The sequence below is a fragment of the Dendropsophus ebraccatus genome, chromosome 2 (genome assembly GCF_027789765.1).
Source record: "Dendropsophus ebraccatus isolate aDenEbr1 chromosome 2, aDenEbr1.pat, whole genome shotgun sequence".
Taxonomy (NCBI): domain Eukaryota; kingdom Metazoa; phylum Chordata; class Amphibia; order Anura; family Hylidae; genus Dendropsophus; species Dendropsophus ebraccatus.
The window spans coordinates 196,574,632-196,718,810 of NC_091455.1; the positions used below are offsets into that span (position 1 = coordinate 196,574,632).

At 43.4% G+C, this 144,179-nt stretch overlaps 3 protein-coding genes across 3 annotated transcripts in view; 1 reads left to right on the top strand and 2 right to left on the bottom strand.

Moving 5' to 3' along the window:
• Positions 1-8,248: 8,248 nt before the first annotated feature.
• Positions 8,249-31,749, bottom strand: RAB18 (RAB18, member RAS oncogene family). Its single transcript, XM_069960523.1, has 7 exons — positions 31,533-31,749; positions 20,046-20,101; positions 19,029-19,090; positions 16,457-16,529; positions 15,715-15,833; positions 14,156-14,222; positions 8,249-8,525 (listed from the first exon to the last, which is right to left on the bottom strand). The coding sequence occupies exons 1-7, from the start codon at positions 31,598-31,600 to the stop codon at positions 8,353-8,355; spliced, it is 618 nt and encodes a 205-aa protein (XP_069816624.1). The 5' UTR covers positions 31,601-31,749; the 3' UTR covers positions 8,249-8,352.
• Positions 31,750-37,332: 5,583 nt separating this feature from the next.
• On the bottom strand, positions 37,333-67,067 carry LOC138784214 (mycolipanoate synthase-like). Its single transcript, XM_069959720.1, has 7 exons — positions 66,918-67,067; positions 48,907-48,977; positions 48,067-48,220; positions 46,900-47,060; positions 45,871-46,074; positions 45,557-45,738; positions 37,333-42,937 (listed from the first exon to the last, which is right to left on the bottom strand). Exons 2-7 carry the CDS (start codon positions 48,962-48,964, stop codon positions 37,505-37,507), a joined length of 6,192 nt encoding a protein of 2,063 aa, XP_069815821.1. The 5' UTR covers positions 48,965-48,977; positions 66,918-67,067; the 3' UTR covers positions 37,333-37,504.
• Positions 67,068-92,522: 25,455 nt separating this feature from the next.
• Positions 92,523-144,179, top strand: part of LOC138783823 (macrophage mannose receptor 1-like) — a 60,297-nt gene continuing 8,640 nt past the window's right edge. Inside the window, exons 1-26 of the mRNA XM_069959023.1 lie at positions 92,523-92,611; positions 99,983-100,375; positions 101,182-101,364; positions 101,966-102,127; positions 103,360-103,473; positions 105,105-105,248; positions 109,298-109,480; positions 111,131-111,288; positions 111,386-111,496; positions 113,330-113,445; positions 113,517-113,665; positions 114,829-115,022; positions 115,643-115,770; positions 117,303-117,393; positions 119,581-119,722; positions 123,225-123,257; positions 124,216-124,379; positions 125,229-125,293; positions 126,258-126,358; positions 132,142-132,284; positions 133,731-133,845; positions 135,101-135,258; positions 138,646-138,748; positions 140,519-140,754; positions 142,203-142,368; positions 143,085-143,234. Of these exons, the coding sequence (XP_069815124.1) occupies positions 92,554-92,611; positions 99,983-100,375; positions 101,182-101,364; positions 101,966-102,127; positions 103,360-103,473; positions 105,105-105,248; positions 109,298-109,480; positions 111,131-111,288; positions 111,386-111,496; positions 113,330-113,445; positions 113,517-113,665; positions 114,829-115,022; positions 115,643-115,770; positions 117,303-117,393; positions 119,581-119,722; positions 123,225-123,257; positions 124,216-124,379; positions 125,229-125,293; positions 126,258-126,358; positions 132,142-132,284; positions 133,731-133,845; positions 135,101-135,258; positions 138,646-138,748; positions 140,519-140,754; positions 142,203-142,368; positions 143,085-143,234 (3,760 nt within the window). The 5' untranslated portion in view covers positions 92,523-92,553. The remainder of the gene's footprint in view (positions 92,612-99,982; positions 100,376-101,181; positions 101,365-101,965; positions 102,128-103,359; positions 103,474-105,104; positions 105,249-109,297; positions 109,481-111,130; positions 111,289-111,385; positions 111,497-113,329; positions 113,446-113,516; positions 113,666-114,828; positions 115,023-115,642; positions 115,771-117,302; positions 117,394-119,580; positions 119,723-123,224; positions 123,258-124,215; positions 124,380-125,228; positions 125,294-126,257; positions 126,359-132,141; positions 132,285-133,730; positions 133,846-135,100; positions 135,259-138,645; positions 138,749-140,518; positions 140,755-142,202; positions 142,369-143,084; positions 143,235-144,179) is intronic.

Sequence of the window (144,179 nt, forward strand, 5' to 3'; positions counted from 1 at the left end):
AACAGCGCTGTTGAACCCAACTCTTGTAAAGTCTTATTTAACAACCTATAGAGTGGCGCAAAAACCTCACCCATGGCTCTGTTGGAGGGTCCTGTCCTGAAGCTCCTATCGAATTTATTAGGAAATTCTGAGTAGAACCGCACAAAACATATTAACAAGAGATGAGCGAACTTGCCGAAAGTTTGAGTTTACATGAATCCTACATTTGAATCTCGCTATCGAGAGAAGGTGGATGAAGCTCGAGGACTGGTGAAGAAGTTGGATGTCAACTTAGGGTTGCCAGGAAAACATGGATACAGGCTACGGCTGTATCCATGTTTTCCAGGACTCCTTAGTGCTGCATCCAACTTCTCTAGCCGCCACAAGTGAAATGGCAAGCGTTTGGGTTCGGAGAATGTTGCCGAACCCGAACAGTTTGGCAAGTCCGCTCAGCAAAACTAGTTCCTGAAAAATAGGAGACCATTTGTTTAGCGGCGACTACTCCACTTCTCTTCTGAACCAATTTGGATAAATCTCCCCCATGATGTTCATGGCCCCAGGTTCTTTACATTGATCATGTCAGATAACTGAACTTATTGCTTTGATCAATCCGTCCCAATGTCTTGTAGAGCTTAGCGGATGTTATATAGAGGTTGCTGACATATGTATCTGCTCCTGAATGAGTTCTCCACCGTGGCCCTTTGTCTGATTTATACCTCAGTTTATTGCTTTTGCTATCCAACCACCTCAGCTCCGCGGCTACAATGAAGCCATGATGTATTCCTTGTTATCATTTTTAGAGAGAACTTCTTGTGAACAAATATGGCTTTAATTTCCGAACATTTAGGATGCAGTATTTCTTCTCTACAGGTTATAGTGTCATTCAGAGTTATAAAAACAGAAGAGTCCAAAAAAGCTCTCATATGTAATCCAGCCACCAAGCCAGTGATAGCATGTGGTTCTGATAACAAGACCATCCCGGGAAATCTCAGGAAAACGGAGAAGGGTGAAAAGACATCCAAGAGATCTGGACTTCAGAGTCATTGCAGGTACATAGGGAACAGTTAAAGGGGTAGTGCACCAAAAAAAAATTTCTTTCAAATCAACTGCTGCCATAAAGTGCCAGAGATTTGTAATTTACTTCTATTAAAAAATCTCAAGCCTTCCAGTACTTATCAGCTGCTGTATGCCCAGCAGGAAGTGGTATTATTTCCAGTCTGGAGAGCAGGAGAAGTTTTCTATGGGGATTTGCTCCTTCTCTGGACAGTTCCTGACATGGACAGAGGAGGCAACAGAGAGCACTATGTCAGACAGGAAAGAAAACACCACTTCCTGCTGGACACACAGCAGCTGATAAGTACTGGAAGGCTTGAGATTTTTTAATAGAAGTAAATTACAAATCTCTGGCACTTCATGGCAGTAGTTGATTTGAAAGAAAATTTTTTTTGGTGCACTACCCCTTTAATGCCTGTTTGCTGTAAGTATAAAAAAACATTGCTTAGCCTGTCGACATACGGCAAAGGGTAACCCCGACTTTAAAGGGGTTGTACACTTTGGATAATGCTGTTTTATAGCAAGGCTGCCCCTGCAATGAGCTTAAAGGGGAACTCCAGGTAGAGGTTAAAAAAACTGAAACGTCTGCAGAAGCATAACGCATTACTTACCTATCTATCCCAGTTTTGAAACTGGCATACCAAAAATCCATTTGTTTTTTTTGTTCTGTATTGTGTTTCTGTACTTCCTGGTTGAGCAGTTTCCAGAATGCAGTACTGGTTCCAGAATGCAATGTTTTCTCTCAGCTGTTCGTCACGGTCCACAGTCCTTGCAGCACCTGCTTTTGGCCGGTCAGAGATGGTGAATCACTCAGGGGATTGGTGGATCCAGCCCCGCCTCCTGTGATATCACCTGCCCCCTGTCTGTATCATCAGCAAACACACACAATGTGAGACAGAGGCATGGAATCTTTGTCCCCTAAGGGGGTATAGCAGAAGGAGCAGGAGACAATGTGGATTGGCACAGAATCCATTTTTCTTCACTTCCTGGATTTCTATCAGCTGCCAGTGTGGCAGAACCGTACAGATATGGTAATACATTATATAGACACATCTATATAACTTTTAATGTACTTTAAATAGAAAACAAATTTTCTTTATGTGGTTTCCCTTTAACACAGGGTGTTCTGTTATCATAATGTTAAAGTGTTCAATTTAAAGGGGTACTCTAGTGAAAAAAATATCTTTTAAATTAACTGGTGGCACAAAATTATATGGATGTGTAATTTACTCCTATTTAACCCTTTTAAGACCCGGCCCAAAATGACCCAGTGAACCACGCAAATTTTAATTTTTACGGTTTTTTTTTTTTTTTTTCCTCCCCTTCTAGCACTTTAATTTTTCGATCTACTGGGCCATGTGGGGGCTTGTTCTTTTTCAGAAATAGGTGTACTTTGTAATGGCGTCTTTCATTCTACCATAACATGTATGATGGAACTCCAAATTATTATTTATGAAAATAGAAATTGGGTGCAGGAAAAGGTATTCTTTCCAGTCTAGAGAGCAGGATAGGTTTTCTATGGGGATTTGGTGCTGCTCTGGACAGTTCCTGACATGGACAGAGGTGGCAGCAGAGAGCTCTGTCATACTGGAAAGAAAACACCACTTCCTGCAGGACATACAGCAGCTGATAAAAAAAAAAAAAAAAAAAACTGTCTTCCAGTACTTATCAGCTGCTGTATGTCCTGCAGGAAGTGGTGTATTCTTTCCAGTATGACACAGTGCTCTCTGCTGCCACTTCTGTCCATGTCAAGACCTGTCCAGAGCAGGAGCAAATCCCCATAGAAAACTTCTCCAGACTGGAAAGAATACACCACTTTCTGCAAGACATACAGCAGCTGATAAGTACTAGAAGACTGGAGATTTTTTTTTAACAGAAGTAAATTACACATCTCTGGCGCCAGTTGATTTGAAATGATTTTTTTTTTCTGAACTATTCTTTTAAATGTAGCAATTCTATAATTTTCCCAGGCATTGTATAGCCTTTAAAGGGCTTATCCAGCGCTACAAAAACATGGCCACTTTTCCCCCTCTCTTGTCTCCAGTTTGGGTGGGGTTTAAAACTCAGTTCCATTGAAGTAAATGGAGCTTAATTGCAAACCACACCTGAACTGCAGACAAGAGAGGGGGGAAAAGTGGCCATGTTTTTGTAGCGCTGGATAACCCCTTTAATGCTTACTACAAATCAACTAATACTACTATACAGAATCATACACCATCTCAGAGCCATAGTATTATTCCTTTATTCAAAAAAAAACATTCTTTCAAACAATGTATGTAGTGTGAATTATATCATAACGTACATACTGAATACATGGATAGTTTGCGGTATCAAGCACATGTATTATACTTGTTTACTGCTGATGCGAGTCAGGTTACGGCCAACAGGAAGACGGCTGCGGAAAAAGGGGGGTATCGAAGCTTCACATGATCTAACCCAGGACACAACATACCGCAATGGCATCGCCTACACAGTGCAATGGCGGCTTGTGTGTCTTTCTGGCAATAGCGCATGCTCCATGGTGTAATGGTATCAGACACGGACTTGTGGTTGTAGCCTATTTGCGTCTGTCGGTCCAATAGTCGCTGCTGGGGATAGCTCAAGTGTTTGGCAAGGAGAGAGATAAAAAACAATCACATATCCATATACTCAGCTCTAAAGAACACACACGGCTGGGCACAGAAATAACTGCTTAAAGGGGCACTCCAGTGATCTTTTTTTCTTCTTTCAAATCAACTGGCTATATAGATTTGTAATTTACTTCTATTTAAAAATCTCAAGTCTCCCAGTTCTTATCAGCTGCTGTATGTCCTGCAGGAAGTGGTGTATTCTTTCCAGTCTGACACAGTGCCAACTCTGTCCATGTCAGGAACTGTCCAGAGCAGCAGCAAATTCTCATAGAAAACCTCTCCTGCTCTGGACAGTTCCTGTCATGGACATAGGTGGCAGCAGGGAGCAACTTGGAAGCAGACTGGAAAGAATACACCACTTCCTGCAGCACATACAGCAGTCGATAAGTACTGGAAGACTTGACATTTTTAAATTGAAATTACAAATTTGTATAACTTTCTGAGACCAGCTGATTTAAAGAATAAAAAAAAAAAATCACTGGAGTACCCCTTTAAAAGAAGTCTGTGATTAGAAACAGAGCCACTTATGGGCACTGTCTGCTATTGCTACTAAGCTCTATGTATAAGAGGCAGAGCTGTAATACCAGCCTATAGACAATAGGGGTGCTGTTTCAGGGAGATAAAAGCTGGTCCTACTGCATGAGAATACAGACTGTTGTAACTGGTTTGACCGCGGCGAATGAATAAATCGCGTAGTACATCATCTCAGAGGGTTGGGACAATGCACAAAATGCAGCCAAAAAAGAACATGACATATCTGACAACTCTGCTATACTGGCAGACAATGAACAAATGATGCCTGACAAATTGCCGATTCAGCTCAGCTACATCTGTATACTGGTAAGAAAATATAAGCACTTTTTCTGTATTTTAAAGGGAATCTGTCAGCTCTATATCATGCTCAGAGCTCATGTCAAGGAGGTGGTGCTGAGTTGCAGCATGCCTGCCTGCTCTCTCCCCCACATCATCTTGCATGATCCTTGTGCACAAACCATGCATGCTACTTTCACAACTCTGCAAAGTCATCTTGACGCTTAAAGTGTCATTATCGTTTTTTTTTGTTTTTTTTTTTGTTTTTTTTTTGCAGAAATCAATAGTCCAGGAGATTTTAAGAAACTTTGTAATTGGGTTTATTAGGCAAATATTCCATTATCTGCATTCAAAAAGACTTTCCCCAGGTCCCCCCCCCCCCCTCCTCTCTCTCATTCACTGCTCATTATCAGGAAATCACGTCTTGTTGCATCAGACGTGCCCCTGTCTGTTCTATGGAGAGGGGAGGGGGAGATTAGTCGCCAGCAGAGAACAAAAGATTACACAGCGGGAGCTGCATGAAAGACGGTATTCAGAGGTCAGTGTTGACTTCAGAGGAGATAGCTGGTGATGTAGCTGTAAGTTAACTCTTTGTTGTTCTGTTTTGGTGCCTCATCTCCCTCCACCCCTCCCCTTTCCATAGACAATCATGAAGATAGGGGGGAGAACTTCAAACTGCTTTTTCATGATAAAAATGCATTTTTCAGCTAATAAACCCAATTACAAAGTTTCTTAAAATCACCTGTACTATTGATTTCTGCAAAAAGAAAATTGAACAGCAGTGACACTTTAAGCAACTAGATCTGACAAATTTGCTTTAAAGCCAAGTCTACATAGAGATCACGGGTTACAGATACGACCATGTCTCACCTCGAAGATCAAGACGACTTGTACCAAATGCAATTGAATTAGGTCATGTTACAAACTCAAAGTGATAGCGTCCTCAACCCGGAGGACACAGTCACGGCCACTTACAACCCCGTTCACTTGCATGAGGTGTAACACAGGGTATTTGGTCCTATGCCCAGAATCCTCATGTAGCCCTAGCCGAAACAGTGTTTGCTAGTGCTGCATCTACATGACTACAAGCATAAATCTTGTATCTACTCACATAGTCAGAATACAGACAGAAAACACAAAACTGGCACATACAGAAGAGACTGATGAGAGAAGATTTATTCCTTTCTGGACATAAGTTATAATGTGCTTTTGGTAACTAGAATAAACATTTTTTAGTAACTTCAACGCAATTTTGGGTCTCGTAAAATGCCGCGTGGAGTGATGGCGGTGGGATGAGGGGAAAAAAACAAAAAACTTTTTTTTCATGTTTTTTGAAAAAACGGATGCGTGTGTGTGTGTGTATCAGTTTTTCCATTGACCTCCATTATAAAAAAAAAAATGGATCAAAACGGATCGTTTTTTTAGCAGACACAAAAATGAGGTTGACCACGTTTTTGTGTCCGCAAAAAAAAAAAAAAAAAAATGGATCCATCTTGCATCCGTTTTTTCTATCAAAAAAAAAAAAAAAAAAAAAGATGAAAAAAACTATTGCAAAAACGTAATGTGAACACAGCCTAACCAAAATGTAAGATTTTATTGGCATTGGTTGAACTACTAGATCCACTGAATAACATTCCAACATTACACTCCAGCTATCCCCTCTAAGCGTAACAGAACGAGTCCATCAGCTACCTCCTGGAAGCTTCCTATTAACGTAAATGGAGGGAAAACGTCTTACATTCAAGCTGAAGTCAGCAACAACCTCTCAGAAGATGCAAATATGAGAAGGCTGTCCAGGAATGATGGGAGTTGTAGTTTTGCAACACTTGGAGGGCCAAAGGTTTCCAATCCCTGTACTAAAAAAACTTTTCACGTTTACAGTATGTGTGTGGAGATATATATATATATTTTTTTTTTTTTTAAAGGGAATCTGTCAGCTCCTTTACTACCATATCATCATTTGGCAGCAAGGTGTCCACTATTATCGCATTACAGTTGACCTCAACGGAATGACGGCTGCCCAATGCAAAACAGGGTATTAAATAACGGACATTGTTTGCATGGACATTAAGATAATAATCATGACAATTATTCGTGGACGTCGTTTGCAAATAATGGATGGTATTTTTTTTAGTTGTTCACACACATTTATTCTTTTTTCACCATCCTTACTATTAAATTTAATGGAATTTTCTATTAGACATTCCCCCCTGAAGGCCAATCAGTCCGTCTGAACTAGAATAGTGGTCCAGCGGCTATTTTTTTTTCTGGATGTTATTTGATACTCAAAACAGCGGCCGTTGTTTTAAGTACCAAACAATGGCCAGGGGAAAAAAAAAAAAAGGTACTAGGAACATAGCCATACACTGTTTTGAGGGAGGAGTCCACCTACTGTATGGCATTCAAATCCCTCTCTATAAGGTTGGTCCCACGACAGTGTGATATGGATGGGAGTTGCTAGTCATATGAATAGCTATAACCCTATAGACAGTGTACTGTACATGTCACTTTAATAAACCTCTGACACATCAAAGGAAGTAAATGGAGTTTAATTGCAAACCGCACCTGAACTGGAGACAAGAGAGGGGGAAAAGTGGCCATGTTTTTGTAGCGCCGGATAACCCCTTTAAGTGACAGTGCCCATTACAGTCTTCTTTAACTTTTTTCAGAAACAGTGGCACTCTTATTTATAGACTGTGTCCCTTACTGCAGCTTAGTGAACACAGTTTAGTTGCAATACCAAATACAGCCACTGGTCAAGAGTGGTGCTGTTTCTGCATGGGAGGGAGTAATCTTCTTCCAGCCTCATAGAAGGCTGACTATACTTCATGACTGAGCCTTAAGTGTGGTGCTTGTAGGTGGGGATGGTAAGAAACCTACATAATAACCAAGAATAGAATGTGAACAAAGTCCTAATAGCAATAGAAGTCATGGAGGGGGAGAAATTTATATAGTTTGATTCTACATTCAATGTAATAGATTGCAAATTACACAGAGAGGAAAAATAAAACATGCAATGGGAAGGCGACATTCAGCTTCAGGTTAAAGTAACATGAACAGTTATTTCGGAGAGGAAGTGATGGCTGGATATTTGGGTAGGACCCCTTCAGTCACTATAGACCCATATACAGTAGACGCTACAGAGAAGTGATGACTTCTTAGGGATTCGGTAAGCGACTTACGGAGATTTATCAAACATGGTGTAAAGTGAAACTGGCTCAGTTGCCCCTAGCAACCAATCAGATTCCACCTTTCATTCCTCACAGACTCTTTGGAAAATGAAAGGTGGAATCTGATTGGTTGCTAGGGGCAACTGAGCCAGTTTCACTTTACACCATGTTTGAGAAATCTCCCCCTATATGCCGCTGGTTATTACCTACAGTACCAGAGGAAATTGCAAATTTGTTGGCAAAGTGATAAAAAGACATCTGCTCGTACATGCTTCTCGTACGCATCCGGAGACAAGCGAGGGGTCGTCTTCAGCAAAGTCTGCGCTGGGATTGTGTAACGCTAAAAGGCGCGACTTGTACAGCTAGGAGCAAAAATAAAGACATCAGGGGGAGGGGCAAATAAGACTCGGCTACAGCGTATAGAAATAGGTTGCAATGTAAGAAAGTTAAAAAGTACAACATGAACGGGTGGCGGTGGCTAGAGCGCGTTTCGTTCATGCCGCTGGTAAAAAGTCACGAGTTTCATGCGCTTAACTTTTTTTTTTTTTTTTTCTGACTGCAAATCTGCTGAACGGTCGTCTACAAATCATGATACAAACAAATATGTGCAAACTGGTAAGGTCCCTATATTAACTGTAAGTGATCTTATATACAGGAAACTGGTATGACTATATGCGGATCAGGAGGAGAGCGAGAGAACGGCAACTATTTTATAGCATGGAGCAGTAGCCGCCACAAGTTCCTCCCCTGCCGCCTTCTTCGTTCGACAATCTGACGCCTCGGTTGTTGGACTCGCTCTCCCATAGTCCTGGAGTCTGTATTATCTTTTCCACAAGTTCTTCGAAGGCACACTGAACTCCGTCTCTGGTCTTCGCACTGGCCTCTGGAATAGACAGAAGACATAAGTCAGTGATGGCGAAGGGATAAATCCATGGGATAAATCTGAAAATATTATATAGGATCCAACATTATATGGTGTATATAACTGAGCTTTATGAGATTAGAAAGCAGTCGGTTGGTTCTGTCTAGGAAGAGGAGCTCCACCTTAAGATTCCTTGGATAAGTCTGATGTGATTGAACTCCACTTGATTAGTTCTGTCTAGTAAGGGAAGCTCAAAATCCCTGGAAGCACTGGAAAGCAGAACTGCTTCTAGACAGAACAAATCCAGTGATTTGGCAATTTAAAGGAGAAGTTCCGCTAAGGGCCCTATTACACGGGGCGATTATCGTGCGAAAAATCGTTAAATCATTCGAATTTAAACGATAATCGTTCTGTGTAATTGCAGGCAACGATTGAAAAATCGTTCGTATGTGGTTGATTTAGATCTGAACTGAAAATTATCGTTAATCGTTCGCTGTAATTCCACATTCGTTCGCTCAAGTTCCGTATTGGTTCACTAATCGTTCAGTGTAATTGCACATTGTTCATTGTTTTGCTGGGATCAGAAGGAATAAACGATCATAGTAACGATCGTAACTAACGATTATCGTTCTGTGTAATAGGACCCTAAGACTAAAATCAGCAGGCAGGTGGGGGTGAAAATTATGAACATGTTAATCACTCCTCCGAGCCTTGTAGCGCCACTCTGGGGGCCTGCAGCTCTTTCAGCTGCAACATCACGACAACTGCTCAGCGATTGCCCGCTCAGCCAATTACTGACTGGGGTGGACACTGGCCCAGTCACTGACTGGCTGAGCGGGCAATCACTCAACTGGGGCGTGGCATCGCTGCTGGAAGAATTTCCAACTGGAGATGTCATTTGGCAGTCGGCATCGGGACTCTGTTTTTACATGTTTATTGTTTTCACCCCCACCTGCCTGCTGATTTTAGCCTTCGTGGAGCTTCTCCTTTAAGTAAATCTACAATATAAAGTCAAATCTCAAGCATCAGCAGTCAATTTGCTCGGTCTAGAAACAGCAGTAAAGCTTTCCAAGTGCTTCCAGGGATTCAGAGCTCCTTTTTCTAGACAAAATAGAAAAATACTGATCTTCAGATATTGGACAGTCCTATTACAATACAATTCAATTACATCCTCCACCCGTTTTAACATTGGGATCCCAAAGAAGAACTGAGCTGGTGAATACATGACAATAGGAACTAGATTTGCATTTCCAGGAAAATACACAGTGCTTGAAAAGAGCGCCCCTTTAAGAGCGACTTCCCTTTAAGAGAAACTTTAACCATGGGTCCCGTCCCTTTAAGAGCGACTTGGGTCTCGTCCCTTTAAGAGCGACTTGGGTCCCTTTAAGAGCGACATGGGGACTTATAATGGTAAAGATCATTGCTCGGTTACCATGACAATCTTACTCATGTCAGTGAGACAAAATCGTTAAGGACCTTCCATATATTACATCTTCGATTGGCCAATAGTGGACATGTGACTGTGGATGGTGTGATACATTGCCTGATGAGACCTTAGAGTTCCTATTGGCTGCTATATCTCAGCTATTTGAATGTGTGCTGTGATTGGCTGTTAGCGGTTACAGTGTGGCCATTATTTCCAATGGGCCATTATTTTCTATGGGAAATTCGGGGTCTTTAAACGTAAATTTCTTAAAAACGAAAAATTTATAGCACACCTCACACCGCCGAGGGCTTCGAAACGCAGTTTTAAAGAAGTCTGTGCGCAAATCGATTCGGGCTGTATTACGCGCAGAAAATGGCTGGAAGAAACGGATGAAGAAGAAGAAACGGAAGAAGAATATGGATAACAATATAGTGCTTTTCAACCCCAGTTATCTACCATTAAACATTTATCAAGAGAGGCGCACAAGTATGCCAGTCTAGAATAACGCTCCGTCCCCAGTTTCCTAGACTTATTAATTAGAGGGCGCACACCTTGTAGTAAATCCAGCTGGCCCTGACGCAGGCGCGGCACAACATATCTCTGGAGCAGGTGTAGATTTGTGCCATGATTTACGCCTGTGAGCAAGTGCAAATCATGATAAATTAGGGATGCCTCCTCCCAGCCTTAACACCCCCCCCCCCACCCATCAAGCGAGTGGGGGATATGGCTGGCATACGTCACGGAAAAGGGTTAAATCTGCCCTATTCCCATGCTGTATACCTGGGCTGCATTTTGCTAAACGTCCCCTCAGTCTTCTGCCAACATCAAACCGCAATGCAGATTTTCACTTATAATCTACAGAGAACCTTTCCCAAACCCGATACCAGCGCCTGAACACGTGATCACCTGCACGGGTCATAAAAGGTAAAAACCTAATCCATTCACTATGCGGTACAATAACACGAATACAATCTCCATTATGTAAAATCATTAGCCCGAGTTCATTAAACCTGAATCATTAAGTGGTGGAATGACATATATAGAGGTAAAAGCCCTCTATAAGGAAATCGCCAGAAACCGATCGGGTGTAAATCTTCAGATCTCGTTCGCTTCGGCAGGCGTTATGCTGACTTTTTACTAAATCTAGATTAAACCGAATGGCAATGACAGGTCCTGAATCCCGCAGCGCCGCACTTGATAATCAAAAGAAAACACATTAGGTATCATTAAAATTTACTGCTCCGCGTTCCAGGGGTCAAGCTGTATGATTCTTGGCAGCCGCACCTGAATAAAGTATTAAAGTGGATGCTGGACAGGGCGGTTTATAGTCTGACCTCAGGAACTGGGTACTACGACAGTATATAGCTGCTGCATCCCTCCCCACATTACTGCAAGGCTCTTACTAAATAAGTTTGGTGTATAAAGTATAGGATAGGATATAGTATAGGATAGTAGTAGTGATATATCTTATCGTCTAAACGCCTATCACTTTAAAGGATTGTTGCTCGCTTAATGATCGCTTGCATTCACTTTATAAATATGGCTCACTATTCTCAAAATCTGTTTGCTTTTAAAGCTTTTGCTTTTACGTTCTTTCACAGACAGCACCGCTCGTTTCCAGTTCAGGTGTGGTTTGCCATTAAGCTCCATTCACTTCAATAGAACAGAGTAGCAAAACCTGCACCCAAACTGGAGAGAAGAGTGGTGCTGTCTCTGGGAAAAAATGGCCATGTTTTTCTAACGGTGGATAAACCCTTTAAACTGTCTGTTCCTTCCATCATTCAGTTCCTGAGATCTCCTCTGGTTTGTACCAATGCAAATGTCTGGTTTAGCTTACTGGAGACGAGCCAATTGCCCCTATATCTCCTCCTCTCAGTGATGCACCAGGCTGGGGACAGACTTGATTTTATAGGTGGCGCATCACTCCGGGGAGGAGATCTCTGAGCACTAGGACCGCTGGGCTTGCCTCCAGTGCACAAAACCAGACATCTACATAAGTACAAACCAGAGGAGAAGATCTCAGGAATCAGGCTGCGATGGAAAGAACGGACGGCATTGTACGAATATGTGCTGCAGCACTGATCAGGTGATGTAAAGAACTCTAAATTGAGTAGTTATAGTGGTACATTCACTTTAATTTTCGGTTAGGACCGGACAACCCCTTTAGGATAACAAATGGGCTTTGGAAAACTGGCGTATTGTATCGTGTTCCATAACAGCACCCAAACCCTTTCTGTGTCTCACTTTCCTAGCATTAGGCAGGTATTAACTATACCCAAAGCACATATCTAGACTGAGGGAGGAAACCAGAGTACCTGGAGTAATTCTACAAAAACAGCTAGATGGTGCCAACTTGGTGCAGAGGCTGCCCAGCTCAGATTCCAACCAAAGGCCTCCGAGCTGCGAGGCTGCAGTGCCAACCACCAGTCTATATGACAGTCCAGGTTATCGTAAGAGAACAAAGACCACTGCCAACAGAGTTCAACAAAAAGACTTTACAGCACGTACAGAAGACAAACCATTGCATTAGTCATAGGAAATGAATCCCAGCTATTGACCAATAAGAGTGAACACCACAAGAGAGGAGCGAGCCGTACAGCGCAAGTAATAGTCATCAGCCTAACTCGGTGCAGAGACATCCAGCCAGCCGGCCAATACAGCTCGGGGGCAAAGGATATCAGACGGTCCGGAAATGATTCCGATTTTGGAACAGGTGAAGTTACAATGTGTCAAATCTATTATGGTGAACGATCCGAGCGAAGTCTTGGAGGAGCTGTAGGCAGTGATACATGTAACTGGTTATTTGCATGTTGTACAAACACAATCAATACCACATTGCTTCTCTCTAAGATGTGGTTACATAAAGAATAAAAGGAGATCAAATGGAGTCAGACGGGTACAAAAGATCGGAAAAAGACCGTTTCCTGTCTCTTCTAGGTCTTAAAGGTTTTAGAGTCCAAGATCAGTGGAAAAAGAGGGAGGAAGCAGACGGGTGGAACAGTAAAGCCCGACCGGTCCAAACTGCTCATAGGTTTCTGTAGAACCCCGACCAATAACATCACATGTAATAAGCGCAAACAACCAGCACCGTATGCCGGGCAATTATATTCTACAGCATTTACTCAGCAGTTAATGGAGAACTCCATTGAAAAGTAAAAACTCAGGGCAGGCAGGGTGAACATAATAAAGAAGCCATACTTGCCTGTCTCCGTGCCCCCACAGCAGAGCGCCATTAACTCAATTTCAGTCTCCTGTCATCACGAGCCAGGAGGAACTACCTGCTCAGCTAGTCACTGACTGCAGGGGTGTCCTCTCTCAGTCACTGATTGGCTGAGTGGGCATCTCAGAGCCAGGCCGTGATGTCACAGGACCGGGAGATTATGAGTGGTGCAGTGGCACAGGGACAGGTAAGTATAGCTTCTTTATTATGTTCCCTTAGCGCCCCCCCCCCCCAAAAAAAAACAAAAAATATTTTATATTATGCTCAGAGCGCTCCTTTAATATATATATATATATATATATATATATATATATATATATATATATATATATATATATATATATATATATATTATATATAGCATAATCAAATCTACAGTCTTAAATATAAAAATTCTAACAAAACCTCTGAATATTCTAACTTACTATCTTTTTTTGGCATTTTTCCTGGTGCAATTATGGGGTATACACTACTTTATAATCAATGTTTTATTTGGGATACTTTTTTTATAATATTCATCATGCAAAATACATAGAGTTATTATTTTCCTAGTTCAGACAATACCAGACAGGGCAATATCATTTACAGATGTAGCGGCCACCAACATCAATGGCAGCACACTACACTGTGTAACGTGTCATTTGACTGAACAATAGCAGAAATCTCCATTCTGGCTGCTCCTGTAGGTGGTGACATACACTACTGCATACTTAGATTTGTCAGAACCTGAACTCTCTGCATTAGATTATCAATGACTGAAGTTGGATGCAGCCCTAAGGAGTCCTGAAAAACATGGATACAGCCTATGGCCTATGGCCGTACCCAGGTTTCCCAGGCAGCCTTAAGGCAGCATCCACTGGTAATCAAATGCTGAATGATTAGACGCTGCACTCACCTCTAACACTGAATAAATTTAAGCTTTACCATACAATGCAGTTGCTTATCGCTATGGTTGGGAAGGATTGTAACTGGTTCAAAACAGCAGACAGTTCGAATGTCTCATACCTATGAACAGCATCGAGTGTTTTCGTGCAAACTTGAGACCCTCATTCCTGTCCACTTCTCGGTTATCCTGCAAAAGGAAAAAATTTCCATCAATACAGACAAATATCAGGATCAGGATACATGTAATAAATGGGTTCTTTGCTTTGCACATGGTGAAGCTCATAAGAAATTAATTTTAAAGACCAGACAGGTTTTCCCGATCTAAAATCGTAGGCCATGGAATAATGGAAGGCGGCAGCGTCGTCTGAGGAACCACATTTTACGTCTTTTACGTAATGGGAAAGGGCGGGTGCATGTGCATCGCTCATCTGAGGAAGCATAATGGGAAGAAGACAAAGCTGATGGGGGCAGAGTGATGCTCAGCACCATGTTCTGCTGGAAACCTTGGGATGTCACATTCATGTGGATCGCACATTGTACAGATTCCCCCCCCCCCCCCCCTTCAGCAGGACAATGTATCTTTAGTTACTGCAAAATGTTCGGGAATGGAGCAAAACAATCTCTTGATCTCAATGCGATCTTAGACGCACCTAAAAGATTACAAGACATCATTGAACATTACTAGGTGCAAGGTTTTAAAGAGGTATTCCGGCCAGGACTCTGTTTGGTAATGCAGGGGAGGGAGTGGGTGAAAACAATAACGTCCACTTACCACCCCAGCTCTAGCAGTACTTTCTGCATTCTGCCTTTCTGGTGCCCTGATGTCCACCCAACTCCTGATATGGAGAAGGGACTTGAGACGTGGCTTAACCATTCAGCAGCAGAGGCAGGGCATCACTACAGCCGCTGAATGGCGCGTCTGCCACGTCACGTCTCCAGACCAAGCAGCGGGTGGACTGGAGAGTCTGAATGCAGGCATCAGGGATGGAGCTGGGTGTTATAGTCTTGACCATGCCCTCCCCAGGTATTGCAGAGAAAGGGGTCCTGGCCAGAGTACCCCTATAAATATTATTATATATATATATATATATTTTATATATATATATATATATATATATATATATATATATATATATATATATATATATATATATATATATATACACACATATACATATACACACACACACACACACACACACATATACATACAAACAAACATAGATTAAATATAGAGGATAAATACTCTGCAAAATTCTAAAACTGAGCTGGCAACATGCCGGTCATTGTCACTGTGAGTTATGGAACGCTGCTATAACTTGTCTGCATTCTATCTACAGTATTGTTCTGCTCTAAAGAAGAAACAGAATGAAACAAACCTAAAGCAGTGACAATGGCTTATGACGGATACGCAGGTTCCCTGGCGTTAGAGGACTGTGGTATTGATCACTGAGAACACAATGTGCTGCCAACATAACCAGCAAAATCATACTTGTGTGTGGCCCTAGGATACCACGCTACATGGCTGACAGACCTTGTACGCTTCTATGTACCACGCACTCATAGACTGGGGAACTAAACAGGCCGTTTCCTTAATAACGTAATATCAGCCATTCGAGTAGCACAGCCTGGCAAGGATCACTGTCTGCCAGCTCACGTACAACGTCTCCCACACTCACCTTGTCTATCTTGTTTCCGACTAACATTTTTACTATGTCGTTTCTTGTGCAATACGTCTCCAGCTCATTTAACCAGTTGTCCAGCTTTACAAATGTGTCTCTTCTTGTGACATCATATACTGAAAAGACAAGAAGCATAAAAACACTTCACTATAATAAATGACATACAGAAAGAACCTTTTTTTTATATAGTTTTTAATAGATAATGGAAAACAAGTCTGTTTCTATAAAAACATATAGACCGGAGATGAGCAGCCTGCAGCCTCCAGCTGTTGCAAAACTACAATTCCTATCATGCCTGGACAGCCAAATGCACCCGCTGGCTCTTCAGGCATGATGGGAATTGTAGTTTTGCATCACCTAGAGAACCAGAGGTTGTGCACCACTGATATATATTAAAGTCAGAATATAACGTGTCACAATTTCAGGACAAAAGGGTACAGATGGCAGTAAAGTGGCTACATGATGTATGCTCCTCACCAAATAGTGCATTGACTTCCATACAGCTCTAAGCTTCTTAGAGAAGTCTCCTAAATCACAGACTTGACTAGATGACAACATCCAGACAAGTGTGTGACACAGAAACAATGTACTTGTATTGTCTAGTAATCTGATAGCATATGATTTTTTTTTTTTCCTTTTTCATTCATTTCCAGTCACTGCATTGCTCCACGAAGTATGAAGGCATTCACTGCTTAAGCAGATAGCGATAGTAGCATTTCTATACAATATCCACTCTTACCCAATATAACACCTTGTGCACCTCTGTAGTAGCTGGGAGTTAATGTTCGGAATCGTTCCTGTCCGGCAGTGTCCTGCAGAAACATTAGAAATATTCTATTAGTGTTTGGTGTGAATACAGGACAAGAGTAGAAGAGAGACATAGAAAAAAAGTCTTGCTATTACGTTGTACTCTAGCACCACCCAGTGGATGAACAGCAACTGCACAGGAATAGCTGAAAATCAACAATGCTGTAAAAATCTTGAAATCTTTGTTCACTTTAAAGGTTTCTGGTGCCACCTTTTAAGCCAAATCCAGAAAGAGATTATAAATGGAGGACAAGCATAAGAGGGAAGCATGAAACACGTTAACAGATCAATAAATCTAAGGTGAAATATCATCGATATATAAATTTATGGACAGGAAAACACCTGAAGAATCATCAAGCATGTTTTCCAATGCAAACAACTTTAAAGTGTCACTGTTTGATTACTTATTTATTTTTTGCAGACATCAATAGTCCAGGCAATTTTAGGAAACTTTGTAATTGGGTTTATTAGGCAAATCTGCCATTATCTGCATTCAAAAAGACTTTCCCCAGGCCCCCCCCCTCTCTTCTGCCCTCTTGACTTTTACATCAGTTGAGCCCTGTCTAACCTGTGGAGAGGGGCGAGGAGGGAGATTAGTCGCCAGCAGAGAACAAAGGATTACACAGTGGGAGCTGTGTGAAAGACGCTATTCAGAGGTCAGAGAGGTCAGTGCTGACTGGCAGAGGATTTCTGCAAAAAAAAAAAGTAAAACGACATTGACACTTTAAAGCCACCGCTTTGTATCCAGAGCCCACAAGTCCCTGTCCTCTGTCTCCATCCCCTTTCCTTGCCTCCCTATCCCTCCCTGCCAATGATGTAGGCACAGACAGTACTGCCTTCCTGTCCCTCCCTGCCCATGATGTAGGCACAGACAGTACTGCCTTCCTATCCCTCCCTGACAATGATCTAGGCACTGACATTACTGCCTTCCTATCCCTCCCTGCCAATGATGTAGGCACAGACAGTACTGCCTTCCTATCCCTCCCTGCCAATGATGTAGGCGCAGACAGTACTGCCTTCCTATCCCTCCCTGCCAATGATGTAGGAACAGACAGTACTGCCTCCCTATCCCTCCCTGCCAATGATGTAGGCACAGACAGTACTGCCTTCCTGTCCCTCCCTGCCCATGATGTAGGCACAGACAGTACTGCCTTCCTATCCCTCCCTGACAATGATCTAGGCACTGACATTACTGCTTCCCTATCCCTCCCTGCCAATGATGTAGGCACAGACAGTACTGCCTTCCTATCCCTCCCTGCCAATGATGTAGGCACAGACAGTACTGCCTTCCTATCCCTCCCTGCCAATGATGTAGGCGCAGACAGTACTGCCTTCCTATCCCTCCCTGCCAATGATGTAGGCACAGACAGTACTGCCTTCCTATCCCTCCCTGCCAATGATGTAGGCATAGACAGTACTGCTTCCCTATCCATCAATACCAATGATGTAGGTACAGACAGTACTGCTTCCCTATCCATCACTGCAAATGCAAATGATGGAGACTACAGTACTGCCTCCCTATCCATCCCTGCAAATGATGTAGGCAGTAGGGGGGGTGGCAAGGACAGGACGCAGCAGCGCTGAGCTAAATGAGCTCGGGTCTGCTGTGTCTCCTTCTGGCATTACACAAGTCTGTAGGGACAATCCAAGCCATGAAACATGTGGGATGTCAGAGAGAGACATAAGGAAATATACTTACCAGCTCCCAACCACCAGTGCCGTCACTGCTCTGCCACCGCTATGAAAGCTGATAGTGGTGGCCGCGATCATAGGTAATAGCTGCCAACATGACAGCAAGACCGAGGGGACAAACTTCAAAAGGAAGCAATTTTGCTAATGCAAAGTATTTGCAAAATTTTTATTTTTTTGGCATTTCCCATCATCTAAGAAAAGTTTAGGTGATGGGACAGTTTTGTACGAAACTACACCAGTAAAGTGTATTCTCTACTTCTAAAAATGCAATGACATGAAAAAAAGGAGTTGTCTACCTCACATGACCCCTTCCGGTCGGTTTCGGTTTACTTTATCAAGTCTATGGCTGTAACAGAGGGGTTGCCTCAATCTTCAGCCACACACTGAGTCCCTGAACCGGTTCTATATTCAACATGGCAGCCTAGCGTATTGCAGCAAAGGCCGTCATAGTGAATATGGTTTTGTGGAAGAGCGCGGGTCAATTTCAACTCAATGTGTGCAACATGGAATACGGGAGAACTTGTCACCCACCCAACTACGCAGATCTTTCCTTCCACATTGTACCCAGCTCCTTTACTAGCTGCTGCCTGCAGTGCCAACACCCCCGCTCATCTGTATCTGATAACTATATGCATGATGGCGGCCGACACTCCCCACCATGTTACTAATGGCACAGGCAGGGGCTCTTGGCTTCAGATTATGTCATGCAGGCACATCTAGACACGTCCTGGAGGTTATGCCTGCTGTAGTGGTTACATATGCTGCTCTCCTAGTACATCCCATAACAGAGGAGCCATTGTTCTCCTACGTACCCATATAGCCAGTTTTGCTTTGTTTCCGTCAACAGAAATGGTTTTCACTTTGAAGTCGACACCTGTGGAATACATTATTGTTATTAAATGTGTTGTATCTGAAATAATACAGAACTGTCTTCTATACAGTAAATGGTTATACGGGTGAATTACTGAGGGAGAAGTCAGGTCATGCAATGCAGCAGGGCACCTGTGGGTCTGCAGCCGTTGCAGAACTACAACTCCCATTAAGCCCTGACAGCCGCAGAGGTGCAGTTTTGCAATGGCTGAAGACCCAGAGTTCTGGAAACAATTTTTTTTTTTTAAATAAAAGCGCCACTCTTATCCTCAGATAGTAAGTGTAATTGCAACTCAGCTCCATTCACTTTAATGGAGAACTCCAGGCTGGGGCGATTTTTGGCAAAGTACTGGGAAGGGGGAGGATGGAAGTAGTAACATGCTCTCACCTCCCTGGCTCCAGTGCTGGTCAATGTATCCCGCAGCTCCAATCCCGCGGACCCAGCCACTTCTTAGTCTGAATGGGGACCTAGGACATGATGTGCCGGTAACTGGCTGAGTGGGCCTGGCACTTCACATCCCAGGTTCCCACTCAGACCCAGAACCGGCCGGGTCCATACCATCGGAGCTGCGGTAGACAGCCATCAGTGCTGGAGCCGACCTCAAATGTTTTCACATACTTATGGCCCACTCTGAATGTGTGTGTGTGTATGTGTAATATATATATATTATATTATATATATCCGCAAGCATGGGCTGTGATCATTCAGTTGAATAGACAGAATGTGCACCCTCCAGTCCATTTCACAGCACATGGGGTCATTTTGTGGGACTCAACATGTCCGCCTGCCCCGGAGACTCACAAAATAATAAGCGTTCAGATCCACTGAGCTGAATAGGCAAGGCTTAGTTACGCAGCAGTACATAATGACATACTGTCCTGAGGGTATACAGTAAATGTAGTGCACTTCACAGATGTAAACCCAACCTAGGATGTAACAATTGAAAGAAACCACTCACCAATGGTAGCAGCGAGCTCTGGGTCAAACGTGTCATCTGTAAACCGCAACAGAAGGCTGGAAAACAAGAAAAAAAAAAAAAAAAAAAAAAAGACACTTGAAAAACTTTATAAAGACTATGTTTAGTCTCCATACTGAGCGTATATACAATGAGGGATCCCATTATGCTGTATACATTCCCTTTTGATGCATTTTATCAGATATCTCCAGTCTTTTGGCCTAATCACAAAACAGATGATAAAAAGATGTTTCTATCTCATAAAGCAATGACCACTAGGCTATCACTCTATGACAGGAAGGGGGACAACCACTGGGATTGTGGGAGTGAAGGGGATACAGTGGCCGCATCACAGAGCCCCCTGGTCACCTGGCTGTGCCGGGAATTGCAGCCACTCATGCTCACTTCTACAATTCTGTACACAGAACTGTTTTGCTGAATTGCTAAATATAAGGGCTCTCCTGAAAGCAAGACCTAGAAATTTTTTTAGTTTGGAAGTATGACCACCGAACAGAACACCAAGGCATGCGGCTGTGATTTTTTTTTTAGCCCCTCGCAGTTGTCCCCTACCTTCACTGTCCATTGCAGAGCAGCTGCATGCAGGACATGAAAATAGTCACCTGCCGCCAAACCCAATGTTCCCTTCTGCAGCTGTAAATCATCAAAAGGCCCAATGCCTGCAACCATCTTCATTGTCCCCTACCGCCAGATGTAGAGCCGCACGCAGTCTCCCGTTGCCTGATGCCCTACCGTACACTGTCCCTGCTGTGCTTTATGAGTGTGCTGTGGTGAGCTCCCCCTGGTGGCCAGAAGATGCCATACTGTACACTGTCCCTGCTGTGCTGTATGAGTGTGCTGTGGTGGGCTCCCCCTGGTGGCCGGAAGATGCCATACTGTACACTGTCCCTGCGACATGAATTCTTCTTCAAGAAAAAAAATACTGCCTAGTGCATCTTTGAGAGCAAAATTTAATACAATGTTTCTGCTGACATAGTCGAAAGCATACAGCCAGTTTTTGGTTTTTAAGACAGTGGTGCTTTCCTTGTCATTTCTTGCTCCTTTTCCATAAGAATATCACCATAACCTGTTGGCACCCCAGGCTGAACACTGAGCACAGCGTGACGGGTAACATAATACTAAGCTAAACACAAACAAACCCACACAGAGCAAGAAAGAACAAGGAAAAAATGTCAGCTCACCAAACTTGCTGTAGTGTTTAACTCAGTTGGCAGTGGTGTCTTGAAGCACGTGGGAAAAACATATTGCGGGCCACAACCCGTAGGGCAATCAGCAAAGGGTAAACGTCCACAGCTTCTTAAAATTTGAAAATCTTTATTGCGGCATCAAAACATAAAAGAACAAACAAAAAAGTGAACAGTGAGCTTAAAAAACGCCGACGCGTTGCGAGGCTCTACCTCTTAATCATGGCAAGGTGAAAGCATGAATGACAGATTTTTATGTTGCCTCATGTGATGCGAAAGGGATAGGACACGCCTCTCAAAGGGAGGAGAAATCTCTCGTCAGATCGATCACATGATCGGCTTACAGCATATATACAAAAAACAACAAAAAGACAAGAGAAAAATAACAAGAAAACTCCCAGAAATAAACACCAGTTAAAAACCCAAGGGGCTTAGTAAATATACAATAAGTCTGATTTATAGTTCAGGCCTCTAGGGAATCTGGTGTCCAATAGGAGAATCCACAGGGCTTCTCGTTTGCGCAGAAGGGAAGTCCAATTGCCTCCCCTCCTGGGTTGTTTAACCCTTTCTATGGCGCTAATGCGAAGACTATTGATGTTACCAGAGTGACACTCTACAAAGTGTTTTGCTAAACCGGATAGCGATCTGCTAGATCTACCAAGGGAATGTGATCTGATGTCCGTGATGTGTTCCCCTATACGGATCTTAAGTTTTCGTGTACTGGAACCTACATACTGGACGTTGCACATATTGCAACATGCTACATATACAATATAATTTGTGTTACAGTTAATGAAAGATTTTATAGGATAGTTACGCCCTGTACTGCTGGAAGTAATGGAATTACCCTTGACTGCGAATTGGCAGATACCGCATCGCGGTACCGCACATTTTAATGTTCTTTTATGTTTTGATGCCGCAATAAAGATTTTCAAATTTTAAGAAGCTGTGGACGTTTACCCTTTGCTGACCACACAGAGCAACTCCCTTATGTCAACTCCGGCTGCTGACATATGCGAGACGTGTTCATCTGTAGCACCAGGAGACACAGACATCTATTACCAGCGTGGGACCATATGGGTCCTGTCTGCTTCATAGTCCGTGAGGGTGATAAATACAATCAGTGATAAAAGAAAAAAATAACGCATCACAGAGGAGTTGTTGGAATAGATTGAATCCTTTGTTGTGTGATGCAATAATGATCTATGTGATTACAATATTAGAGAGAAAGCATAAAGTTTATTAGGGAAAACGGAATACAGTATGGTTCCATAGCAGTCTATAGGAAATGGACCAGCTGCAAGCCCCAGGCTTGATTTACAGTGTTCACTGATCAGTGCTGCTCTATATTGTCCTCCATGCTGCTGCAGCTTTTACAGCTGTGTTATAGAGACCCAGGGGAGACTTTGTGTGTGCAGTGTATGGGAGTCATTATACCAACAAGTCTATAGCCACTAGCACAGGGACAACTGAAAATTAGAAACAAAACCTACGAGAGTCAACAAACTGGTGAAGTTATATTATGGACAGAAATGGTACAATTAGTGTGGTGGATAACTCCGCACGGATTCTGTTGCGCCCCCCCCCCCCAAAAAATTTAGTTACGCCTGTCACAGACTTTATTCTATGCTCAGGCGCATTCCGTCATCCGCACTGATATGTCAATTCTTTGGGAGGACAGCGGAATTTGCCTGACCATGGAATAGTCTATGGGACGGACGGAGAGCCAAGCGGCAGAATCCCTGCTGAGTTATCCGCCACATTTACTCAATGTGCATATACCCTAACCGCAGACACTGCCTTTTTAACAAGCTTTGCACAGATCAATCATAAAGGCGAATATAAGAGAATTTGTAATATACCTTATCAGGCAAAAAATGCTTCAAGCATCATCCCTACTCACTAAACTGTCCACTCTGAAAAATCAGCTCGGTCTACTACTGTAGCTATGTCAGGGATCAGGTTACAAATCAGGCAACTCTACGGAGGGAGGAGTTCTTGGGTGCACAGGCAGACAGTGAAGAGACAGCTTTGTAAGGATAAGATCTTACCCCAAGGCTTTATACACAGTTTGGACTGCTCACTACAGCTGTATAATGGCTTCTATGATAAATCCACAGGCAGAGAAGTGCAGGATCTCCTCCTTTGTATGGAGACACCATAGACCACAGAGAACACAATATACATATAGCGTCATATGTGGCAACATACAATATATAAAATGGCCAGATATGACGCTAATCCTCATGTACACACAACCGGCAACTTATCCCGAGAAGTCACCTGAAATGACAGGTCCTCTTTAAAGGAGAGTGGCCACTTAAGATGTATACAATGACTATGTGACACGTGTGCAGGACACTTAGCTATACACAAGACAGTAAAGAGCTACGCTAGGTGTCTACTATGAGTGCGGAATCTCACATATACTGTATATATTACTTGCTGTGCTAAGGTGGTGGTGTATAGAGGAGAAATAGGTCTGGCAGGCTGCATTTGCCATTTTGATAAATGTGAAGCAATCAGGACCATCATAGCTCAAATAGAAAATGCATGTATGTATCCCAAGACACCTATGATGAATCTCTTCCATTAGGCACTGTGTGATTCAGTTCCCAGAGCTTTTACTTTGCTTCTTTTCAGCACCACTTCTTGCTGTAGGACACAATGGAAATCTATACATGTTAGAGGGGTATTCCACTCAAACATAACTTTTGCTGTCCGTGATGAGACTAACAATTCCTTCCATACTTGATAAATAGAAACTACAATGTTGCACATAAAGCCTGCCAGGGACTTGTTTACATCAGCTGCCTCAGAAGGGAGAGGGGGGAGGAGGGGGAGACAGAGAAAAGCTCACACACAGTTTTTTGTGTTTTCAGCAGAAAGCAGCAGCTCAGAACTGGGGGAAGGGGACTGCATAGATAAGAACAAGTATGGAAGGATTTGTTAGTCTCACCATGGGCAGCAACATATCAAAAGAGAACAAAGGATTGTGCAGTGGGAGCTGTGTGAAAGACGGTATTCAGAGGTCAGAGAAGTCAGTGCTGACTTCAGAAGAGAAAGGCCGGTGATGTAGCTGTAAATTAACTCCTTGTTGTCCTGTTTTGGTGCCTCATCTCCCTCCACCCCTCCCCTCTCTATAGAGAACCATTAAGACAGGGGGAGAGCTTCAAACTGCTTTTTCATGATAAAAATGCATTTTTTGGCTAATAAACCCAAATTACAAAGTTTCTTAAAATCGCCTGTACTATTGATTTCTATGAAAAAAAAATATTAAATGACAGTGACACTAATGTTTCTATGTTAAGTTGAGATAGATATTATACACTAGGGCTGAGCGGTATACCGTGAAAATACATATATATCTGCAGTATTTTCACCCCCCACCTGTCAGATTCCTCCTTGCATCCCCCTTACCCCTGTCCGGCGTATCCGTTCGTCCTCCTGACCCCCCTCCCGGCGTGTCCATGCGTCCCCTCACCCCTGTCCCCCCGCCAGGCGTGTCCGTGCGGCCCAGTCCTCCTGACCCCCCCACCCGGCGTGTCCATGCGTCCCCTCACCCCTGACCCCTCTTCCCGGCATGTCCATGTGTCCCCTCACCCCTGACCCCCCGACCGGCGCGTATGTGTGGCCCCGTCCTCCTGCTCGTGCCCCCCCCCCCCCACGCCCGGTGTGTCCATTAGTCTCCTCCACCCCCAACCCCCCCCCCTCACAATAAGATGGGCTCGGCGGATGAGTTGTAGGCGCCCCCCAGCATCGCTTCGCTGCCCACGGACCGCCCGTTATGCTGCACCTCTCAATGCACGGTGGATGAGCGCTCCCGTTCTCCTCCACCCCCTCTCCCTCCTCCAGGTATGAGCAGAACGGGGCCACCCGGGGGAACTACAAGTACCAGGGCGGCTGGGCAGGGTGGCATATGCCCTCCTGGCCGGTCGCCCTCCCCCCTAGCACAGTTAAGTGTCGTCCCAGCCCCCCTCTCTATAACTCCTAACCTCACTCTGCAATTAAAAGCATTACTACTATTTGGGGGCACAGCTGGGATGGCATTGTTACTGTATGGGGTGACAGCTGGAATGGCATTATTACTGTATGGAGGGCACAGCTGGGATGGCATTATTACTGTATGGAGGGCACAGCTGGGATGGCATTATTACTGTATGGAGGGCACAGCTGGGATGGCATTATGGCACACTGTGGGCATCATATGGATAAAGCATGTACCACTATATATCTCTTGGGGGCCTGAATGGTCAAATGTTGGCATACTTGTGTATACACGTTCTGTACTGTGTATACGGCTGTATTCCTGTATATACCCGTCTTGTAGTACATAGCTGTATACCTGTGTATACATGTTCTGTAGAGTGTATATGGCTGTATTCCTGTATATACACATTCAGGGCTCTGCTGAGACCCTCTAATAATGAAAATAATAATAGAAATAGACTAAATCCCATAGCCTCGGGTTGCTGCTCAGTGAGCTACCTTTTTTCCCCACTTTTAGATACGAAATATTGACCATGTGGGTGTGGCTTGCATAAGGGGTGTGGCTTAGAAAAGGGATGCAACATAATTATCGTCACCGTGGCTACATGTACGATAAACTGTGATATTGATTTAGGCCAATATCGCCCAGCCCTATTATACACACATACATATAATAGAGTAACATATACTTTGTTATCCAAGTGAATCTTCAAGTGCAGCTGCAGGGTGGGGATATATCACAGGCGTCTATGTAGGTTGGGACACATCTAGAGAATAGTGATCATTCCATCCATAGAACAGCCTGTCCTCTGTGTGTTACAACTCAACTCCCCCCTCTTTCCCCATCAGCAATATCTCTAACCATATCTGTGAATATTTAACCTCTTACTGCGGCACATGGGCTGCGGAGATGACAACAAAGGCTTCTGGGTCTTCCACCTTAGAACACCTATCAGGACGTCTCACCAGTATAATACACAGGAATACAAAGGCGCTATATGACCTTACAGGGACTAAAGGGAAACGGAGCAGTGTTCGTTGTGGAAAACTGGATAACATGGTGATGTCACTTCCTGGATAACATGGTGATGTCACTTCCTGGATAACATGGTGATGTCACTTCCTGGATAACATGGTGATGTCACGACCCGACTCCCAGAGCTGTGCGGGCTGTGGCTGCTGGAGAGGATGATGGCAGAGGGATGCTCAGTGTCCCTCCAGTGCCCTGTGTCCCTCAGTGTCCCTCTGCCATTATCCTCTCCTGCAGCCACAGCCTGCACAGCTCTGGGAGTCGGGGCGTGACATCACCAAGTTATCCAGGAAGTGACATCACCAAGTTATCCAGGAAGTGACATCACCATGTTATCCAGGAAGTGACGTCTTGATGCAGTAGTAGGTGCAGGGAAAAAAAGCCTTTTATGTGCATTTCCCGTAATAAGTCTATATTGGTGATTTGTATAACTTTTGGGGGACAATACAATACCTTAATGAACATTTTCGCCGGACTTCTCCTTTAATGAGATGGGGAAACTGCGGTGGCCAGTGACCTGTTCTGGGGCAGGACCTGCAGGGACTGTGTCTACAGGGGAGAATCGGCTGTGGGGGTAATAAGGGTAGAAGAGTATAACATTTTTATTACTTATATACCACCCTCAGCCATATAATTGGGGGGGGGGGGGGGGGGTAATTAAATATATATATATATATATATATATATATATATATATATATATATATATATATATTCCTGGACAATTCCTTTAAATGGGTTATGCCAAAATTAAACATATGTCTGATGGCCCCCACAATCCTGTAGCAGCACATACACGGCAGTGTTCCTTCTCTTTCTCTGTAGACACAGCAGTGTGATCTCCTCACGTCTCTGCCCTCCTCCTCCTCTCCAGGACAATACATGACATCAGCGCAGGGAGAATGTCACAGCCCTACACTATAATCACACTGTTGCACCATCACAGACGCGCTGACAACTTATATATAGAACGCACTTTGGAATAATACACAAAATGTGGCGGGAGAGGACGGACGGCTCTCGATGAACTCTTCCCTCGTCTTAATGCAGTACAAAGGTGTCAAATGAAATTGCACTGACTCTCTGATGGTGACGGCTAGAGCCGGGGGGGATCACATTATACGAGCATAGGAAGCCATTAACAATAGAAACTACAAGAGACTTCACAGCTGACTAAGCTCCTTATAAAAGAGGCCAGTGACTGCGAGCAGCCGGCTCTTCTGTAATAATACTTATTATCACCTCCTTTTATATGCTAACAGTTATAGACTTATAAACGTGTCCATGGAGACTGCCGACTCCCTTACACCTTGTACATTATACATATACATCACACTATTTATTGGTTGGCTGAACTGATAGCATGACTTGGCTAACAATGGAGATGGCTGCCCAATGTGTCCCTGCCATTTGGAAAAACTTATGACATGACATGATTGGTTGAAATCTGTGTGTTCAGATCTTTACTGATTGCTAGATAGAGCAGGGAGAAGCACATGGATGAGCTCTTCTCCCCATCCTGCTGCAGGAGACAGGCCCCATACCATACCCTATGTATTGCTCCCTTACCTCAGTGTACAACAGCATTTAGGACTCCCCCTCTATAAGCTGGTAGTAAACAAGCCAGGGAGGCACAGTCTATTCTTTGTGGACCATGGTCGCCCCTTTATTTTGAATGTGATACCACATCTCACCTGTAGAGGCCACTGCTGAAGAACTGCACTTCTTAGGGTGGAATTACACGGGCCCACGGGGGCCCGATAATAACTGTAAACAAGCGCCAATCTGCTAGATCGGCGCTCGTTTACTGGGCCTATTACACGGCTTGATAATCTTTTAACAAGGGCTGCATGGACATTATCGATGTCCTTGCAGCCCTTGCTTAAACTGCATACATTACCCATCCATGGTCCAGGGCTCCTCTTGCGGTCCCCTTCTTCCTGGGTCCCGCGAACAGCAGCTTCAGAGCTGACAGGCTGCTCAGCCTGACTGGCAGCGGCGGTTCCTGACACTGATTGGCTAAGCGGCCTGTCAGGTAAGACTGGCCACTGTGAAGCTGCAGCGTGCGTGACCCGGAAAGAAGTGGACCGCAAGAGGAGCCCTGGACCATGGATAGGTAATGTATGCACTTTGCAAATCGTCAGCCGCGCACCGCTATTACACGTAGCAGTGCGCGGTTGGTGCCCAGCGATTATAGGTCTGAACCTATATCAACGATCAGCTGATGATCGTTGTCATCGGCTGATCGTTGTGTTTATTACACGGAACGATAATTGGCCGTAATAGTACCCTTATGGTGAGTTTACACAGAGAGATTTATCTGACCAATTTTGGAAGCCAAAGCCAGGAATGGATTTGAAAAGAGGAGAAATCTCAGTCTTTCCTTTATGACCTGTTCTCTGTTTATAGTCTGCTCCTGGCTTTGGCTTCAAAAATCTGTCAGATAAACCTGTCTGTGTAAACGCACCATAACTCGTGACTGCCTACACCACCAGGTGCATGGGTAGAGGTGCATTGTCCTGCGCTGCAACTAATAAAAGTGAACAAGCGCATGTTGCAATCTGGCATTTAGCTGCGAGCACGACCCAAAATCCATCCTGGATCACGGCCACTAGAACGTCACAGTGCAACCCTCGTGATGATCAGCTGAACAGGAAAGATGCCGATCTTCAAAAGGTGTTCACTTTAAAATATTCTTGTCAATTAGAAAAGCTTTTGACGTGTCAGATATTCTGATTGGTCGAGGTTGGAACATTCGGACCCCCCCCTTCTCGATCCCTAAAACAAACCAGGGGAAGAGTGCAGGTGAGCGCTTCTCTCCCTGGCTTGATGCTCCACACATCTCATTGCAAGACGGATTCTATAGTAAGTCTATAAGAGATTGATCAGGAGCGTAAGCACTAGAAGAACAGGGAATCTGGGGATCTGGTTGCTACACTATTATATCAGTTACATAGATAGATGCCGGATTACCAGATAATCCGCATTATCAGGCGGTTTCACAGAAATGTACAGAGCTCTTCTCTCCGTGTGAGATTCCAGATTATCGTTCCGTTCTGGGCCAGAAATCTACATCAGACTGATATAGTAATGTGACAGTATCGCTCTATACACTGTGCGGAGTCCTCGCAGGTAGCATTGCCTCTGATCACATGACATCATTATTAGTAATGATATATAACAGCTGTACGGATGACATCGCTGTCACATGGCGGCTGAGATACTATGTGATGACTAACACACAAGGCAGCCAGATCAGAATACAGATTATACAGCATGTTACATAGACACTCAGGGTAAGGGGACGGCAGGTCTGTACTGCCACATCACCACTGGCAGAGGTCACTCATAGGGATACAGTGTAACACAAGGGGGCATTACATAAAGACAAGGTTATATAAGCTAGTTACATAGTGATACATTGTTATACAAATATAAAGGGCTCAGTGCTGGGAACAGGACAGGCACACATCCAATGTCTCTATAGGAAAAGCCGGGAGAGGGGGCCCTGCTGTTATACCAGCCATTAAAGGGGGGTATTTTATTATATATACTGTTGTACTTGCTGGTACATATAAAACTATAAACCTCCTATACTTACCTCTCTACCCTCCCCCGGTGTCACTTGCTGACTGCAGAGGCTCCACTTCTGGGATGAACTTGTCTCAGGAGTGACACCCGCTCAGCCAATCACTGGCCATAGAGCTGTCCCGTCTCAATCAGTAATTGGCTGAGCGGGTGACACTCCTGAGACAAGTTCATCCCGGAAGTGGAGTCTCTGCAGTCAGCAAGTGACACCGGAGGAGGGTGGAGAGGTAAGCATAGGAGGTTTGTTTTATATGCCCCAGTAGCAATATATCAGTTAAAAAAAAAAAACCCACATCCTTTAAAGGGGTTATCCAGCGCTACAAAAACATGGCCACTTTTCCCCCCTCAATTGTCTCCAGTTCAGGTGTGGTTTGAAATTAAGCTCCATTTCCTTCAATGGAACCGAGTTTGAAACCTCACCCAATCTGGAGACAAAAAAAGCGGGAAAAGTGGCCATGTTTTTGTAGCACTGGATAACCCCTTTAAGACTGGGGCAGATAACAGACAGATGGACCTCTGTAACCATATGATATCAGGGTATAGAGGGACCTTATAATCCTTCTGGGAGGCCAGTCTGACACTTTCAATAGCTGTCAGCCGACTGTTTGTTTGGCTGCCAGCTCTCTCTCGGTCTGCCGTACATATAATGGTCCAGTTTCTTTGAGTTCAGAACAGAGAGAAGAGGTGGAAACCACGGCCACACACGGCCATCCTTATGCAATACCCCCCCCCCCCATCCCATACACAGACAGGCCTGATGTTTGATTTTTCCTCTTGTAGGGATAGGGAACCTTCGGCCCTCCAGCTGTTGCATAGCTTTGGCTGTCCAGGCATGAAGGGCCGAAGGTTTCCCATCCCTGGTCTATAGTGACAGACCACCCTCCGTCTGCCGGCTGATAATCCTGCTCCCACCATAAAGTGTTAAGCACACCAGCAGTCAGGTCATAGGGGGTCACCAGTAATCTCACGTCTAGGGGCGGCTTAAAACCAGGTTTTACGCTATAACGTGACTGGGACAAGAAATACAGAAGACGCTATAGTAAAACTCAGACCAGCGCTAAGTTTGTACGATGACGCAGTTGTGAAGTTACCACAATACAGAAAACAACAGACTCAGCTCTGCTATATCTGCATTAATATACAACTTCAATACATCCCAGAGCTGGGACCCCCGACTAGGACTCTATATACACCCTATATACTCTATGACTCTATATCCACCCTATATACTCTCTCCTTTGCTCGGTATCACAATCACTTATTTTGTGCCATTATTATGGAAGCCGATGCCGCCCCGATGACCTGAAGTGACAGCTGTCACCGCAAACACCTCAGGCCTGGACGTACATCTGTGATACGGACGCAAAAACGCAACTAACCCGCATGTGTGAATGAGGTCTTATAGTGAATAGCAGACAGGCTGGATGTGGTCACATGACCATATCTGCCCTGTCACCTGGACATACTATATTACATGGTGACACGGTCTCTTACTAGTTACAACCCTTCCTAGGCTATGATATTTCACTATGTCACTACAAGTCCCAGCATACAACGTCAGTGCTTAGTGGGACTTGTAGTGCTGTAGTGAGTGATGGGCACATAGCCCCCATAGGCCCCTGTCTCCCCCTCTTTACCGCCTCCACATTGGGGCCCGCCAGCAGCGCCTCCTCTCCTTACCTGGACTTGCCCACCCCGCTCTCCCCGATGATCAGGATCTTCAGGGTGGTCAATATGTCTTCCTCCATCCTGGGGCCACCGCCGCTCCGGCTCTGCGCAGCACAACACTGCGCGCTCCCGCCGCCCTTTTTACCCTTTGCGCGTGTCCGAGGCAGAGCAGTCCGGACAACAACAGCTGAGACAGGCGCGTCCCCGTCCGACGCTCTTCCGGATCTTCCCCCCTCCACATACGTGCGCGCTCACGTTCCGGCTGCTGCGTCATTGACACGGCGCCGCGACCTGGAGGAGTCATCGCTTCCGGGAAACAACGGCGGTGCTCGTGTCTGCCGCTAGGTGGCGCATGATTCCTATATATACATATAGGAATCATATATAAATAAATAAATAAATAAATATATATATATATATATATATATATATATATATATATATATAGATAGATAGGAGTTATCGCTAGTTATGTAATATATATATATATATATATATATATATATATATATATATATATATATATATATATATATATATATATGAATGACTGTAGCCGGAAATAGGCAAAGAAGTAAATGTATCCAGGTTTAGAGAAAACCATAGCTGCCTCCTTCCAGTAAATGTGCAGTCGTGAAACACCGTCCTATGGGAGCTTTAATAGTTAGTTTAGTGAGTTTTACATACATTCCGTAGTCTTTTTTTTTTTTTACCCTATAGATGGGGGCATTTATCTATTTATTTATCTATTTATTTATCTGTTTATCTATTTGTCTATTGACTTGGTAACCCGACCTTTAGGAGACATTATCTGCTTTATCTCCATGCACCTGTGCTGCTTCCATACTTATATGTGTCCCTGAGCCATTTCTGCTACTGCTATGCCATGCACGCGTGGGGGGCGGGGTTGCCCTGTCATGGCAGATCTGGGCAGATTCGGGGGTCCTTGGGGTTGGTCCAAAAATGTGATGGAAGGGGTGCATAAGGAAGTTTGTGGCCTTAACTTATATGTGCACCCGGTTATGCTGGTTATTATGTTCTCCTGTCTGGGTGGGCTCCCAGGGAGGGGTTTATTTAAATGTGTAATTGCCATCTGCTTGGTGTTATGGGGGCTCCTGAGCCAGTGAAGGGCGGCTGGGGTGCGTTATTATTGCTAGTTATGTTAATATGTGGCTGCTGTGGCCAATGATATCCAACTCCTGGGTGTCTGAGTGTTCTTGGTGGGTTAATATTATAAGAGCGTGTCATACTGGCAGCCTATGGGAGGCTTGCGCGCCTCCTCTCTCCGCGCGGAAGAATTGACATGTCAATACCTCCGAGCTGAGAGAGGAGGCGTGCAAGCCTCCCATAGACTGCCAGTATGACATGGAGGCTGGCGGGATTCCACCACAAAGAATTTCAGCCAGTTTTACTCTGTGTGAACTGGCTCTAAGGAGGCAGGGTGGGTTAAAAAATCGTAAAAAAATTTGAAAGAAAAATCATTAATGCGATAGTTTGTAAGATCGCTTAAGCCCATCTTTTACATAGGGTGAATCTTTGAAAGACTGTTTACACGAAACTATCTGCGAATTTTTAGCGAACGATGAACGACGATTGGAGAACGTGTTGAAAGATAAAAATGAACGATTTTTCGCTCATCGCTTGATCGTTTGCTGTGTTTACACGATCCGATTATCGCTCAAATGCAATCGTTATTGCAAAAATTCGAGCCATAATCGTTCCGTGTAAACGCAGCATAACTTATTCCTATTATTGACCAGAGAGGGAGCCTGATCCACTTCACTAGGTACCGCATTATACTGAGGGATAATTTCTCAAAGTGCCCTTAGTTCTTCTGGGATCCGAAACGTTGTGGCTTATGGTCCAACTTGTAGAGACAACTCGGCACTACAGCTCCTGTGCAAGTAGTAGCAGTGTAGACAATTTCAGTACACGTCTGTGCGGTGCTGAATGATAATAAGATAATCCATGAACATATCAGAGAAGGAAAAGATCAGGCACTCACCCGTTGACGTGTCAGATTTCTTCTTTATTAATTATAGAAAAGTCATAAAAACGCAGGGAGAGGGAGCATGGCAAGCGGGTCTGAGACCCGCTTGCCATGCTCCCTCTCCCTGCGTTTTTATGACTTTTCTATAATTAATAAAGAAGAAATCTGACACGTCAACGGGTGAGTGCCTGATCTTTTCCTTCTCTGATATGTTGTGGCTTATGGCCTGACCCACGTAATGGCCCTATTCCACGGGCCGTCTAGAGGAGCAAATGAGCGCGCTCAGCGCTCGTTTGCTCCTCGTTCCTCGCTCGCTGCCGCCGCTATTCCACGCGGGAGGGGCGGCGGGGGTCTGCCCGAGTGATCGCTGATCGTCCGGGCAGCCCATAGGATACAGCAGCGTCTGCTGCCGACGCTCCTATTCAACGGAGCGACTGCAGCAGATCGTTGCTGTATCAGTCGCTTGTTTTTCAACATGTTGAAAAACAAGCGACTGCAATGATCAGCCGACATGAACGATGTCGGCTGATCCTTGCACTCTATTCCACGGGACGATAATCGTCTGTAGCGGCCGATATCTGCCGAATACGGCCGATATTCGTTCCGTGGAATAGGGCCTTAACTCTAAAGTATTGGATAGTGGTTCACTGCCAGCGTACAAAGGGACCACCATATACATCAATCTCCATTGTAACAACAGTGACCCATCTCTGGCAGTCGACCATATTGACAGATAATAAGCATAAGGAAACTGTTCAAGTTATATATTTCTTATGTGAGTAAAAGTCACTGTTACACCTCACTGCCTCCAATCCCTGTTGTCTGATTTTCTCTGCACCTCATCACCATCAAGGGCTTCTCCATTATCACCTCAGGCAGCATTAATATAGAAGCCCCCGGGGGAACTACAAGTACCATCATCACCAACCACCTAGGTGCAGTCCTCTCTATACCTCTGTGGCAGTATTTACCTCATGAAGAGGGAGAGAGTTATTACCACTCGGCCTGTGACAGGAAATGACTTCATTTGTTCATTATAACCTCTATCCTCCCTGAGATCCCCTCACTCCAGACTGCTACACTTACCTAACCTATTCTATTATATATTCTCTTTTCTGACTTTGGACATTATAATATAACCATGCAGAATACACAGTTGTGGTTACGGAAAAGGTGATACTAAATATGTATACAATTGGCGCATGACTGCATTGGAAAACCATCAGCACCCAGCGTCATGTTGCTGGGCTGCATATGGGGTAGCAGAGACTCATAGATCATAGACATAGTTACATGAAGCGGTCATGGTTTGACCTTGGCGTGGAACAGGTTAAACTAGTAATGGGTAAAACACAGGAGACCCATGATGGCCATCCTAAAGCCCTTAAGTGACCACTGTATGGACATGTATGGACAGTCAATAAGGAGTTAAAAGTAAAACATTTTTTTGTACAATGAAAATTCAATAAATTATTGTGACATGTTAGGAAAACTCCCCAGCAGACTATAATTCACATCATGGCCACTAGGTGACCACATATAGACATGTTTAATAAAAGAAAACTAAGACAAAGTATCATGAAGGGTTTTTTAAAAGCTGGTCATCTTGCACATCTCAGAATTATTTTCTTGTGCTTTTTCTCTGTAATTTCTATGCTATTGTGTATGAGTTGGTAACACCTGGTATTACATTATATTTTTGAATTTGCACACTAATATATGCTGATGGTCATCTTACACCAGTCATCTTAGGATTTCTCAAGTCAAGTGGAAAGGTAAGGAATGAAACATTGGTACATGTATAAAGCAGGAGGGTTAAATAGGTTCTCCAAGTTATTTGATCAATTTGAATGATTCTTATTTGAGACCTATAGGGTGTGTTTACACGTACACATCCGCAGTGGATTTCACACTGCAAGTTCCGCTGCGGTAAAATGATTCCCTATGGCCCTTCTACGTGGTACAGTTATCCCCTATGGCCTCTGCAACATGCAGCGGATTGAAAATGTAGCCCCACTGCCCTATTAACTAATCATCTGCTGGGCGTTTGAAGAAGCTTATACATTACCTGCCCATGATCAGGTTTTATTCTCCGACCCCCGGGTCGCTGACGGCGCTCAGACAATCAGTGCGTCGCGGCGGGCCAGCACACTGATTGACTCAGCGCTGTCTGTGACCTGGGAGTCGGAGAATCAAACCAGATCATGGACAGGTAGTGTATAAGCTTCTTCAAACACCCAGCAGATGATTAGTTAAAGTGACTCTGTACCCACAATCTGTCTCCCTCAAACTACTTGTATCTTCGGATAGCTGCTTTTAATCCAAGATCTGTCCTGGGGTCCGTTCGGCAGGGGATGCAGTTATTGTCCTAAAAACAACTTTTAATCCGGCAGCGCTGTGTCTAACGGCCGGAGCTTACATTTGTATATGCATTAGGCTGGCACCACCTCCCTGTCCTTCCGCCTCATCATTAGGAATGCTCCAGGAACATTTACTGCTGTTTGAGCTTTGCACAGGTATATTAATGATCCAGCCCATGTTCATTATACACACAGGTGGGGAATAGGAAGCAATCTGCCTGGAGCATTCCTAATCATGAGGAGGGTGGGGAGGAAGGACAGAGAGGGTGTGCCAGCCTAATGCATATACAAATGTAAACCCCGGCCGTTAGAAACAGCGCTGCAGGATTAAAAGTTGTTTTTATGACAATACCTGCATCACCTGCCATACGGACCCCAGGACAGATCTTGGAATAAAAGCAGCTATTTGAAGGTGCAAGTGGTTTGGGGATCAGATTGTGGGTACAAAGTCGCTTTAATAGGGTAGTGGGGCTACATTTTGATGCAGAGGCCATAGGGGATAACTACCACGTAGAAGTTTCAGTGTGAAATCTGATGTGGAACGTGTGAACCCACCCTTAGGCTATGTTCGCACACAGTGTTTTTGGTCAGTATTTTGCAACCAAAACCAGAAGTGGATTAAAAACACAGAAAGGCTATGTTCACACATTATTGAAATTTAGTGGATGACTGTCATTTAATAGCAAATAATTTCTGTTATTTTAATATAATGGTCGTTATTCGCTGTTAAATGGCGGCCATCCACTCAATTTCAACACTGTGAAAACATAGCCTTTCTGTGTTTTCAATCCACTTCTGGTTTTGGTTACAAAATACTGTGTGTGAACATAGCCTTAACATGTACAGTTTTGAGTACATGAGTGGTTGATTTACTTTTACTCTTTTTTTCTTCTTTTTTTTTTAAGAGGAGGCAATACCAATTCTGAATTATTCTGGTTTAAAATTAAAATAATTTTTATTTGTTATACCTTACAAATAATGAATATTAACAGGTTGTTTTGTCAGTTATACACTGTATATAGTCAGGTAATATGCACACAAATAAATTATGATATATATTTATAGATAGATAGATAGATTTTTATAAATTATAAATAAAATATATGCACATCTGTCAATAAAAAGGTTAATCAGTGAAGAAAATGCTTGCTTATAAAAATGTATGGAAATATACAATGAATTAAAAAAAAAAAGCTAAAAAAAGAAAAGCATGAACAATTATTTTGCATACAACAAAACATGGATGAAGTTCCTATGAGGTCAAACCTGCAAACCAAAGAAAAGATGACAAAACCATTGGAGCCACTGTGTATTTATGTGTTTTCTTTAACTCTTTAAGGACCGAGACTATTTTCGTTTTTGCACTTTTGTTTTTTTCCATAGCACTTAAGTTTTTTTTTTTTTTTTTTTTTACACCAATGGCAATGACAGACTTAATTTTTTTTATAAAAGGTGTTGTAAAACTGAAAAAAAACTGGGATGTGAAATTGAAAAAAAAAAAGAAAGACAGAAAGTCACCAAATCATGTTGTTGTTAAAAGCTTGCCATCTCACACCATACATGTCAGGATAAGTTGAGTTTGGACATAAGTTAATAAAGGGCACATCTGTAAAGCATTTTAATTGTTTTTCATATCACAGCTTAGTGTACTCTCCATCATCACAAGTAGTTTCCTCAAGGATTGACACCAACATTGAGATAGTTGTGTTGGGATCCAGAAGTTTGACCAGCGGTATGCTCACATTCTTCTCTTTAAAGATATGACCTTGTAATGTTACAGCCAGCATCGAGTCAACACCAAGAGAATTAAGAGGAGAAGTCGGAGTGATATCACTTGCACTGATACCTGTGAGCTCAGCTAGTACTAACAATACGTAATCATCCAAACTTTCTATATTACAGCTGGCGTACTGATTTCCACTTGGTGTTTGTTCCCAGCTTTTCATTTCGTCCACAATGATGTTATAGAACCGATTCTTCAATGTTGGTATTTTCGATAATAGATTACCGGACATGGTTTTAAAGTCAAATTTGCCAATTACTTGTTGGGTATTATCTATCAAAAGACATTTCTTTAGATTCTGATGAATTTCCTTGAGACTCAAAAGAAGGATTCCATTCTGTTTTAAGATCCTCCAAACAAGTGGGTTATTGAGTAATACCCCAATCTTCAGAGCACCCCAACTGATTGATTGTCCACAAAGACCCATGTTCCTTCGGTATTGACAGAACATGTCTAGAAAAGAGTTGGCGGCAGCATAATTCGCTTGTCCTGTATTTCCAACAAATGAAGCAATGGATGAATAGCACACAAAGTAATCTAGTTTAATGTCTGATGTGGCACGGTGAAGATTAACAGCTCCATCTACTTTAGGACTTAGGACTTTCTCAAAAAGTGACAGGTTTAAGTTCTGCAGAATAGCATCATGAAAAACGACAGCGCTGTGAAAGACGCCTCTTATTGGAATTTTTGGGAGTATTTTTTTTATTGAATCTATTGCCTTCATGACTTCAGTATAATTGGACACGTTACATTGCAGGGTGACTATCTTAGTATTTTCCTTTTCATTTTGAGCCTCAGCGATTTGCTGTTTCATTTCAGGAGTGGGATCTCTTCTGGACAAAATCACAACGTTGCCCCCACCATTCCTTATAATGAATTTCACTGTTTCAAACCCAAGACCAGTCAGACCCCCTGTGACTATGTAAACACCACAGTGCTTAAAAAGTCTTGGATCAGGCGATGACCGAGAAATCTTTGAAATTATACTGTTATCTAGCTCTATAAGAGGTAAAGCCTGGGCTACTGCGTAGCTGCACAATGTATTGTTACCGATCGATTTACTGTATGATGGTTGAACCATGAGCTTTGGAATAATGATGTCAGATGACATAGAGTATAACCATTTATGTAAGTCTTTTGCAAACTGCTGTAGATACGCCTTCTGAAACACAACAGAGAGATCAAGCAGATGAACATGAACGTCTTCCCTGGCATTCAGACTGATATTTTTAACAATTTTCTGATCCGATAGAACAATGACATTTCTAAGAAGAGGTAACTCAGTGAGAGCTTCACTAGATGGACCTTCATCTGCAAGAAGAACAACCATAGCAGCGCACTGTTTGTCAGGTATCAAACTCCCATTGGACATAACAGATGTCCAGCCTGCTTGTTCTGCTGTCTTGCACAAAACGTTGCATAAAATGGATTTTGCATCTGATGTTACTATTGTCAGTTTTTGTTTATTTTTTGGCCGTGGTAGTTGTCGACATAATATTTCCCAGGCTAAAACAAAGAATGAGACACATGGACAATTTCTTAATACTAGAGCTTTCTTGACTAAGTAGCAAACATTCTCAGAAAGCTTCACTTTAGAGGCGGCAACTGTTGGGTAACAAACTGCAACCCGATCCCCAACTTGAATTTTCTTGACATCTTTCCCAACTGCGGTAACAACACCAGCAAAATCCAGGGCAATGAGTTCATGCTTTTCACTTGGTGCCCAGTATGAAGCATTTCCGTATTTCCAACTTGAATACGTCACAGGAAAATAATCTTCTGTGTGGGAGCAAATTCTGTCAATGTTGATCTCTACATCTTTGCTGTTTAAGTCGGAAAACTGGTAAGTTATTTGTTCAGCAGATATTTCAGTTACTTTGTAGGGCTCTGAAGTGTAAAGGGTAAAATAATCAGATTTCTGTAAAGTTTCTGTTTGCTTTATTCTTTTTTCTGTGTCGGTGGGAATTATTTCACTGGTGTAAATGGAACCGTCATTGATCCAAATCTCAGCATAGTCTCTTGGGTCATGGTGAAGAAGAACTTGAGCCAATGCCGCCACATCTTGGGAGCTTGATGAAGAAATATCAATGAGCTGAAATGTAATTTCAGGTACTTCCATGACACAAGTTCTAGTCATTCCCACCAATGAGAATCCAGGGTTAATGTGATCCACTGTACTTTCAACTGTTCTGAACGTTACTGCCCTGATAGAAGGCTTAGAGGGATTTTCCTTGACTGCCAAAATCAGCTGTCTAAAGATTTCACAACACTTTGCAAGATATTGTGTGAGATCTGAGTTGTCTTTAGTCAGTCTGTGGATTCCCCACATGAACACAACATCATTGTATTCACTATGAAGCAGCTTATGTATGTGAATATCTGAATCCCAGCTGTTGAAGGGAACGTAGCTCAATCCATTCTTTATGAATTTTGATAACTTTTCACCTATCCCGAGACTGTCAGAGTAAATTAATATATTCCGCTCTTGTTCTAGAGTTTGTTGGGATTGTGAAGACTTTTTCCATTCAACGTGGAAAAATTTTTTGTCTTCTTTGTTCAATGTTTGTTTTAAAAATGTCATCCTTAAACTTTTTATTTCGGCTAAAACTAAACCATCGTTATCTGTAAAACATCCGCATAATTCAGAAAATGCATCTGTGCTTCGTATTATTTTCATATAGATGATCATTTGTTCTTGTAGAGGCTGTAGAATCGATAGACCTCCTATTGATGATGGAAAGATAGCAGAGTGAGTACCAGTGTGAAGACACACTGCCATTTGGAGAAAACTGTCTAAGATGATGGGATGAATATGGTACTCATACATTGTTTCTCGGACTTCTTCACTTACTTGCACTCTGGCAATTCCTTCTTTAAGATCTTTTCCATAATGAACATCGCCCAGCTGTTTGTAAGCCTTCCCATATTCAAATCCGATCACAGCGAGCTGATCATAAATACTTTGTGTCTTGATAACAGAAGTAGATCTTTGGAATATATTTCCAGTTGAGATCCTTTTGCTTGCTTTAGTTGCTCTGTAATTTGTTTCTATTTTTCCAGTTGCAAAAACATGTGATGTTAGAACCTCAAAATGAGTGACTTGGTCTTCGTGACTCAACTTCACATTCAGGTCTACAGAGTTTTGGTGGAGAACACAAGGGTTCAAGAACGATGCACTAATTTCTAGAGAATGTAAAGGAATTTTTGGTTTGAAGCTGGTAAATGCAGCTGCCAATCCAAGTTCTACATAGAATGCACCTGGAATAAGAGCAGATCCTGAACTTTTGTGTTCATAGACATAAGGTGTTGTTTCTTTGGATACTTTACATCTAAACTCACCAAAATCTTCACTCAAGCTACAAATTAATGGATGGTTGGGACTCGATGTTGCTTGGTCCTTGTATCTGATTTTTTCAAATTGTGTATCTTGCTTAAGGTGATCGAATTGATATCTAGGAATAGTAGAAGGAGCAGATTTATACGCTTCAAATATACTACCCCAGTCAGGATTGTATCCCTGTGTAAAAAGTGATAACAACATAGAAAAGATGGCTTCATGCTCTTTTTTAGGCTGGATAACAGGTAATGCTGTTGTTTTGGATCCTAAATTTTCCATTATGTTCCTTTGTAGAGCTCTCCGCGGTCCTATCTCAATAAACACAGTGTTTTCTTGATCTCTTACAGAAGCTTTGATGGCTTTTTCGAAGGAAACAGGTTCCCGAATATTTCTAGCCCAGTAATAACCAGTAGTGAAATCTCCTTTGGATGCTAACTGACCACTCACTGTGGAAATAAGGTCAACTTCCATATTTTGTTCTTGTAAATCCCTAAGTGTCTCTATAACCTCGTCCAGTATAGCATCCATCATAGGGCTGTGGTATGCAGCAGGAACATCGAGTATATGGAGAAATATATTAGTTGAACTGTAATCTTTGGACAGTTTCTCATTTAGTTGGTCTATTGTCTCGCCATCTCCAGATACTGTACATGAGGTAGGACTGTTATAGGCAGCGATGCAAACTTTCCCCTTGTATGATGCGATTATATCTGAAACTTTGGTAACTGTGATATTTCCAACTACCAACATTTTCCCTCCAGTAACTTTACATTGCAGAGCACTCCTGTAATATATGACTTTTACTGCATCTTCTAGTGATAAAAGTCCAGAGCAATGAGCAGCAGCAACTTCTCCAACCGAATGTCCCAAAATGCAGTCTGGCTTCACCCCCCAGTATCTCACTAAAGCGACTAATGCCACCTGAATTGTGAAGAGCAGCAACTGTGCTACATCCGGCCTAGAAAAATCGTCAAACTCTTCCTCCAATAACTGTATGACAGAGAGTGAGGTGTAGACTCGAATCATCATATCTATCTCTACACACTTCTGTCTGAACACTGGCTCAAGTTCTAGTAACATCTTACACATCCCTTTATAAATGACCCCATTCCCACAGAACACAAATACAATTCGCGGACTGGATTTAGCCAGGAAAATGTCTTTTTTCACAGTTTGAAGCTGTTGATGTAATTGAGTTAAGGAAGAGGCCAGAAATCCTGTTCTGTATCTGTAATTTAGGTGACTTCTTCTACAAGCGGCTGTGTAGACCAGGTTCTCCAGAGTTATTGGCGTTGTCTCGCTTAACACTTGCTGTGAGTCTTTAATAGAAAGGTGGACGGATTCTTTGGAGGCTGCAGACAATATAAAAAGTTCAAACGGTCTTTTTGAATGATATTGAGGATATTCTTGTTTGTGTTGTTTGATAACTACGTGAGCATTGGTTCCTCCAAACCCAAAATTATTAATTCCTGCCATTCTTCCAAATTGATTATCCTCATGCCATTTTTCAGGGCTGGTTGGAATTTCTAGATTGGATTCCTCTAAGACTTTGATACCATTTTCTTTAGAATAATGTAGAGATGGAGGAATAACTTCATGATGCATCATGAGAAGAACTTTAATCAGCCCAGCAACCCCAGAAGCAGATTCAGTGTGACCAATGTTTCCTTTAACTGACCCAATTTTCAGAGGTTTAATTCCATTAGGACGCATTTTCCCAATGGTATTTTTTAAACTGGTAGCTTCTATTGGGTCACCAACTGGTGTTCCAGTACCATGGACTTCAATGTACTGCACTGACTGTGGATGTATGGATTTATAGATGTGCTTCAATAATTTCTCCTGTTGGTATTGCGATGGTCTGGTGATTGGTGACACTGACCGTCCATCTTGGTTAATTGCACTTTTACATATTATTCCCCAGATTTTGTTGTAATCATCGATAGCCTATAAAATATAAAAAAAAAATGAAATGTATACATGGATATAAACATATAAACAAGATATAATCAATATAGTAATACATGCTATCTTTAGTAACGTAGCATGTTTTAATAAGCCATGCACCAAACTGTGCCAGTGCAATAGCCAGTCAAGAAATTGAATGGAGAGAAATACGTGTCAAGCAATTGTGCTTCTACTGTCAGTTATTGCTCTGGGAAATAGTTCGGTCAACAGTTTTCTCCCCCGCCCTCTCCATACACATGAACTGTTGGCACAGCTGAACGTTCCTGTGTTCTCTATGGTGAGGAGAGGGGTAAGCCTCAGCCAGACTGCTCTGGTGGTGGCTTATCTCTGAGAAAAAAGGGGTCGAGCAGTTATCTTCCATCACGTCTGACCCGCATGATGTGTCGGTAGAGATTTGGGAAAACTCTATACACTTTATACTGCGTACGGCCTATGCAAGTATAATGTCTATGGGGATTTTAAGGGAATGCAGATCTTCACTTTTTAAACAGGAATATGGATTGTCTGGGTTTCTATGTATCTCCACATTGCATAATGGACACAGAAATAATGCTCCTTCTGAAGTCAGGGGGTGGGGGGAGGCTGCAAAACAGCACTTTAAGCACAGAAGGAAACTCTTTAGCCTAATAAAACCTATTACAGGATTTATTAAAGTTGCTTGAACTTCTGATACAAATTGATTTCTGAAAATTTTTGATTGCAGTTACATTTGAGTGACAGTTACATAGTAATATAGTAACATACATAGTAACATAACATAACAAAACTGTGTCTGGCAGCAGCAGGCCCGTAAGTCTAACATCTATAGTTGGTAAAGTATTTGAGGGGTTTGTAAGAGATGCTATACTGGAGTATCTTTATGAAAATAATCTTATGACGCAGCACCAGCATGGATTTATGAGGGATCGGTCCTGTCAGACTATTCTGATCGGCTTCTATGAAGAGGTAAGTTATAGATTGGACCTGGGGGAGGCTGTGGATGTTGTGTATCTGGACTTTTCAAAGGCATTTGATACTGAGCCGCATGAAAGGTTGGTCTACAAAATGAGGATGCTGGGACTCGGGGAAAACGTATGCAAATGGGTAAGTAACTGGTTGTGTGATAGAAAACAGAGGGTGGTCATTGATGGAACATATTCAGATTGGGTTTTAGTTACTAGTGGGCTACCACAGGGGTCAGTGTTGGGTCCACTTCTTTTTAATATTTTTATTTATGATCTTGTTGAGGGGCTACAGAGCAGAATCTCCATTTTTTGCAGATGATACTAAACTGGGTAAAGTAATCAGTACAGAGGAGGATAATATCATATTACAGAGGGATTTGGAGAAGCTAGAGGCTTGGGCGGTGAAATGGCAAATGAAGTTTAATGTGGATAAATGTAAGGTTATGCACTTGGGCCATAGAAATAATAAGTACAGTTATGTGCTAAATAATAAAACACTGGGTAAAACTACTTCCGAAAGGACCTGGGGGTATTGGTGGACAGTAAACTCAACTTTAGTGATCAGTGCCAGGCAGCAGCTGCCAAGGCTAATAAAATAATGGGATGCATCAAAAGAGGTATAGATGCTAAAGATGAGAACATAGTTTTGCCTCTTTATAAATCACTGGTCAGACCACACATGGTATATACTGTGTACAGTTTTGGGCACCGGTATATAAGAAGGACCGCTGAATCGGAGCGGGTGCAGAGGAGGACGACCTAGGTCATTAAGTGAATGGGTGGGTTACAGTACCAGGACAGGTTATCACGCTTGGGGTTATTTACGCTAGAAAAAAGACGTCTTAGGGGCGATCTGATCACAATGTACAAATATATGAATGGACAGTACAGAGATCTTTGTAGTGGTCTTTTTACTCCTAGGTCTGTAACAATGACAAGGGGGCATCCTCTACGTCTAGAGGAAAGAAGATTTTATCATCAGCATCGACACGGGTTCTTTACTGTACGAGCGGTAAGACTGTGGAACTCTCTGCCACATGATGTTGTCATGGCCGATTCATTAAATAAGTTCAAGGGAGGCCTGGATGCTTTTCTTGAACAATATAATATTACAAGTTATAGGCATTAAATTTCCGGTGATACGTTGATCCAGGGATTATTCTGGTTGCCATTGGAGTCGGGGGGGGGGGAGTTTTCTCCCTGTGGTGGGGTGGTTGTCATCTGCCTTGTGGGGTTTTTTGCCTTCCCTGTATCAACACAGTAAGGTTTCCCTAGGTTGAACCTGATGGACTTGTGTCTTCTTTCAACCTTGTTTACTATGTTACTAAATGTTTTAGAATGTTGGAGCTTGTGGAGGGCCGGACTCTGGGTAACTTTTCTGGTGCTGGTTTTGATGCGTGTATGTGTGCGCGTGTGCGTGTCATGCTGCAAAATCGCAGAAATGCTTGAAACATCTGCTTAACCCATAGAAAGCAACGTGACATTAAAAATCTTTTTTTTTTTTGCGGTGAAAGAACGGAGTCCAGAGAAAACAATATTCAAGTGCACCAGCTATCAGCATGCGGAGATTTAAAGGGAGACATTTGGAACAAAATCTTAGCTCTCCTGTAATTAATTACAAAATATAACTTTCAATTGAATCATTAAATCTTACTTTTCTTAAAGGTTTTAAGAGAACGACACCGACTCCTTCTCCTCTTCCATAACCATCTGCTTTGTTAGAAAATGGTTTACTTATCCCTTCTGGAGAAATCATCTTTGCTTGACTAAGCGCAACGTAGACACGAGGTTCAATGATACAACTGACTCCTCCACAGATCGCCATCCCACAGTCACCTGGTTAAGAAAGATTTCAGTCTTAAAGGGGTCAATTCTAAATCTATACTTTATTTACCAAGCATGTGCATATGCAATGTAAGACATTATTCTGTATGCAAATGTAGAATATATACATATATACATGCATACCTTGTCTAATGGACTGGCAGGCATAATGTAAAGCCACCAAAGAAGAGGAACAAGCAGTGTCTATTGACATAGACGGGCCGGTCAGATTGAAGCAGTATGATATCCTATTGGCAGCTATGCACATTGACGTCCCAGTTCCAGTTAAATGAGTAATGTAATCAGGACAGTTATTGTAGATGCTCTCCACATCTCTGTTCATGAGACCTGCAAACATAATATATACTTCAATAGTCAGTGATAGGACTGTACATATACATACAGAGATCTATATATCACCTGCCCAAAAGATGTGCTCAAGTAAACCCAAAACTTTGTCTTTGTGTGTCCCCTCAGAACCTTAAAAATGACATATCAGAAAACATACAAACAAAAAAGGTAAATATATATATATATATATATATATATATATATATATATACACACACACACAGGGGCATAACTGGGATTCATGGGGCCCCATAGCAAAAAACAGTATGGGCCTCATGAATCCTAGTGTCTAGGGAGTAGTGTATGTAAAAGCAGCCCCCCCCCCACACACATCCCCGGACAGCGGTCAGGGTGGCTCTGAGAACCCCTCCCCCCCGGACGGCACTCAGATCGGCTCTGAGCGCAACATCAACCCCGACGCCCACGGTGCTCAGAGAACATCACTTTGCCCCTCGACAGCTCTCACAGACCACCACTCTTCTTACCCTCCGATGGGGCTCAGAGCATTCTGAGAGAGCTGCTCTGAGCGCCGTCGCTGGGGGGGGGGGGGGGGGGGCTAAGGAGGATGGAATGGTCTTTGAGTGTTGGGGATAGGGGGCGATGTTGCGCTGTGAGAAGGTTACCCATATGTGTGAGCCAAACTTTCAGCTGGAACCATGGAGACAGGCCATGCTCTGCCTGGGGGGAGGGAGGGCACAGGCCCCATAGCAGCTGTGTGGCCTGCCTCAATGGTAGCTTCGCCACTGTATATACATATATAATTTAAACTTTTTAAACTTATTTATAACTAAAGTTAATATTTGATTGTCGTTATTGCCTTACCTATAAATACTCCGGTATCACTTCCACTGAAGCTTTTCTCTGGGTAGCCTCCATCTTCCAGAGCCCTGTAGGTACATTCGAGCAGCAGTTTGTGTTGTGGATCCATAGTCTCAGTTTCAGACTTGTGGATTCCAAAAGGTTTAGGATCAAATTCATTAATGCTGTAAAAAAGGATTAAATTGAAATGTGTCTGATTCTATTAAGATTGGGTCTCGGGAAGCATTTTTTCTTATATTATATCAGTTAATATTAGATGCAGTCAGTTCTGTCAGAATCATGGGCACAGACCCCCATTAACTCCTATGCCCTGAAGTAGTCAACTCGTGATTACGCTTTGGTTATTTCCTGCATCTATACCAGTTTTTACTCAGATTCAGAGTGCAGATGACCAATCACAATGTTGGCTGATTGTTGATTTAAAACATGACCTAGAATCCCAATAACAATAGTGAACGATCGTGAACCCCCCCCCCCCCCCCCCCCACTGCTCTTACCTGCTCAATGTCTGTGCGTATAATAGCACAGACACCAAGTGGGGAACGAGGAGCAAGCGAGTGCTGACCTGACAGGTCGGCACTCACTGCCTCCTCATTATCGGGCCGTGTAATACAGCCCTAAGTATGGGAATTGATTTGAGCATAGTAACTAGCAGACCATTTTGGGGCCATAGGAGTGATTCTGGTCCATGCCAGTCAGTGCACAAACACATCATTACCCTCTCAGAATCAGGTGCATTGAATGGGAGAATCGTGATGTGAACACAGTCTTACTACATTTTTTAAATGCATAATAAAGAAGGTATATTTAGCAGACCCGATGCCCGCGCAGCACCACAACCTGCTCCTGGACCCTAGCCAGCAGTATTCCCAGCTCCACAACAGCCATGTCATGACCCGACTGACGCATGCCTGCTCAGCCAGTCAGTGGCTGAGGCGGGACACACCACTGCAGTCACTGATTGGCTGAGTGGGCTAAAACCTTCCCATTTGCAACGTACCGAGTTTTGACGTACCCCAGGCCGGAAGAGGATGACATCTGATGGGGGTTCAAGAGCCGGTGAGCATGCTGTCTTTACTATGTCCCCCATCCCCTGCGCGTAATGATTTTTTTCCCCCCTGGATTCAATTCTTCTTTATATGATAAAAAATTTAGCAACGGCATACTTACCCCTCCACAATGGCAGCTCGACTAGTACATATTTTTCCTGGTTTATTATAATCCGTATCATACCAATGTTTGACATTAAATCTATCCTCTGGTATCTCTATGGTGCAGTTTCTTCCTTCAACAACAACTTTCCAGAAGTTGTCAATTCCTTCCCCTGTGCAGAAGAAATATGACAGTAGGCATATCTGAAGTATAACACAGTTAAGAATTGATGACAAATAAGCATAAGTTGCAAAATTGCTTTTTTATTTGTCTCACGTGACATTTTATGGTAAAAGGGAGAAAGCCATTAGATAATTAAATAGTTATGGCTTTTAGAAACCAAAACGAAATGCTAAAACACTGGTCATTAAAGGAGAAGTCCGGCGGATTCTAAAAACCTGCAGCAGGCAGGGGGGAAATTAATTACAAGCACTGACTTACCTCTACCTCCTCATTATTAGGAATGCCCCTGGGTAGGATTTCTCCTAATCGTTATCTGTCTAAACAACGTGCATGTTCCTTAAAGATCCACCACATATGCGGTGTTCAAATAAGTGAAGAGGAGAAATCCTGCCCAGGGACGTTCCAAATGATTAGGAGGGTGGAGAGGAAGGAAGAAGAGGCGGTGCAGGCCTAGGGCACGCACACTCTAGGCCAAGCCAATTTGACACAGGGCTGCAAGTTTAAAAGTCGTTTTTTAGGACAATAACTGCATCACCTGCCGAACGGACCACAGGACAGATCTTGGATTTAAAGCAGCTATCTGTTGGTATATGCGGTTTGGGGGGGCAGATTGTGGGTACAGTCACTTTAAGCCCATATATATATGAATCAAACACCATGCATCAAAATACATACCACCTGGGAAGTGACATCCTATTCCAACTATTGCTATCTGATCTTCTGTATCATCCATTCTAAAGAGTTTTCTGTCATTGGAAGACAAAAAGAAATTAGTTCCAATAAGAGTAATATTGATGTTCTTTGTAAAAGCAGGTCATAAATACTGAGCACATTCATTATTTGGAGGGTTGTAATCGATTACGGCTGTTATTCTGTACTGTGTGTGTACACTGACGGCCAATTTTCCATTGAATACATTATTACATTAACCTCTTCATGTCAGCCAATTTTTAGTTTTTGCACATAATTTTTGCCTCCTTGTGTTCAGGACTGGGCTACTTTTTGTTTTTGTACTTTTATTTTTTTTCTCCTCATGTTTAAAAGATCATAGTGCTTACATTTTTTCACCTACAGACCCTTATTTTTTGCAAAATGGCAAACTTAATTTTTCCATTCCCTTTTTCACTCCCTGACGAAGCTAGGAGAGCGGAACGGCATTAGATTGTGAGGTAGGGGAATTATGGGAATGGCACCTGTGTTACATACTGGTAACTACTCTGTCATCCATATGTATTTGTCTATTTATATGTGATTCCTATCAGCGTACTGTAGCAACTGGCACTGGCACTTTATTATGCACGTTATGCTGGATGAATTATAATATATATTTTACAATATTTTGTATATGGATGCACTGGCACTTTAAATAACTTGTCCCAGCAACTTGGTCTCCCACCTCCCCAGGTCTTATTTTTATGTGTTGCTTTTTCTGTGATTGATCAAATCAACATTTATTTTGTTAATTAATATCTGATTTCATTTTTGATTAATTGGGGTTCCCCATATGAGTTTTCGGTGTAGTTTTTTTCCATAAAATATGCTGCGAAAATTTGCACTGTGAAGTTGAAAAAAAAAAAAAAAAACTAACTATTTGTTTTCATGTTTACACTGTTCACCCTATGGTAAAACTGAGAGTCAGTACAATGATAGGCAATTTAAAATGAGACTATTAGGTTGGATTCACGTAGTTTGCAGTGGTACCACTATGGGGCTATATTCACAGACTTTTTTCAACCGGAATCAGGAGTGGGACTGACAGGGCAAAATTAAAATGGAAAGATTTGCACAATTTCAGTTTTTTTCAACACACTCCTGGTTTTGGTAGAAAAAAGACTGACGGTAATACTATGTGTGACCATAGCCTTATTAATTACACATAAGCAATTCCAATATACTGTATATTAAACTCTTAAATAAAATGGACATATATTGGTATTACATATTAGTCATAATGATAACAATATTTAAAAGAGAAGTACGCCAATTTATAAAATCCAGCAGGGGGGAAATTGATTCCAAGAAGGAACTTACCTCTCCCTGTGCCCGTAGTGAGCGGTGGGACCAGCCATGGGACTCTCGCCAAACTCTCGCTCGAGTTGTGATGACGTCACGACTAGGGGAAAAAGGCCCGTCCTGGCTGATGGACTGGCTGTTCAGCCAATCAGTGACTGGCTGAGTGGCCAGTCCATCACCTGGGTTGTGACGTATCAGCGCTGGGGGTCCTGAGGCCGGTCCCACCACTCACAGCAGGCACAGAGAGAGGTAAGTTAGTACTTGTAATCAATTTTGTACCTGATGGCTGACTGATTTTATAAAACTCTGGACTTCTCTTTTAGTTAATAAAGATAAATTCAAAAGTAATATATATATATATATATATATATATATATGCATAAATATATTTCATTATTTTAGTGTGAGCTTTTACCTTTCAGTTACCTTTATTAAAGCAGGAAAGAAGGAAAATGAATTTGGTTTGAAGCCCGTGAGTCAGTCTTCCTATATTCTAACCATGGAGTTGTATCAGGGATGTCAACTATATGTGAGCGTTTTATATGTCAGTCCTAGACAATGATTTCTAGTGGTAGATTACTTTTTAATGAAGCTTTACAGTATGTAGGGAATTGATGCGTGAATTATTCTGACTCTTCCTGTTTTTGTAATAATATTGTACTAGTAATGTGATCTCACTAAAGAAATTCTCAGGTTAATCTTCATGGCTCCATTCCTAATATAACTGTGACGGGGAAATGATTTTGTTTAGTGATTTTCCTTTTGGTGTCAGCACATATGCCTGATGTCATCTTTTGAACAAAACTGACCTTTTCCTTTGTTATTCTGGTTGCTTAGGGCCCTATTCCACGGGCCGAGCAGGGCCTGATCAACGATGTAAACGAGCGCTGATCTGCTAGATCGGCGCTTGTTTACTGGGCCTATTCCATGGCCCCGATGATCGTTAAGCTAGGGCTGCAGGGACATCGTTACCGATGTCCTTGCAGCCCTTGCACCATACATTACCTGGCAGGACTTCTCCTCCGCTCCATCTTCCTCTCTGGGTCCCGCGGCGCAGCATCAGCAGCTTCGGTGCAGCCTGACTGAGCTGTCAGACCACTCAGCCAATCACTGGCCGCGGCGGTCCCGGCCAGTGATTGGCTGAGCGGTCTGACAGCTCAGTCAGGCCGCTCCGGAGCTGCTGATGCTGTGCCACGGGACCCGGGGAGGAAGACGGAGCGGAGGAGAAGTCCTGCCAGGTAATGTATGCTGCTTCTCAAATCGTCGGTCGCCCGCCGCGCACCGCTATTCCACCGTAAAGATACGCGGTGGGGGACCGTTGATTTTAGGTTTGGCCCTAAATAAACAATCAGCCGATGACACGATCATCGGCTGATCGTTTTCTCTATTCCACCAAGCGATAATCAGCTGAATTGGGCTCCTGTGGAATAGGCACCCTGGAATTCGCTCCCGTGGAATAGGCCCCTTAGCCTGGTTCTGGATAGAGTTGCCAGGGGCGTAGGGAAGGGGGAGCAGGGGGGCGCAGAGATGGGGGGAGGGGGCTCTGGCAAACCCTCAAGTTGTATTTCAGTGTTGCCTACAACAGCTTTTAGTTCTATAGACAGAGTGATCAGTTTGTCAGGGATCGCTCTGCCTATAAAACAAGCTTCCTTCTCCAGCCATTGGGTCAGGGGGGCCTAAACACATGGCAGAGGAGAGCACTGACCTCTGCACAAAAGGAACTCATCTATCCATCACCTCACCGCTCTGTCCTCTGATAACAGCAGAGAAAGGAAGGACCTCCCAACTCCCCTAACCCAGCCTGCAGAGAGCTGCCTGATGCTTGTGTCGGAGGTAATCTCTGGGCTCATGGTGATGGGAGCAGAGGGCACAGACTGTCAGGATTTCATGGGGGGGGACTTTAGTTGTGGTCAGTGCAGGGACCGGGATGTGGGTGAGGAGAGGACAGTCAGCTCCTGTCTGGTCGCCTTATCAGTGACTTTAAAGGGGGGAAATTACAATTACAAGTACTAACTTACCTCTCCCCGTGCCCGCGGTGAGCAACAGAACCAGCCTCGAGACCTCCCACAGGGCTCCAGGATCTCCGGCACTGACACGTCATGACCCAGCTGATGGACTGGCCGCTCAGGTAGTCAGTAATTGGGGAGTGACGAGGCTAAATGCCTGAGCGGCCAGTCCGTCAGAGGGGACAGGTCTTTTCCCCCCCGAGTCCTGGCGTCATTACAACTTAGGGATAAAGCCTTCCGGCGGGCATCCAGCTGCTTGTAATCAGTTTCCCCCTTGCCCCTGTCAGATTTGATACATTTCTGGACTTTAATGTATTCCACGAAACAAGTGAGTAGCTTAAACCCCAGTTAATGTAAATGTGTCTCTGTAGGAGGGCAGTGTTAGAGTTATATCTACTCACTTTTAGGCTAAGTTCACACAACATATTTTTTCATTTAATAACGACCATTGTTGCAGATTGCAACATTGGCCATTATTAAATGAAAAAATACATTGCATTGACTTCAATGGAATCCCGGACGAAGTATAAACACACTGTATACACTCTGGCCGGGATTCATTGCGGCTGCATGTCAGTTTTTTGTGTGGCCTCTATTCATTGAGGGGAAGGGATATGAGTAGACTGGGGCGCCAGGCCCAACTCCAGTGCATAGAACGGCCTGATTTGCTTATGAAGAAATGGGCGCAGATGTCGATTTGAAAAATGGACGCTGCCACCAGGTTCTCTGCGCCAGCACTGATCAAGTTATATAAAAAAAGGGAATAAAAAGTTATCCATGTTGACTAAAACTAGTTTGGTGGTGATCAGTTCTCAATGCAGAATGAACATGTCAGGACTGGGAGGTAGTTATAAGACACAACAGTGAGCCCTTAGGCTGAGCCCACTGTCCCTATCTACTTGCCTCAAACGGCCCTAGACAGCCGTGGACAACCATGAAGGCAGTCCCTGCTCTGGTATAGGTGAAACACAGAACGAGACAGATGAACAAACACAAAGAGAGAGTCAACAAGTCACGGTCCAAACCAAAGGGGCAATGCAGTACAGAATCAGTAATCAATCGGATAGTCAGAGGTCAGGTGGGAGGTCAGGTAACAGGTCGAGGTTAGGAACGGGGTTCGCAGGAACAGACAGGGGAAGCTGGGATCAGGGTGTGCACCCTAATAACCAGCACTTAGAGAGTGGCTCAGCTTTCTTTTATGAGGATCAAGAGCCCGGTCCGGATCCCCATTAAACCGGTGCTCTGATCCTTAAGGTTCCAGACAGAGGAAAATGTCAATCAAAAAGACGTGCTCAGCTGCAGCAATAAAGTCTAGCAGAGCTTAGTGTAACTCTAGCATTGCCGGAAGCTGAGAAGCAATCGGTATGTCACACAAAAGCAAAAACCAGGCCCAGTTCACACCAGGCTACTGCACATTCCTGACAGAACACCTTAACATTTATTACAATGAGAGGACTAATCCAAGATGTTTTCTTCATGCTGAGTGGTGAGTATTGGGGCCATGAGCTCTTTTTATCTTTGCTATGATGTTGTTGTTGGTTTGTTCTGCAAATGTTCTTTTCCCTCAACAGGTTATTTCAATTCTTCTGGCATTACATGAATAAAAAGCTATCTAGGTTGGCTAAAAACGCATTGGTTGTTTCATATATCCCAACATAAAATGTGATGATACATTTATAAATTGTTCTTTTGATGTGGTCTACAAGATCTGTTCACAATGCAGAATGAACACATTTACTTTTTTTTTTCCAAACTTATTTTATTGAAAAGGTCAGTTAAGCATATACAATAAGCATTAGGGAATACGCAGTTCCTTGTCCAGAAATACAATCAATTTGATACATAGTGACCTCAATTTTTTGAAATTTTCTGCTATGACAAGTTATGATACATGTACTTAAAGAAATTTACAGAGACCACATATATTCCCAACATTCCAGATGATCTAAATAAAAGTGACCGGTTGGGAAAAAGCAGAAAAAGTGTAATAATACAAATTAACATAACATATGAAGGTATTTGAGTAAAAATGAAATGACATGAGTGTGTACCGAAAGTCCTTACGTTTTGTACTATAGAGGAATGACCATATGGCATAAAATAGAGAGAAAAGAACAATTGTTGGCTCTCAATACGAGTATTCTAAGTACTTAGTCTAGGTAGGGGTGGAGGTTTGTAGATATTGTTTGTAGTATATGTTCCATGGTTCCCATAGAGTTAGATATTTCTCATGTGTGCCTGATTCCCAACTGCATAGCTCTTCTAATCTTGCTATGAGTTGAACTTTTTCAATCCACTCTTTTAGGGTGGGTGAAATATCCTCTCTCCAATGCAGTGGGATTAGCAGTTTTGCAGCTGTCAGTAATAGAGTTGGTAGGTGGTTTTTAGATGGCGTAAACCTCTGATTGGGGACCCATAGGAGTATTAGTAATGGGTCTAAGGGTATATCGCTTCCACAGATTACCAATATTTGTTGGGTGATTGTTTGCCAAAAATTTGTTAGTTTTGGGCAATTAAGCCATATATGAGAAAGCGTACCTGAACCTGAATTGCATCTCCAGCAGGTGTCTGTTTTTAGTATATTCATTTTTTTCAGAAGATAAGGTGTTCTGTACCATCTGGTAAGTAATTTATAAGAATTTTCTTGTATCTTAACACATCTCGAGAAACCGTGGGAGTTTCTGAAGATTTGCAAGGTTGTAGTGTGAGAAAATGAAGTATTAAGCTCCTTTTCCCAAGCACCAATGAAAGGTGGAGTGGAGTCTGCCTCCTTAGTTAAAAGGCCATTATATAATTGTAACGCCTGGAGTAGTGGATCCACTGGACCGACACCAGCGATGGCACTAACCTCACCAGGGGGCGGAGTCTAAGGGGCCGCTGGTTTTCACCAGAGCCCGCCGCAAGGCGGGATGGACTTGCTGCGGCAGGCGACCCCCAGGTCGCTACCCCTGGCTTGGTTGCTGGTGTCGGCAGGCGAGGCGTGGCAGGAGATGGCACAGGCAATGGTCTGCAGGTGAGAGCGCACGTGACAGGCTGAACACGGGAACAGATGGAGTGACTGGGGAACAGGAACCAGGAACAGGGACTAGGGACCAGGTAACGGATAGGACTCAGGAACAGGGACTTGGGACCAGGTAGCGGAATAGGACACAGGAACAACAGGGGGCTGGGCCAACGCTATGGGAAGCATGTAGAGGCTCCAACACTAAGGACAGGGCATGCTGGGATTTATAGGAGAGTGATTGGTGCCACTAACCAATTGGGAGCGCACTGCCCCTTTAAATCTGAGACAGCCGGCGCGCGCGCCCTAGGAGGCGGGGACGCGCGCGCCGGCCGGCACAGCGAGAGGCAGGAGCGTGGAGAGGTGAGGCGCCCCCCGGGGCCGAAGTAATAGCAGCGCCGGGTCCCTGACTATGGACACCGGCTGCTGCACGGGGCAGGAGGCGGTCGCGGCGTCCCGGAACGCGGGACGCCGCCGCGGCCGTGACAGTAATTTAGAAATTAAACCTTTAGGAAATCCATCCATGTTCAGGTAGTTTTCTAGCCATGAGGATTCTCTATAGGAAGGAAATTCTTTTAGGAATCTCTTACATTCACTTTGAAATATCTCATTATTGGAGGATCTGGCAATACCCATCGAGGTGTTATCATATAAATCCTCCAGATCTGGTATGTTTACGGTTGTTCTAATGTGTGGGTATATAGTCAGATGCAGTAGATTCGACCAGGGAGATGTCAGAGATGTTTTAGGTCCATACAGGAAGGAAGGTAATAACCCTAGTGGCATGTGTGGTGGTGGGTCTTTTGTTGCTAATGTTTTATAAAAGTAGTTTTGCCACACATCAAGGGTTCCTTTCAATAGGGGGCCGACCCATTTATCTGTGTATTTGCATTTTGTCCATAGGCAAATTAGGTTATCTCTACCTAATATATGTTTTTCTAACTGTACAAATAAAGGGGATGTCTTAGTTGAAGTCAGAGATAACCATCTCGCCAAGTGGATTGCTCGATAATATGTCCTTAAGTCGGGGAGGCCACACCCACCTAGTGATTTTTGCTGTCTCATGTGCGTATATGCTATTCGGGGTCTTGAGTTTTGCCAAATAAATCTATTACAAATGGATCTCCATTTAGTGAAGAACGCTGTCGGGAGTTTAATTGGGACAGTCTGTAAGAGGTATAACACTTGCGGGAGGATATATGTTTTTATCAAGTTTTTTCTTCCTAGCCATGACACAAAGGGGATTTTTAAAGACTCAAGATGTTTAGAAATCTTGGTTAGCTGAGGTTTATAATTCAAATCATAAAGTTTACTCAGGTCGTTTGGGACAAGTATGCCTAAGTATTTAATTGCCGTACCTGGCCAGGAAAAGTGGGCTAATTTTTTTAGTTCCGTGATTTGAGCGTGAGGTACTGAGAGGTTTAAAGCTTCGGATTTAGTATAATTAATTTTAATGAATTTTAATTTTAATTAATGAACACATTTACATTTTATTATTATGAGAGAAAAAATCCAAGATGGCTTCTGCAGACTAAAAGGTAAGTCTTAAGGTCTAGTCTAGCGCTCGCGTCATTTCTTTTTTCTTTTCTCTCTGTTTCTTGACCACATTTGTGTGCATGTATGGGATCCGTTTGCTCTAGCGCTTGGCATTGGCGCAATACCATGTCATCACTTGCACTGGGCATGTGAGTGGTCAAATACACCTGGACCTGGATGCGACCGGGAGGGACCATGCTCCTGTTGTATGCACCAATTGATCATGCAGGTGATTATATTTATTCTACCACTTTGAGTTGAGTTGAATCTGGGGAGGGTTAAATAGCTGGACCTATGATTATGAAGCTACCCCTCCAGAAAGGCGTTTGCCAAAACGTAATGTATATATTCTGCACTGATAAAAGTCTGGTGTTTAGCCCCAGTTAAAGGGGTTGGCCAAAAAATCGCCTTAAATTAAAAGGTCAGTCTTGTACATAAAGGCAGACATCGGACATACTGTATGTACAGTACTAACAGGAAAAGGAAAATCACTAAATTATTTCCTGGTAAGACCGATTGACTCATGTAACTACAGTGACATAATTTGTCAAACAATTAACTTAAGCAAATGTGCCCAGTCAAATCCCTAAATCCCTAATTCCAACCATATATCTGTGTTACTGTACACGGATTGTCTCACTTTACAGTAAAATGATCTTTGCCCCCCCTATAAATCATTGTCTAAGACTGATGTATAAAAAGCTGATTAGCTAAATCCTTGGACTATATAGACTATGAGAAGAATTACTTTTTACTTTATTAACTTTTTCCTGCTTTTAACAAATCGGTAAAGAAAATATTTTATAATGATTAAATTTAATTTGAATTTATTCAATTCTCGGTTAACTTTTCTAAATAAATATTGCTTATCATGATGTGTACTTAATTTTACTTATGTATTTAGACAATTACATATCTGAATTGCTTCTGTATAATGGATGGGTGATTAAGAAAACCATTTGTGGATTATCTACTGCAGAATATGTAAATTCAGCCTAACATTCTGCAGATGTTTCTGATGAAGGTTATTGTGCACAATTTGTGAAATTTCACAATACAAATAGACAAAATGAATTCATTTTACCAACAATGTAAGGAATAGTTTTATATGGTCACTGCACCAGTTATGAGGAGGAGATAAAAATCTTAGTGGTAAAGCACACTGTTCCAAGGTTCGGGTAACCTTCAATAACTAGCTCCCATAGTAAATTTTTTTGTTAAAATTTGCCGGCATCCTGCCAAATTTGTCAAACCTATTTTATTTTTTCGTTCAAATTTTTATTTTTCGTTTAAACATGCCTTGAATAATAAAAATATATATACAAAAATTAGAACAAAAAAAATGCAATAGGTTTGTTACTTTGTTACTTGTTTGTTACTTAGGTTAACCTAGGGGAAATGCACTCGAGCATTTTACTACTCGCTCAATTCTAAAAGGGAACGCTTTAACAACACAATGTAACTCCAAGTCAATCACACTTCTGCGAAATCAACCAGTCCAGTTATGAAACTGACTGTGAATCAATTTCTAATATTGTTGGGCAAATGGAACAGACAACAGGTAGAAATGAGCAATAAGCAAGACCCCTTCTATAAAGGAGAGATTCTGCAGGGGATGAACACAGACTGTTCCTCTGTTCTCATCCTTTTTGACTGTTGTTTTGGTCACTTTTGCATCTTGTCATTGCTCTCACTCCTAGAGGTAGCATGAGGCAGTGTCTACAGCCCACAGAAGTAGCTCGGGTAGTGCAGCTCATCCAGGATGGCCCATCAATACGAGCGGTGGCAAGGTTAGGCAAGGTTTCACACAGAGGGGCAAGTATTAGTCATGAGACAGCTAGCAAGTTCAATGACATCCGAAAGTAGAATAATCTTCAAGGTCTAGTTAGGAATCCAAATACATAAGTGCTATGTTTCGACCCCAGAGGGGCCTTCTCACATTTTCTCAGGGGTCAAAATGTAGCACCTATGTATTGGGATTCCTAAATAAACTATAAAGGTTATTCTACGTTCGGATGCTATTGGACTTTTTTATTTCAACTTCTGAAGCCTTCATTTGGGATAGTTAGCATTTTGGCATGCATATGCCTTCCAATTGGGCCAGACGGGTGATTACTTCACTGTACTATTGGACTCTAGTTCTAGTTTGTAGCTAGCTGTGACTGTCAACTATCTGGAACAACTCTGATCACAGCAATATCAAGAGCTTGACACAGTGACTGCTCATTGCCTAGGTATAACTGTACATGCATTTATGGTAAGGCACAGCAAAAATGAATATATGGTCTTACACAGGAAGGTTAAAAAAAAAATCCAGTTTTGCTAAATTAACTAGAATGTTGGGGCACAAATGCCCTGTGTTTGCTTTAACACATTTTTTTTTGTTAAAAATTGATCAACCTGGTGGTCATTTTCAAGTTACAAAGATCATTTTTAATAATTCACACATTATAAATATTAAGCAACAGAATCAAAATATTGAGCAAGTAAATCATTTTGATATACATAGCACTTGGTAAGGTAATAAGTAAGGTTATAGATGTAAAAATTATTGTAATATTTATGATATATATAAATTTCAGTGTTAATATGCTTAGTTTAGCTTGATTCTTAACAAGTTTGCAAAACATACCTATTTAGTTATAGTACTGTCACTTAGCGGGAGCAAGGTATTATCCGTAATTTATTGCATCTGTCCAATTACCTGCAAGACCCACTGTGATGTCAGCACCTCACCCTGTATATAGTGTGATCCACTTCCTGGAGGCGGCTGTACTGTATGTGCAGAGGAGAGAAGGATCGGAGCAGGCAGTTAGTGCAAGGCAGGGAGAGAAATAGAGAGAGAGAGAAGGATAGAGAGGAGAGGATAGGAGAGTCAATTCTAGCTGGGTGTCTCTGGGTGCTGTGGGTAAAGTTATCCCAGTGTGTAGGAGAATTGGTCAATGATCAGTGAATCCAGGCTGTGGGTGCTGTAGGTGGTTAACCTATTGGTATCCCAGTGTGTGGAAGAAGTTGTCAGTGTCCAGTGAATCTGTGCTATGGGTGGTTAACCCATTGGTATCCCAGAGTGTGGAAGAAGTGATCAGTGTCCAGTGAATCCAGTCTGTGGATGCAGTTAACCAAGTATTCCGGCTCAGTGAAATTCCTGCTGTACTATAAAACATGTGACAAAAATATTACAAAACGCATTCAAATTCCCATCAAACCCCTGTACAATAAAGTATTCAACCACTTACATTCCCAGTGACCCCTACCCCCATTAGGTTACATCTGTGGCCTGTCCCATTTATTAAGGCACCAGTAATGGCACAATTCCCCATATAAACAATTTATTTGGCTCCCTCTTGCAGCAGTGTTTTCCCATAGGAAATAATGTAAATGTGTTTAATTGGTTCCAGCACCCACCAATAATTACCTAGAGTACCCATATATCACATTGATAAGTGCCCAGTTTAATCCCTGCAGTACAGTAAAGAACAGCACTATACTGTACAGTATATTATACACAAGAAAAATTCAACAAAACCAGCAATTATAGCACAGTAGTCACTAACGCCTCACTCATTCCTTTACTGTATAGAGTCCCCCCATCCCAGCACTGTAAAGGATGGGAGATGGTGCACTGACTGTACTATTGTGGTGTCCAACCATGGGTGTTACTAGTGCTTTACACCCCTCACAAAAGTCTGTACTTCAAGTAACTGTGGTAATGAAGTAGTACCTAAGTTTTGCCACAAGATGTAGCTATTGTATGTAACTGTACTTGTATTTTGCATAGCTGTAGGAAACTAAAGGGTTATTGTTTGTTGTGATCTGTACACCAATGAGGACCTTCTCTTCTTCTCTACCTATCTCTAAGCTCCTTTTTTTCTATGCTTTTTTTTTCCACCACTCACAGGGGACATTACCTCTCCTGTAGGAAGTTATCACATGGGGAGAGGAAGTATACACCTACACTTAGTCAGTTTTAGTCAGGTTTCTGTGCAGAGAAGACGCACATGGGAGACTTAGACACCAGTTTCTTGAATGCAGCACTTCTACCCACTATGCAGTGTTAAGCTACTCCAGGGAGAGGACAAGGCAGAGAAACCCCAACCCACACCGAGAACAAGTCTAGAAGTGCAGGACAGTATCCTGATAACAAGAGGAACTGATCCGGATAGAGCAAAGTTGCTAGAAGCCTACGTACTCTATCTCGCAGCACCGATGTAACCAGGAAATCTTGGCCACTCTGCTCAACTCGGGTAACAAGGTCTGGGGCTTGTGTCACCCTCACAGGACGGGTCACTGGCGGGCAAAAGGTGGTATAGCAACAAAGGTTGAAACACAGGCACAAGTAAACGTCTACTTTCAAGTCTTCAGTATTCTACTTCTTCTAAAGTTCTGGCAGAGCACACTTCTACCCTGGGTTGGGACTCTCAGCACACACTCCTCTCCACTACTCTGAACTTGAAGCACAAACTCCTCTTCACTGTTCTGGACTCTTGGTACAAGCTCCTCTCTGCTTCTCACAGCTCTTCTACTCTAAAGGTCCTCAGTACAGCTTCTGTCTTGTCAAGTCTCCAGTCTGCTATCAGCTATTGTATAAAATATTTCTATAGTAAAGAAGATTTATTTATGCTAACGGGACTCAGTAATTCTTGTTCAGGCACCTACACAGTTAACACCACATCCTTGGGTCATCTCCCCTTTCTGTGGGTGGCAGTACCGATAGTCCGGGTGGGTCACAACTCCAATCCGGACCATCGTGATAAGTACCCAAGGGACCCCCTTAAAGCCTGGAAGGTCACCGACAGGGAAAAGGGTTTAGCTCGCCACTCTTAAATAAAAGCAGGTGTGCTCCCATACCTGTGACCACCTGGCACTGGTTTCATGACACTATACCATCTGGCTGATCTATACTTCAACCAACCACCACAGAAGTGGCGTCACACTCTACCATCTGACCAAGTGACCAGTCGGGCACACACACCACGCTACTACTGTACTGTATATGCACTCCAGCAATCTTATCAACTCACCACCTACAACCAACCATCTACGCTCGCAAAAAAGTTCAAATATTGATCAAAGTTTGAATTCCGAACATTACTTCCAGGTGAATTTCCATTTAAATACTGAGCAGTTCAAATTCAGAAGTGTTCGAAAACCGAGGTACTACTGTATATCATTTGAGCCATACTTGCACCTTGTACTACTTGAAAAACATCCTATTGTGGCATAGAAATATTGCTGTGTCTTGGGAGAGATAAAACACTTTATTTTTCACCAATTGGAGTGCTGTTTAAATATACTGTTCATATACTGTATGTGTAATTTAGATTTACTGTAGGTCTAACACAAACTGCTGTACAATAATAGTTTCTGATACTTCCTCCTTAAGTCATCTTTTTCATTTGGCCGGTGACCTCAGTAATTTGCATTTAGAATGACCGGTGCTTAGGTTAGTTATTCATTAGTTACCGTGTCATCTAGATATAGAAAAGTCCCTTCTTACTTGGCACTTCTTTACAGAAAAGAATAGGACCATCTATGATCTGCTGCTACAGACTTTTCGGAAGTTTACTTGTTACACGTCTACTATATATTGTATTATCAGTTACAAACTCCTAATTTCTTTATTCTTCTTACTCTTCACAGATAAAGAATTGACAATGGGCAGGTGTCACACAGACTGTATACAGAGGCCTCTCTCTATTGCCTTTCGTAGGCTTGGTAAGGTGGTCGGAAGATACCCATGGTGGTTCCTAATAATTCCTATTGTGTTATCTGCTGGGTTGGGAGCTGGTTTCTTCTTCTTACCCCAGAGAAAAGCAAATGACATAGAAGATCAGTTTACACCGATTGGAGGTCCGGCTAAAGCTGAACGTGAATTTGTACAGGAACATTTTCCCACCAATGACTCGGGACAGTTTTCTGCACAGCGATTGTATAGAGAAGGGTCTTTTGTCTCTCTCATAGCTGTAAGCAAATGTAGTAATGTCTTAAATGTTAACATGTTTGAGGAGGTTACGAAGCTGGACGAGATGGTGCAGAACATCACAGTTAACGGAACTCTAACATATCAGCAAATATGTGTAGAAGACCAGGAAAAGAAATGTATCCCGGCTAATCCGCTCCTGCCTGAAGTGCAAGGTGATGTAAGTCTGATAAAGACAATACCTATAAGTTATCCCAGGTTTCAAAATAGAATGTTCCTTGGAACTTACCTGGGAGGAGTGACGCTGAATACAGAAAATACTGTGCAAAAAGCCAAAGCTATCAAGTTAGTATACTATGTAAGGGAAGACAGCGAAAGCGACAGAGAAAACAGCCGGCAATGGATCAACCAGTTTATCAAACTCTTCTCAGAGAATACCTCAGAGACAGATCAGATGAAGGTAAGGATTTCTTTTTATAATGAATTGTAACAAACTATAAAACTAAGCTAAGTACAGTATACTAAAATTGCTGTACTATATATACTGTAGATAAAGCTAAACAAAGTATAAGTCTGTTTAATCTCCAATAACAAACATACATTTTCTGCCTCATTTCATTGTGCATGAATATAAGTCGATATTATTATCTGTGTGCTGCAATCTAGTCCTGTTCTAGACATTTTTCCGTAGTTTCAGAGCAACTTATTAGACATGTAAAATGGCCATTTTTTTCCCCTTTATTTTATTTTGCTTATTTTATTGTTTGTAAACTGGTCGATAACGAAAAAAGGAAACTGACAGCACAGATATGTATATATCTGTGCTATCAGTTTCCAGACCACAAGCAGTCCATACTTACCATCTGCGCTGCTTGTGATCCGGCATCCGAGGCTCCAGTTCTCCGGCCACTGCTGCTTCTTCAGGCCCCACGCTTCTCCGGGAAGGTTGACAGCCGGAGGAGGTGAGGCCTGAAAAATAAGTGACCAGAAGACTGAAAACCAGGATGCCGAATCACAAGCAGCATGGATGGTAAGTATGCACTGATGCTTGTGATCTTTAAGTTGACAGCACAAATATATCCATATCCGTGCTGTCAGTTTCCAGGGCTGCATAAACAATACAAGGGTTGTTTGAGCAGCCCAGTTATCCGATTTGTTGAGCTGTATAAAGACACTGCAAATGCGGGCTGATCTCGTTGACCAGTGCTGGATTGCGGCCCCCACGGTTGACAAATTTTAGACCTTTTAGGCTTTATTCACATTTCCATCAAAGCTTCCAATAACAACTCCCATTTATGATGATAAGATTTAGGTGTCTTGGGTAGAATAATGTAGCTGACTAAACTCATCTGTCTGCTTAATCACTGCAAACTTGGTGGAACAGAAACTAAGAAAATCCCAATAATGAGAATAGCTCTCTAATTTTTTTTCTACAAAAACTATTACTATTATATTTAGTAGTTAGAATTATGTTTTTTTTTGTTTTTTTTTACTGGAGTTTTTACTGAGTTTCGACAACATTGTCTTTTTTATTCCAGGTTTCTTATTTCACATCATTATCACGACAGAAGGAGTTGGAGAGGACAACAAAGTCTGTAATTCCATTGTTTTCTATTACTTATTCTGTCAACATATTTTTTTCGGTTGTGTCCTGTATACGGTAAGATAAAATGTCTAATAACTTCTAAAAATGAGTATACCAGGATTGTAATGCACTGTTGTATTATGTTTAGTATTTCTTGTGTACTAATAAAAATATATTTTTAACTTAAAGCGACTCTGTACCCACAATCTGACCCCTCCAAACAGCTTGTACCTTTAGATAGCTGCTTTTAATCCAAGATCTGTCCTGTGGTCTGTTCGGCAGGTGATGCAGTTATTGTCCTAAAAATAACTTTTAATCCTGCAGCGCTGTGTCTAACGGCCGGGGCTTACATTAGTATATGCATTAGGTTGGCACAACCTCTCCGTCCTTCCTCCCCACCCTCCTCATTATTAGGAATGCTCCAGGCAGATTGCTCCCTATTCCTCACCTGTGTGCATAATGAACATGGGCTGGATCGTTAATACACCTGTGCAAAGCACAAACAGCAGTAAATCTTGAGGAGGGTGGAAAGGAAGGACAGAGAGGGTGTGGCAGCCTAATGCATAAACAAATGTAAGCCCCGGCCGTTAGACACAGCACTGCTGGATTAAAAGTTATTTTTATGACAATAACTGCATCCCCTGCTGAACGGACCCCAGGACAGATCTTAGATTAAAAGCAGCTATCCGAAGGTACAAGTGGTTTTGGGGGGGGGGGGGGGGGGGGGAGGTCAGATTGTGGGTACAAAGTCGCTTTAAATTGTCTAATAATGTAGATATTATAGCATGTATCAAGACTGATATCAGGACAGCTGTAGTGAATCATAGAAAAGTGATCGCAGTACTGATTGAGACTAACTTATGCCTAGCCAAGCACCCATCCCCGGCCATGTTGTCCTTAGATGTTATAAAAAAACATTTTACAATGTGTGCTGATGTGTGTTCCTTCTTTTTAATGTGGCAATTGAGCCTTTAGCTAGATGTTTACAGTATCTACTAGTTCTTTGGTGCGGGGCATTAGGGTAGGAAATTAGGAGGAGAAGGCAGCCCTTTTCACTGACCAGTTGAACATCCTAGAACAACATAGAACATCCTAAACAAGATTTACCAGCTGTGTTCCAGGCTTTACAACTCTTTGGACAACACTCTTGGTATAAAGTAAAGGTCACGAAGAGTGAGCTTCTAAACCTCTCTGCTCCGACATCACAACGGCTTGTTTCACTTTCCATCCCAGTACAGATAGCTCATAAATCCATCAAATATCTAAGGTTACATATAGGCAAACCCCCTCACTCTATTTACACACTGAATCCCCCCCCCCATACAGAGAATCCTACCACAGCTCCAGAAATGGTCTCATGTGCCCTTGCTGTTATTAGCACTGTGTCACCCTTTATTGCTGTCAATGTATAATGGTAAAAAAAGTACAGCCTTTGTAGACTAAAGTATACCTATATACAGTATATATAGTATACAAAGAACCACCAAGCAGATATATAATGTTGATGAATTGTAAAGTAAATATAATTTTTAAGTAATGGTAACCAGGAGGGATTATGATATTGAAATTATAACGGTATAGAAGTAGATAAAGATCAGCGCTCAACCGGCGACTTTGATAGCTTAGCGTTTATTCCATTCACGAAATGCAGGGAAGGAGGATACGGAGGTACATCACGTGACCTTGGATGGCCATTTTAGGCGACACACCTTTCTTCGAAAAGGCGTGTCACCTGAAACGGTTGTCCCAGGTCACTTCCTGCACTTCTCTATCCTCCCTCCCTGCATCCCGTGAATGGAATAAACTGTCAGGACAGGAAGGTACAGACACGACAAGACAGTGGGCCCTAGGTCTGAACCCACCCACTGTCCCTTAGCTTCCTTTTATACTGAACCAGATCCCAGTCCGAACCCCCATTGGACCGGCGCTCAGATATCCAGGATCCAGATAGGCAGAGATTCCTGTCAGTCTAAAGACCTACTCAGCTGGAAAAATCAAGTCTCCTAGTAAATCAGATTAACTCCCGCATTGCCAGATAGCTGAGAAGCAAGCGGGTGTGGCACATAGAAGCAAAAACCGGTTCAATTCACACAAGGTTACAGCACAATCCTGACATAAACGCTAAACTATCGACATCAACGGTTGAGCGCTGATGTTTATCTACTACTATACCATCGTTTGCCAAGTCTCTGGTCTTTGCACCCCCGTTTAGCTGCTTTGTGTTCACAGAGGGACTCACTTGCTACATATCCGCCAATTCCGTGTACCTGGACTACATTGGGTTGGCTGTATGTCGCTTTGGCCCTATTGAAACTATAACACCATCAGAACACACCAACCCACTGAAAAATGATATTCAAATATAATACTTTTATTAATTAAAATTCTTAAAAGAAGGCCAACAATATCAATTCCAACAAAGGATGGTCCCCGGCCAATGAAATCAGGGGGGACATACAAATCTGGAGCAAATACTACAAATGCCAGATACTAACAATAGTAACACATCCTGTGGATTATATGTCAGGGTAACATACATACCCGCCCTATATAAACATTATTACTGTAGTTATTGTACATAACTACAGGATAAAGCATCAACATTTCTGGTTTTAATCTACTTACAGACTTGACTCTGTGAGGAATAAATCGTGGGTGGCCGTCTTTGGAGTCCTTTCTTCTGGATTGGCTGTTCTCTCTAGTTTTGGCCTGTTGTTACTATGTGGAGTGCCCTTCGCTGTTACTGTAGGAAATGCTCCATTCCTTATTCTTGGTAAGTTTTTAGATATCGACACAAGAGAGCATCAAGAAATAAGAAATAGACACACAATTTTCACCTTTTATCATTTAGATTAATAGCTAACGATAACAGTCAGTTTACAGTAGACAGCCATCTCAGCAGGCCAGACAAATCGGGGGCGGGGTGGGGGTGGGGATCAGCATCTGCCTAGGTGATACTGTCCATCGATGATATTAAGCACTTTTAGAGCAGAAAGAAGACACAGACAAGTTTTATCAGATATATATCAAATGTGCAGACGTTAATTTTAGATCTTCATGTGCGGTTCTCTGCACCATCCACAAGCTCAGATGCTGCACACTTGATATATATCTGCATAAAACTTGTTTGTGCCTTCTTTGTGCTCTAAAAATCGCTTAATTTAATCATTAGACGCACTCCCATATGCTTCTCTGGGTTCCTGCTCAGCCAATCACTGCACTGTCCCACCGCAGCCAATGATTGGCTGAGAGGGTAATCACTGAGCAGGAACCCAGAGAAGCATATGGGAGTAAGGACAGGTAAGCATGGTGTCCGGCGCTAAGTCTATAGCACGATATTCTCACAGAGGAATGAAAATTGACTGCAAGAATGGAGTGCCATAGACTTTAATAGAAATCAGTATCGTAGAGGATTTCACTGTGAAACTCTACGGAATGTGTGATTCTACCCTTGGAAAATATATTAAAGCGGCACTATCAGCAGGTTTGGGCCAGTCAACGTGCTGATATTAGCCAGCCACTCTTTACCTCCAGAGTCCCTGGCCATCCTCCATATACCGGTACGGTCCGGTATACCAGCGTTCTCGGCTAATTCCTGGTATGCTAATTAGCGGTCCCGGAGCATTTGGGGCGTTTCCCATGCTCCTGGAGCAGCCACTCGGGCTGCCTAGCCTGCCTCCTCCTGACCCGCCCACTTTGCATATCCATATATGCATATCTAGGCCGCTTGTTACGGGCTGCTTCCTGCCCACGCGCCATAACAACCGGCCTAGCTATGCATTTATGAATATGCATAGTGGGCGGGCCGGGAGGAGGCAGGCTAGGGCGGCCCGAGCGGGTGCTCCAGGAGCATGGGCAACACCCCAAATGCTCCGGGACCGCTAATTAGCATACCAGGAATTCGCTGAAAACGGACGACGGCCAGGGAATCCGGAGGTAAAGAGCGGTTGGCTCCTATCAGCAGTTCACTGGCCCGAACCTGCTGATAGTGCCGCTTTAAATACCTAAATACCTTTCTACTTTTCCTTTTAGGTATTGGAGTGGATGACATGTTCATTATGATTTCCAGCTGGCAACAAACCAACGTGAAGCATAAAGTTGAAGATAGAATGGCTGAGACATATGCTGAGGCCGCTGTCTCCATAACAATCACAACACTCACAGATGTTGTAGCTTTCTACATTGGCATTGTGACCCCTTTCCGGTCAGTACAGTCATTTTGCATATACACCGGGACCGCCATCTTGTTCTGTTTCCTGTATAACATTACATTCTTTGGGGCTTTCTTAGCTCTCAATGGCAGAAGAGAGGAGAGTAACAGGCACTGGCTCATTTGCAAGAAGCTGGCAGAAGAGAAAGAGGACAGTCGTTCCTTTATGTATAACATGTTTTGTGTTGGAGGAGGATATGACCAAACCACTGGTAAAGAGACTGACCATCCAGTCACTAGTTTTTTTCGTGATCATTATGGCCCATTCCTCACAAACACCTGGACTAAGATCTTTGTTCTACTCCTGTATGGAGGATATCTGGCCAGCAGTATATACGGGTGTTTTCAGGTTCGGGAAGGAATTGACTTACGGAATTTAGCTATCGATAGTTCTTACGTTCGTTCCTTTTATGACGATGATGATTTATATTTTTCAGAGTATGGTCCTAGAGTTATGGTTGTGGTGACTGAGGAGGTCTCCTACTGGGATTTAGATGTCCAGAGGAGAATAAACAGATGTGTGGAGTCTTTTACTAATAACTCCTATGTTAGCGAGTCTTTCTCAGAGTCCTGGTTCACTGTGTACAGAGAGATGGCTAACCAGAACATCTGGAACAAAAGCGACTTTTTCAGTCATTTATCAATATTATTTACTCGATATCCAGATTTTAAACAAGATGTGGTGGTCAGTGAGTCAGAAACTATAAGAGCTTCTCGTTTCTTCATCCAGACTGTAAACGTTACCTCAGCAGTGGATGAGAGAGACATGTTAAACCAAGTCCGAGACACAGCAAAGAACTGCGAGATCCCCGTTCTTGTCTATCATCCGGCATTCATATACTTTGACCAATATGCCGTAATCATACAGAACACCATACATAATGTCGCTGTGGCTGCTGCTACTATGTTTGTGATCTCAATCTTGCTAATTCCAAATCTTCTGTGCTCCTTGTTGGTAACATTCACCATAGCCTCTATTATAGTGGGGGTCACCGGTTTCATGGCCTACTGGGATGTGAACCTAGATTCCATCTCTATGATCAACCTTGTCATCTGCATTGGATTCTCTGTAGACTTTTCGGCTCACATTGCGTATGCTTTTGTCTCCAACCACAAAGACAAAGTAAATGATAGGGTGACTGATGCATTACATTCTCTGGGCTATCCTATAGTACAGGGCACTGTGTCCACCATCTTGGGGGTGATAGTCCTCTCTACAGCGGAGAGTTATATCTTCAGAACATTTTTTAAAATTATGTTTCTTGTTATTGGATTTGGTATGTTACATGGACTGTTTTTCCTTCCTGTGTTTTTAACGTTGTTTAGTGATTTTATGAGTTTTGTGAAGTGTGATGATGCTACAAAGGTTGAAGAAATAAAGTCTGTGAACAACCAGAGGTTTAACGTGAAATGTTTGGAATCTCTCACAGATATTGTCGAGAATTCTTACTATGTAGTACTGAGGCAAGATCAGACTTCTTTTTCCTGCTTGTGCCCCCACTGTGGCAAAGCCCTTGAATACAATTTTATAAAAACATCACCATATTCTGATCCTGATTGCCCTTAACCGTATTCTGATAAAATTGTTTGTGATTGCAGACTCACACCTTACATAAATGTGCATGTGAGATGAAAATAGAGAGAGTGAGCACTCACTGAACAAAAATATTCCTTTATTTCATCAGCAGATAGAATCTATCAGCTGCAATAGCAGATGGCGGAGGGCTAGGCACCAACACTTCCATAGTCACAACGTTACAGCTGTTTCGTGAACTCCTTCCAGACGTCTTTTTAGCATGAAACAGCTGTAACGTTGTGACTATGGAAGTGTTGGCGTCACCGCAGTCTGCTATTGCGGACCGTGGATTCTATATGCTGATGAAATTAAGGAAGATTTGTTTACTCTCTATGCGCTCTCTATATTCTCTTCTCACATGGACATTTGAATAGATCTTAGACACTATTTGAGCATTTGCACCAAGACCCCTCTATATAGTACACCACCTGGGCAGTGGATTCATCTACTGACACTTCATGCTATTGTAATACCAAACGCTGTTACTTTTTTAGGAGTTATAGTGGTACTTTGGTTTAGGAGTAACTTGGATTAAGAGCGCATTGCAAGAAGAGCTCACAGTTTTTCAGACTTGTAACTTGGTTTAAGAGCATTGCTTTGGTTTAAGAGCTCCATGTACTGGGTGGGAGGGGGAGTGGGGGATTAGCATTGTCTGCATAGGTGGTCTACAGCCGTGTACTCTGACCCAGGAAGTCTCCCTCACCTTCCAAATCATAGCAGATCCACTTCAGGCTGGGGCTTACATCAGAGAACAGGACTGTGGAGGTAATCTCTCCATAGCTGTAACCCCTCTCTCCCTGGAAAGAGAGTACTGTATTTATGTGCCCACATCTGCCCTGCTCATTCCTTCACGCTCCCTGCAGTCTCTGTCAGTCCTTGTGTTTCCCATCCTCTCCATTCCTGCTATAATGTGCCTGCACTCACCCTCAGCTATACATACTGCTGCTATAATCTGCCTGCACTTGCACTCAGCTATATACAGTGCTGCTATAACCTGCCTGCACTTACACTCAGCCACTTACACTGCTGTTTTACTGTGCCTGCACTTACACTCAGCTATACACACTGCTGCTATAATGTGCCTGCACTCACACTCAGCTATAATGTGCCAGCCATTCACACTGCTGTAAAGAAAAGTTTCTCTCACTGTCCTCCCGCACAACACTCTGATTCTGACTTCCCGATTGGTCCATGCAGAACACACGCCCCTTCCCCATTGCTGTCATTTGACCACACAAACCTCTGACAGCAGCCCTGCTTCTCTATTCTAGCCTGTTGTACTACACTACGGCATTATGGGGATCTACAAATCCATCCTGTATCTACAAACTGCTGCTGTGTTATCAGGTTTATGCACTTACTATACATTATACACCACATGCTGATTGCTATACTGTACAGTAACTTATATATCACATATTCAACTGTTTCTAAATGTCTGTTTCATTTGTTTTACATGTTATTCAGAATAAAAAAAATCATTATTTTTGGGGTGTGGAACCAATTGTCTTCATATCAGTGATTTCTTATGGGAAAATTTGCTTTGGTTTAAGAGTGGTTTGGATTTCAAGCACGGTCCCGGAACGAATTATGCTCTTAATCCAAGGCACCACTATAAATTTGCTGAACTAACAGGACAAAAAAAAAAAAAAAGAGAGAAAATGTGCATGTACAGAAAAGGGCTTTGCATAGTCAATACCCTATCGCAAATTTTGATAAAAATTGTAAATTGTGTGTGTTTTTTTAACAATATGAATACATTATACAGAAATCATACAAAGAATTCTATGTTTTCAATATAATGCTAAAAATTATTTCTGACATAGAACCTGTAATCCTTGTTAAGTTGCACCAGGAGTTTCATGGCCAAGCAGCTGTATGCAAGCCTTACATCACTAAGCTCAATGACAAGCATTGGATGGAGAGGAATAAAGCATGTCACCACTGTGGACCAGATAAAATATATGTTTTGTGGAGTAATGAATCATATTTCCCAATCTGATGGATGAGTCTCAGTTGGGTCAATGCCAGAAAAACATCAACTGCCTGACTCCACTGTGGCTACAATAACATTTGGTGGAGCCAAAGAAAGACTGCCTCTATGTAATACTATTAAGGCTTTTGAGGACTCTGAAATTGCTAGTTTAGGTTTTGTGTATTTTGTCCACTTTGCTCTGATTATAGTTTGATATCTTTTATTTAAGGCCTTGAAATTTAATCTATATCATAAAAATCAAAGTCTGTCTGTCTGTCTGTCTGTCTGTCCTCTATAGACTTCCAAACGCCTGAACCGTTTGACCCCAAATTTGGCGCACAGATACATTGGGTGCCCGGGAAGGTTATTGCGAAGGTCCCGTCCCCGCCAGATGTACAGGAGGGGAGGGGGAGGGGAAAGAGAGGCGCCCCATAGAGATGAATGGGAAAATCTCCTCACTGCAAACACAGGTGATATAATTAGCTGCAGCTGCTCAGAGAAAATGGCCGTTGGAGCCTTAGCAACCAATAGGATTACTGCTTTCATTTTCACAGGGAGCAATGGTTGCTAGGGAAGCTGCCTCACAACATCCACAGTAATAACTGGTAGACCCCCTACTCCATCTATACAGTACATGTATACAGGACCCCCTACTCCATCTATACAGTACATGTATATACAGGGCCCCCTACTCCATCTATACAGTACATGTATATACAGGACCCCCTACTCCATCTATACAGTACATGTATACAGGGCCCCCTACTCCATCTATACAGTACATGTATATACAGGGCCCCCTACTCCATCTATACAGTACATGTATATACAGGGCCCCCTACTCCATCTATACAGTACATGTATATACAGGGCCCCCTACTCCATCTATACAGTACATGTATATACAGGGCCCCCTACTCCATCTATACAGTACATGTATATACAGGGCCCCCTACTCCATCTATACAGTACATGTATATACAGGGCCCCCTACTCCATCTATACAGTACATGTATATACAGGGCCCCCTACTCCATCTATACAGTACATGTATATACAGGGCCCCCTACTCCATCTATACAGTACATGTATATACAGGGCCCCCTACTCCATCTATACAGTACATGTATATACAGGGCCCCCTACTCCATCTATACAGTACATGTATATACAGGGCCCCCTACTCCATCTATACAGTACATGTATATACAGGACCCCCTACTCCATCTATACAGTACATGTATATACAGGACCCCCTACTCCATCTATACAGTACATGTATACAGGGCCCCCTACTCCATCTATACAGTAAATGTATATACAGGACCCCCTACTCCATCTATACAGTACATGTATACAGGACCCCCTACTCCATCTATACAGTACATGTATATACAGGACCCCCTTCTCCATCTATACAGTACCATCTATACTATACACTGCCATACCAGACCTGACCAATACCGCCATACTGTGCTGGATAACACTGTCATAACACACCTGACCAATACCCCCATACTGTGACTGGATAACACTGCCATACCAGACCTGACCAAGTGTGTACTGCCCCTCTGCAAGGTGCTACCCTACGCACCAGACCATGGGTGCCTAATGGTAAATACGACCCTGCAGGTATACAGGACACTGACACTTTATACCCGGGCAGCGCCGGGTACATTTTCTAGTTAAAAATAAAAGTTGATTTATATAAAATCTATTACGTCTATAATATGATTGGGGAGACTGGTAAAATAGGGGTGAACAAGCTGAGCTTTTTTTGCCAGAGAGAAGTATGGTGTAATAGTCAGAGGGAGCATTGGCTGTTGAGTACAGCAATGAGGATCTTTGGTAGATGACTGGTGCCCCCAAGGTATATGCTTTTAGTGTTGCTACAAAGAGGGGCACTTTTCGGCCAACCACCATCTCGGCGGCAGGAGCACTAGAGTCAGAGTCCTTAGGATCTTATCAAAATTTTTCAAGCAGTCTTCCAGTAAAAGTGCTTATTGTTCCCCATAGTAACCAATCGGAGCTCAGCTTTCTTTTTACCAAAGCTCATTAATATATGAAAGCTGAGCTGTGATTGGTTGCTATGGGCAACATAGAGCTTGCTTGATAAATCTCCCCTTTGTTTTTCATCCAGGGCCGGCTCCAGATTTTTGCAGACCCCCCATCTATCCATCGACTATGCAGAATCACTTGAGACATCACTGATGGGCGGGCGGCAGGGGGTTAAAGCACATACTCACAGCGGGATGTCAATCCCGCTGCGAGTATGTGCTATCATTGGGGTGAATGGTGCCGGATCCGCATTGGATCTCGCTGCAAATCTGCAGCGTGAGCTCCGCTGCGGATCCGGTAGGTGTGAAACTACCCTTAAAGGGGTTGGCCACTTTATAGTAAAATAGGTCAGTACAAAGTATTACTAAGTGTACTCACTGTATATACTGACAGCAGCTCCCTGTGTACCTCATGGAGCTTATATCAGACTCCCCTTCACCAGGCTGGGCTGCCCTGCTCTGTTTTGTTTTAGTCCATAAAATGGCCGACATGGAGGAGCATGTGACCTTGCCCTGTCCACTGTGTCCTCCATAGACATATACAGGCTCAGTGGTGGACACTGGGGGGCGGGGCCTGGTCACATGCTCCTCCATGTCAGCCATCTTATGGACCAAAACACCACAGAGCAGGGCAGCACAGCCTGGAGGAGGGGAGTCTGATATTAGCTCTATGAGGTACACAGGGAGCTGCTGTCAGTATATACAGTGACTACACTTACTAATACTGTACACTGAGCAATTTTACTATAAAGTGGCCAGCCCCTTTAAGGAGTACTCCAGAGAAAAAAATAAATGTTTTTAAAACAACTGGTCTAAAAGTAATATAGATTTGTAATTTGCTTCTATTTAAAAATCTCAAGCCTTCCAGTACTTATCAGCTGCTGTGTGTCCTGCAGGAAGTGGTGTATTATTTCCAGTCTTATACAATGCTTTCTGCTACCACATATGTCCATGACAGGAACTGTCCGGGGCAGGAGAGGTTCCTGCAGTTCCTGTCATGGACAGAGGCGACAGCAGAGAGCACTGCATCAGACTGAAAAGAATACACCACTTCCTGCAAGACATACAGCAGCTGATAAGTTCTGGGAGACCTGAGATTTTTTAATTGAAGTAAATTATAAATCTGTATAAACTTTCTGACACCAGTTGATTAATTTTTTTCCCCATCAGAATACCCCTTTAAAGGGGAACTCCAGGTAGAGGTAAAAAAAAACCAAAAACTAGCTGCAGAACCATTAGCATTGCTTATCTGTCTAGCCCAGTCTTGAAACTACCAAAATCCATTTTTTTTTCTTTATTGTGTGACTGTACTTCCTGGTTGAGCAGTTGTACACAGTACTGCAAGATCCAGAATGCAATGCTTTCCCTCAGCTGTTCATCACAGTCCCCCACCCTGCCCATTCCCCGCTCAAAGCTGTTGTAGAACATCTAGGTTGTGTTCACACATTGCAGTTTCAGTTGCAGTGTTACTAAATTATTTGCAGTACTTTATCAATTCATTATGGTTCCACCCACACAGCACGCTGTATTCTCTACCTGTAACACCACACAGCATGCTGTATTCTCTACCTGTAACACCACACTACACACTGTATTCTCTACCTGTAACACCACACAGCACACTGTATTCTCTACCTGTAACACCACACAGCACGCTGTATTCTCTACCTGTAACACCACACAGCACGCTGTATTCTCTACCTGTAACACCACACTGCACACTGTATTCTCTACCTGTAACACCACACAGCACACTGTATTCTCTACCTGTAACACCACACAGCACGCTGTATTCTCTACCTGTAACACCACACAGCACACTGTATTCTCTACCTGTAACACCACACAACACACTGTATTCTCTACCTGTAACACCACACAGCACACTGTATTCTCTACCTGTAACACCACACAGCACGCTGTATTCTCTACCTGTAACACCACACAGCACACTGTATTCTCTACCTGTAACACCACACAGCACGCTGTATTCTCTACCTGTAACACCACACAGCACAATCAGGGGCGGATTAACTTTACCATAGGCCCCGGGCTGTTCACCAGGCCTGGGCCCCCCACCCCACTGTAACTATGGAAGCACTAGCCTGGCGTTCATAGTACAGGATAGATAATGTCATGATGTCCTGATTTGTGCAAAATTGCCATAAAAAAACAGCGATTTTTTGGAAATCATGGCAGAAGTGTAGCCAGGAGACAGTACACCATTGAAAGTATAAGTCTTTTTGGGTGGTCATGGGCCCCCCAGGAGCTCAGGGGCCCGGGCTGCCGCCCAAAACGCCCCTATTATAATCCACTACTGAGCACAATTTATTCTCTACCTGTAAGACCACACAGCAAGCTGTATTCTCTACCTGTAACACAGATATTGGAATAAAGTAAAAAACTTTTTGAATATAATTTTTTTTCTTTTCATCTCCACACACATATTATGATCAAACATCTTTTATCTTGGAAGTTGAGCCCCACAGTAAGGACTTTATCCAATATTATTTTACATGGGATATACTGTTTATGTCTTGTTTTTTGTCCACGTGGGATTGGCAGTGCCGTCTCTGTTCCTCTGTGCTGTTTAGCATCATTTAATTTTGTTACTGCATTATTTTTGTGAATACGCTGCAGTACTGCAATGAGGCTCCAGGATGTGTGAACATAGCCCTAATTTCATTGCAAACTTTTACACAATCAGTGAAGTTGCAGCAGCTGCTTCTGGCTGGTCAGAGATGGTGAATCACTCAGGGGATTGGGGGATCCAGCCTCACCTTCTGTGACATCACACCCTGCCCCCTGTGTACATCATCAGCCTGTGCTCAGCAAACACACACAATGTGAGACAGAGACATGGAATATTTGTCTCTTAAGGGGGGAGAGCAGTGGGAGCAGGAGACAATGTGAATTGGCACAGAGGCCATTCACTTCCTGGATTTCTATCAGCTACCAGTGTGGCAGAACCGTACAGATATGGTAATACATTGTATAGACACATCTATATAACTCTTATTGTACTTTTAATAGAAAAACTGTTTTCCTTATGTGAAGTTCCCCTTTAATATAGACTGGCTAAAGACACCATACACTTTCCCCCCTTTTTTACCCACTATATTCTTTTCTCTTCCTCTTTTCTTTTTTTAATTAATGTTAGTTTGAAAATATTCTGAGTTATGTGTTATTATACCTTTTTGTCTTCTGACTTCTAATTCTAGGCTAATGTTATACTACGCTACGGAGATTACTTCAGCTATAAATGATAAACCTGAGATAATGTGTTATTATTTGTCAGTTCAGAATAGATACTTACTTCCTCATATTTTACATTTATTTTAAGCCCATTAGCACTGGTCTGACCAGATGAACACCTGAAATGGGTGATCAATGTAACTTAGCAGTGCCAGTTGCTTTTTCTGTGGACTGATTAAAGCGACTCTGTAGCCACAATCTGCCAGCCCACCCCCAAACCACTTGTACCATTAGCTGCTTTTAACCCAAGATCTGTCCTGGGATCCGTTTGGGAGGTGATGCAGTTATTGTCCTAAAAAAACAACTTTTAAACTTGCAGCCCTGTGTCAAATTTGCCCTGCCTAAAGTGAATGTGCCCTAGACCTGTGATGCCTCCCTGTTCCTCCTCCCCGCCCTCCTCATCATTAGGAATACTCCTGGTAGAATCTCCTATTTATCACTGTGCACATGTGCCTTAACCATCCAGCATATGTGCATTGCTTAGACAAGTGATGAATAGGAGAAATCCTTCCAGGGGTTTTCCTAATAATGAGGATGGCGGGGAGGAGGAACAGGGAAGCAACACAGGCACTCTAGGCTACGGCAGTATGACAAAGGGCTGCAAGTTTAACCCCTTAACGACCAAGGGCGTAAATGTACACCCTGGCGTCGTTAAGGGTGTTCAGAGGGAGGCCGGCGCGGCCGATTGCCGAGCCCGCTAATTAGTCACATGACCCAAATTAGCAGGAGACACCTGTGCACACATGTCAAGTACCTCCTATCTTACACATTCTATCTGCAGGAGAAATGGTGAGTACAAGGTCATATTCACACTTGTGTTTGGCGGCAGCCTTCTCCGCTGGTGGTGCCTGCTGGGTTTTGGGGGGTGCTTGGGTTTGGTCCTGTGACATTGGGGTTGCAGGGCCATTCTATGACCTCCCTCTCCTGCTTGTGCTCACTTTGCAGGGTTGGCGGTTGCTGACCGACACAGTGTGGAGTTAGTGTAGGGACCCCTGTGAACCAGGAGACCGGCACGTGGTACATGGGGCAATATGGTTTGATCAAATTATATACCAACATCCTGGCGTTGGTTTTTAAATGTAGCGGAGAGGCATTAGTTACAGCTATAGTTGTGAGGTGCAGCGGCTCCTTTTTCTCCATGTCGGATTATGTTAACACACAGTAAAATATGACAAAATATGACAGTAAAATATGTATAAAACACAACCATATTTTGAATCTAATCAAATGCTACACTGGAGTCTATGAAAAAGCAATCACCTTTGCACACATTGTAAAAAAATATTTGATGTTTATAATGTGAGCACATACTGACGTTTTTCCATAGACTTTAATGCAGCACATATTAAATATACCTATTTTGCTGTCGTATTTTGATTTTACTTTACCGTGTGTGAACATAAAACGACATTTAGCTATGTTCACACACCATCTTTATTAGGCCAAATTGACAGTTTAAAAATTTTTTTTTTTTTTTAAGGATGGCCGTAAATGATCCTTCATTTTAGGAAAACGTGTGTGAATATACCCTCAAAATAGCAGTTTTCTTAATCTATAAAGGCTATGTTCACACAATGGGGGAGATTTATCAAACATGGCATAAAATGAAACAGGCTCAGTTGCCCCTAGCAACCAATCAGATTCCACCTTTCATTTTCCAAAGAGTCTTTGAGGAATGAAAGGTGGAATCTGATTGGTTGCTAGGGGCAACTGAGCCAGTTTCACTTTACACCATGTTTGATAAATTTCCCTCAATATCTTTAATTGGTTATTTCGCAGGCGGTTTTCTGAACAGCTGTCATTTTGGTGCCACAATGACGGATGGGCAAAAAAAAACAAACACATTGCGGGACATTTATTAAGTCCAGAGTGTTTTTCGCTGGGCTTAAAAATATCCCCACAGTGCAGAAGCTACAAAGATTTGGGTAGAGGTGCACTGCAGCTACATAAATACTGTGCACACCATCGGGTCTATCTATCTGTGCCTAAAAAAGATCTTTTAGGCAGATAATAAACCTCCCCCACTGTGAGAATATAAAGTAATTATAGTAATTATAATATTTTAATTTTATATAGTAAATATAATAAATTAAATTTAGTAATTATAGTAAATTAAATTTAAGCAATTATAGTCGCCTAATAAAGGAAAAAAGGTTACTAAGTAACTTTGTGTGCCATAATTATTGTGTCCCCTGTTATTTCTTTTATCTTTCCACTTGTGATGAAAAAAAAAAAAAAAAAAAAAAAGGGAGGTCTGCCTGGAATTCTCCTTTAAAGGGGAGCCGTCAGCCCTGACAGCAGGCCAAAACCCACCGTAACCCGAGATACAGCGTGTTATAGTTACTCTCTTCTGGCTCCGCTACAGATGCTCGTCCTGTAGCGTAGAAATTGCTGCCATGCTCATTATACAAATGAGCAGAGATGAGTCAGATGCCCATAGGAATTTCTACAGGACGGGACGTGCATCCAGAGCGGGACCGCCAGAAAAAAGTAACACTGTTTCCTGGGGTAGGGTGTGTTCTGGTCCACTGCCAGGGCTGACAGGTTCCCTTTAAAAGCAAAGAAGAGACATTTGGGTCCCAGAAACCCCCCCACATAGTGCAATATTGAATGGAAATAGTTCCTCATTGTTTGTCCCTGGGTTACGGTTATCACGGATGATTTGGGAAGTTGTTCATAGATGCATGACAAACTCTGAGCTTTAGGAAGGGATTTTTGAGCATATGCAGTACCCCATGACGGATGAATTAATTAATTATTAAAGCTCACTTTTTTAACTTCGTAATCAAAAAGTAATTTACAATTAACCTACAGGCATGTTAAATCAAGTAAAATGCAAAACATGCAGGAATACATTTACAATTAAGCATTAAAAGGGGTTTTCCAGGCAAAATGGACAGATGAGCTATCCACAGAAGAGCTCACCATCTTTTTTCCTTCTATAACACCCATAACATCTTTATTTTCCTGTTCAAGTAGCCATGTTTTTTATTTTTGCTTTTCTTTTGTGGAGTGACCTCCGGGTTAGGAGCGTCCTGCTCCTAGACCTCAGTCGGCTATCTTTTTAGCATCGCTCTAGCTATGTCACGACCCGGTTGGTGGATGCCCTGCTCAGTTAGTGACTGGGCTAAATCACACCTGCTTGTGATGTTCAACCTGGATTGTGTCGTACCCAGAACCTGGGAAAAGAGGACACCTGGAGAGTTTTCCCATGAGGATTTGCTACTGCTCTGGACAGTTCCTGACATGGACAGAGGTGGCAGCAGAGAGCACTGTGTCAGACTGGAAGCATTTTTTTTTTTTTTTTTTTAAACAGGGGTAGAAGTAACTTACAACCTGTACAACTTTCTGAACTGTTGATATGAAAATCTCTCCCCCCCCCCCCTTTAACTACTAAACTAAATTGCCATAGCACTATCCAAGCATCAAAAACATCTAAATCCCCTTTCAGGTATACCAATGGCTGGCTGTTAACTATATTTAAAGATTATTGAAAATAATGACGGGCTGCCACAACCACAGCCCGCACAGCTCTGGGAGTCGAGTCGTGACATCACCATATTATCCAGGACGTGACATCACTATTTTATCCAGGAAGTGACATCACCATGTTATCCAGGAAGGGACGCCTTGATGCAGTAGTAAGTGCAGGGAAAAAAGCACTTTATAAGCATTTCCTGTAATAAGTGTATAGTGGTGATTTGTATAACTTTTGGGGGGCAATACAATACTTTACTAAAAATTTTTGCCGGATTTCTTCTTTAATACAGCATTATTGCTTCGGTTTGCAGCAGATCAGATGAATGGATTGCCGAGCCAGGTTCAGTGTCAGAGCGACGTTGAGCCCCGGCAAGAAGAAGTGATCTCCCCTCTGCGACCGCATCACGGGGTGGGGGGGGGGGGGCAGGGGAGATCCCCCCAGTAGACACCAGGGATAAGGGAAAATAATACATTCACAGTAAATGTATAATTAGCGGGCGCAGCGACTGGACAGCACTCGCTTATAGCCGCAGTACAAATAGCACCCGGAATCGCGGAGGTTCAGAATAGGGTCGCTGTGTGCCCCCCCCTCTAAATCGCCCCTCCTGCATCAGGATGTATATTTACACTTTGATGCGTGAAGGGGTTAAACCACTGCTACAATGCTTCGGGGTGGGGTGTGTGCATCCCATTCAGGTTTCAATCCCACGGTTTTAAAAGCACAACAAAAGGACACAAAATAATTACAAAAATAGTTTTGTCCATTAATTGGAATACATTTGCCAGCATTACAAACAATGAAAAAGTTCACACCCACGAGTGCAGATGATCCCTCCGACCTCCTCTACACATCCAGCAAGAATGCTCTGAAGTCGTATTCATCCTTGTAGAGACACCCAATCCAAAGAGGAACAGCCAAAATAAGCGCATGTCAGGCTACGTTTCGGTGAGGGAACCTCCCCCTTTCTCAAGCGTAAAGACGAGTGAAACTCACCAATATATAGTAATAGTTGTTGATGTCATCATGTCTTACTACAATAACAAAGTAAAATACATTAAAATAAAGTTTCACCAGGTCCACAGGACAGAGTATTTTTCATACTGTATATCATAGATTACAATTATCCTTTCCATACTGACACCTGTATTACCTAAAAACGCCACTAGATGGCATTGATACACCTGTGCTTGACCCATTTATAGGAATGAATAGAAACTGCAAATTTTTTTTCAACCCATAGAGTTGCTGCGACTCTAGTGTATAGATCCAGATTGTTTCTTTCATCAAAAAGCCCCTCCTTAAGATCACCTTCATCCTTAGCCCCTCCTTCCTCCACCACTAACCACTTTAATTCACTGACTTTTTTTCTCCTCTCTCCTAGTTTCTTCCATTTTCAGTTCAACCAGCCTAATCGCCGATGTTCATTCAGCCTTATTTTTATCAAACAACTGGTTTGCCCAACATAATCACCGGACTTCTCCTTTAATAAAAAAAAAAACAAAATTAAATCATACTTACACCTGGCTCATCCTGCCAGCCATAAGGAAACTCAGCTGCTCCACATAATAGATACAGGGGATAAGCAATGGCGAGGACCCACTATTCCTACTGTGTACCCTGATGAATCAGTTCTGGATGTTACCAGCTGAAAATATAAGGAAAAAAAGCAGACAAAAAAAAAATATGGTAAGAAGTCTAGATAAGATTGGCCTTTTTTCTTTGGCTATCTGACAGCCAATACACATGACACAGATAGCTTGCAGATCTTTTTCTTTCAAATCAACTGGTTTCAGAAAGTTATACAGATTTGTAATTTACTTTTCAAAATCTCAAGCCTTCCCATACATATCAGCTGCTGTGTGTCCTGCAGGAAGTGGTGTATTCTTTCCAGTCTGACACAGTGCTCTCTGCTGCCACCTCTGTCCATATCAGGAATTGCCCAGAACAGGAAATTGTTTCTATGGGGATTTACTACTGCTCTGGACAGTTCCTGACAGGGACAGAGGTGGCAGCACAGAGCACTGTGTCAGACTGGAAAGAAAACAACACTTCCTGCAGGACAAACAGCAGCTGATAAGTTGATAAGATTTTTGCTGGACAACCCCTTTAAATTAACGCGTTTGCATCTGGTGAAGATCTGAAAGCATGTCCCAACCTGGTACTAGCTGCCCAGTTATGATGAACCACGCCTCCTTCTTAAAGGGGTATTCTCATCTAAACTAACAGTTACACTTGTACGACTCATCAAGTTAAATATTTTTGATAATAGTGGAAAAAGGTGGCAGAGGGTAGCAACATGGTGGCAGAGGTCTTAATTTCGGGGCTGCCTTATTTTAAGCTATACTGTAAATTCTCCACTATGCCTTTTTTGCGGGGGAACATGGTATAACTATATTAGCTATACCCCTCAAGGTGTGAACTGTGGTAGCCAGGTTTGGTGATATCCAAAAGAAGGGGCGAGCATATACATGAAAAACATTAGATAGAAGGAAGTTTGAAAAGTCATGGATAAAATAAAAACATGGCCCAAAAAATAAATATAAAAGCATAATAAACCAGACCTACATAAATCAAAATAGCATCCACAGAGAATACTATTGATCACTGTCCTCACCTCATTCTTTTTTGCACACACTAATCAAATTCAACAAAAACTGGTTGAAACACTTTTTTTTTTTTTTTTTTTATACTTGTGTGTGAAGAAACCAGAGTGCCCATAGTAAACCCACATGAAAGGGAACAGTAAATATTCCAGTTTGGTATTGGTGGGATTGAAACACAGGAGATGCGAAATGCAGGACAACAAGGCTAATCCCCGAGTTTACTATTATTTTGAAAAAATTAAGAAAAAAAAAATAAAAATCTAAAATTACAGCAATACAGTTCAGATTTAGTGAGATTAGAACAGTTATCCCCACTATTACAAAGTAAAGCCAACCACAGACCTAAACCGCAGTCTCTTACGTAGCCTATAAAATGTCTTAGGGCCCTATTCCACCGGTCGATTATCGTTCAATCATTCGAATCTAAACGATAATCGTTCGGTTAAAATGCAGTTAACGATAAACGACTGAACGAGAAATTGTTGATTGCTTTATAAGACCAGGACCTATTTTTATCGTTGCTCGTTCGAAAAACGTTCGCATTGAATAAAACGTCGTTCGCAGTAGATACGACCGCAATAGCGAAGAAAGAACGATCGCAAATACGATCATAAGTAACGATTATCGTTCCATGGAAATGAGTGAACGTTTTCAGGTCTTTCACAATAGCGGTCATTTGAGATAGTTAATCGTTAACGATTATGCGAACGATAATCGTCCGGCGGAATAGGGCCCTTAGGCTGGGTTCGCACTGCAATCCGTTTTTTGCAAACAACGGATGAAAAATTGGATGCATGTGTGTGCATCCGTTTTGATCAGTTTTTCCATTGACTTCCATTATAAAAAAAAACGGATCAAAACGGAAGTTTTTTTAACGGACACAAAAGTATTGCTGACTTTTTTTTTTTATAATGGAAGTCAAAGGAAAAACAGATCAAAACGGATGCACACAAATGCATCCGTTTTTTTTTTTGCAAAAACGCAGTGTGAACCTAGCCTTACATAGCCTATGTGTATTTTTGTGTTATATCTATTTTCAAACAGAAGCGTGTCAGAGCATAGAAGTTATATTTCTAACATGGCCAAACACTTGTAATGAACTAAAATACAAAGTAAGGGTCTGTTCACACGTACCGCATCGCTGCGAGTTTCTCACACATAAATCCACAGTGGTACTGATTGCCATCAAGCCAATGCATGTGTATTCTCGCTGCGCGTTTGGTGCGATTTTTACATGCGAGTTTTGATTTTCATATGATTTTCAGAGGCGAGTTCAACACCACAAAAAACGCAGCTACTTTCATGCGAGTTTGATGCGAGTTTTGTGCTAGAAATAAGCAGCGATACGGTACGTGTGAAGGCACCCTAAAGATGGAGCAAACTGAACTTACAGAACCCAGATTTGTTTTGAACTTTGCAAAAAAATAAATAAAAAAATTGGTTCACTGCTGAACTGAACTTTCTGCAAAGTTGGGAGGGGTTTGGCAAGATGGCGCTGCTCATGTAATACATCTCTAATACAAGGGAAAAAGGCATGCAGTAACAATTTTAGCATGGAGTATTTCACAGTATTGTGGTCCACACTTTTGTCAGTAATTGAGGCCAAAATTAGGAGTGGAAGAGAAAATGATGATGGAAAAGTTTTGTAGTGTCTGTTCTCAACCCACTCCTGGTTTAGGTTGAGGGGGGGGGGGGGGGGGGACATAGGGCGAAATACTGCCCAACATGTGAACAAAACCTGATTCAACAGAAAAAAAAAAAAAAAAAAAGTACAAGTCCTCTTTTTTTTTTATCCCTTCTGAATCCACCTATGGCTTTGGCACAAAACCTGCAAAGTGTCAAGCCAGCATAAAAAAGAAACTTAAATATGTGAAAGTTAATTTTGCTAACACCAAGTACAATGCAGAGTTATCCTGGAATATTTGTATCATCATCTATCATATACCTTCGCTGTAGAGCTGCGTTTACACGTAACGTTTATCGTGCGAATTTGCGCGATAACGGTCGAATTGGAACGATAATCGTACGTGTAAACGCAGCGAACGATCGAACGACGCACGATAAATCGTACATCGTGATCTTTCATCAGGTCAGCAAATCGTCGTTGATCGTACGCAAAAAATTTGCAAATCGTTCCGTGTGAACAGTCGTTCGCCGATTTAACTAATGTGTGAGATAGGCTTAAACGATCGCAAAACGATCGCAGTGCGAATTTTCGTACGATATATCGTACCGTCTAAACGCTGATCGTTATAAAAAAAAAAATCGTAAATCCGACATCGCTAATCGTATGATCGGGCCAATAATCGTTACGTGTAAACGCAGCATAAGACTCATCAATGCACCTCTGCCGTGACTGCGGCCACCACCGCATCTCCGTCTTGGCATACTGCTGTGTCTTTAGCTTCGGATTTTCCAAAATAAGGGTACGAACCCACACACCGTATACGCAGCAGATTTGATGGTTTAGATTTGATGCTGTGTTCAGTTATTTAGATCTAATCTGCTGCGTATACGGTGTGTGGGTTTATACTCTTAGGGTGCCTTCACACGTACCGTATCGCTGCGTTTTTAACGCTGCGTTTTTTACATGCGTGTTTTGATTTTCACATGAAGATCAAAACTCTAATGTAAAAATCGCACCAAAAACGCAGCGATAAAAACGCAGCGATACGGTACATGTGAAGCTACCGTTAAAGAGGTTTCTTTGTTCTGTCAAGATGGCTACAGGTTCTTTTAACATCCTTTTGGGAATGGCAAGTATTGGTCAATGTGCTCAATATACAACAGTTTTATGGCCACAAAATAAAACCCATGTGAGAGCAAATTTAGGGCCCTTTTATACAGAAAGATTATCTGACAGATTATCTGCCAAAGATTTGAAGCCAAAACCAGGAACAGACTATAATCAGAGATCAGGTCAAACATGAAAGCCTGAGATTTCTCCTCTTTTTAAATCCAGTCCTGGCTTTGGCTTCAAATGTTTGGCAGATAATCTTTCTGTGTAAAAGGGCCCTTACAAATATGTCTTAAAATTACAGCTGTATCTGGTGAAAGTTACTAGGAGGTGGTGGTGGAAACATAACATACACTACTTACCTCTCCCCGAGTCTCTGCAGCGCAGCATGGTCCCGATTTAAATTCTCCAACCAACTTGTCTACCCCATTAACTGCTGGCTCTGTAAGCAGCATGCTCCTCTCAGGATCGTCTATAGCCCTCAGTGATGCATTTTACTCTTCCAGATCTCTAACACAAGCTTCTAGACGAGCAACACGCTCACATTTCCCACAGTGGTATTCACCCTGGGCCCCGCGCTCCAATCAGGCATACATATGGCACAATGTGCACTGAAGAAAACCTCATATCTCGCTAGTCATTATCCCTTTCACGAATAAAACAAAGAAATTTGGACTTATAAGAACCTTTTACTCCACTTATTAGAGCCACTGAGGAGAAAGCTGAGAGTAGTGGTGCGTTTACGCAGACAGATTTTTTTAAGCCAAAGCCAGGAACAGACTATAAACAGACAACAGTTCATGATAGAAATACTGATATTTCGTCTCTTTTCAAATCCATTCCTGGCTTTGGCCTCTAAAACCCTGTCAGATAAATCTCTCTGTGTAAACGCACCATGAGTCCTGGAGTCCAATTTAGGCACCTGAGATCAATTAACCCCGTCCACAGGTGCATAGCAGACTAGTGATTTGTTTACACAGAGAGGTTTAGCTGACAGGTTTTTGAAGCCAAATTCAGGAACAGACTATATACAGGGAACATGTCATAGAGGAAAGATTGAGATTTCTCCTCTTTTCAAATCCATTCCTGGCTTCGAAAATCTGTCAGATCAATCTGTCTGTGTAAATGCACCATGAAGGTAGCTTCACATGTACCAGATTCGTAGCAGATTTACCACTGCGAGTTTGCAGCGAACTCCCCTGCGAATCTTGGTAGTGTGATCTTCAATGGGGTTACATACCCGCAGCGGAATGTAACGCCGGCCCTTTTAACCCGCTGCCACACGAAGCAATATTTTACCCGCTCAGCCAGTGCACTGATTGGCTGACCAGGACCGCTGGGATCCTGTTGCGGATCCTGTATGTGTAAAGGGTAGCTTCACACGTAACAGATCCGCAGTGGATTTTACAGTGCAAATTCACAGTGAAATCCGCTGCAGATTTCTTGTCATTCATTTTGAGAAGACATACTTGGGATTCATACCCCGCCGTGAGTATGTATATGCCGCCCGTTAACCCCCTGCTGGCCAGAGCATACTGTACCTGTTCCACGCTTGCTTTGGGGGCTTGATGTCCTGCTCAGCCAATCAGTGGCTATGGCAGGGGAGCGCACTGATTGGCTAAGCGCCGGAGCCCCCAAAGAAAGCCGCAACCTGCCAATGTATGCAGAGAGCCATGGGAGTTAAGAGGGCTATCCAGCCAAGGGTACAGTGCCTGTTATGTTTAGAGGACTAGTGCACTGTATCACAGCAGTGATCCAATCATCACTATAAAAGTCGCCTTGTGGGACAAAACGAAAAATTACAAAAAAAAGAAGAAGAAAATGTATATTAAAAAAAAGTGTTAAAAAAAGGGGAAAAAAGTAACTCCTTTCCTTTAGATATTGCCAAGGATTACGTGCAGCTGTAGGTTTTTAACCCTTTGATGTTTTATCCATGCTCTCCTTAGCATCTACAGAAAAATCTATATCAACTAAGGCTGGGTTCACACTACGTTTTTGCGATCCGTTTTCTGCAAAAAACGGATAGAAAAAAACCAATGCAAGTGTGTGCATCCGTTTTGATCCATTTTTCGATCGACTTTCATTATATATTAAAAAAAAAAAAAAAAAAACGGATCCGTTTTTCTTAGTTTTGATCTGTTTTTTTTTTTATATAAAAAACGGTTTCTATCTGTTTTTCATCTGTTTTTTTTTTGCAAAAAATGGATTGCAAAAACGAATTGCAAAAACGTAGTGTGAACCTAGCCAAACACGATTTAATCTGGAATTGCCCCTGCAGCTTTTTATGGATTTGTTGCAAAAAAAAAAAAAATTGACAGTGACTAATTATGCGCGGTGATAGGGTCCATTTAGGGTCCATTTACACAGAAAGATTATCTGACAGATTATCTGCCAAAGATTTGAAGCCAAAGCCAGAAACTATAAACAGAGATCGGGTCATAAAGGAAAGCCTGAGATTTCTCCTCTTTTCAAATCCATTCCTGGCTTTGGCTTCAAATCTTTGGCAGATAATCTTTCTGTGTAAATGGACCCTTACCCTTCATATTATCAGTGCTTACCCTCCTCCCATGCCTGGAGTACAGAGCTGGTTTTGGGAAATGATATGTACATGACTGAAACTCATACAACACATGACACTTTGTGGGCTGTTGCTTCCAGTTACTATATACCTTGTGATATACTGATGTGTTCTGATTCCCGAATAGTCTCAATATCTGCTGCATTACTATTCTAAATATACTGTGTATTTATTGCTTCTCATGATGTTAATGTAACGGACTAGTGAAATCTTTCTACCGCCTCCGTTTATTGTCCTTGTAAGACATTATTTCACAATCTAAAAAAAAAAAAAGAAAGTCAAGGAGACTTTTCTCAATGAGAAAAAAAAAAGAACTTTGCTAAAGGTCATTAGAAAATAACCACATTTTTTAAATGACATAATTTTTTATATTTTTAGAATGGATTCCTATGTAAAAAATAATATAAAAATAATAATTTTAAAGACATAAAAAAAATATACATATATTAGACAACAGACTATAGCTCTTTTCACACTATTTTTTGCAGTGTTTGTGGGGTACATCTTATGGTTGTAGCAGCCACCTACATGAATGACGGCATACTACTATGATTCCGACTATGAGTACAGCAGGTCCTCCTCCTCCTGTCGATAACCAGACTCTAATGGTGCGTTTACACAGAAAGATTTTTCTGACAGATTTTGGAAGCCAAAGCCAGGAATGGATTTAAAAAGAAGATAGATCACAGTCTTTCCTTTATGACCTGATCCCTGTTTATAGTCTGTTCCTGGCTTTGGCTTCTAAGATCTGTCAAATAAATCTTTCTGTGTAAATGCACCCTATTACACGGAGCAATAATTGGCCAAATCAGATTATCACTCCGTGGACCTAAAATCGTACTATACATTACTCCATTCTCTTCATACTTTATCCAGTGTGAATATTTCCAACCACCATACTTCTTTTCTTTCAATATTTTCTTTTCTCAGGATGATATATATATATATATAAAAATATATATATATATATATATATATATATATATATATATTTCTCGGGAAATAGTTTAGGTTTTGATGTCTCATTTGACGTCTTTTTCAAGCATTTTATCAACGTCGATTGTATGCTTAACTATTGAACAATAAACGCCATTTGATTCACGGATTATCCTAGTGCTACAAGATCTCTGTATACTATGTTATTACCCACAAAAAAATGCAGGGAACTCACTATTTTTTGGCAAATTTTTGTTATTTGGTAGTAAAAAATGTATTGTATATGGTGGCTTCATATCAGTAACAAATGAAGTTTGTAACTATACTCACAGAGAACAAACGGTTAAAGGAAACTGAACTGTGGGAGGCCTATCATGGTAGTTGCTGATAAATCTGGTGACTGGACAGGTTAAGTGAGTGTCACACTTTGGTAGAAACATTCTTAGGAAACCCTTGCTGTGTGTGGGTGATTTAATCCCGCAGATGGAGATATAATGAGCAGCACTCCTGATCCATTTCTTTAGAGGACTTGTGCCTTTCCATCCCGCTACATGATAGTGGCAGGCGGAGACTTCCAATGACATCTGCCACCCAAACACTAAGAATGGACGGCTTCTCCACCACCACAAATGGGGTTGCTACACCAGAACAGGCTGTCACCTGGGAATTTATTGTGAACCTGGCCAACACCCATCCAAAGGATAAAAGTTGGACTTCCTTGTGGCAGTGCCACTTGCCATTTATCCCCAGATCTGGCCCTCCTGGAGTCCCTAGATCATCGCCAGCCAACCTTTCAGAGACCACCTGAAAGACCAAAGTGGTTCTGTGGGGATGAGTTCATCCTTCTACAACTGCAAAAGAAACTTACCCTGTTCCCATCGCACACAACCTGCCAGACTGTTCCACTTTTCAGAAAAAATAGAGGGCCCAACTGGCAGCCAAGACCCTGGAGGAGAAGGCCTTTATTGCTGGAGAAAGCCATGAGATTGGGAGACCATGCTACAATTTGATTTCAAGAGAAAAATAATGATCCACTATTATATAGACCGTCCAAGAATATTGATAAGAATTATAAAAAAAATGGAGAATATTTATATTGTTTACATACAAAGTATATGCAAATCATTCCTGTACAGTTTAGCACAAGGTAACCCAACTTCAGTCCTTAAAGTGTCCCTGTCATTATAAGTTTCAAAATCTAAATCAATAGTAGATGTGATATAAAGCAAGTTTGCAATATACATTCATTATTTTTTTGTTGTTGTTATCGTGCTGTGAAACAAAGCTGAACTTACCAGAAATCCAGGTCCAGTCTTCTGAAGGCAGATTGTCTGACTTGTGCTGGTTGAAAACCCCAGACTAAAAGCAGGAATATGCAAAAGAAGGGTCCGTGGAGTTTCAGTTACGAGTCTCAAAACACGGGAATAGCCAGATATCCCTCCAGGGGAGGGAAGCCTATTGCCAAGGGGGTGCCTCCCAGTGGGGAGATCACCAAACCACCCTGATACATAGCCCCTTAAGTCCCACTCGGTTGCGAGTATTGGAACATAAATAGGGAAATACCAGGGTGGCCCCTTATACGTCAAAGTCTAACTCTGTGGCGAGTATTGCGACATGACAAGGGTTTACCAAGGCAGGCATCCATCCACAGACGATCGTTTCGGGGTAGTTGCCCCTCGTCAGTGTGGAGTAGGATTCTGGCTAACAGGGGCAATGAAAAAAGCAGGAATAGCGGCGAGTACAGAGAGTCACTGCTCAACGTGTCCATCAATCACATGACTGCCTTCTCTCTGTGAGCGCTCAGATGGCCTGGGATACACTGGACTTCCTGTTTTCTGGCTGTTTCCTGTCTTTTGAGAAAAAAAGGGTCAGAAAACTGGAAGTGCCATATTTTCCATGATAACTTAAAAATATATAATGAATGTAAATTGTAAACTTGCTTTATATCACATCTACTGTTCATTTAGATTTTGAAAGTTACAATGACAATGACACTTTAAGAACCACCAGCAGGTCAGAATTGAGGATATGCCATACAAAGTCAGTGCATCAGGTATATCACCTGTAATATATTAAGGAAATCCTCAAACCATGATATCTTGGTGGTCCTTGAGGACTGGAGTTGGGGAACACTGGTCTATTTCTTCGTTAATAGAGATCAGCGAACATTGAGCATGCTCAAATCCATCCGAACCCGAACTTTCGGCATTTGATTAGCAGTGGCTGCTGAAGTTGGATAAAGCCCTAAGGCTATGTGGAAATCATGGATATAGTCATTGGCTGTATCCATGTTTTCCAGACAACCTTAGAGCTTTATCAAAGTTCAGCAGCCCCAGCTAATCAAATACCGAACGTTTGGGTTCAGATGGACTCGAACCCGAACCCGGTACGCTCATCTCTATTCGGTAACCACTTGCACCTTACAAGGCAGAGGCGTGTAACTATACATTACATAGAGTAGATATAATTTGCAGCTCATAAATAACATGTAAAATCATTCATTTTATCCCCCCATAAGCTAATCTAAAAAAAAATTGTGTAAAAAAACAAAACAAAAAAAACATGAAATTCTAAGTAACCATAAAAATGATGCAATGAACTGACCCCCAGCTATGTGTCATATGGGCAGAGCTGTGGCTTTCTGAGGAAGTAGAATAATTATCTATACTAGACTAGAATTTTGCTTATGAATGCAGATAGGACTGGGAGGTCCCATTGGCTTTATTGTCCCATGTGACACAATGTTGGCTTTGTTATATAGAGACCACTTTTTAGATTATACTATACTATGACAGGACATACTTAGTGCAGTTATATTTTTTTTAAGAACGGGAAAGGATACAGCGATATGCAATGACTACCGTCACATTACTGGTACTTCTATGTCTAATGTGGCCATCCAGTCTACTGGGTGAGTAATACTCTTATACTTCTTATAGTGGTCTTTATTGCTATGTTTGAACATATAAGCGGCATATCTACGAGGTTGTCTCATCACGTACATTAGTGGCAAAGGATGACATCTCACTGGTCTGATTGGTGTTTGAGGGGTTATTTCATGTAGCGCTATTTTGATCTAGAGGACACAGGGGGTCACAGCAGTTGGACTCTGACAAAGAAAGATATATAATGATTAGCCATTATTATACAAATGATATATGATATAACAGACGTTTTTTGGATTCAATTGGACAAACAAAGCCGTTGTGAGGACATAGCCCAAGGCTACATTGACACATTTAGTCGTTTTTAAAAAGGTGGTCCAGCGGAAATTTTTTTTCTTTCAAATCAGCTGGTGTCAGAAAGTTATATAGATTTGTAATTTCTTTCGATTAAAAAATCTCAAGTCTTCCCATACTTATAAGCCGCTGTATGTCCTGCAGGATTGCAGGAAGTGTTGTTTTATTTACATTCAGATACAGTGCTCTCTGCTGACATCTCTGTCCAGGTACTGTCCAGAGCAGGAAAGGTTTTCTATGGAAATTTGCTACTGCTCTGGACAGTTTCTGTCTGGGACAGAGATGTCAGCAGAGAGCACTGTGTCTGAATGTAAATAAAACAACACTTCCTGCAGGACATATAGTAGCTGGTAAGTACTGGAAGATTTGAGATTTTTTTTTATAGAAGTAAATTACAAATCTATTTAACTTTCTGACACCAGTTGATTTGAAAGAAAAACATTTTTTGCTGGACATTCCCTTTAAGGACTGTATATAATGTCTGCAATTATCTGCAATCTGCAAAAAAAACAAAAAAAAAAAACCCTAATGTATCCGAAATGCATCTGTAGGTTATGTTCACACAACGTATATTTTCGGAAAACCATGGCCATTGTAATTATTACGAAAATATACGTGCCATTGCTGCCTATATATGCTCCGGACGGGATCCCTAGCTGCGCCGCAAACAACTGACATGCAGCTAGGGATCCCGTCCAGAGCATATATATAGGCAGCAATGGCATGTGCACACTATGGAGCGAGTGGCTCCGGGCGTACGCTCCATAGCGTGCAGTCGGCAGTTCTGATGTGGGCGCGCACGGATGCGCCCGCATCAGAACTCTGCAGCTGCAAAGATCATCCGGCCGGTACTGCAGTAGGATGATCTTTTCAGAGACCGGCCGTTCCGTGATCACAATTATTAGACTGAACAATAAATTTTCCCCATTTTGTAGTAATAATTGAGAATGGATGTCTTAGCTTTCTCGTGCGTCTTATTGGGGGACACAGATACCATGGGTATAGGCTGCTGCCACTAGGAGGCGCTGACACTAAGAGAAACAAAGGAAGTGACTCCTCCTGAGCAGGATATACCCGCCCACAGGCACTGAGCTAAACCAGTTTAGCTTAGTGTCAGTAGGAGGCAGACACAGGTCTGGGTTCTCCAGACCAGTTTCTTCCTTTATGTTTAGTTAGTTGGTTTTTCTTTTTCCTTCTAGGTCCTATGGATTCTTGGGCACGGTGGGTTATCTAAAACTCACCCTGATCCCCCCACTATGCGACCAGGGAACAGACCATAAATGTAAATGGGCTGTGACCCCTCGGTCGCCACCGGCCGGCAACGTGACACCAGGGCCCCAGATCAGTCTGACTATCTGGTCGCCTTTCTGCGGACTCTGTATCCGCACAGCCCCTTCCCGCCTCGCCCCCCAAAGCTTGGCGCGTTAAGGTGAGGCACCCACCGGCTGAAGACGACAATGGTGAGTATGTGCTCCTATATAGGTGAGTATATTCCCCCTGCCCTCCCTCCCAGGCCGCCATTTTACTCCACATAGGCAGCTCTCCCTCTCCAGTCACTTGCAGCCCTCCCCAGGCAGATACTCCTCTCCCCTCAGTAGCAGGCCAGCCCTCTCCACCATTTTATTTTTATTAGTGTCTCTCTTTCTGGGTGCCACTGTGAGGGATGTTCCTCCCCTGACTGGGTGCTGCGCAGGCCGCAGCTTCCCGCACTTTTCCTTTTCATGTGGCTCTAGAGACCATACTAAAGGATGCTCCGCCCCTTTTCCCTAAGCCCCGCCCCTTACCGGGTGCCGCGGCATCCTGCCCTTTTTTCCCTATATTGTGGCTCTCCAGAGTACACACAGGGCTACCTCCGCCCCCTCCTGATATGCCCCGCCCCTTTTCGGGCGCTGCGCGGCCCTCTTCATTACTTCTCATTATGTTTGGCTCTCACTGGAGCCTGCTCTGGGGATGCCCCGCCTTCTCAGGTAAGCCCCGCCCCTTCCGGGTGCCGCGCGGCCCGGAGAATTGCGCCTTTTTTCTTAACTGTGGAGCCTGCACTGGAATGCTCCGCCCCCTCCCGGCAGGCCCCGCCCCCTTCGGGAGTCGGGTGGGCCGCAGCATCCCACCTTAATCTTACCTGTGGCTCTCGGTGGAGCCGTCACAGTAAGATGCTCCGCCCCCTCCCGGTAGGCCCCGCCCCTTTTCGGGTGCAGCGCGGACCGTGGCATCCCCCCTTTTGGCTCTCACCAGAGCCTGCACTGAGGGATGCTGCTTCCCCCTCCCCCTGCCATGTGTATGTGTGTGTGTGTGTGTGTGTGTGCGGTCTCCTGATGGAGCTACCACACACACTGCCCTTCTATTCCAGCAGCTTGGGACACTTGATGCACCTCTCCTGCCACCTACTGGTGGAAGTGTGTTATTACACTATTACATATATGAGAATGGCTTGCATCATGTTTTATTATGGCCAATGTTCCATATAATGTTCCAGCAACCCTTGGTCTGCAGATCCAGCATTTTTGGTGCTGGTTGACACCTCTGTGTCAGATTTTATATATATAAGATTACATTAATACTTATATACAGACACTCTGGTTCCCCTCCAACCACATACGCACAGACATATTCCCCATCACCATACAGTGTTTCTGTGCCCTCAGTGAGATCCTTCTGCTACATGGTGTCACGAGAAGTACATGGAACCAGACACGTTACCCGCTATCCAGGCGGTGTATCTGTGCTCTGAGCAGAACCCTCTGCTACATGGTGTCACGAGAAGTACATGGAACCAGACACGTTACCCGCTATCCAGGCGGTGTATCTGTACTCTGAGAACCCTCTGCTACATGGTGTCACGAGATGTTCATGGAACCAGACACATTACCCGCTATCAGGTGGCGTATCTGTGCTCTGAGAACCCTCTGCTACATGGTGTCACGAGAAGTACATGGAATCAGACACGTTACCCGCTATCCAGGCGGTGTATCTGTGCTCTGAGCAGAACCCTCTGCTACACGGTGTCACGAGCAGGACACGGAACCAGACATGTTACCTGTTTCCAAACAGTGTATCTGTGTTCTGAGCAGAACCCTCTGCTACACAGTGTCACGGTAAGTACACGGAACCAGACACGTTACCTGTTTCCAGACAGTGTATCTGTGCTCTGAGCAGAACCCTCTGCTACACAGTGTCATGGTAAGTACACAGAACCAGACACGTTACCTGTTTCCAGACAGTGTATCTGTGCTCTGAGCAGAACCCTCTGCTACACAGTGTCATGGTAAGTACACAGAACCAGACACGTTACCTGTTTCCAGACAGTGTATCTGTGCTCTGAGCAGAACCCTCTGCTACACAGTGTCATGGTAAGTACACAGAACCAGACACGTTACCTGTTTCCAGACAGTGTATCTGTGCTCTGAGCAGAACCCTCTGCTTCACAGTATCATGGTAAGTACACGGAACCAGACACGTTACTCGTTGACAAACTATCTCTGAGCAGAACCCTCTGCTACATGGTTTCACAAGCAGGACATGAGACCAGACACATTACCGTTCCTAAGGGGACTACTGTGTTCTTGAGGCAGAATCCTTTGCTAAATGATGTCGCAAGCAGGACATGGAACCAGACACATTACCTATTACTATGCTGTGTTCCTGTGCTCTCACAACAGAACCGTCTGCTACATGGTTTGTTAGACAGGTTATGGGACCAGACTCATCACCCATTGCCAGTCGTTGTTCCGGTGTTACTCAGAGCTTCCAGTCCTGTCACTCACATCACCCATTAGCGGGCGGTGCTTCAGACCTGCCTCTCATCTTCATGACATAGATTCCTTTACTACATGATGTCACAGACATAGAACTGGACATGTTACCCCCTCCCAGGTGGTGGTACAAGGTTATTGTGATGCTGGGCAGTTCTCGTATCCAGTCCTCATTTACATAGGGACACAGTCCTGATCTCTTCCCTGCTCCCAGGGAACACACTGTAGGCTTCTGTTTACAGGTCTGACCAGGCACGTTACCTGTTTCCAGTCCAGGTATTTGTATCTCTTGAATGCTGGTCCTCTGTTACTTACTGCTTGCAGCTACTCTGCTCGTGTTACCCTGTATATTACCTTTCATCCTCGTAGGACTTCCATGATCTGTGCCTGTCACTTCAGGGGATCATCATGGGGTAACTTGTTACTACACCATGTTGTCTTCTATATGTTTCCACTAACAAGTCTCATTACCTGCTCTCAGGCAGCGTAACCTTGTTGTATTCCTCTTGGGCTGTATCCTTTCTAAAGCCCAAGCATCCTGCTACGTGTCCCACTACACGAGGTACGGAACCCCTCGCTTTACCTGCCCCTGGACTGTTGGACTCTCATACTCTGGTCCTCTGAGTGGCCGGCAGCATACAGATCCGGTCACTATTTCATCCTGGTACTGTCAGGGTAGTTCTTCTGTCCTTTGTCTGGGCATAACTACCATGTTCTGGCATTTGTCTCGCTGGCTGTTCCCCAGTAGTATGGCTTGAATTGCTTAGGCCGTCCCCTCTTTGATCTGGATGAAGTGAGGCCTCTCTGCTCCTCAGGTAAAACAGTAAAGGGTTTCTTCTACCCCTGGTGTATGTAGGACATCAATTGCCTACATGTCTATCACAGTGCTACTTTAGGACTTCTCCTTCTGCATCTGCCTATGGCCAACATGGCAAGTATTTAGTCTTCTCTCTTAGGCAGCTGCAGTCTCACAGGGTGAGGATTTCATGTTTACTGCCTGCACTGTTTCTCTACCGTCCTAAGCATAGGTGTATGGTCTCTTCGTGGTCTAGCTTCTCCAGGTGTCCTTGCTTGGCCATATGGACTATGAAGCATTACTCTCAGTTCAGGGTTTTGCAGTGCTCCCGCTTACACCATTACTCCTTCTCCCTGGCTTAATGCACTGTTGTGCATGACCCCCCCCATCCTGGGTTTGGTTTTTTACCACTCAGTCAGAAAATCTTCAAGCAGCCCTTCCCTCCTCCAGGAGGATGGAATATTTAGTATAAGTATCCTCCTGAGGACTGCTATTAAGTAATAGCTTCTTCCGACAGGCAGGTGTGGGTTTCTGACCCTCACTGGCCTCTATGAGCACTCCTGTTTGAATTCCTTGTCCTTGGTCTTGTTGTTGACTGGCCATCCCCCTCCCTTATGTTGTCTCCCATGTGGATTCCTTGAGAACTTAATCCCTTAAGGGTTTCCTCTCCTTGGAAACAGGGTTGTTCACTGGCCCATTCTGGCAGGACTTACATTTGCTGTTCTGCTCTTACCAAGCAACGTCTCTGCTCACCCTTTGAGGCGTTGGTTTCTGGATCTAGTTTACATATGGACTCTAGTCTATGTATTACCTGTTGTGCCCATTGTCCTGTGACAACTCCCATGCCCATCAGCCTTACCTTGACCTCCCTTGACAGTTTTCTTCTGGGACTCCAGGCTCTCGAGTACCTCTAGGCTTCCTTGGAGCGGAGTGTTTTATATGATCAACCTCCCTTCTAAGGCTCTAACAGCCCATGGAGTTGTTTTTTCCCCGGCTTACCGGCTTTCCTCTGCTCCTCTTTTCTGCCGGGCACTGCGGGGTACCAGGTACTACTGTACTCCTTCCAGGACAACTTACTCAAGATTCTGATCTTGTTTTTCCTTCCTTCCCTGGACTGCATTATGCTTGGACAGCTTGATTCTTCTTATTAACATGTGTTTCTCAGATGGGATAACTCATGTCATAGGCCATGGCTTCTCTTGTGCTCAAGTTTTGTCTTCTCAGTGAAGACTGTACTCCTAGGCCCATGGAGCTTTCAGCCTGGCCATTCTTCCCAGCTCCATAGTCAAGGACGCAGCTTCTCCTGCATCTCATGTGGCACCTTCTATGAGAGACGCTCAGTCCTCTCTCTCCTTTATTTGACGCCTTAGACCTCTATGTGCCATGAAACATTTTCCAGTCTCTCCCGTTATGGTTGTATTTGCCTTTTATTCTGTTCTACCTCAGAGTAAGTCCCTGCCGCCTGTGGTCACCCACTTGGCTGGGCGTCTGCTTTTTTTCCCCACATCTAGCCTACTAGTTCTGTTGGACTCGATGTTACATCATGTTGCTGGCTTCCAGGACGGACACAACCCACTCTGTCTGCCGTGCAGCACGTTGCTCCAGGGACTAGACATTTTTTCCTTTGCTGCGGACCTGTAGGGGTTTTCTCTGATGTATTCAGCATCATCCCTTGCTCTATTCCTAGTTGATGGTTGTGTTGGTGCTATTCTGTGCCTTCTCACCAAGCGCTCTTGTCTAGCGGTTATCTTTCCCACCCCATGGACTGCTTTTGGACGTCCCATGGTATCTGTGTCCCCCAATAAGACGCACGAGAAAAGAGGATTTTTTACTCACCGTAAAATCTCTTTCTCGTAGTCTTCATTGGGGGACACAGCACCCACCCATTTTCTTTTGGGGTTTTTCCTCGGTATGGTAGTTTTCTCCGTTTTTGGTGTTATTCCTACTTTACCTGTTCTTGACTTCTCCTACTGCTCTTGTACAAACTGGTTTAGCTCAGTGCCTGTGGGCGGGTATATCCTGCTCAGGAGGAGTCACTTCCTTTGTTTCTCTTAGTGTCAGCGCCTCCTAGTGGCAGCAGCCTATACCCATGGTATCTGTGTCCCCCAATGAAGACTACGAGAAAGAGATTTTACGGTGAGTAAAAAATCCTCTTTTTTTTGTTTCGATTTTTTTGTATTTCATGGTAAATATATTTGACTAAAAGACCTGGGAACTATCTCCTCTGATCCAGACTCTATGGGGGAGATTTATCAAACATGGTGTAAAGTAGAACTGTCTCAGTTGCCCCTAGCAACCAATCAGATTCCACCTTACATTTTCCAAAAAATCTGTGAGGAATGAAAGGTGGAATCTGATTGGTTGCTAGGGGCAACTGAGACAGTTTCACTTTACGCCATGTTTGATAAATCTCCCCCTATATGTGATTGCAGCAACTAACCCAGTCTCAGCAACATTGTGAAGCAAATGGTTTTAACAAAAATATTTTGTTTTTTCAGGTGCCAAAACTTTTTTAATCCGGAGTGAATCCAGTAAGCGATGTCTACGAGCAGAGGATTCTGCGATCATTATGGCGGACTGTGATAAGGAGCATACAATGCAGAAATTTCAATGGATTTCTACAGATCAGCTTGTAAATGTGGGGACGTCACAATGCCTGTCCGTATCGTCTTTACAAGCATTGTCGGCAGTGACGCTGAGCACATGTGACGCCAACAGTGACCTCCAGAAATGGGAATGTAAAAATGAGACGTCCTTTGGAGTCCAGAAAGCTGATCTGTACATGTCCTACACGGATAGTAAGAAAGTTGTCCTCTTCTCAGATACAGGAGCCTGGAGCCAATGGAAAATCTATTCTACTGATGAGAATTTATGTGCTAATCCTTATGAAGGTAAGGAGGGTGTTGTTTCTGTGGTTTAACCCTTTAAGACACTTAAAGGGGAACTATGAGCAGGTTAGACAAATCTAACCTGCTGGTAGCCCCCTATAGCACCTGGGAGGCTGAGGAGGAAGGTATGTGTCTTACCTTCACGCCGGTCCTGCGCTGTTAGTTGGGGTAATCTTCAGCCGGGAGCACTGTTAGGAACACTGCCCCACAGTGTCATGCAGACTGCCCATTCTATTGATAATCAATGGAGCTGGCCGGCTGACGCTGTGGGGCGGGGCAGTGCCCCTAACAGGGCTCCTGGCCAAAGTTTCACAGACTGAGGGTACTATTAGACGGGCCAATGGGGGCCCGATAATAATTGTAAACGAGCGCCGATCTGCTAGATCCGCACTCGTTTACTGGGCCTATTACACGGCCCGATAATCATTTAACAAGGGCTGAAGGGACATCGTTACCGATGTACTTGCAGCCCTTGTTTAAACTGCATACATTACCTATCCAGGCTGCAGGGCTCCTCTTCCTCTGTGCTTCTCCCCGGGTCTGTGCACTCCAGCTTCAGAATGGCCTGTCTCAGCTGACAGGCCGCTCAGCCAATCACTGCAGCATTTGTCTGCATTCTTTGCCGGACTCCTTTAATGGATCCAGCAACTGTAGTAAGTGTAACCCACCTCAAGGTGCCTGCACTTAATTGAGTGGCAAGGCAGACAGTGTGCCTCATCACCTAGAGCAGGGACTCCTTCTAGTGAAAAGGGTTAAATCTATGTCCCAAATCACCTGTTATATATATTATACGTTTTTTTTTTTTACAGAAATATACACTTTAAAAGGAAACAGTAATGGCCAGCCATGCAAGTTCCCCTTTAAGTTTGAAAACAAAAGTTACGTAGACTGTACAACTGCTAGACGATACGATGGACAACGTGAATCCAACTGGTGCTCTACTACATTGGATTATGATGCAGACAAGCTGTATGGATATTGTCCATCTACATGTAAGTGTTAGAGTGATTTACAATGATGGAATTACCTGTGACACCATCCTGCAACACTATACCCTCCATGGTCATGTCCCCTTCTGATTGCATTACAATGTGAAATTTTAGTTTAGGAGTAATGTAATAGAACTGACCAACTGTTCCAAATAGTCACAATAGTATTAAAAATATACAGTGTTTAAAGGAGGGAAAGGTTTAGATACCTAAAGCAGCATAGTGTACATACAGCAGCAGAAAGGCAAGTAAGGGGTTAAACAATGCACTGAATCTGTTGCTGCTGATATAAAGGGGAATCCTTGATTTACCTTGCATGGACATTGAAGATTCTCTGAAGTATAGACACAGCTTGTAGGTACACAGTCTCTCTCTCCCTCTGTACTATACACAGCATATGCTAAGCAATCCCTCATTTGACGTAATCTAGCTGTTACTAAAGACAGATTTCTACTAACGACAGGCAGTGAATGGCAGATTTTAGGGAAAGGCGACAACTAACATTAAAAGACTTTAGAACTGGGTTAAGGAGTCATTTTTAGTAAATGCAATGATTAGCAGAAATGTTAAGAATCACAAGTAGAGAGAGAACTTTTCTTCACAGACATATCTGAAAGCTTCTGGGCAACAGACTCTGTTAATGGTGTCTACTATCAGATTAATTCTGACTCAGCCCTCACATGGTACCAAGCAAGAATAAGCTGCCAGCAACAAGATGCAGGACTGCTGAGTATTACCGAGCTACATGAACAAGCTTACATCTCAGGTAAGGAGCAATGTAAAGCAGAATCAGATCTCCATAGTCCTTTTCACCACTGAGATATATGCAAATGAGGCTCAAGTGCCCAGGAGGTGTTCCCCCGTAAGTCCAGCCCTTGTCCTTTTCATCTAGTGTCAGTCAAACAGGGGTGCAGAGGTGATAAAGATAAGGACATGGACTGGACTTACCCGGTCGCTTGCCATGCTGTGGAATGTACACCGGGCACTTCAAAGGAAGCTGAAGATACAGCTGAGTTCAGTGTTCTTTGTCAGATGGGGGATACCCCTTTAATTATCCTACTGTATGTACCTATATTTTTGCGACAATGTTTTTACATCTTTTTCATGACAAATTCTCTTGAAATTATCAGATATTTTGTGCTTATGAATGCACCTTTCTGACCTACATCAGGGCCACAACAATTTCCAGATTGAGGCTATGTTCATACAATGTAAGTACCGTAGGAATCACGGACATTGTTACAACATTGTGCTGCCTTCTGAGGAAATCCCAGCTGGAGTGTACACACCTAGTATATACTCCGGCCGGGATCCCTCGCGGCGCCGTAGAAAATTGACATGTCAGTTTTCTGTGGCCACTATTCATTGAATTGCGGCCGCAGAAAACCCTGTTAGTGCACAGTATGGAGCGAGTGGCTCCGGCTGCACGCTCCATAGTATGTTGTGGAGAGTTCTGATGCGAACGTACACGGATGCACCCGCATCAGAACTCTGTGGCCTTAAAGATCATCCAGCCGGTACTGCAGTACTGGCCGGGATGATCTTTTCTGAGACGTCCGGGTCACAAAACGGCCGGTCTCATACATAGTATAAACATAGCCTGAATTTTTTTTTTCTGTTTCATTTAAAGACATACAACATTAACATACATGACAACTCCAAGTCCTTTATGTAAACCAAATGACATACTGTATAAGGCTGGGTTCACACTATGTTTTTGCAATGTCTTTTTTTAAATCCATTTTTGCAAAAAACGGATGAAAACGGATGCATTTTTCCATTTTTTTTAAAGTACACAAAAATAAGGTCAAGTACATTTTTGTGTACGTTAAAAAACAGATATGTTTTGATCCTTTTTTTTTTTTATTATGAAAGTCAATGGAATCTGTTTTTCCATCCGTTTTTTTTGCAAAAATGGATGAAAAAAATGGATTACAAAAATGTAGTGTGAACCCAGCCTATAGTGTAAACTATATATAATCTATCTGTATCTTGTAGGATTACTTCATGGCCTCACCACACGCTTATGGATTGGGCTCAATAGTCTGGACTTTAATGTCGGCTGGAGATGGGATGGTGGAGATCCTTTTAGGTATCTGAACTGGCTTCCAGGTGAATATTCAGGTGGATCTTTGGATGGTGATTCCTGGATGACCATTCCTGCACACCCATACAGTATATAGAGAACATCCACATACACACAATGGGCCTCATTTACCAACAATGTATCAATTTTAAGCCATTATGTGTCTGTTTTTTTTCACGACACATTAATAAATTTGCCCCATGTAAATCTGGAAGGTTTTTCACAGGACAAAACTAAAACCTGACCATCCCACCACCCTAGAAGTGATCTGTTTTTAGAATTGAAAAACCTGTCAAAAAATGATGGTTTGCCTAATAAATCTGTCTATTGTGGCAAGTTTTAAAAGACACACCCATTACACACTCAGGACACGCCCACTTGGCAAGTTTTTGAACAAACATGATGGGTTTACCCGGTTTTTTGAAAAAATTTTGGAAATATATTGGAACAAAATGAAACTCGACAGAAAATTGACAAAAACCTAATATTTGCTGCTGAAAACATGTTAGTAAATTTGCCCCAATATAATATATAAATAAATATATAATGTTTTATATATTAATGTATAGCAAAATGTTAAACTGTCAATCTTATTTTATAAAATAATTTCTAAGGAATATTAAAGTGGTATTCGGGTGAATCTTTTTTTAATGAACATTTTTACATTAAAGTGGTTATCCGGTTAACAAAAGCAATATTCTAATTTCTGATTCCCCATCCCAATACCACCCTATGTCTATTATACACGTATAACCTTGCACCCTTTGGCTATGTTCACACAACTTTTTTTCAGCTCCAATTAAAATGACGCTTGTTATTTTGAGTTGAAATAACGGATGTTATTTAGCTGTCTGGCCTCCCCTTAGTGCAATGACTGGTGTTTGCATATAACTTTAGTTTGGGTTACTAATTCCCCTTTGGATGCGGCTTAATTGAAAAACGGAGAAAGAACGGTGGAAAAAGAAAAACTGTACGTGAATAACTAATCAAAAACATCCGCTGTTTGCAAAAGACGGCCGAAAATAATGATCATGTTCATTATTTTGACGTCCGTGGCAAAAATGTCCGTTATTTAATATACTTTTTTACATTTGAAAATCAGCCGCCTTTTCTCTATTTTTGACGTTGTGTGAACATAGCCTTTCCCTGTTATTTTCTCATTACCTGCTCTGGATGTCAAAAATCATCTTCTCTGTGTCCTCTCTGACAACGCTGCTCCCTCTTTGTAGACACAGGACATGGAATCTCATCTCTGAGGGCTCGGTTAGCTGTCTATTGACTTGGTAACCTGGCCTCCTGGAAAGTCATCAGCATCATCTCCATGCATCTGTTTACGGCTAGTTAAAGTGGAAGTGCTGCTTCCATAGACTTACATGTGTCCCTGAGCCTAGGTTTCTGTATTATGAAAAGTTATAGCTCTACCTCTGCTTGCTGTCAGTGAATGTACCTGAATGTACCTGTGACACAGACAGCTTCCCTAACATGCATGATCATAGACATGTGACCAGTGCTTGAGCAACCCTGCATTTCCTAACACAGCATTACCCCTTACTGCTGACACTCAAAGTAAAGTTGTAAACAAATAATATAATATAAGTAATGTTTTTCCCCACCAGAATACTCCTTTAATTTTTTTTAAAACCTGAAATTTCTTTAGGAAATCCATCAGAAGACCCTGATGTAAACTGTGTAGCGATAAATCCTGAAATAAGCACACAGTGGGAAAGCAAGAAATGTGAACAAAAACTGGGCTATATCTGTAAGAAAGACTACAGAAAACCCTTCAGTGTCCCCTTTCCAGGTAGGAAACAATGATATTCTATCTATCTATCTATCTATCTATCTATTAGCGCCCTGCTGGTGTGATGATCGGGGGAGCCATCACATACGACAGCAGTGATATGATGGACACCAACAGCTCAGTTATATGTACAGGACATCCTGCACACCATATATTAGACTACAGTGCAAATATATCCAGTGACTCCCAGGGGGCATCTTCTCTAAGTCGCTCACTTTTCCTTTCATCTCCATCACGAATAAAAAAGATCATGTCTGTAGAGTCTGCCAGACAACTTTTTTTTAATAGATATTTTAGTTACGCCCCCCCCCATGTAGGCATGTAGGCATCTCCCTTAGTAGTCCCCCTCTCTCATGTAAGCAACTCCCCTGTTATGTAGACCCTCTCCCACCTATGTAGACATTTCTTCTGGAAGGCATCCTCCTGTGTAAAAAAAAAAAAGCTAAATGCGAGCACTCATCATAAGCGCTCACAGTTATATAGCCACTTGCAGCACCGGGCGCAGTGGGGGGAAAGTAGAACAAATGGGGTTCATCATCAAAATTGTGAACGTCTTCATCCAAGCTAAAGGAGCCCAACTGTATTTCTGTATTTTGTGTTTAGACTAAAGATGCCACACACATAAGCCTTTCTGGGTTGTACTGTGTACCAAAGTCTCTACAATGACTACAATGGGAGAATTTCTGCAGGTGGGCTTCACCTTGTCTGGTTCAGTGAGTTCTGTATGGGGGGTATGTTGGAGGGAAGGAGTCTGGTAGCCTTTGTTTATTAGGATCAGTAAATAGGAATGTCTGGTCTCTTATGAGGGGCACTGTGTTTAGGGCTGCCTTCTGGGGCTGTACTCTTCTGGCTGTACACTGCTGGGGCTGTACCCCTCTGGCTGTACACTGCTGGGGCTGTAGCTGTCTGGCTGTACACTGCTGGGGCTGTAGCTCTCTGGCTGTACACTGCTGGGGCTGTACCCCTCTGACTGTAGACTGATGGGGCTTTAGTCCTCTGGCTGTACACTGCTGGGGCTGTATTCCTCTGGCTGTACACTGCTGGGGCTGTAGTCCTCTGGCTGTACACTGCTGGGGCTGTAGTCCTCTGGCTGTACACTGCTGGTGCAGTGTCCCAGAACAGCCCTTCTTATGCTCATATTTTTATTATAACCAGTTCTGTTCTGGAAAGCTATGGTCCACTGCAAACTGCGTGTATTGTGTCACCCCTGCAGTATTCAGGTCTGCTATTTCATTCATTTATTGCATATATATTCAGGTATCAGTGTCTAATGGTATTATGTCGCCTCCTAGTGTTCAAGGATGGTACTTCTCATGTATATTTCTCTGTATATGCCTAATGGTGTGATGATGCAATGGCTGGATGTCACGTGACTGTGCCCTGCTTCCATGGTAACACCAATGGTCATGGAGCTTTTGGCTGGGGTTACCATGTGACTTCCTGTTCTACCTCAGTCTATTCCCTTCCATCAAGGGAATAGGTTGTGTTTTTGTCCTCTCTCCCTGCTAAGAGAGAGGCCTGCGTGTGCTCTGCTGCTCCAGTCCGCTGGCTGTGTTCCTGTCTCAAGTCTCAAAATTCTCATCTGGGTGTCGATTCTTCAGTCATTCCTCAGTTCCTCTCATCATCATCTTCTCTAATCATCAACAGCAAGTATTTCATTCAGGTCTCATTCCACCCAGCATCTCAACTTCAATTTCACTACTACTCCCATCATTCAGCACGCTATTCTCACAGCCTATTGCAGCATCACCCATTACTCTGCTTTATTCAAGATTGCCTTATTCCCGGTTGCATCCGGAGAGACTGTTGCTACTAGTTACCACCGTTACAATAAATATACAACTACCGTTGTTTCTGAACCTTGACATTGGTGTGATAATTGGTGCCCTGACTAAGGACAACGAGGAATCGCACGCCCAGTATTCTTGCAGGGTCAGGAGCCCGGTTTCCAGCTGTATCACCCTCGTGCCTACACCGTGACCACATTATTCTACAGCTGCCCCGGTTCCTGCCTGTTAGCACCATCTATACTGCGGAGTGGCCCCTAGGGGCCAGGGCATCGCATTGGGGCTGTACCCCTCTGGCTGTACACTGCTGGGGCTGTAGCTGTCTGGCTATACACTGCTGGGGCTGTAGCTCTCTGGCTGTACACTGCTGGTGCTGTACCCCTCTGGCTGTACACTGCTGCTGGTGCTGTTGCTCTCTGGCTGTACACTGCTGGTGCTGTACCCCTCTGGCTGTACACTGCTGGGGCTGTAGTCCTCTGGCTGTACACTGCTGGGGCTGTACCCCTCTGGCTGTACACTGCTGGAGCTGTACCCCTCTGGCTGTACACTGCTGGAGCTGTACCCCTCTGGCTGTACACTGCTGGGGTTGTAGCTGTCTGGCTGTACACTGCTGGGGCTGTAGCTGTCTGACTGTACACTGCTGGGGCTGTAGTTCTCTGGCTGTACACTTCTGGGGCTGTAGCTGTCTGGCTGTACACTGATGGGGCTGTAGCTGTCTGGCTGTACACTGATGGGGCTGTCGCTGTCTGGCTGTACACTGATGGGGCTGTCGCTGTCTGGCTGTACACTGATGGGGCTGTAGCTCTCTGGCTGTACACTGCTGAGGCTGTAGCTCCTCTGACTACACTGCTGGGGCTATGGCTCTCTGGCTGTACACTGCTGAGGCTGTAGCTCCTCTGACTATACACTGCTGGGGCTATGGCTCTCTGGCTGTACACTGATGGGGCTGTAGCTATCCTGCTGTACACTGCAGGGGCTGTACACTGCAGGGGCTGTACTCTGGCTTTACACTGCTGGGGCTGTAGCTATCTAGCTGTACACTGCTGGGGCTGTAGATCTCTGGCTGTGCACTGCTGGGGCTATAGATCTCTGTCTGTACACTGCTGGGGCTGTAGCTATCTGGCTCTACACTGATGGATCTATAGATCTCTGGCTGTACACTGCTGGAGCTGTACTCCTCTGGCTGTACACTGCTGTGGCTGTTGATTTCTGGCTGTACACTGCTGGGGCTGCTGATTTCTGGCTGTACACTGATGGGTCTATAGATCTCTGGCTGTACACTGCTGGGGCTGTAGATCTCTGGCTGTACACTGATGGGTCTATAGATCTCTGGCTGTACACTGATGGGTCTATAGATCTCTGGCTGTACACTGCTGGAGCTGTAGATCCCTGGCTGTACACTGCTGGGGCTGTAGCTCTCTGGCTGTACACTGCTGGAGCTGTAGATCTCTGGCTGTACACTGATGGGTCTATAGATCTCTGGCTGTACACTGCTGGGGCTGTAGATCTCTGGCTGTACACTGATGGGTCTATAGATCTCTGGCTGTACACTGCTGGAGCTGTAGATCCCTGGCTGTACACTGCTGGGGCTGTAGCTCTCTGGCTGTACACTGCTGGAGCTGTAGATCCCTGGCTGTACACTGCTGTGGCTGTTGATTTCTGGCTGTACACTGCTGGGGCTGTAGGTCTATTATTTATTTATGTGGTATTTCTCCATTTGGTTACTTTATGTATTGCCGCTCTGACACCTTGCTCCCGTGTATATATGTTACTGAATTTGTATTGGTCTTCCTTAAAATTATGTTCCGTTGCTGTTACACCTGTGTTTGTAACAGGTTCTACCTACTTTCATGTGATAGGCTGCTTCTTGTTTTTAATTATGTGTTGCATGGAGTGTGCATTATACCAGGACTAAGCGCGCATGCGTGCGAAACGCGTCGTTGAATTTTGCAGCATGTTTTAACGTTTGACATGAAATAAAGTATCTACATTTCACAGTTTTGTGCATCTTGGGGCTGCAGATCTCTGACTGTACACTGCTGGGGCCTTTTGCCATTGTTATCTTCTCTCTTTAGAACTTTCTAGGTTTTTCACCTCCACCCCATGAACTTAGAGGGGTTTTCTGAGACTACAAGAATGACGGCTTATCCAAAGGATGGGTTATCAATCACCGATGACAGGGTTGCTACATTTGGCACATCAGCTGACATATTCATGTAATTTACATGTAATGGTCATAAAGTATTTTCTATCATGTTACAGGGACCAGTGACCCCACCTTTTGTCCATCATCATGGTTTCCATATAATGGATACTGCTATTACCTGGTCCATGAAAATAAGACTTGGCAGGACGCCGTGTTGTCCTGCAGGAAAGAAGAGAGTGACCTTGCAAGTTTGCACAATATTGAAGAAGCGAGTGCTGTTGCCTCACATTTCCAGTTCGGTGAGTACTGGTCCTTTTTTTTAACATACACAAAAATAAGGTCAAGTACGTTTTTGGGTATGTTAAAAAAAGGATGCGTTTTGATCTGTCTATGGATCAGTATGCATCCATTTTTCCATCCGTTTTTTACAAAGAAGGATGAAAAAAATGGATTGCAAAAATGTAGTGTGAATACAGCCTTCCACGCTTCTCACATCTCAGATTTATACCCTTCAAAACGATCATTGTATGCAGGCAAAATCCACCCCCCCTCCCCGCACACAATGACCAATAGCTGCACAATGTCGCTAAAAAATGTTCTTCCACGTTGAATGTACCACCTGCAACCATAATCCTAAGAGTAGGACTGATTTCTAGACCAATATCTGTCTCATTACGCCGGAGACAAAAATGGGACTCATCACTATAGAGGATAGACCTTTATTTTAGCCTTTATTCCTGGCCCCTCCAACCCCAACCACTTGGTTCCACAACCACTGGGACATACAACATTGAACAGTGCTGACAATGACAACTTGGCCTACACATATAGCAATGATGTGATAGGCCAAGGTCTTTCAGATAATGGATACTGTCCATCTCAGTTCGCGAGAAATGGCACGTCCATGAAAAGGAAGCATTACACATTTAGGCTATGTTCACACTACGTATATTTTCGTAAAACTACGGCCTTTGTTGCTGATTGCAACAATGGCCGTGATTAATACAAAAATATACGTTACATTGAGGCCTATGGAATCCCGGCCGGAGTGTATACACATGGTATACGCTCTGGCCGGGATCCCTAGCAGCGCTGTGAGAAACTGACATGTCAGTTTTCTGCGCCCGCTATTGAATAATTAGCGGCCGCAGAAAACCCTGTCAGTGCACACTATAGAGCGTGTGGCTACATTGTGTGCAGTGAAGAGTTCTGATGCGGGCATGCATGGATGCGCCTGCATCAGAACTCAGCTGCGCTACAGATCATTGGGCCGGTACTGCAGTACCGGCCCGGGATGATCTTTGCAGAGACCGGTCGTTCTGTGACCCAAACAGAGGGGGGAGACATTCAACAGTTACTGAGAGGGGGCTACAGCTATAATATTAACAAAATGGATATATGTTAGGCGGTCAAAATGTTTTCAAGGTCTTTTCCAATATACATTTCTATAACCTGGAATGAATAGATCTTAAAGCGGTACTCCAGCAAAAATCTTTTTCTTCCACATCAACTGGTTTCAGAAAGTTATATAGATTTGTAATTTACTTCTATTTCAAAATTTCAAGTCTTCCAGTACTTACTAGCTGCTGTATGTCCTGCAGGAAATGTTGTTTTCTTTTCAGTCTCTCTGCTGCCACCTCTGTCCGAGACAGGAATTGTCCAGAGCAGGAGAGGTTTTCTATGGGGATTTGCTGCTTCTCTGGACAGTACCTGACATGGACAGAGGTAGCAGCAGAGAGCACTGTGCCAGACTGAAAAGAAAACATTTCTTGCAGGACATACAGCAGCTAATAAGTACTTGAAGACTTGAGATTTTGAAATAGAAGTAAATTACAAATCTACATAACTTTCTGAAACCAGTTGATTTGAAAGAATTTTTTTTATCCAGAGTACCCCTTTAAATGCCATCAATTCATTAATCTTCATATATAAATACCATGTTCTTCCAGGAGACGCAGAGTACGTCTGGCTCGGGTTGAATGACCTGAAGACTCAGCTATTTTATGAGTGGAGCGATGGATCACCAGTGGCATATACAACATGGCAGAGAGGAGAACCGTCTCACCTCAATAGCAGAGAAGAGGATTGTGTTGCTTTATCCACTAAGGTATAATATGGGGAACCTGAGGACCATGAAACAGAAGCTGATTATAATTTTCTCCTTTATGAGGTGTTAACCCTTCTTGTAATAAATTCTTACACAGGACGGACAATGGGCGGACAAGTTATGTGAAAGATTTTTTCCATTTATTTGCAAAAGAAAATCCCTGCCGAATGATCAAGGAATGGTCGATGTTCACCCGGGATGTGATGAGGTAAAGTGCATTATGGGCCATATTTAGCCTTAAAGTGTCACTGTCATTTGGGAAAACTTTTGACATGTCATAGAGACATGTCAAAAGTTTTGATCGGTCCGGATCTGAGTGTTCAGACCCCCACCGTCCGTGAGAACAAGCGGGAGAGGACAGGCTGAAATCGCGTCCTCTCCCCACTTTGTGTAAGAAAAAGAGGGTGGGGCTCCATAGACTTACATTATGAGCCCGATTCTTCTTTCTAACACAGAGCGGGGAGAGGACGTGTTCCCAGCTTGTTCTCCCGATCGGGACGGGTCTGATCACTCAGACCCAGATCAGTCTCTATGGCATCTCAAAAGTTTTCCCAAATGACAGCAACACTTTAATTAATCTGCTCTATACATTTACGGCTAAATTCCCACAAGGTATCTTTTCTATTAATCAGGGACGTTGTTGCAAATTGCAACAATGGCCGTGATTAATAGAAAGGATACATTACATTGCATTAAAGTCAGAGGGAATCCCGGCTGGAGTGTATTCACATAGTATATGCTCTGGCCAGGATTCCTAGTGGCCGCACAAAAAACAGTTTTCTGTGGCCGCTATTCATTGAATAGGGGACACACAGAACTAATGGTGCGTTTACACGAAGCGATAATTGGCCCGATCGTACGATTAACGATTTTGGAGTAACGAATTTTTTCATAACGATCAGCGTTTAGACGGTACGATATATCGTACGGAAAAATCGTTTTGCGATCGTGCGCCCGCAGCCCGGCCCGCCCGCTGCCCAGCCCCCCGCTCGCAGCCCGGCCCCCCGCTCATCTGCAGCCCCCTGCGCCGGCTCGATCGCCACCCCCGCCGCTCTCATCGCCACCCCCGCCGCTCTCATCGCCACCCCCGCCGCTCTCATCGACGCCGCTCTCATCGCCACCCGCCCCGCTCCGGTCGCCCCCCCCCCCCACCGCTGCCGCTCCGAAAGCCACCACAGCCGCCGCTCCGATTGCCACCCCCGCCACCGCTCTGGTCACCCCCCGCCGCTCCGGTCGCGCCCCCCCACCCGCCACTCCGATCGCCACCCCCCGCGGCCATCGCTGCCCCCATCGCCCCCGCCGGCCCACGGTCATACGTTACCTGCTCCGCGCAGCAGGTCTTCAGCCATCCCCGGCTCCGCTCTTCAGTGCACTGATTGGCTGAAGAGATGAGCCGAGAATTTCAAACGGCTCCTCTTCAGCCAATCAGTGCTCCTCTTCAGCACTGATTGGCTAAAGAGGAGCCGTTTGAAAATCCTGGCTCCCCTCTTCAGCCAATCAGTGCAAGGCAGCACTGATTGGCTGAAGAGGAGCCGTTTGAACTATCGCGCGACGACTGTTTGCACGGAACGATCGGTGAATTTTTTGCGAACGACGAACGACGATTTTGAAAGATCAAAACGGACGATTGCTCGTTCGTCGTTTGATCGTTCGCTGTGTTTACACGTACGATTATCGTTCGAATTCGATCGTTATCGCGCAAATTGGCCCGTTAATCGTTACGTGTAAACGCACCATTACACTTCACACAATGGAGAGTGCGGCTCCGGATGCACTTTCCATTGTGTGCAGTGGTGAATTGGGATGCAGGCGCATACGGGTGTGCTCGCATCCCAATTCAGCACAAATGAGGTTTATCCGGCTGATACTGCAGTACCGGCCGGGACGATCTTCTCTGACACCGGCCATTCTGTGACACGGCCTAAAGGGGTCATCTTCTCATGACAACCTCAGTAATTCCTGCATTTCTATATAATAGATATACCAAATAACGTCACCAGATGGCAGATAACTGATTTATTATCTTTTCATGTGTAACCAGGGTTGGAAGAGGCACGGATCCTACTGCTATCTAATAGGGGAATCGCTCAGTACATTTTCTGAAGCTAACAGCACATGTAACCATCATGGAGCCTTCCTGATGACTATTGAAGACAGGTGATTATTATATCTACATATAACATCTCTTTTTATTACTTCGTACTGTCATCACCTTTTTTTTACTGCAGGATTGAGCAGGCCTATATAACAAGTCTGATCGGGTTTAGACCAGAGAAATATTTCTGGACAGGACTCTCTGATCTAGAGGAGAATAACACATTTACATGGGCCAACAAGGAAAGAGTATTGTACACACACTGGAATGCCGACATGCCGGGTAAGTCCATTTTCCATTATATGATGCCATTACCATGGTCAGTGTTTATGCAGATGGCACATTCTGTTAAACAAACCTTAGTTTACCAGGTGTATAAGTGAGAAATATTTTTCCTGGGACAAAACCTTTAATTAAAGTGAATGTAACATCTCCGCCGGCGCCTGCTGTCCTCTTTTCAAAACGCTGCTCTTTTTCCACGCTTGAAGGGGGCCCACCACTCCAGAGCGTGATGATATCCCCCCCCCCTTTGTGACACGCCTCTATTAGAATCAATGAAGGCAGGTCACAGAGGGCATATTGTTACACTAGGGGGTGCCGGGCCCACCTTCAGTGCATAGAGCCAGGCTGATGCAAGGAAAGAGAATGGCACGGATTGCGGGAACAGGGCAGCGTTATGAAAAGAGGATCTCGGAATCCCTGATCCCGGTGGTACATTCGCTTTAAGGGTCCCTTCACAAACACCGGACCGGTGTGTTTAAAGGCACCCTTAGGAGCAGTGCCATAAGTATAAGGCATAATGAGGATGCAGGCAAAGCTTCGGTGCCTGAACCATCAGCTGCTGATGGGTGATGGTGTTTAACAGCTAGCTGCCTATGGCAAAGGAGGTCAGAGAAAACTCAGATCTCAGCCATGTTTACTGCTTAGACACTGCAGCAGCTATGCGATCTTAACAAAGGGACGGGCTACCTTTTTCCTTTTTATTTTTCTATTACTTTTCAAAATAGTGCTATGAAATAATACAACTTGTTCTGTAAAAAAAAATAACCCAAGAATTGAGACACTGTTTGATACATATTTATTTTGGAAAGTACAGTAGGTAATTTACAAGAACCTTGGCCAAAATTAATGTATGATGAGCATAGGATTTTAAACATATCCCAGTTAGTCCTGTCAGTCTAAACAGTGTATGTGTTTACTTGTGGTCATAGCAGTGGTAGTTAGGAGACGAGGGACTAGACGTTGCTCGACTTTCGCAACCCAGGTAAATACCGCATAATTTGCATAAAACTCAAGCTCCTTTCTCAGCGCTGGAGTGATGGATTGAAATAAGAGTTTTATCTCCTGACTGTACAATAGGGTAAGAAGCCCTCTTGTACACAGCCATCTTCATGTCAATGGTAGCATAAAAAAATGAGTTCTAACTGTTAATTACATTTCCATAGACAGAAAACAGGGCTGTGTCGCTATGAGAACTGGAAACAAAGCCGGATTATGGGATGTTATAAACTGTAAAGAAAAAACTAAGTATGTGTGCAAAAAGTGGGCACAGGGAGTGACACCACCACCTATCCCGACAACAACAGCAGAACCAACATGTCCAACCAATTGGACTATATTAGGAGACGCATGCTTTAAGGTAAGGAAACTCGTCAGTGTAAGAACTGAATTATAAAACTATATGTCTGTTTTTATTACGTTACGCTCCAACTCTTATGTGTCTTCCAGTCAGCAGGTAATTCCAGTGGAGTCGTATAGATCTTTGGTGTATTTACCTAGTACCAGTGTATATATATACAGACACATATATGCCATAACCTAGGGTGAAACACAACACAGTTAAAGGGGTACTCCAGCATGGGGGCACTTTTTTGCCCCTCAGATCCCGCCTCCTTCACTGAGTGGCTGAGCGGACCTGAGACGTCACGTCTCTGGCCCGCGTCAGACACCCGGAAGCGGCCGGGAACCGGGGAGGTGAGTGGACATCTTTTCCCTCGGCCACCTCCTCCCCGGTCCCAGCAAAAAAAGTGCCCCCAAGCTGGAGTACCCCTTTAATGCTTTTCCTTCAGCTGTACAGTAAGGTAAAAGTGGGACACCTAGTGGTGATAGTGCGGAAAGGCATCCATCATCCCAGAGTGTGACACCTGACAGAGTAATCTTTGGACAGGTGGAATACGGGACTGGCACACCTGTACTGGGACACTGTCTATACATATATATTTATTACTGGTATACAAGTTTTATTTGTTTTTTAAACAGTTTTACTCTGAAGAATATTACGAGCTAAAGACCTGGTATGAAGCAAGAGATTTCTGCAGAGCTATAGGAGGTGACTTGCTCAGTATTACAAGCATCTGGGATGACATAGCAGTGACGAGAATGATGAGGTAAGTGATGAACTTGCCAAAATAATTATAAATTATACTATAGACAACATAATACACTGGAGGTGTGATTAGAAAGTTATAGAGGAGTAGGAGCTGAGGCCGGCCCGCTCCTTTGATAATCATTAGAAGGGGGGGGAGCCAGATGGAGGTGGATCGGTATGTAGGGTAGTAGCCCCGCCCCCAGTGCCCCTAACGGCTCACCGAGCAGAGGATTTCACAACAAACAGCACAGGTACAACGCAGAGGAAGAGACATACCTTCATCCTCAGTGCCCCGTTCACACTAGGAAGCTATAGAATTGTCTAACCCGCTGATAGTTCCCCTTTGAATATTCAACAAATGTTACACCTTCGGGTATGTTCAAACAAGGCAGAATCCCGCCAGCCTCAGTGTGACACTGCTTCTCTATTGGAGAGTGCGCGAGACATGCCACTTTCTTGAGCGGAGAGAGGAGTGCGGCGGCAGCGGAGTAGCATGCGCTCTCCCATAGACAGGCTATGGCACACTGAGGCAGGCGGGATTCCGCCTGATTTACTCAGTGTGATCATACCATTATTCACCAAATGTTCAGTCACAAATCAACTTTTTATGTTATAGCATATGGTCTAACAATATTTTGTCTAATCTTCCATTAAAAGATGCTTCCATGAAAGATCAGAAGCAACATGAGAAAATATTACTTACTTATTACTGGAAGAGTAGTAGATGCTTGGAACAAACTTCCAGCAGATGTGGTTGGTAAACCTACAATAACAGAATGTAAACCTGCCTGGGATACACATAGAAGGGAAGATACTTAAAAGGACAGACTAGATTGACCCAGTAGTCTTTTTCTGCTGTCAGTCATCTATGTTTCTATGTTCTATATTTTAAAACGATCCTGAAATCTTGCAGTTTTCAGTCTGGTCAGTAAGTCAAAAACTAATCTGAATCTTCTTGTCTTGTGATGATAAGGAGGAGGCTACTGTACTGGAAGCTGTCTGTACAGAGTTACATAATTCTAGTGACAATGGGATCTTTGCTCCCCCCTCTGTAGATGTTTATTATATATATATATATATATATATATATATATATATATATATATAAATAAAATTAGGGATGGTCCGAAGCGCCCGAGGTTCGGGTTCGTACAAACCCAAACTCTCGGCAATGATTCCCGCGGTCTGCCTGCTCCGTGAAGTGGGTGGATACAGCGGAAGGACCGCCTAGAAAACTGGGATACAGCCATAGCCATAGGCTGTATCCCAGTTTTCCAGGCGGTCCTCCCGCTGTATCCACCGGCTGCACGGAGCGGGCAGACAGCGGGAATCTTGCCTGTAGCTCAGGCAAGATGTCTGCTCCCAAAATTGTGCTTCTATAAAATACTTAAATTTTCTGGTGCAAAATGTCATAGCGGTGTTCCCAAGCTCCTGAAGTGCTCAGGTCTGTACCACCTCCTTGCTCCCCTTCCCATCCCTATGACTGCTTGTTTGACTGACAGTCAATTGGAAGCTCTTTTAGCTATTCATCTATTTCTTCCTTTTGTACAGAAAATATAAAATTAGTTACAGTAAACGTATTTGGATGGGCTTAGTGCACAGAAGTCCAGAGGAAGGCTCTGTGTGGTCAGATGGCTCACCGGTAAGTAATGTCTTGTGTATTATCAAAACTATTATCCTCACTTTACTAGTAGTACTATTACGATTGGCCATTGGTCAGATAAGACTCAGTTCAGACCTTGCTTTTCATTATATTTGCCGGATGTGCCAGGCAAGCTCAGAGTGCTGACTGGTTATATAGGTAACCTTAACCCAACATTTCTGTCCTGTGCTACAGCAATCAGCCGTAGAGCGGGAGAATGCCTGATCCTTGGTTGATCGCATCTTTTGTGTCGTGCTAAAACATATCGCTATCAGCCGCACATCTGCTGCACATCTCCCTGTGTAAATAGGTGTGGCACACAAGTATATATTTAAATGGACACGGGAACGATACAACAATTGTTCGTGTGGCCTCGATTAGTTGTGCCTTCTGCTGATCAGCGCTCGCTTGTGTCCTTGAGCGACCCCATGTCAGCCCGTGTAAAAGGACCTTTACTGTTCAAAGACTTTGTTAAAAACTGGTCGACGCCATATCCTTAACAATCCTAGACCAGTCGTCAATAGCCATAAAATTTGGCCAGTAAGTCATTTAGCCAATGGCAACCACATGCGGGCAGCTTCGGCATGAGAAGGAACCATGTTTTCTTTCTAGTGTCAGACTTGGCCTACAGTTTTTTACAATTTATTTTTATATTGTTATACAAGGTATATTATAGAATTGGGTCAGGCATAGAGGGGTTTTGTCTCCTGTGGCTCAGGCCCAAGGGCTGGTCTTGTATTCTAAACAGTTTATCACCAGTCTTAACTGCTACATGTATTTATGTTGATATGGGACATAGATATAAATCATGTATTTGACTTTTAGCTATTTTCTTTACTTTAAATATCTTTTTATTATATACCAAAAAAAGTTAAGGTCCAAAAGCCAGATACATAACTGGCCAGTGCAAAGATTAAACAAAATAATACATACACATTATACCTATCCCTCCCATCTCCCCACCCCACGAGGAGGGGGAAAAAAAAAAAAAAAACAGGGCCCAAATGTACTCAACGTGTTCCCTCAAATACTCCAACTTTTCCACAGCCTTCTACACCTCTTATCCGCTCTAATGGAGTTCCTCCTAGCCGTAAGTAATTCATATCTCCTAACTCTGTCTACTAGTTCTTTCCACAGCTCAAAACTGGGTGCTGTTCCATCTCCCCAATTCCTTGCTATCAATACCTTAACCAAGAGGAACAATTTATTTTTAAGGGACCCTTCTTTCCCATCGTTTGGGAAACCCCCCAATAATATCTGATATAGTTCTATTCCAGGATCTATATGCAGGGACTCTCGTACATATTTCAGCACTTTGCTCCATAGCCCTTGAATTTTTTCACAGCCCCATAATAAATGAAGGAAGTCTGCCTGTTCTTCAAGACATTTTGGACATAGTGAATTAATCCGGCATCCTCTATTAAATAGGTTAATTGGAGAGTAATATACTCTATAAAGAATTTTTAAAGCAATCAATCTAAATGGTTCGCTACAGGAGACTATCCTGGTATTACTAATAATAACCCCCCAACTATCTCCAGGGACTTCCCCGATAAGCTTATCCCAGAGTGCCCATCTGATCGAATCCCACTTCTCTAATCAACATTTTGTATATAGATGACAAAAATTTACCACTTGGTTCAGGTTCTTTAATATAATTAACTATACTATGATCATAAATATTCCAAATTTCTTTATCTAGTGTGTGCAAGAAAGCATTTTTAACTTGTGCATACCAAAGGAACTGGGAGTCCAATAGTCCCCAAGTCCTCTTACAATCTATAAACGAAATAATGTTCCCTTCTTTTACCAACTGTGATACAAACCTACAGTAAGTCCATTTTGTCTCCAAAAGAGTAAATTGGAGATCTTGCAAATGTTTTTAATTTACTATTAAACCATAATGGAGTGAACCCCAACCCACCCTTAATCTTACAAATCTTTTTAATATTAACCCATACCTTACTATACATTTCCATCTGTGCTAATGTGTCATTATCCCCAAACCCGGCTTCTACTGCCTCTATTATATCTTCATAGGCACCCTTATTTAAATCTAAAGTATACTTAAGGACAGCTAACTTCGTCCCTCTTTTAAGATCTTGTGCAAAAAATTTTGAAAATCGGGTAGACCGATCCCGCCTAAGACTTTTGGCTATTTGACTATTGATTTACTTCTTTTTCTAGTTGACGTATGAAGGCTGGAACTTTCAGAAACTGAACAATAACAATGGGCGGCAGATCTGTGGATCGGTGTATGGTTATAGTTTATATTGGCAGTTAATAGACTGTGATACGGCAAGGCAATGGATTTGTAAGATAAAAAAAGGTACATACCTATAAATATCTATGGAAAATAATATCGATATATACATACAATTCTGGTGGAACCAAGCGTCTTTTAGTACAATCTTCCATCAAATCTCTTTACAGTCTATGGGGCTGATTTACTAACAATCCATACACTTTAAGGCTATGTTCACACTTTGTAAGATACCTGCCGTTCTGTGACCCGACCGGGTCATGGAACGGACAGTCTCTTCTAAGATCATCCCGGCCGGTACTTGAGTACCGGCCGGATGATCTTTATAGCTGTAGTGTTCTGATGCGGGCGCATCAGCGCGCGCCCTCATCAGAACTCCCCATAGGACACAATGTGTGAACTGACAGGGTTTCCTACGGTGAATTGTGGCCGCAGAAAACTGACATGTCAGTTCTTTGCGGCTCGGCATGGGATCCCGGCCTGAGCGTATACGATGTGTATACACTCCGTCCAGGATACCATAGAGGAATAGGCAATGTTCCACCCTGCATAAGGTACGGCCATTGTTGCCGATGGCTCCGGCCGCTTGCTTCATTGTGTCCTATGGGGAGTTCCTTTCCGTAGTGTGAACTTAGCCTAAGCCATGATGCTGTGAATTGTGTCTGTTTTTTTCTTGTCAAATTTACTAATGTGGCACACGCCCTTAGTAAATTTGTCAGGTTTTTAACAGGACAAAACTAAAACCCAACCATCCCGCCACCCTAGAATTGGCTGATTTTTAGAATAGAAAACGTTTTACTTAAAGCTACTCTGTACCCACAATCTGACCCCCCCAAACCACTTGTACCGTCAGATAGCTGCTTTTAATCCAAGATCTGTCCTGCGGTCCGTTTGGCAGGTGATGCAGTTATTGTCATAATAGATTCATATCAAAATTGCAGCTCCGTGCCCTATGGGCGTATCTGTACCCTAACTTTGCACCACCCCTCGTCCCTCCTCTCCGCCCTCCTCATCATTAGGAATGCCACTGGAACATTTACTTCTGTTTGAAGATTGCACAGGTGTCTTAATGATCCAGCCCATGTGCTGTGGTAACACAGGTGGTAAATAGAAAGCAATCTGCCTGGAGCATTCCTAATGATGAGGAGGGACGGAGGGGTGGTGCAAAGTTAGGGCACAGATATGTCCGTAGGGCACGGAGCTGCAATTTTAAAATACATTTTTTATGACAATAACTGCATCACCTGCCAAACGGACGGCAGGACAGATCTTGGATTAAAAGCAGCTATCCAAAGGTACAAGTGGTTTGGGGGGTCAGATTGTGGGTACAGAGTAGCTTTAATAGATGGCGGTTTGCTTAATAAATCTGACGCTTGTGGCGAGTTTTAAAGGACAAAAAAGATGGGTTTGTGGAAAATTTACATCACACAACTTTAGCAAATACGTACAAACACCAAACATACCGAGAAAATGGACAAACATTTGACAATGTGCGTCCGGAAACACGTTAGTAAATCAGCTAATATGTGTTTGTGCAAGTTGTGTTAATACTGTTCCTATAACTCCATAAGCTGATATACAATAGGTCAATTTCCTCTCACTGTCCTCGTGTTTATATGGAAAGGGGTTCCATTTCATTCCTCATAATTGGGGTAAAGAGGAGAGTGTGCGGTGATCCAGGAGTACAAAATGTTATTTGCAGAGCTGATGTTGCCGTACCGCTATGGAACTAGACATGGGGCTCGGAGTGCAGTATAGAAGGGCACAGAGTCCAGAGTGACTTAAAGTGTCGTATATATGTGACTTAACTGTTATATATATATATATATATCCCCTCCCCCCCAGAAATCAGTAGTATAAGCGATTAAAAAACAACAACTCTATAATACGTTTTATTAGGCAAAAAAGTCTCTTTCTGTATTCTAAAAGCAATTTCCAAGCTTCCCCCCCCCCCCCACACACACTTCTTATCTGTGCATTATCAGGCAAATCCATCTTCATTACAGAGAAGCCAGTGAAGACTGGTTCTGCTGGGCCCATTATATCCTATGGAGCGGGGTGAGGCCGAGGGAGGGGAGTGAGCAGGAAGAGGTGACATGAAGGTCAGCTGTTTGTAGACTCTCTGGGCAGCTAAAATGCTGGATTCAGGGGTCAGAAAGGTCAGCGCTCATCTAGGAACTTGCTGAGAGAAGATTGCAGGGTGTTGTGCTGTGCAGGACTGTTCTGTGCTCACTCACTCCTCTCAGCCCCTCCCCTCTCTATAACGCATAATAGACACAGAAATCCTGCTTCTTCTGAAGTAAGGGGGGAGCTAGAAAAACTGCTTTTTCAGTACAGAAGGAAACTCTTTTGGTAATTAAAACCTATTACAGAGTTTCTTAAAATCGCTTGTACTATAGATATCTATTGATTTAAAAAAAATGACCCTGAAATGACAGTTACGCTTTAAGTCGAAACGTTTACTTGGCAGTTTTCTTAGGTACAGTACAGTATGTTTTTAATACTGTCTCCACAGAGTGCATTTTGCGCCTAAGAGGTAGTTTTGTTAGCAAGTTCCCTTTAGGAGGTGCTTGAGAAGAAAGTGATTAAGTAGTTTAGACTGAGAATAGATAATACTTGAAGTTGCAAAGTCTGTGGAAGGCTAGAAAAAAAAAACTTGGACTTAGCGTTAGGTGAGGGGGCCACCAGGAGGCAACCAGTCCATATACGCATGGCACTCTCTTTTGGCAATTTTGATAACCTTGGCTACAGTTGTGAAAAACTTGAAATAAGAGATACCCATATACAGTAGTACAGGCCCCAAGTTTGCACAACTGGGCAGAGCTAAATCCTCAACTTATGCTGAGAGAACCCAGCAGGAGGTTCCCAGCAATTTCTCCAATGGCTTTATGGTATGTCTTTGTTCAGACAGATGGAATCCCTTTGCCTTTGGTAGTGTTCTAATAGGTCATGGCCTAGTTTGCAGGAACATGTAATAGAATGAGGTTACAGTCTTTTAGTTACTCAGGCTCTGGCCACAGGACCAGGCCCTGGGAAGGACTCCCTCAGGAACTCTGTTCTGTGTAGGTATGCTCTGCTACTAACCAGGGACAATACTGAACTAATCTCAGCACATGACCCTCTTAACCAGAGTTATAAACTAGGGCCAAGATTAGTTTCCTATTGGTAGAGAGAAGCCTGAGGGACCTTGGTACCTGACAGGACAGAACTGGAAGGAAAATTTTAATAGGGCTGTAATAGGCCCAGGGTAGGAAGGTAGCTGACAAACTTCCTCTAACACACTGAAAAGCGTCACATAAGCAATTAACCCCTGATAGATCCTTCCAGTGTGCTCACTGTGAAAAAAATAGTGCCATCTAGTGGCTTAAATGCAGTAAGCAACTTTTATCCACAGAAAACTCTGTAGTACACATTGCACAAATACAGCTCATGGGTTCTTGGACACTGCAGGTGGACAAAGGGCTTTAAACCTAACTGGGCAGTCACATCCTATCCTTGTGGCAGTGTTAAAATGTAATCAGATTGTTTAGATCCTTTTTTTATTACACTTTTTTGTTTTTGTTTCTAGGAGTGATATTAAAGGAAGAACCAAAGCCTACCGGTAAGCAATTTATTTTTCATTTATCTTAAATGTAAAGTAACCTGAACTTGTATATACAATGCAAAAGTCCAAACCGCTAATTGAATACAGACGTTAGAATAGGCCCCATGAACTAATAAACATTGGTTAAAGTTGATTAAATAACTGGATTAGGGATTAGTCATTCAAATAAATAAGCAGGAAGTTTGTCAAGTACAGTAATACCTTGGTTACCGAACACCTCGGTGTTCAAACACAATTTCCCTGGCGGAAGTATTCCTTACGGCAGGGAGAAGCAGCAGCGGGTGAATGACGGGGGCCTAGAGACGAGTTCTGCAGCTGGTGCATCTCACCCAGCTGCGGCTGCTGCTTCTCCCCACTGTGGGAACACTTCAGTTTGCCTGTCCCAGTTCTGGACACCCCTGCATTGTCCGGCATACACTAGCTGCAGTTAGAACTTGTTAAGTTTGAATTTGGCGACAAGTTCCAACATCAGCCGGCTCGCAGAAGGAGGACACCCCTTTAGAGCGGGGATTCCCGTCATTATGATGGGAGTCCCTGCTCCTTTACAGTAAGTAGTGTCACAAAATGCATCACTACTTACTACTCGTCTTTACACTCTGTCGCTTGGGCACTCTGCACCTGACCCATGGAGCTCAGTTCTCGAACTGCTTTGTTCTGCAACAGCCTTCCAGAACTGACTGTGTTCGAGAACAGACGTACCACTGTATATGACAATAAGGGATTTCTCCAGACATCTTGCTCTAGCTCACAAAAGTCAGAAGTCAGAAAAAAGAAGCTGCAATGTGGAATTTGACAAAAAAAAATGTTCATATATATTTTTAGAGGTGGAGAAAAATGGTTGAAAACAAACCAGAATCCAGTGTCCCCCTGTGCCGCCATGTTACATGTAATGCATCATTTTATCATTTATCAGGCTTTCTAACAAATTATAATCAGGTGTTTGTATCCCCTTCAGTATATGAATTTACAAGTGACGGCTGGCTGATCTACAATGACAGCCAATACTATATTAGCAAGGATGAAATGCCGATGGAGAAAGCGCAAGAATTTTGTAATCGCAACTTTTCCCATCTTGTCACCATTAACAGTGAACTTGAGAGGAAATTCCTCTTGAAATATGTGAGTTCTGAACACTTATTGTCTTCTTATTTGATACTAGAGAGCCACATATACTGTACACTATAATGCCGTAATCAAGTCGGATTTGATTGACTGCTGTTCTCTTCTTCAAAACTTCTGCTGATGTGCGAACAGGATATAGATCTCTCTATGATATCTATGTCGAGCTGTCTGTGTCAGTCTTCTGACTTTATTGGCAAATAGGCTTGGTGTCAGCATTAGTGTTTGGAGAACATTGCCGAAACTGAAAAGTTTTCCCGACACGAATACGCGCCATTTGACTCCTGGCGCCTAGAGAAGTTGGATGCCTTTATAGTGCTGCCAGGATCCATGTTTTTTCAGGAATCCCTAGAGTGGCATCCAACTTCTCCAGATGCTGGTAGTCAAATGCTGGAAAACGTTGCTGAAACCGATCCCGAGTTCGTTCATAATTTTTAAAGTACCTTCTCACCGGCAGTGTGGACATCCTGGTGGTGCGGTCCACTGGGTCCTGCGATTGGCACCGATTACCTCATGTGCACTGGCCCGCTGTCACCGAGGGGAGAGGATATCATTACACTGGGAGCACTGGGCCCGTCTCCAGTGCATAAAAAAGACCAGTGCTTAAGCCGACAAGATATTGAAAAAAAAAAAAAAAAGTACACCAACAGGTCGAAATGCTTTAAGGATATATGATGGCTCTTATTATCATATTATTAGTCCAGAGACACATTTCTGTTTATTGACTCCTATTCATAATTTCCATAAAATGAGAACATACCCACTCATCCAGGGAATTCACAAAAAATCACAACGGAAGCCATGACTCTAGTGTGAATAGGTCTCTCCATATTTTTTTTTTCTTTCTAGATTGCAGCAGAAACATCAGAAACTTATTACATTGGTCTATGTTTGGGACTGGATCGAGAATTTACGTAGGTGCCTGACAGATAAAGCCGTCAAGATTATTATATAACAATATATGCATATATACACACACATATATATATATATATTTATTTTAGATGGTTTGCTCAGCTATAATAACTTTATATATATCCATTGTAAGTGTAAAGTTGTACCGCAAGGTAGAATAATCTATTAATGTCTGCTTTAAAGGGCTAGTCAGCTGTCCCCCAAAACTTCATATTAAAAAAACAGTACTTTAGTATACCTCTGATCTTACTAGGGTTCACATACATATGTAGTACTAATTCTGTTTCCCTCTCTGCAGGGTGCAGGTAAATTAGGCTATGTTCACACTACATAAAAGTACTTTGTACGCCTGTGAACACTGCCTATTGATCTGCGGGATCCTGGCCAGAGCGTACACACATCGTATACGCTCCGGCCGGGATCCCGTGCGGCGCCGCAAATAACTGACATGTCAGTTTTCTGCGGCCGCAATTTAATGAATTACGGCCGAAGAAAACCTTGTCAGTTTACACAATGAAGCGAGCGGCATCAGAAACCTGCGGCCGGAAGGATAATCCGGCCGGTACTTATGTAATGGCCGGGATGATCTGGGCAGAGACCAGCCATTCCGTGATCCAGCCGGGGTCACGGAACGGCCGGTCATTCACGTAATGTAAACATAGCCTTAAGGTGTAAAGCCACATGGATAACTAGGCCCGGCCTGAAGCCCGGCTAGTCCTAGGCTAGCAATAGAGTACACAAACAAAGACAGGAAATGATTCCTTTTTAATGATCAGATTGCAGTACCAGACACTGCCTGCATATAGATGGGGTGCTGCTTATAAAAAGAAAACAAATGTGTTCTAGTGATTTTATTAAACTGAAGCACATGATATAGTTCCGTGTTTTTTCTCATCATTTCTGCTTTACAGTGTTGTATTATGCTTTAATGTGTTCTTGACACCAGTATTTGTTTGTCATTAGGTGGATGGATGGGTCGCTTGTTGACTTTGTTGCCTGGGACTCAAACCAACCTGACTTTGCCCATTATGATGAGTTTTGCACTGAGATGAACAAAGAAACGGGTATGGATTACAGCTATGTTGATGTTTCTATATGTAACAAAATCATAAATATTTGCAACTTTGACAAATACAAACATGGATTTCTGCCTCTTAAAAGGCGTTGGAGCCTAAAATGCTACAATTCTGCAAACATCCCAAAGATTTTTTTTTGAGCTACAGTAATAGGTAACTTTGTAAAACTATAATCACATCTAGCGGGTTTACTGCTTTTGGTTTTACAGTGCAAGTATTGCAGATGGCACAGGCACAGGCGAGATGATTGACAGGGAGAGAGGTCAGTAACGGACCTCTTCGCCTGTCAATCATGATGACTACCTGATAACTACCTGCCTGCCGCTTGCCAGCGGGTTAAAACTTCATTTTCTCCAGTATAAAGCTTCTGCTGTAGCCTCGGTCGGTACGTGAGCGTTATATTGTGCACCAGGGAACCAAATCAGGCCAATTGGGCTGATTGGTTCCCTTTAAGTATATGGAACACTATACGCAGACAAGACAAACACACACAGTAAGGATAGTCACAAAGCGAGGTCAAAACCAGAGGACAGCAGAAGTTCAAAATCAAATACAACAGGGATAGTCAGGTTGCAAGCCAAAAGGGCATGTGGAAAACCAGGAGAGGCAAGGTACAGGTACAGAGACAATATAAGCCAGAGAAAGAACACAGGGAAATCACAGGAAATCCCAAGCTTGCTAGATGAACTAGGCTTAATATCCAGCATCTACCACTGGTCACTGACACACTTTATAGGAGACCATGGACCTGGTCCAGATGGAGATTGGAACACAGACACACAAGGGTGAATGGAGAAGCCAAATGTCAATCACCTAAGCAAAACAAAGTTAACTGTGAAGTGACCAGAGGTAACTTAGCAGTGAAAAGATGGGTGTGGCAGAAAAATCAATTGGCAGAGCAGAAGTGTAGAACAGTGTTCAGACTACAGCAAAGGAAACACAGAATGAGCAAAATTTTTATGGCCAAAAGCGCAGTCTCTGTTGTACTTTACAATGCGAGGACCGTGCCCAGATCCCAGATCCTGTGCCCGTGCCCAGCTACAGTCCAAGCAAAACTGCATCAATTTGCAGTAAAACTGAGCAAAATATATTACAAAGTGTAACCGGCGTGTAGCCTCAATACGAGTTTGTATAAAGACTGTCACTGACATTTAAAAAAAATGTTTGACATGTGTAAGAGAGGCATGGTTTGGGAGCACAGATATCTGCCACTGAAGTGGTTAAACTGTGTCTGGTAAGCCCTGGGTGTGTCTCTGGTAACCAAGGGGTTAACCTAGACACAGGTAAAGCAGGATTGATAGCCTGGTTGTCTGTGTTGGCCATAGCTAACATAGACAGATTGTAAAAATACGTACTGGGACCTGCTTTTTCTGGAGTGAGTGAGGTTGGCAGTGGGACGCTCACTCCACCCGGGCTTCGGTCCTGGGCTTCCATAGCCCACAGCTGGGGGGTCATCAGGGCCTTAAAAAGAAGCTCACTGCAGTGCTGAGTGTGGCCACACCTGGAGAACTGTCTGATGGAATACGGAAGGTATTGCATGGGCCACACCATATTTTGTTATTTATACCCGTGGGCTGGATAGCTGGTCCCACGTATAGTCAGGGAGCGGTTATGTATTAGTAAGTGCTCAGCCGAGCAGGGTTTATTTGTGTTTAAGCCTTTGTTAAGGTTTGCTTTGTGTTTTGAAGCTAAGTGTGAAATAAAAACACTTAAATTGGACATTATCCTGTCTGTGTCCCTGCTTACTGCACTGCTACCTAAGATCGACCAGAGCTATTCCCCACATATGGTGGCTCGGAGCGGGCATGGTGCAGTGAAGCATACACTTGTTGCATGTCCTGGCTTTCAACAGCGCTGAAGCAAAAAGCCACAACCATGGAGGAGCTGATTAAGCAGCTGGTTCAGTCCAACTTACAGCAGCAAGAAACTAACAGACTGCTAGCACAGCAGATGACAGCACTAGCGGCTGCACAACAAAAGCTGGGTCCAGCGATGCCGGAGCATGACGCCAGGAGGGAAGTCCGGAAAGCCATGACAAAGATGACGTCTGAGGATGACGTAGAGGCATTCCTGATGGGCTTCGAAAGATTGGCTACCCGCGAAAGGCTGCCACAGCAATACTGGGCTGAAGTGTTGGCACCCTTCCTTATCGCAGAGCCACAGCAGGCATACTTTGACCTAAGCGAGCAGGAAGCCCGGGATTATGCCACGGTGAAAGCAGAGATCTTAGCCCGCTTAGGAGTTGATCTACACCTTCGGGCTCAAAGAGTCCATAGCTGGAGGTACCAAGAGGCGTTACCACCCAGGACCCAGATGCACCACCTCATCCACCTGGTCCGCAAGTGGCTTCAGCCGGAGACATCAACCCCGGCCCAGATGGTGGAGAAGGTTGTCTTGGACCGCTTTCTGAGGGCCTTGCCGGGGGAGATACAGCAGTGGGTGGGGCATGGGGACCCAACCGATGCAAATGCTCTGGTGGGGATGGTGGAGAGGTACTGGGCTACCCAAGCTCTGACGAAGAAGGCCTCTCAGTCCCCGGCCAACCCCAAGCCCCGAAGGCCCATGGTATCTGCTGGTTCCCGGGCAAGATCAAATCCCTATGTCCGGGAGATGCCCCAGGGGAGGAGGAGGGGGGAGGCTCCCATCTGTTGGTCCTGCCAGGAGCCTGGCCATATTGCAGCCAATTGCCCCCACGTAACTGAGCCTATGGACTGCAGTTCTGCACGGAGGGTGTCCCTTTATGCAGCCCCGGTTTATACGGCTGCCATTCCAGGCTCTGTCGATGAGTGCCACCTATGCCAGGTGACGGTAGCAGGGCGCCAGGTCCTGGCCCTGCTGGACTCTGGAAGTCGGGTGACACTAATTAACGGATCCCATATCGACCCTGGGTCTGTAACGGGCCACACAGTAGGGGTCCTGTGTATTCATGGAGATGTAAAAGTCTATCCCACCGTGGCTGTTGCCATCCAGACCTCCTGTGGAGAGAGACAACATGAGGTAGGGGTTGTCATGAACTTGCCCCATGACCTTATTTTGGGACGGGACTTCCCCTTGTTCTGGACTCTGTGGCGGAGAAATCAAAGGTCGGGGAGCCCACCGCCTAGAGTACCCCCCAAACAGAAAGGACAAGACCTAGACCCTGAGCCCAATGACCCAGACTCTGGGGTACCTGCCGTAGGGGTGACCTGTGAAGAAAGTAATGTTAATTCTGTATTTCCCCTAGAGGTAATGGCAGGTGAGACTGAGGAGTCAGTGACCGGGCCACAGTTGTCGGATTTGGAGGTATCCCGTGACAACTTTGGCACCTCCCAGCTCCAGGACCCCACACTGGTCCGGGCAAGGGAAAATGTTGTGGTAGTGAATGGGGTGCCACAGCACGCCAATGCTGATCAAATATTTCCCCACTTTATGGTTGACCAAGACCTACTATACCGAGTTGATAAGTTGCGGGGTGAGACCTGTGAGCAATTGCTGGTACCACAGCCTTATCGCCAAACGGTTCTGATGTTGGCTCATAAACATGTGCTTGGTGGACACCTAGGGACCACAAAAACGTTGGATCGCATCTTGCAGCGATTCTATTGGCCAGGGGTAAAAATCCGTCTAAGACCATACCGAGTCCCTGAGGCACGTCGGCAGGCCATTGCAGAGGAGGTACGGAACATGCTACAGTTAGGCGTCATAGAAGAGTCCAAAAGTGAATGGGCCAGTCCCATTGTTCTGATTCCCAAACCAGATGGGACTCTTCGTTTTTGTAACGATTTTAGAAAGTTAAACGAAGTTTCAAAATTTGACGCCTATCCCATGCCGCGTGTAGACGAGCTTATTGAAAGACTGGGAAGCGCTCGGTATTTCACTACGCTCAATCTCACCAAGGGATACTGGCAAGTACCCCTGACGGAGAGCGCTAAAGAAAAGACAGCCTTCATCACCCCTGAGGGTCTTTTCCACTATGTCGTGTTACCGTTCGGACTTCACGGGGCCCCCGCGACGTTCCAACGCCTAATGGACATAGTGCTGAAGCCTCACAGGAGATACGCATCAGCATATCTGGATGATATTATCATCTTCAGCTATGGCTGGGAGAGTCACTTGGCCAAAGTACAAGCCGTAGTGGACTCTCTAAGGGCAGCTGGCCTCACTGCAAACCCCAAGAAGTGTGCTGTTGGGATGGAGGAGACACGCTACTTGGGGTATGTGATTGGACGAGGTGTAATTAAGCCCCAGGTCAACAAGGTCGATGCTATCCAGGGGTGGCCTCAACCTGTGAGCACCAAACAGGTCAGGGCATTCTTGGGCATTGTTGGGTATTACAGGCGGTTTATACCCAACTTCGCCACAGTGTCTGCTCCCCTGACCGACCTTTTGAAAGGAAAAGGGTCAGTCATGGTGCGGTGGAATGCAGAAGCAGAAAGCGCTTTTCAGGCCTTGAAGCTGGCGTTGTGTGGATCCCCCGTCCTCATTACGCCAAGCTTCAAGAGAGAATTTATTGTGCAGACGGATGCGTCAGAGGTAGGGCTGGGAGCTGTTCTGTCACAGGAGGTGAACGGAGAGGAGCATCCCGTTACCTACCTGAGCAGAAAACTCACACCAGCCGAGAAAAATTACAGCATCGTAGAAAGGGAATGTCTGGCGATAAAGTGGGCCTTAGAGGCACTAAGATATTACTTGTTGGGGCGACGGTTCCGTCTGATAACTGACCACTCACCGCTCACTTGGATGAGTAGGTCAAAAGAGAGAAATGCCAGAGTCACAAGGTGGTTCTTGTCTCTGCAAAATTTTAGTTTTTCAGTGGAGCATCGAGCCGGGAGACTGCAAGGCAACGCGGATGCCTTGTCCCGGACCCATTGTTTGATGTCAGGAGTTTGCCCCAGTGGGTCTAAACTGAGGGGGAGGGAATGTAAGAGAGGCATGGTTTGGGAGCACAGATATCTGCCACTGAAGTGGTTAAACTGTGTCTGGTAAGCCCTGGGTGTGTCTCTGGTAACCAAGGGGTTAACCTAGACACAGGTAAAGCAGGATTGATAGCCTGGTTGTCTGTGTTGGCCATAGCTAACATAGACAGATTGTAAAAATACGTACTGGGACCTGCTTTTTCTGGAGTGAGTGAGGTTGGCAGTGGGACGCTCACTCCACCCGGGCTTCGGTCCTGGGCTTCCATAGCCCACAGCTGGGGGGTCATCAGGGCCTTAAAAAGAAGCTCACTGCAGTGCTGAGTGTGGCCACACCTGGAGAACTGTCTGATGGAATACGGAAGGTATTGCATGGGCCACACCATATTTTGTTATTTATACCCGTGGGCTGGATAGCTGGTCCCACGTATAGTCAGGGAGCGGTTATGTATTAGTAAGTGCTCAGCCGAGCAGGGTTTATTTGTGTTTAAGCCTTTGTTAAGGTTTGCTTTGTGTTTTGAAGCTAAGTGTGAAATAAAAACACTTAAATTGGACATTATCCTGTCTGTGTCCCTGCTTACTGCACTGCTACCTAAGATCGACCAGAGCTATTCCCCACACATGTCATAGTGATGTATGAAAAGCTTGAGTGTTCAGACCCCCGACCAGTAAGGAGAACATGCTGGGATAAGTATACGCTTATCGTTCCATATCATGTGACAGCTGCGTAAAGTAAGTCAATGGGTTCTTCTCAGTTCCTGCTTCTTCCTGTGATAAGTTGTGGTCTGAACACTAGGACATGACAAACGTTTTTAAGAACGGCAGGTACAGTATCCCTTATCTTACGCGTCATTACATTCTATTATATCATTTTTATAGGGCTTTGGAATGACATAAATTGTGGTATGCCTACAAGATTTATCTGTGAAAGGACAAATAGTTCCAATAATGCAACATTTGCCCCAACTCTTCCTGCACCAGTCGGTGGATGTCCATCAGATTGGCTTTCATTTGGACAAAAGGTAATTTTCATAACATATTAACATACACTAGTTAGGGATAGATGACTTGCAGGTGAAATTTGTGGAAAAGTAATATTATATCTTGGGGCATTTCAGTAGAAGCAGCAGTGGTGACTTCTCATCTCAAACAAATTATTGAAACAAAAGCCAATACTAATGTTGGGTATACCCCAACAAAAAATGTCAATATCTCAATTACTTGTCATGTGTCCTTGAGCATCCATTACAGCTTGGCATGGCATCCAACTCTTCTTGATGGGCGGCCCTCAGGTCACTGAGGTTCTGGGGTACAGAGTAACGAGCCTCTAAGTGGCGACTCAGCGGATCCCATGGGTTTTCTAGGGGATTCAGTTCTGGAAAAGGTGCAGGCCACTGCATTTGAGGCCCTCCAGTCTACAACAGCCGTTCCCTAATAATGCAACCTTGATGCAGAGGCACAATGACTGAATTAATTATATTCAAGTAGTATGGGCTTGTCACTGTACCGTTCACAAAGTATAGGGCAGTTCTGTATTGACTAGACACACCTGTCCACACTGTTATACAACCGCCAACAAAGGCAACAGTGGCTCACACTGTTCACTGATAAAAGTCGAGCCACATTGGGCAGAAATGATGGACGCCAATGATGTTTTAGACGTCAAGGTGAGCGCTGTGCATCAGCTACTGTTGCCTTTGGTGGTGGTGGTACAGTGTGGGCAGCTGTGTTTTGTCAATATAGGACTGCCCAGCAATATGTAGACCCTACAAAATGGTACAGTGACAAGCCCATACTACTTAAATAGCATCATCAATCTAAGTCTAATGTCACCTTTACGGAGAACAATTCTCCAGCTAATCGAAGTTGCACCATTAGGGGACGGCTGCTGGACACTGGGGACCCTCACATGGAGCGGCTTTTCGAGACTAGGGGACCTCTCATGGAGTGGCCAGCACTTTCTGCAGACCTGAACAGGGGCGGATTAACTTTACCATAGGCCCTGGACTGTTCACCAAACCTGGGTCCCCACCACCACCCTAATGTACATATGGTAGCACAAGCGTAGTGTTTGTAGTACAGGATGGATAATGTCAAAATGCCCTGATCTGTGCAAAATTGCAGTAAAAAACATGATTTCTTTTGAAAATCATGGCAAAACTGTAGCTAGGGACAATACTCAAGTGAAAGTATAAGTCTGTTTGGTGGGCCATGGGCCCCCCAGGAGCTCAGGGCTCCAGGCTACCACCCAAAAAGGACCTATTATAATCCGCTACTGGACCTGAATCCTGTAGAAAACCTATGGGATCAGCTGAGTTGCTATATAAAGGCTCGTAACTTGGTACCGCAGAACCTCAATGACCTGAGGGCCTTCAAGAAGAGTGGGATGCCATGACAATATGGGGACTTGTGAACAGTTTTTGAAGTTGTTGTCAACCTGTAATTAATCCAACTCTAATATATTTCAGTGTTATGGAATATTTGGCACAAGAAAAGATGAACAACTTCACTGGGACAATGCCAGACGTGAGTGTCAGTCCTTTGGAGGCAATCTGGTTACCATAAACAGTAATTTGGTACAATGTAAGTAATTTATAGCCTTTTTCTACTGTATTGTCTACTGCTAGTTTATTCTAAATACGCTTTTTAAGGTTATGTAATTGTAGCTTAAATTACACTATTAAATGTAAATTTACCAAATTTACCACTTTCATACTTCTAGACATTACACTGGGTACATTACACTGTTCATCACGGCTGTATTGGATCTAGGCAGAGTTCACATTGTGTTTTTGCAATCCAATTTTTTTTATTACAGATGCGTTTGTGTGCATCCGTTTTTCTATTGACTTATGTAGAAAAAAAAAAAATAAATAAATGGATCCAAAGTCCAAACGCATCCTTGTTGTAACATCGGCCACTTTTTTTTTTGTATGCTAAAAAACAGATGTTTTTTGATCCTTTTTTTTTTTTTTTTTTTTTTTTATAGTGCAAGTCAATAGAAAAAGGGATCAAAACATATGCTAACAATTGCTCCAGCTTTTTCATCCATTTTTGCAAAAAAAAAAATGGATGGAAAAAAACAGATTGCACAAACACAGTGTGAATCCAGCCTTAGGCTGTGTTCACATGCAGTAAGAGACCGACCATTCCGTGACCCGGCTGGGCCACGGAATGGTCGGTCTCTCAAAAGATCATCTCGGCTGGTACTGCAGTACCGGCCGGATGATCTTTTTGGCCGCAGAGTTCTGATGCGGGCACATCAGTGTGCGCCCACATCAGAACTCCCCACTGCACACTATGAAGCAAGCGTCCAGAGCCGCTCCCTCCACAGTGTGCACTGACATGGTTTTCTACGCCCGCTATTCACTGAATGACATGTTGTTTTCGGCGCCGCTAGGGATCCCGGCCAGAGCGTATACTATGTGTATACACCCCGGCCGGGATCCCATGAATAGCAATGCAATGTATATTCTGTTGTACAACGGCCATGATTTTACAAAAATATACTTTGTGTGAACATAGCCTTACTTGTCATATGGCACAGCAATGTGGGGGGAGAGAGGAAGGTGAATATACATTTCTTTTTTTGTCTATTTGTTTCCCACCCGCCTGAGCACATTTAAGTTGTTCCCCAAAATGCCGCTCTCATGATTTTATTGGTAAAAATCCACAATAAATCCACAACAAAAATTGACACATGGGTTTGAAAATCTGCAACCATGAAAATTGAGACCGTTCTTGGAATAACTCTGGAGTTAAGATTATACATGGACTATGTAATTAAACTACATTATATTTCCCAATATGATGATACATATGATGTATTTTCTTCCAGCTTTTTTGATGTCTAACTTAAGAAACGTTAAGGCTGATGTATGGATTGGATTACATGACAAGAATAAGGCAGGCAAGTTTGTTTGGACGGATCAAAGTGGAGTGTATTATACCAACTGGGACAAAGGTCATCCGTTATTTTATAGACATTTTGATTCTGTAAGTAATTTATTGCGTTTCTACATTTTACCAATTTGTAAATAGGATTGAATATGTTGATTCTTTTATTAACTTTATTAGACTTATTAGAGCTGTAATATTAACAATCTAGGGTGCAGTAGGGGACGCCAGAGCCTCCGTAGGTAAAACCTCTACTGCACTATGAATTGTTAATTTTGCTTTACTAATAAAATAAATTCAGGTGGTACCTTGGTTTAAGAGTAACTTGGATTAAGAGTGCAAAATTGTAACCTGGTTTAAGAGCATTGCTTTGGTTTAAGAGATGGATTTAAGAGGGGCATGATCTGCATAGCGTGGTCTACAGCCCTCTACTCTGACCCAGGAAGTATCTCTTACCTTCCAAATCATAGCGGATCCACTTCAGGCTGGGGCTTGCATCAGGGGACAGGACTGTGGAGGTAATCTCTTCATAGCTGTAACCCCTCTCTGCCTGGGCAGAGTGCTGCATGTATGTGCCTACATATGTCCTGCTCATTCCTTCTTGCTCCCTGCAGTCTCTGTCAGCTCTTGTGTTTCCCATCCTCTCAATTCCTGCTATAATGTGCCTGCATTTACACTGAGCTATACACACTGCTGCTATAATGTGCCTGAACGCACACTCAGCTCTACACACACTGCCGCTATAATGTGCCTGCACTTACACTCAGCTATATACACTGCTGCTATAATGTGCCTGCACTTACACTCAGCTATATACACTACTACTATAATGTGCCTGCACTCACACTCAGCTATACACACTGCTGCTATAATGTGCCTGCACTTACACTCAGCCATTCACACTGCTGTATAGACGGTTTCTGTCACTCTCCTCCTGCACAGCTCTGTGATTCTCACTTCCTGATTGGACCATGCTGAACACACGCCCCTTCCCCATTGCTGTCATGTGATCACACAGATCTGACAACAGCCCTGCTTCTCTCTTCTAGCCTGTTGTACTACGCTACTGCATTATGGGGATCTGCTGTTCCATCCTGTATCTATAAACTTCAATTGTTTTATCAGGTTTATGCCCTTACTTTACATTATGCTCCACATGCTGATTGCTATACTGTACAGTAACTTATAATATCCAATGTTTAGCTCTTTTAAAAAAATTTTTTTTACATTTTTTGTTATTCAGAATAAAAAAAAATATTTTTAGGGTGTGGAATCAATTGTCTGCATTTCATTGATTTCTTATAGGAAAATTTGCATTGGTTTAAGAGTGGATTTGGATTACAAGCACGGCCCCAGAACGAATTATGCTTGTAATCCAAGGCACCACTATGTTCATTTTAAGGGATACTGAGTGAAATTATTATTATTATGTTTTTTGCCTCTATTATAATTTATTGGGACCCATTGGCTCCCAATCTGTGAACTTTTACTAGCTCCATCCCGAGGTATTAGCAGAGGTGTCTGCTGCACCTACCATAAACTGAATGCAATGTTGATGTATTTCTGTACCATACAAACCAATACTATTAGGGGCCATTCACATGTCTTCTGTGGGCCATACCTTGGAGCTCCCTGCATCAGCAGTCATTATGATGCCAGGAGCTTTGAAACAGTTTAAGGCTATGTTCACACTGCGTATGACTCCGTCCGTAGTGCGAACCGCGAATATACGCACGTAGTTTTAAGGTTGATGCGTTCGCTTGAAAGTATACGATATACGCCCGCACAGTGCACACTATGTATGAGCTTACGGCCGGATTGTATACGGCGCCGTGAAAAATGAACACGACCATTGTTTGAGGATGGAAATGTTGAAACTCACGGCCGTGGATTTCCATGCGGTCCCGTACGAAGTACTTATTTCAGACAAATTGAACTTGATTTTTCGATCCAAAAGGTTCTGTGTGGTTTACGGGGCTGGGCGAAGATTTCCAAGTAAATGACCTGCCTCAGATCGCTTTGAAACAAGCTAGGGAAGCATAACTGTACTGCGGGCGTATGTTCGCAGCTCGTACGCATCCGGCCACATGTCTATTTTTCCCACGCCCGTAGTTTCAGCCGCACATGTACGGCGGCGTACGATCTACGGAAGGAATCATACGCAGAGTGAACTTAAGGGGTTATCCAGCATTACAAAAACATGGCCACTTTCTTCCAGAGACAGCACCACTCTTGTCTCCAGTTTGGGTGCAGGTTTTGTAACTCTGTTCCATTGAAGTAAATGGAGCTTAATTGCTAGCCACACTTGAACACGTGACAAAAGTGGTGCTGTCTCTGGAAGAAAGTGGCCATATTTTTGTAGCGCTGGATAACCCCTTTAACCCCTTAAGGACCGCGGGCGTATATTTACACCCTGTGGTCATTAAGGGAGTTCAGAGCGGGGCCACGCGATGACCCCACTCTGAACCTCCGGGGTCATCGCGTGGCCCCGCTCCGCATGTAGGACCACAGCCATTAGCGGGCACGGTCCGATCGCCGGGCCCGCTAATCAGGTAATTAGATGCAGCTGTCAAAGTTGACAGCTGCATCTGATTACTAGTTGCAGCCGTTCCCTGGTGTCTAGTGGGGTGGATGGCCCCCCACCCCCGGGACGTTGTCCTGGAGGAGCGATCCACACATCTTTACCGTCCGGGTGTCTGCGCCATAATGGCGCTGATCCCGGCTCGGCATTTGATTGCTTCCGGCTGCAGCAGCCAGAAGCAATCCAGTGCCAATCTCATTGATCTATGCTGTATAACTGCCAGCAGGCCGAAATGTCGCATTTTTTCTGTACCCTGATGTGTGAATAAAAACACACGTATATCACTAAGGATGCTGTGGGAAATCCATTTTGTTCGGACATATATAACAAGTCAGTTTTACCCCAGGGCGAACGGCATGAAAACAAATACCCCCCAAATAAATTCAATTTCACCACACATTTATTTTTTTTCTGGTTTTGCAGTGTACTTTATGAAAAACTTCAGCCTGTCATTTCGAAGTACAGTTAGTGGCGCAAAAAAAAAGGGCTCATGTGGGTTTCTAGGTTAAAAATTGCAAGTGCTATGGCCTTTTAAGCACAAGGAGGAAAAAACGAAAATGCAAAAAACAAAATTGGCCCGGTCCTTAAGGGGTTAAATATTTGTGCTACTGTGCAGTATTTTACGGACTTGTGAATGACCCCTTGGTATCAATATGCTTAATATGTTTTCTCTCTTTTTTTCTTGAACCCAGTATAACGCTATAATACCACAAAGAGATTCAATTACCGTATATTTCAGACTATAAGACACATACTGTAAAAACCATGTAAAATAGAGCCTGCATCTAAGGCCTGGTTCACACATTGAGTATCCATACCCATATGGAGCTAATCCAGTCTCCAGGGCATTGTATATAAAGTACATGAAAATGTGTATATTTTTTTTTGCATTTAATCCCTTTAAGGTTGATTGTGTGACTTTGCAATCTGGGAGTGTACTGAATGCTGGGACTTGGATTGAGCAGGAGTGTCATCTGAACAAAGGCTACATCTGCCAGAAATATATGGGTAAGCTATGGTGGAGTGGACTGCAACCTCTGCAACTCCTATCCGTTTTCCGCTGGACCTTTAGGTTTCACAATGACCATTTACAATCCACTGTAATTAATCTATAAAATACTACGATCTCTGACATAGCCATGATGGTTCCAAACTCTAGAACCGGTAGCAGATAGTATAACCATTACGACCATTATCTAGAACCATAAAGTAGTTTCTATACATACATATACAGTACCTTCTAACCATTTTATTTTTTGTGAAATTGTGCTAGGAAATGGGTCTAGAAGAGGGCAAGGTGTATGCAAGTGTTTCCCAGAATAGTTGTTTTGGGGGGTACTTGGCAGGTCATGACAGAATTTTAAATACCTTGTACCATCGACTGAAGGTAAGTAGTGTTGAGTGAACTTAAAGGGGTAGTTCAAAAAATAATTTTTCTTTTAAATAAACTGGTCCCAGCAAGCGCCAGTGATTTGTAATTTACTTGTATCAAAAAATCTCAAGTCTTCCAGTACTTATCAAGTGCTGTATGTCCTGCAGGAAGTGATGTAGTCTTTCCAGTCTCGCGAGCAGCAGAAGTTTTCTGTGGAGGTTTTCTACTGCTCTGGACAGTTCCCGGCATGGACAGAGGTGTCAGCAGAGAGCACTGTGTCAGACTGGACAGAATACACCACTTCTTGCAGTACACACAGTAGCTGATAAGTACTGGAAGATGACATATTTTTATAGAAGTAAATTACAAATCTCCGGCACTTGCTGAGACAAGATGATTTGAAAGAAATTTTTTTTGGTTAACTACCCCTTTAATGAAAGTGTCCGTGTTTGGCAACTTTTTTGAACCCGAGCGTTCGACATTTAAAGGGGTATTCCACTCAAACATAACTTTTAATATGTTGCTGCCCATGGTGAGAATAACAAGTATGGAAGGAATTGTTAGTATCTATTAAGTGTCCTTCCCCCAGTTCTGAGCTGCTGCTTTCTGATGAAAACACAAAAATCTGTTTGATCCTTTCTCTCTGTCTCCCCCTCTTCCCATCTCCCTTCTGAGACGGCAGATGTAAACAAATCCCTTACTTGCTTTATCTGCAACATTTAAGCTTCTTTGTAATGCTGGGAGGATTAATCACAGTGAGTTCATCTGCTACTTGACCTCAGAATAACCCTCTCACCATTACAATGAATCTACAATGTTACAGATAAAGCCTGCCAGGGACTTGTTTACATCAGCCATCTCAGAAGAGAGGGGAAGGAGGAGGAGACAAAGATAAAAGCTCACACACAGATTTTTGTGTCTTCAGCAGAAAGCAGCAGCTCAGAACTAGGGAAGGAAACTGAATAGATAATAACAAGTATGGAAGGAATTGTTGGTGTCACTATGGGCAGCAACATATCAAAAAGTTATGTTTGAGTGGAATACCCCTTTAACTCCCAGTGTCTGGAAAAGGTGGAGGCATCTCAAGGACTGCCAGGAAAACATGGATACAGCCTATGGCCTATGACGATATCCAGGCCAAGCATTTGGTTTCGGAGAAGCTGAAGAACCCGGACACTTTCATGAAGTTCGCCCAACTCTAGACAAAGTGCTTTAATGCAAGGATCAGCACTGGTACCTTCAGACAGGTAGAAGTGATTCATGGTGGATCTTTTATCAGGTTGTTGATGAGATTACGGAGTCAGAAAACAAAAAGAAACAACAACAACAACAAAAAACAATACGTGTAATGGTTAGATTTCTATAATGTAATAGTTGGTTTTCTTATTTGCATAAACGTTCTTTAGATCCAAGTTTTCCAGTTTTTCCAACCACTCCTCCACTCCGTGACTACTATAACTATGGAGATGCCAGCTACAAGTTTGATAAAACCAAGAGGAGTTGGGATGAAGCGCGTCATGAGTGCCTGAAGGATAATGCACAGCTAGCCAGCATCTTGGACGAGTACACCACATCTTTTCTAAATCTTCATTTGGTTAAACATATGGAGCCTTTCTGGATCGGCCTACACAGTAGCAATGAGGTGGGAATAATTTGTGTATTAATAAAAATCTACCAAAAAACTGGGTGTCAGAAGCCGGTCATAATGCCCGGCTCCCTGCACTGCCAGACCGTGCGGCCGGCCTCCTGCTTCCAACAGTGTCCCTGGTAACAGGCCTGGCTGGGTGCGGGGAGTGTGCTAATGGCGTCTCTGACAACTAGCCTGGCTGGTTGCTAAGGAGGCAGCAGCATCACCATTGTTGTTGCCACGGCCGGGGCTTCACTTCCCCCGGCCTAGGTGTAATGTGTTTTTATCAACTGACTGGTAGCCGGCACCGCCAGTCAGCTTGGCATAGAGGTCTGGGGCTGGAGTCTCAGTGTCAATCACGCTCTGGGCCCGGACTCCAGCCTCCATAAATATCCTCCTATGTGTCCTTCCTTGCCTGCGATAGAGCCTCATTAGCTGAGTGTCACTTATTAAGCGTTTGTTCCTGGTTACATATCCCCTGGTTTGAGTGCTTGACTATTCTCCCTGACTTCTGAATTTGTACCACGTTGACCGATAGTTTTTGACCCAGCTAGACGACTTTGAAATATTGTGTTTGTTTGTTCTTTCTTGTCTCTGCGTTACACTCTAAAAGATTAGGGACCGTCGCCCAGTTACCTGCTGCCATCTAGGGCAGCTTGCGGTAAGCAGGCAGGGACATTGAGGCGGGTGCCAGTGGAAGGGCCTCACCTGTCTTGTGTCCTTCTGTCCCAAACCTAACAATAAGTAATCTACAGTGTGGATATGCATGTATATAATAAATGGGAATGGCAAGAATGGCAAAAGAGGCGGGAGTAGCTGCCTGGACGATCCGGTCTGCTATCGCTGCTCTTATTGCCCGAAGTGACAGCCAGTAGGCAGTCTCTACCCTTTCGGGGTTTTTTTAGGTCATGTTGTCGGCTGATCGTTGACCTATCACAACAAACATTTATGAGCCAGAACGGCCAGTAATCGGCCAAGTATGGCCGATAATCGTTTGGTGTAATAGTACCCATATACTGTATCTCATTTAGTAAGACTCCTAATCCGTGAAACACTGACTTGAAGGGAAAGAAGGTGGCATCAGAGAGCTACTCTGTAGAAAAACTGTGAAAAAAAGGAAGACGGATATACAAACAGCAGCATGCAAATAACTCTTCTCTTTGTAGAAGACAACTCTGCCTCTTTACTGAACAACGACTTATAAGAACACCAAAATAGATGGGCGACTCTTTCTTTTGTCTCTATATACTTCTGCAACTCAGCAAAGAGATGCAATAGCTGCAAAAGAGAATATTTTTAGCACTGTTTGGTATAACAGCTAGTTTTTATATTATGTAGGACTTGATGTATTTGTGGTTCATCCTTGTTATAGTTGATAGATCCGGTTCTTTGCCATTTGAAACTTTTTGCATTGTGGTGTTTTTGAAAAGGTAAGAATTTTTCTCTTTCTATTTTTCTTGCAGACTAAAAATACATATAAATGGGTCGATAACTGGAAAGTACGCTACACAAAATGGGCTGCTGAAGAGCCAAGAGAAAACCTTGCTTGTGTATATGTGGATACGGATGGACAATGGAAGACGGCGCCTTGTAATCAAAGTTATTCTTCAATCTGCAAACAAACAAACGGTAAGCTGATAAATCCACACCCGATATAGTCTATGCTGGTCACTTATTCTCCCAATATATTGGAGCTTCCCGGCAGCTACCACTAAGGGTACTATTACACGGAACGATAATCGGTCGAATCAGCCCAATCTGGCCGATCATCGTTCCGTGTATTAAAGACAACGATTGGCCGATGGTCGTTGTCATCCGCTGATCGTTGAAATAGGTTCTGACCTATAATTGTCGTGCGCCGACTGCGCACCGCTACTTGTAATAGCATTGCGCGGCCGATGCTGACGATATGCAAAGAGGAATACATACCTATCCAGGTTGCAGGGCTCCTCTTCCTCTGAGCTTCACATCGGCCTGTCTCAGCTGTAAGGCCGCTCGGCCAATCACAGGCCAGGACCGCCGCGCCAGTGATTGGCTGAGCGGCCTGTCAGCTGAAACAAGCCGCTGTGAAAGTGGAGAGCGCGGGACCCGGGGAGAAGCACAGAGGAAGAGGAGCCCTGCAACCTGGATAGGTGTGTATACAGTTTGAACAAAGGCTGCAAGGAGATCAGTAACGATGTCCCTGCAGCCCTTGTTAAACGATTATCGGCCTGTGTAATAGGCCCAGTAAACTGCTAGATCGGCGCTCGTTTACAGGTATTATCGGGCCCCCACTTTAAGGTTGACGACTAAAATATGTAGTGTTTATCAGCATTGATGTCTCCCTGTAACTTTTGATTTTAAAGTTGTGGCTCCCACTGACCCTCCTGTAGCACCAGGAACTTGTCCAAACACAACTAAAGAGGCTTGGATTCCCTTCCGTAACCATTGCTATCTTTTCGAATCATCCATCATCAATCCGTGGGCTCAGGCATCCTTAGAGTGTCTTCATCATGGTAAGTTCTAAAAGTACATTGTAGAAATTTAGGGGGAGATTTATCAAACATGGTGTAAAGTGAAACTGGCTCAGTTGCCCCTAGCAACCAATCAGATTCCACCTTTAATTTTTCAAGGACTCTGTGAGGAATGAACAGTGGAATCTGATTGGTTGTTAGGGGCAACTGAGCCAGTTTCACTTGGGTGGGTTATTTTTTTCCCAATGATCCAGAAGAGCGTTTGGGAGATAAGACATTATTGGGGAGAGGGTCCAGCTCACAATCTCTGTTCAACTTCACCCCAGAGATGTTTGATGGAGCTAAGGGCGAGTTAAATTCTCCCAAACCAGACTCCCTTTCCATGCCCTTACAGATTTAGCTAAACCAGAAGGGGTCGAATTAAAATTGGAACCATTAAATTGTACAAAATATCTTGCTATGCTGAAGCATTAAGATTTTCTTTTACTGGAACTGAGGGACCTAAGTTGACCCACGAAAAACACTAAAAACACCCCCATTGAATTACACCTCCTCCGTCAAACTTTACAGCTTGGCACAATGCAGTCATGCAGGTAACTTTCTCCTGGAATTTGTCAAACTCTGACATATTCATCAGACATCAGATAAAGAAGTGTGATCTGTCACACCACGGAACATGTTGTCACTAGAGATGAGCAAATCGAGTCGATCCGAACCCGAACGATCGGCATTTGATTAGCGGTGGCTGCTGAACTTGGATAAAGCTCTAAGGTTGTCTGGGAAAACATGAATACAGCCAATGACTATATCCATGATTTCCACATAGCCTTAGGGCTTTATCAAAGTTCAGCAGCCACCGCTAATTAAATGCCGAAAGTTCGGGTTCGGATTGACTCGAACCCGAACCCAGTTCGCTCATCTCTAGTAATAAATCTTTTTTTTTTTTTTAACAACCCTATCTGCATTTGAGGGTGACATATTTTATAA

Bases quoted from the DNA above. Each gene is read 5' to 3' on its own strand.
- RAB18 (XM_069960523.1), bottom strand. From the start codon at position 31,600: ATGGAGGAAGACATATTGACCACCCTGAAGATCCTGATCATCGGGGAG. The intron at 16,530-19,028 runs GTACGTAGGAGA...ATGTTTCTGCAG, and splicing joins AAGCAAAACTGGCTATATGG to GACACTGCCGGACAGGAACG. The intron at 15,834-16,456 runs GTAAGAGTGGAT...TTGTCTTTTCAG, and splicing joins TGCACAAGGTGTTATATTGG to TATATGATGTCACAAGAAGA.
- LOC138784214 (XM_069959720.1), bottom strand. From the start codon at position 48,964: ATGGATGATACAGAAGATCAGATAGCAATAGTTGGAATAGGATGTCAC. The intron at 48,221-48,906 runs GTATGTATTTTG...TCTTCTGCACAG, and splicing joins AGGATGTCACTTCCCAGGTG to GGGAAGGAATTGACAACTTC. The intron at 46,075-46,899 runs GTAAGGCAATAA...TTATGTTTGCAG, and splicing joins TGATACCGGAGTATTTATAG to GTCTCATGAACAGAGATGTG.